At 32.4% G+C, this 126,110-nt stretch overlaps 3 protein-coding genes and 1 long non-coding RNA gene across 12 annotated transcripts; 3 read left to right on the top strand and 1 right to left on the bottom strand.

Annotated features, from left to right (window-relative positions):
* The first annotated feature begins 9,537 nt into the window (after window positions 1-9,537).
* On the top strand, window positions 9,538-21,642 carry LOC143051726 (uncharacterized). Its single transcript, XM_076224639.1, has 6 exons — window positions 9,538-10,773; window positions 11,888-12,214; window positions 13,393-13,869; window positions 15,228-15,289; window positions 17,323-17,420; window positions 19,707-21,642. The coding sequence occupies exons 1-6, from the start codon at window positions 10,167-10,169 to the stop codon at window positions 19,846-19,848; spliced, it is 1,713 nt and encodes a 570-aa protein (XP_076080754.1). The 5' UTR covers window positions 9,538-10,166; the 3' UTR covers window positions 19,849-21,642.
* Window positions 21,643-29,232: 7,590 nt separating this feature from the next.
* Window positions 29,233-85,133, top strand: LOC143051725 (coronin-2B-like). Of its 9 annotated transcripts, none has more exons than XM_076224631.1 (15): window positions 29,233-29,311; window positions 48,107-48,180; window positions 59,525-59,719; window positions 61,316-61,432; window positions 63,779-63,925; window positions 65,733-65,897; window positions 67,177-67,293; window positions 68,415-68,613; window positions 70,004-70,116; window positions 70,797-70,913; window positions 73,036-73,274; window positions 75,910-76,051; window positions 76,618-76,638; window positions 79,563-79,640; window positions 81,544-85,133. In XM_076224631.1, exons 3-15 carry the CDS (start codon window positions 59,525-59,527, stop codon window positions 81,691-81,693), a joined length of 1,800 nt encoding a protein of 599 aa, XP_076080746.1. In that variant the 5' UTR covers window positions 29,233-29,311; window positions 48,107-48,180; the 3' UTR covers window positions 81,694-85,133. The 9 variants fall into 9 exon arrangements, with proteins under 9 accessions (XP_076080746.1, XP_076080747.1, XP_076080748.1 ...); XM_076224632.1 differs by lacking the exon at window positions 29,233-29,311 and adding an exon at window positions 31,690-31,846; XM_076224633.1 differs by lacking the exon at window positions 29,233-29,311 and adding an exon at window positions 36,135-36,285.
* Window positions 29,866-30,719, bottom strand: LOC143051078 (uncharacterized). Its single transcript, XR_012970578.1, has 2 exons — window positions 30,513-30,719; window positions 29,866-30,026 (listed from the first exon to the last, which is right to left on the bottom strand). It is a non-coding gene; the product is annotated as an uncharacterized LOC143051078 (long non-coding RNA).
* Window positions 85,134-114,979: 29,846 nt separating the features above from the next.
* Window positions 114,980-118,616, top strand: LOC143051722 (uncharacterized). The gene is made up of 2 exons (XM_076224627.1): window positions 114,980-115,097; window positions 116,119-118,616. The coding sequence occupies exons 1-2, from the start codon at window positions 115,051-115,053 to the stop codon at window positions 117,803-117,805; spliced, it is 1,734 nt and encodes a 577-aa protein (XP_076080742.1). The 5' UTR covers window positions 114,980-115,050; the 3' UTR covers window positions 117,806-118,616.
* The last annotated feature ends 7,494 nt before the right edge of the window (window positions 118,617-126,110 follow it).

The following is a 126,110-nucleotide window of genomic DNA, read 5'->3' as shown; positions in this document are numbered from 1 at the left end:
TTTATTTTCTTCCATCCATTGTTTCAGTATTAAGGTTTTATCTTTACGCAATTTAACGATATGGGACTTGTTCACATGATAAATTCATAAACCTTAATAGATTTTCGTTAAAATTAGGTGGAGTCGATATTCCAAGAAAAGTAAAAATATGAAAAAAAGTAGTTTTTTTAAATCCTGTAAAAGATTTATAATTTAATGCACTCATTTTTGGCGGGGAGCAATTCCAGCCGAGAACCAGGATTCAACTGAAACCTTCCGAACATTAATTATTTCATGTTCATTAACGACAATTACCCCATGGTTCCTTTTCAACATATTTTAAAGAAACTGGTTTAGACTTTTCTCTATATCCAATGACCATTAGATTCCATATTAACACGATGAATAAACTAAACATAAAAAAAAATAAACCATTTAATTTTTTTAAGTATGTTGCTATTGATGAGAATTTCCAACAAAGGGAACGATATCTCATTCTTGATAACCTGTTAGCTTACGGGGACTTGAGCCTTCGACCCGTTAAGCCAACTACCAACAGGTGCTATGACTAAGGCCCTCAGAACCCTCGCCTAGGTTCGGGCGTACACGAAAAAATGACCTAGCTACGCCACTGATTGCTTTTTTATCCAATAGCGTTTTTTACGTTTCTTTTTTATCATTATTATTTCAACACAATAAAACATTGCTTTTTTATCTAATTGACAATAGCGTTTTTTTACGTGCATTTTTATTATTATTATTTCAAATAAAAAAGAAAATGTGATATGATTACCAATGAGACAACTCTCCACAAGAGACCAAATGACACAGAAATTAACAACTATAGGTCACCGTACCATACGGCCTTCAACAATGAGCAAAGCCATGACTGTTTCTGTAAAAAAAAGATTTGTTAAGTGTTGTTAAAGGAAGCTGAAAGATATAAGAGTGGCATTCAAACTCATCAATGGAGACAAAACCGCGTCCATTCGGCAATCCCCGGTAGAATCCGCTACTCTCCTTCTATCTTAGATGAGGGTACGGAATCGACCGAGTTGAGCCGAATGCACCGCGTCAAAAAAAAGATCAAAAAGACAAACAAAAGTAAACAAAACACAGCACAGAAGATTAAGAATGAGCAACACAAATCTCACCAAAACCCGGGGTCAATTCTAATAAGATAGAAGTTATTTCCTATTTTTTAACAGACGTTTGAATAGTTTTACACTAGTAATTTTGGGGCCCTTTATAGCTTGTTGTTTGGTGTGAGCCAAGGCTCCGTGTTGAAGGCCGTACATTGACCTATGATGGTTTACTTTTTTTTAAATTGTTATTTGGATGGAGAGTTGTCTCATTGGCACTCACACCACATCTTCCTATATCTATGTGTTCATTTGTGCTCAATAATGAGAAGATAACAATAGGAAGACTGGTATCATAGATTATAACAGAGCGTATGATAATGAATACTCAAAAACGAGAAGGTAACAAAAGGAAAACTGATTTCATAAACAATAACAGAGTGTATGATTATAAATACACAAGAATGAGAAGTAACAATAGGAAAACTTATATCATAGATTATAACAGAGCGTATGATTATAAATACTCAAGAATGAGAAGTTACAATAGGAAAACTGATATCATAGATTACAACAGAGCGTATGATTATAAATACTCAAGAATGCGAAGCTTACAATAGGAAAACTGATTTCATAGATTACAACAGAGCGTATGATAATTAATACTCAAGAATGAGAAGCTTACAGTAGGAAAACTGATATCATAGATTATAACAGAGCGTATGATAATTAATACTCAAGAATGAGAAGGTAACAATAGAAAAACTTATATCATAGATTATAACAGAGCGTATGATTATAAATACTCAAGAATGAGAAGGTAACAATAGGAAAACTTATATCATAGATTATAACAGAGCGTATGATTATAAATACTCAATAATGAGAAGGTAACAATAGGAAAACTTATATCATAGATTATAACAGAGCGTATGATTATAAATACTCAAGAATGAAAAGCTTACAATAGGAAAACTGATATCAGATTATAACAGAGCGTATGATTATAAATACTCATGAATGAGAAGCTTACAATAGGAAAACTGATATCATAGATTATAACAGAGCGTATGACTATAAATACTCAAGAATGAGAAGAAACAATAGGAAAACTGATATCATAAATTATAACAGAGCGTACGCTTAATAATACTATAGAATGAGAAATTAAGAATAGAAAAGGTGAAATCATTGGAATATTCCTTCACATTTATCAAGACTATTTATTCCTTTCTGATAACGACTTTGTTAAATCTTTAACAATTAAAATACAAACCGAATATAGTGTGTAGGACAGTTGTATGTAAGAATTAGCAGATTAAGCGTTTTCTTTCTGTAACTGCAAGCAATGTTTAATACTTTTTTTTATTAAACTGGTTTTTGCTATCAATAAAATTGAGACTGGAAACGGAGAATGTAAAGAGACAACAACCCGACCATAGAACAGACAGCAGTCGAAGGCCACCAATGGGTCTGCAATGCAGCGAGAAACTCCCGAACCCAGAGGCGTCATTCAGCTGGCCCCTAAACAAATATGTATACAAATTCAGTGATAATGCACGTCATACTAAACTCCGAATTTTGCTATCAAGTATACCAGTATTTTACATTCATGTGCTTTTTATCCACTAGATATAGGAAGATGTGGTGTGAGTGCCAATGAGACAACCCTCCATCCAAATAGTTTATTTTGTTAAATATGAGGTAACGTTGTTTTTTTCACTGTTTCAAGACTTAAAATCTGATATGTCAAACAAGCTATCCTCTTCAGGTGGCAGTCTAAATACTTATCCTTCATCCCAATCGACACTTAGCAGAAATTTTAGATTTATTGCTGAATATTTCATGCTGAATATGTTCGAAATGAGATAAGATATATGAGCTGCGTCGGATAGAAATCGACCTTATGCAAGTGAACGTGAATATGTACATGTAAAATAATCTGATTTATTTTGAGCATTCATTTACGAAATTCAATGAAATAAAAGATGAAGTTTTGTCCGTTTTGTAGCATTCGATTAACAATTCAACTTGCAAACAGTCACAGACCTTCCATTGAATTTGTTTTCAAAACCTAAATAGGTTAACAGATACATTGATGTTGATTTGCATAAGGTCGATTTCTATCCGACGCAGCTCATATATTGAAGGGCAATTGAAAAATCAAGCAATTCAAAACATTTTTCTTTTGACACAAATAATTTTGACAATCATATAAATAAAATGAATGAAGATAAAACAGGAATGTGTCCATAGTCAACTTCATCAAAAACTACCGTAAATGAAAACTTGCGAGGGACAGACAGACGGACGGACGCACGCACGCACAGACCAAAAACATAATCAATAAATCCACCGATCGAGATGAATTAAAAAGAGATGGTTAATATATAATAATAAAACTATTTTAATTCCCCTATTTATATGTATAAGCTTGTCCAAAAGTAAATCTTCGTTCACGGGTGTCTTATTACAAAATACGATTGAATATGCACAAATGGGGATAATCTAAACTATATTACAAGTAGTCGAAATTAAATAGACAAGACCATGACATGTCGATAGTCAAAATGGGGCCTACAGAACATGGTATATAAATGTACCAATACAACTGAGAAAATTGCAAAAAAAAATAAAAACAAGAATGTGTCCATAGTACACGAATGCCCCACTCGCACTATCATTTTCTATGTTCAGTGGACCGTGAAATTGGGGTCAAAACTTTAATTTGGAATTAAAATTAGAAAGATCATATCATAGGGAACATGTGTACTAAGTTTCAAGTTGATGTAACTTTAACTTCATCAAAAACAACCTTGACCAAAAACTTTAACCTGAACTTCGCACTATCATTTTCTATGTTCAGTGGACCATGAAATTGGGGTCAAAACTATAATTTGGCAATAAAATTAGAAAGATCATATCATGGGGAACAAGTGTACTAAGTTTCAAGTTGATTGGACTTCAACTTCTTCAGAAACTACCTTGACCAAAAACTTTAACCTGAAGCGGACGGACGAACGGAGGCACAGACCAGAAAACATAATGCCCCTCTACTATCGTAGGTGGGGCATAAAAAGTAGAAGAAATAATTAAGGATAGATAATAATGGAGTGCTGAAATATCAAGAATAGAGAATGACGCCAAGAGGAGATATAGAAATTGAGAAAAGACCTAATAAATGTTTATGGGTGAAGGACGTGTTTTTTTTTTTTTTTTTTTTTTTTTTTTGGGGGGGGGGGGGGGATATTTTTTGGGGGGAGGGAAGTTTCAAAGTGTTTTTTTTTTTTTCAATTAGGGTATTTTGTATATCCGAGTGTCAATTTATTTACATTTATATTGAGTAACGGTGTCAATTCATTTACAATTTATATTGAGTAACGATCGAGTATTATACACAAGGCTTTTCTAAAATGTAAAACAAATATCTATAATAAAATGAATGATTTTTAAATCCTAGATCACACTCTATTTGTAATATGAAGTTTCTGTATAATAATAATACATAAGCTTTCAACTGATATTTCTATTGATATATCACGCAGCTACATTAAGGACGCCATTTTGCAAAAAAAAATGGAAAAAGGGGGGTGAAAAGCAAATATGAGCTTTCAACTGATATTTCTATTGATATATGAACTACATATTGATGTTAAGATTAATCAGAGACAACTTCAGTGAAGTGTATTTTATTTCTTTTAATCAATGACGATCCTTTCTGTTGATGAATATCAGCGTAAACAAAAAGGAAAAGTAAAGTACGTATAGAGTTATTGAAAATAAAACAAATTGACTTTGAAGAATTCCTTTACATTAATATCAATGATATCAAGGATATCAATTACTAGAAGAAGAAGACAACAACAGAAAATTAATCTTTAGGCAGAATGTCTTGTCAACAACCATGTTATGTATAGAGTTTAAGGTGGTAGACCTTGGTTCAGGGAGATAACTCTTTAAATCAGTTATGTGTTTGTTAAAGTCAAGTTTCATCAATGTTTTTTAAGCATTTACCTGAAACAGATTGGAAATAATCTATGTAACCTAGAAGCTTAGAATATATTTATGAAAATGGTTGACACAAACGTACTGATGATTTTAAGAGTTATTTCCCTTAACCTAGGTCTACCTCCTTAAGAACAGAATGACTACACGAATTGTATGTAGTGTCTCCTTTTCTGTGCAGTGATTTCAAATGCTGTTTTCTTTTCCTTTGGTTTTTTTCTCCGTTGAAACGAATGCTCCTGGTTCGAGTATTTTGATGGGACCGTGATTTGTCTATTCATTAATCTTTCAGTATAAGTATTCTCTATTCCTCTATTTGTCCAAACTGTTCGTTATTCTTTATTCTGTCCCCATTATTCTATTTTCTTATTTCTTATATCTTCTCCTATATACTTTAATCTTCATATTTGTACCTCATTTGGTATTCTGTTAGTGTTGCCTATGTTTTTCTATTCGTTTTTTTACCATTTTCTCTGTAATTTTTTGTCGATAATTCTCTATTCCTCAAATCCCCTTTAGACCATTAGTAGCGTGTCAGTGGTCATCATTGGTGGTAACGATCAACCAAATAATGTTAGGCACCGATCATTCTTTTTTGTATATGTGTATATATGTCTCAGCTATAGGATGCACGGAAATCTGCTTGTTCTAAAGAATCCTATTTATCCTATCTATTCAGCAATATATGAATTCCAAGAAAAAAACATTTAAAAAAATTCACAAACCAAGAATGTTTTTTAGAAATATCTATATCTATATCTATATCTATATCTATATCTATATAAAGAGTATGATATATGAAGATTTAAAGTTTAATTCATTATTGTTCAGACTATCTGAATTAAATCTACATACAAATTGAATTGATCAAATAGAGTTATCTCTCTTTTAACATGTTCTTGCGTAATGTTAAAACTTTATGAACTAAATTTGCCAAATTTATACTCAAACCACGAAAATAGATCAGCACGAAATAGCCAACTTCTTTAAAAATGGCAATAAAAACTGATCAATCAATTGTTTGCTAGTTTTTCTCCATGCCTTATATTAAATCCCATTATTATGATATCTACAAAAATGTAATATTTGAATCCGATCACTGAAGTCATAGAAATTAAAAGTTGTGTTTGAAGAACACTGATGACAGCGCATGCCAGTGTATACCGAAAAGTAAATCTTGGTATTAGTTTAATAATTCATCTTCTATAGTTTTTTCGGTTACGGGTAATCTTTAGATTTTTTTTTTCAACTCATGATGATGAGTGAAACGTTTCCAAAATAATACACACGGTAGTTTTTTTTTTTTAATATTTTACGAAGTTTCATATTGATATACCGATATATACCAACTAAGATTCAATCATTAAAAAATGAAGTACAGTTTTCAGAAACAAGCCTGTTTAAAATCAAAGGTAGGTATAGAGAATTATAATATTGAATTTGACAGGGCAATTTACCTGGTCAAAAGTATACGTCATCTGCATTTATTTCTTTTATATTTCATGATCTTTCATATAAATAAACATTTTTTTATTTTTTTTTAAATATAATTAGAAGGCATTTATCATGTTTATGGCTTAATTTTTTATAAACAAGACGTTAAAAGATGTAGAATTGTCTAAATAATATGTGTTTACAGTGAAACCTGTTAAAACAGAGCCTCTTCTGGACTTAAGATTTTGTTCGGTTTTGGCCGATTTTCGGTTTAATCAGGTTCACAACGCACTTTATTTGATATGACGGTCCTTACGAACATGTTTGGTTTATACAGGTTTTCGGTTTATATACAGGATTCGGTTTAGTCAGGTTTCACTGTATTTGGTTGAAAGGTATTGCTGATTTCTTAACAGAAAATAATCTTTGTGTTTATCTTGCGAGAAAATGATCCACAACAAACATACAGCCAATTAAATAAATAAACCTGTGACAATTCTGCTTGTATTGGTACTGAGTTGCTAAAAATCCGACAAGAAATTACCCCACAATATTTTTTGGAAAATATGTAGTTTTAAATGAAATATAAAGGGGGAAAGCTTAAGTAATGAATACATTTGACCAGCCAACACCAAGGATATATTTATATATATATACGAGTCTAAACTACGTTCAAACCTATGATTGCGTTGGATAAAAACCGCAATTTTTATACGTGTACATGTAAAACAAATTTCGTTGTAGAAGGGTCTAAATACAGAACAAACGACATTTTCCAAAAGACCAAAAAAGTGAAGAAGTATATTTAAACAAAACGCATTTGACTAACAGGTCGAACAACTGATGTTCTTTAACCCTGCTGATTCTGCCATTGGCGATTGCCAAATAAAATTGATCACAAGATGTAACAAAATGGATCTTAATATAAATTTAATACTAAACAGAAAACAATTACCTTGTGGCCACGATGTTATGCCACAAACATAAGGTGTTAATATTTTTTGTACACCAGATTTAGAAAAAGTACCCTCATTTTTAGATAGACTCTTGAATTTTAAGAGTCAATGTAGGATGAACGGATCATATAAACCGGAGGGAAAATATGATACAAACCCAAACGAAAAAATATAAACGAGTCTAAATTGAAAACTACGTTCAAACTTATGACTGCGTTGGATAAAAACCGCAATTTTTATACGTGTGCATGTAAAACAAATTTCGTTGTAGAAGGGTCTAAATACAACACAAACAACATTTTCCAAAAGACCAACAATTAAAGTGAAGAAGTATATTTAAACAAAATTAAACAGAAAACAATTGACTTGTGGCCACAAACATAAGGTGTTAATATTTTTTGTACACCAGATCCGGATTTCGACAATTAATGTCTCTTCAGTGATGTTAGGGATCGAAACGGTATTTGGAAGGCCATATAAAAAGTACCATAATTTTTAGAAAAAGTGCCCTCACTTTTAGTTAGACTCTTGAATTTTAAGAGTCAACGTAGGATGAACAGATCATATAAACCGGAGGGAAAATATCGGATACAAGCCCAAACGAAAAAATATAAACGAGTCTAAATTGAAAACTACGTTCAAACCTATGATTGCGTTGGATAAAAACCGCAATTTTTATACGTGTGCATGTAAAACAAATTTCGTTGTAGAAGGGTCTAAATACAGCACAAACAACATTTTCCAAAAGACCAAAAAAGTGAAGAAGTATATTTAAACAAAACGCATTTGACTAACAGGTCGAACAAATGATGTTCTTTAACCCTGCTGACTGCCATTGGCGATTGCCAAATAAAATTGATCACAAGATGTAACAAAATGGATCTTAAATAAATTTAATACTAAACAGAAAACAATTAACTTGTGGCCACGATGTTACTGCCACAGACATAAGGTGTTAATATTTTTTGTACACCACTGTCCAGATCCGGATTTCGACAATAAATGTCTCTTCAGTGATGTTAGGGATCGAAGCGGTATTTAGAAGGCCATATAAACAGTACCCTCATTTTTAGATAGACTCTTAATATATATATCGGCGTTTTGCATTTGCGCCGATCTGCATTTCATTTGCGCCGATTTTTTCTTTCATTTGCGCCGATTTTTTTACAGGTAAATTACAGGTAAATTACAGGTAAACAGATATAAGAGGATATGGTATTAGTGCCAATGAGATAACTTTTCATCCCAGTCTTTGAAGATACAACTCCAGACTTTTCCTTTACCGTACTTGTAGATCTTCAGCATCGGTCTTTCGGTCAACTGCCACATGGTTATGTTCATTCTGTGTTTTGGTTTGACAATAGTCTCCCAATCAGAATCCGTTGTGACTCTGGCTTTACACGATTTAATGGTACATCGGTAAGATATGTTATTTTTCTGGACACTGACCCTCCGACATGTATGGCTGTCGAAGATTAAAGAATTGACTCATCGGGTCGTTACAATATGTCCATCGTGTTACAACGAATTTCCAGAACAATTAGAATCAAAATAAACTTAAAAATGGTTTACTTTCATAAATAGTCTTCCAATCAGCATGAATGGAAAATTGTCTCATTTGCATTCATACCACATATTCCTATATCTATTAAACATAAGTGAACAACGTTTATAATCAGATATACCAATAAACCTTCAAGTTATATATATATAGTACATGTAAAAGTATTAACTTATTTTTACCTGTAAATCCAATTAGGAGAAATTATAAAATCGGCGCAAATGAAAAAATGAAATCGGCGCAAATGAAAGAATGGAAATTTTCAAAATCGGCGCAAATGTCATACGCCCATATATGTCATGTGAAGGCAACAGATTTTCAATGAACGAATTTTTATTTATTGGGAGAGATGTTTTTGTAATAAAATCATTCACATATTTTCTTTATAATTATTGAATTTAGTCTATTTAAATACCACGGTAATCAAATCAAATGTGTCATATTTAAATTTTTTTAAATGAATAAGTGGGTGTGGCAAATTCTGTATCTATGAGCTCTTCTATTTAGAAGATAAAAAAGTACATTTAACATCAAATAGAGGCTCACTTCCGCCAACATTGTTTGGGCGGCCAAATCAAAATCTGAACTTATTTATGGCTGTAAATGTACAAAAAACACAATATATTATACAAAACCAACATGCTATCAAGGTCATAACCCTTCATATTCGAAAATGCAATTAAATTCCATATCGTAAATGCGATGCGATGACCAGAAATGGTGTAAAAAAGATAAACAAAAATGTGTCCGTGATGGAGCATGAAAAGGTGGGCAGGGCTAATTTACGTTACCTAGGTACTAAATACCTATTGTGTAAATAGTTGTAGGTAGATATCTTATCACGGCCATTGATTTCAACATGTTAGGACAAGTTTATAATCCTAGAATGTGTTTACATAGGTATAACTGAATACACAAAACAAGTTCCAAAGGACACATGTACACAAATGTATGGATAAAAGTGAACTTTAAGCTTTGGATGAAATTTTATCAGTTTGCATTGTTTGAATAACAATTATTCTTTGTACTTTTGACCTATTGAACTTATGAACATATCAATCTTAAACAAAGAAGCAACTTATTGTGATTGGATCTTTATTTTTATTAACTCATTGTACTTTTGCCAGTTTTGATCTAATTAATGAATTGATGAGCATATTAGACCAAAAACAAAATTATTGTGATTGGAACCTGAGTTTTAAGAAGTTGTACATATCTTTATTTATGTTTAATCCACATTGTACTCCTGTTAAATTAGACAGTAGTGGGGAATCTGACGCAAGTCAGAGCCCAGAAGAGAAATGGATAACTAGACAAAGTGTATTGAATTATTTAATGTACAAAATGGCTGATAATTCTGATGCTGATTCGGATAACTGTGAAGAAGCTCAAGATGATAGTCATTTAATTGAAAAAATAAGACAATTGGAAAAAGAAAAGGAAAAGCTTGCGAAAAAAAATGCTGAAAGATTTCGTCTTGAAAAGCAGTACAAGGAGTTAAGTAAATCTGTTAAATCATTAAAAGGATCTTCGACTACAAGTCTGAGTTCTGGATACATGTCCAGCAGTCCAAGTCCTGGATCGTTAGATAAAAATAGACTTGCAGAATCTAGTGGGTTGTCATCAATGTTGAACGAACAGAGAGAAAGATTAAAAAACTTGTCAAGTCGTCGTTCTGCGGAAACATCGTCTTCAAGAAGAGATGAAAGTGGTTGTGAAGATTCAGAATCAGATGAAGACAAAGATTCCAAAAATTGTAAGCTATGTTCAGTGGGGTACAGTATATGATTGTTCAGAAAAAAAGACAGTGGCAGATCTACATGTAGTGTAACCCCCCTTTTTTTTTTGGAGGATCAATGCATTTGAATCGGGACATATAGTTGGAACCCCCTTTTGTTCTGGATTGAGACCCCTCCCCTTTTTTTTAAATGGCTGGATCCGCTCCTTAAAGATATATATGCTATAAATACAACTACAGGTAACTTGAGATCAACTGACAAAAAATGTAAAAAATAGCAGATATATGTTTGCCAATTACTAAATTAGACAACTATCAATTAAGCGATTATAGACAACAGTTCTAGTCAACTGTATGGCCTTCAACAAGGAGAAAAACAAGCAGCACAATCAATTAAAAAAAAAGTCAAAAAATTTAAACAAGTCCAAGCCTTAGGTCGTCAATGATTGAGAATACAAAAAAGCATGTGTTTAACGATACAATCCTACAATACATTTGTACATGGTAAACGTTTGTTTCTGCAGACACAGAGCTTTAATTGACCAAAAATTTTAGTTACATGTAGATTCTATCAATTGGCCTGAAGAGGTGATATTTAAAGGCATGAAAGCAATTTAAAAACCTTGGCTTAAAAGCCTTAAATTGGACTGTGTTTAAGCATGAAGACTGCATTTATCAATCTGTCAGAATTTCTTTTAACAGAAGACAAGCATTGTATTAGATAATTAGAATATTTATGATACTATAAAGCAAAGGCTTAACACAATTTTTTTTCTTACTCTTTAGCACATTTACAATACATTTGTACATTTTGTACCAACAAAGCCAAATACAAAGATGTCAAGTGAGTGTGTTTCCAGTTTTAATACATTGTGTACCTACATTTTTTACATTTGAACCCTCCTTTTTAGGCTTAAAATAGCCTACAAGCATGACAAGTACTGTCACATATGACTGTTGAAATCAAAATGTCTCTACCATCCATATATGTCATGATTGTACACTCAATGTAACCTACGCTATATTTTTTGTCCTCATGATACCTGAACCACACATGCTACTTTATTTGGTCTAAGATTTGGAAAAAATGATAAACATTATTTTAATGTCTGATATCCTTGTGTTTTTACAGTGGACAAAGTGATGAGTAAGGAGCACAAGTCAAAATTGCAGTCAAATAGGGACACATTAGTCGAGAGCATGATTCCTGACGACATATTTAATGACCTCATCGCAAACAAAGTCTTGACCACTGCAGATGTCAGTCGTATAAAGGAGAAAAATACTAGAGAAGCTATGAATGAGGAATTATTAAACAATTTGGTCCGAAGGTCTGATCGAGCCTTCTATGAATTTGTGAGATCTTTACATAAAACTTTACAAGGTTATTTAGCTGACCTGTTGGAAGACATTCCAAAACCTCCGTCCAAAAAAAGACAAAAGCGGAAAAGAGTTCCAGGTACATTTCTAATAGTAGTAATTGTAGTTCAAATCTCGAAATAATGTTTTAAAATGTTTGAGAAGATTTCATTCATGATAATGATTTAATTAATTAAAATTGAATAATCAAAAATTACACAATTTCTTCAATGATTTAAGAGGGTTGATTTTGTATAAATTTGTACTCTATTGTACATACATGTATGATTGCTTTTTTCCTAAGCAAAATGTATCATTGGTTTTTCCCATTTTACAATTGCAAATGTACACTGAACTGTTCGAAAGTGACTACTTCATTCTCTTAAAAGCTTTATTTCCAATTCTATGGTCTGATAATGGGACAGGCAGAAAAAACAACATTTTTAGGAATGAATGGAATTATTGCAAATGTTCAGTACAAAAAAAGAATTAAATAAGGCCAAAAAAAAATATATGTCTGTTTCCTGTTTCCCGACCGACCCTGACTCAAAGCCCCCGACCCTAGATCTTTTTATTCAATTCCGGAAAAAATCGTTTCAGGTCCGGAATAATTCGTTTCCGGTTCGATCCAGATCCGTATTTTACTATACCCAAACAATCAAAATGGCTGCTCCCAGCACAAATGTGATACAATTAAGGTTTAAAAAATGTCGGCACTGGGAGGATTATTCAATTAAAGCTTCTTTAAAGAGATTAAATGATTTTAGGGTACAGGACCCTAACCAAACATGACATTTAACCATCTGCAAATCTGACAGGGAGTGCAAAAAAAATCTAAAAAAAAAAAAAAAAAAAAAAAAAAAAAAATCCCGACCTACCGACCCTGATTTTTTTGCCTTGGCAGCAGGAAACAGACATATATTTTTTTTTGGCCTAAGTCTAAGAGAATACAAATAACTAGCTACCATTGTAAATATGTACATGTATATTTTGGGCAGGCAGGAGCACTGCATTATTATATCAAATATATTATCTCAACAAGAAAACATTCACATATTTTCGAAAACTCACCACTTCTCTCTATCAGGTTCATATAGAGAAGTCATTTCTCCCTATGATTCTGTAGTTCTGTCAGCTCAGTAAAATGGGGGGGGGGGGGGGGGGGGGGGGTAGCAACAAATACCATATGATTTACTATCATGACTATAACTAAATTGGAAATGTTAGTTACATGTACCTGTTATTAATCAAATATGGATTATTTTTTTCTTTGAACAGGAGAATTAAGTATTAATGTAGATTGTGAAGACATGGGGCCACTCCCCAACAAGAAAAAACCTCTCTGCTCATGTCAGGAAGTGGAAGAGCAGATCCTCATTATGTCAAAGACAGCATACCTGGCTATCCGAAGAAGGGACACAACTCCAGCTGCTTTCGAACAATTTAAAAAAGAATTGTCACAAACTAACGAAATTTTAAGGGAATCTATGGAAGTTATGAATACTCTTAAAATGTTATGTGAACATGGCCGCTCAATGCATGATATATCAAATGGAAGTATTAGATTTTCGTTACTTTGTAATTCCGTTGATGGTGCCAAAGACTTATGGGAAAAATATTCCCACGGACATTTGTTAAATAAATTTCAGCAGGGACTTGTTACGAAAAGTTTGCTCAAATCCTGTCAAGCAAAGTGGGTAAAGTTAAAGGTCAAAATAGCTGAAGATGAATATCATCAATGTATTAGAGAATTAGGTAAGGAAAATATGATGCATAAATTTGTATCAATTTTGTTTAAGCCGATTTTCTGTGTAGCTGTACATAATAAGTTTACCCAACCAAACACATAAAACGTACTTGGTAAAAATTTGTATATGAAAAGATGCTAACAAATATTCTAGGATAATTGTTTATAAATTTAGATTAGGCCATAAAAAAGTATAGGTTTGTTTACCCAAACCCTACCTACCCAGAAAAATGCTGCCTACTCAATTCTTTTATTGTGCTGATTTGAAGAAGTTTTTTTTTAATCAGATAGGCAGGAAGAATAATAAACACCCAATACTTCATTTTCTTTTTTTGAAAAAAAAAAAGAAAACGCCTACCTACCATGCCTACCCACTGTCTCAACCTTGGGTAGGGTTTGAGCAAACCAAACTATTTTTGATTGTGGCCTTATATGCTCTGCTGCTCAATAGTTACCTTTCATGAATTTAAACAAATGATTTAACCGTGTCAGAAAATTCAGAAAATCCACAGACATTTTCAAAATCAGGAGTACAACAGTGAACAGGAACGTACATGTACATTGTAGTACTGAATTCTGAACACAGCCTGCTGAAAATTAGACAACTCTCCATCCAAATAACAATTTAAAAAAAGTAAACCATTATAGCCGAGGTCAATGTATGGCCTTCAACAAGGAGCCTTGGCTCACACCGAACAACAAGCTATAAAGGGCCCCAAAATTACTAGTGTAAAACCATTCAAATGGGAAAACCAACGGTCTAATACACAGCCTGCTGAAAATAAAAATAAAAAAAGATACTTACAAATTGGAAATTAGAATCCAACCGAATAAATTATATGTATGTACATCCAAATTTATTTTCTTGGTTATCTTCATCCAGATGCTTAACCTTATATTTGAAAAACCAGCTGTCGAGGCCAAATAAAAATATATGTGTGGTTCCAGTTACCCTACTTTTTAGTCTCTAAAAGAGCCTACCCTAAAGATTTTTTGCAATTTTTCATTAAGCACTGTTAAAGTCAGAATGTTGCTCCCATAGACTCAATGTAAAAAATAAAACATAAAATTAAAAAAAAATCCCTACCTACCTACCCTAATTTTTTTTTAAGATGTAACTGGAACCACACATACTTTTTTATTTGGCCTGAGCAGATGAATCAATTTGCTTTTGTGCATTAATGATGTGTTTTTAACTTTGACATACCTTGTAATTTGAGAGAAATGGCTTATTGATTGCTGAACGTTAATTGAATATAAGATATCAAATGAAAGCTTTTATAATTGAACATTGTTTCATCTTTTTTTTCCGTAATTAGAAACATTACTCCTACATTCATATTTTTATGTCTTTTTTTTCTTTCAGAAAATGGTAACCATGGAAACAATCAACAAAATGATAATAATTACAGAAGAACGAGACTGAGAGTAAGTTACAACTGTCAATAACATGTATTTACATTTTGTAGATATTTTGTGGTATTAATCAGTCCAGGCAATTATTGAAAACTGTAATATTCTGTAAGGGCTATTCCAGAAAAAAATGTATGGGGGGGTTGGAAGGCAGTTTTTGTCAGCACCCGCCACCCAGACAATTGTAATTGAGAATTATAGTGCATTATAGTGTGAAAAGTTGCTCTGATACCCATCACCCATGTATTATTAATATGGGGACGAAGTCCCCTATTACAGTAGAAAATTCAATAAAAAAAAAAAAAAAAAATCGGGAAAATTTCCCGAATTTTTCATTGTACTAATGAACTCAAAATCGTTCAATTTTTTTTTGTCAGGTTTTTTAATTTCCGGATCTGCGCAGAACACATAACTCTACTTCCTTCTTCTGGTCTTGTTGTCGTGAGACTTTGATTAGTCTAGTAAAATATAGGAACTCAAGGAACACAATACCAATATATTTCATTTTTAATCATTCTTTGTCTTTGGTATGAATAAATGTTACCTGATGCATGGCGTTTCTTTGTTTACATTGAACATGACGTCATAACTTAAATAACGTCACAAGTAAAATCCCTAACAACAGAACCAAAATCGGAAACGTTACGGTATTTCCGTTTCTTTTTTTAATAAATATTTAAGTTACAAAAATTAATTTAAACAAACTTCGTCCCCATTCACAGGTAATGCCTGCCTCATATTATAATGTGCCTTCCAACCCCCCCCCCCCCCCCCCCACCATACATTTTTTTTCTGGAATAGCCCTAATATTATTGTTTTCTGTAATATAACATTTGTTTTAAGGAAGTAGGTGTTATCTCCCATTAGTTGGTACAAATTAATTTTTCATTACAGAAAAACAAATTTGTTTCTAAGTTTGTTTGTTTTTGTTCCTCCATATAGTGTAGTATATATATTTTAAAGTAAAACTTTAAACAGCAACAACAAATATATCAAAGTTATTGTATGATAGCCAATGAATAATGTTGAAAATGGAACTGGGGAATGTGTCACAACTCCCTAACAAACAAACAAAAAAACTCTCATCATGTCATTTACCATTTATAATTTAAAGGTTTCAAGACTAGTTAAATTTATCATTTATTTTAATTGAATTGTCAAATCCTTGTATGAATAGCATGGACATATTCACCATTAAAAAATGATAAATCATTCTCATCTTTTAGCCTTTGAATTTTAAAGTGTGCATGGGTAGGACTAAACCAGAGGCTCAAAAGAGATGTGTTCATAACTTAATGTCAACAGAAGTTGTAAAAGAACAGTCTTCAAAATAAACTTTCAAAGTTACATGTAGTGCTGACATTTATTTTTGACATTTTTTTTATAGATTGGCATTCACATACTGTTCTTTTAGGTTTACTAGTAATTTAACAATATAAAAAAGAAGATGTGGTATGATTGCCAATGAGACAACTATCCACAAAAGGCCAAAATGACACAGACATTAACAACTATAGGTCACCGTACTGCCTTCAACAATGAGCAAAGCCCATACCGCATAGTCAGCTATAAAAGGCCCCGATAAAACAATGTAAAATAATTCAAACGAGAAAACTAACAGCCTTATTTATGTAAAAAAATGAATGAAAAACAAATATGTAACACATAAACAAACGACAACCACTGAATTACAGGCTCCTGACTTGGGACAGGTACATACATAAATAATGTGGCAGGGTTATACATGTTAGCGGGATAAATAATATGAATAAATAAGCTTCATTAAGAGTCGGCATGGTATATAAAACATAGACAAACATAGACAAACATAAGCTCTAATGAGCTTTTAACCGACATATTTGTTTCCCAAACCTGGGACAGTGGTATAACAGTACAACATAAGAACAAACTATAAAAGCCTAGACCTGTGGCAAAGTGTAAAGATTTTGAGAGAAGGATGGACAAAAAAATCTTTATTTTAATAAAATTGCAATGCATTCATATGCTCTTGAATCAGTCCTTAGTTCATTTCCTTTTTTCAATTTCAGAGCTTTTGTAGAAAGTCTTCAGAAGAGAATTGTATACCGTTTTCATCACCATATTCCTGTATACAAGAAGATGAACCTAGGCGAGCTTTCAGAGAATTGTAAGAAAACTATTATGAAAAAGAGGATATGGGTGAAATATCAATGAAAACTGCAATTTTTCATATTGCTTGATGCATAGATTTATCCTACAATACCTTAAAAGGCCTTTTTCCAAACATATTTGTGGTAGGGAACGGTATTTTTGCCATTGACTTCTGTTCAAAGTTTAACGAGTTTACTTTATGTTTAAAGCTGATGCAGTTTTTGTTTGAATTTCAATTTAAAGTATAATCTTTGGACTGGCTTGTCAAATCAAACTAAGGCCTAAAAAAAAATCTGTGTTTCCAGTAACATCATTTTGAAAAATAGGTCGGAATTCTTTTTTTTTTTTTTTTTTTTGACATTGTAAACGAAATCCAAAAAATTATCATGGTTTTCCCAAGTCCAAGTCCGTAATTAGTTTCAAATACCGGAAGTCGGGTCAGGGTCGGTTGATACCATTTTTTTTTTTTTTTGAAGATCCTATAAAAAAAAATTAGGGTCGGTCGTGTTATCGGAAACTCTGAGATTTTTTTTCTCGGCCTAACCTGGGGAACTGCATCATTAACAAATGTTATTACTTGTATTAGGATATGACTAATGATAGTAAACATCATTAAACTGAACAAAAAATAACAGCTTCATCAGTAATTGTTTCTGATTTTATGTAAAACTAGGTATAACGAGGAATAGAATCGTTACTTAAATCGACAATTAATTTTTACATCTGGTTAACCCAGATCAAATATAAACTGCATTAAACTACATCAAAGATATACTACATGCACATAAACTTTGTCTTAAAATCTAAGTTTAGATTTGCATCATTAAAAAATATGTTGTTTTCTATTTTATTTTTTTTACAATTTTTATTTTATATTTGTTTTGTATTTTGCCCATCTCTATTCATATACTGTATCTTTTTATAATCTTAAAATCCAATGTAAATATCACCATATTAAAAAAAATCTTAATTCATGTATAACACTTGATATTTTGTATTAATGTTATGTAAACCCTGCAGGGAAAGCGGTACTATTTATTCTGCCATAGGCGACAATACTAACATTTTCTAAATTTACCAGTTCTTATAATAAAAACCTGGATAAAACAGTTATGTGTGGTGTTAGTACTTTATTACTCTATTTTAAAAATTGGAGCCAAATAGTATCATGACCAATTTCCAACAGAGCTTGTTTATGTTATGCATGCCCACCGTCATTTTACACCAAATTTATGAAATTTTGGAAGCCTCTTCGAATAATTCTCTAGAAAATATTTCAATAGGTTTTAAAATTTATATTGTAAATTTACACTCTGCAGTTATTCATAGATAAATAAAAAAATATATCGTACAGTACCCTTACATCCGATCACAGCCCTCCTAAATTGACTTCCTTCACCTGTCTTGGGTACACAAAAGGTCAACCTAATGCTGGGAAAATGAAATAGTACTGTAAACCCTGCTGAAGTAAGGCATTTTTATGTAAGTGTTATTTACTGGTTTCCATGAAGAAAGGGAAGTAACTGGATTTTATAAAAGGTGATGTTCAACGGGAAGAATGTTAAATTTTTATGCCTCATTTATAATGCCCAATTTCTATGCCCCATTTATGGGCATTATGCTTTCTGGTCTCTTCATCTGTTCATTCATTCGTTTGTTTGTTCATCTGTCTGAAGTTTTTGGTCAAGGTAGTTTTTAATGAAGTTAATGTCCAATCAACTTGAAACTTAGTAAACATATTCCCTATGATATGATCTTTCTAATTTTAATGCCAAATTAGTGTTTTGACCCTAATTTCACATTCCATTAAACATAGAAAATGATAGTGCGAGTGGGGTATCCAAGTACTATGGACACATTCTTTTTCAAACAATTCTGGATGGTACATTATCCTTCCCCACCTCTTCTTATTATTTGTTTAAGGTGGTACCTAACACTACAGGGAGATAACTCTGTAAAATCAGCTAAGCGTTGTGATTACGTTGTGTTGTAAAGGGAATATTAAGCTTCTCAATGATCAAAATTGGTGGTTGTCAAACTGCTTTATAACCAGTGTAATTTTTCTGATAAAATGGTTGGTTCAAAATATTTGAAATTTTTATATTTTTGTTAAAGGGTCAAAGTAAATACTTTGTCAAAATTTTATTAAAATTAAATGAGCCAAACTTATTTCAGTGAAAGTGTTGGGTACCACCTTTAGTTTGTATTTTAGTAATAATATTTTGTATACAGTGAAGAATTCTATTTTCAGATATAAATTAAAATTTTGATCACAAGATAATGGAATTTTTATCTTTTTCAGACAAAGAAACTTATCACTAAGTGATCATGTGACACAACCAAAGAAACAAAGAATTGTAACCAATTGTGAAACAGTGACAGACTATCCTCAAAGGAACCTGCTGTATAACTTTAGATTGAGGTCAAATCAAAACCAGTTATGAACTGGGGGAATATCTTCTATTTACAACTCAGTTTTCATTGTTAAAATTGTTCAAAGTGCTTAGTTTGGTTTAAAATATTTATAAAATATAGTTTAAATGCTAATTTCAAAAATATCATGTAATGGTTGATTTTTTTAAAGTAAGTAGTGTGTATATTATTCTGGGTCACTTTGTTCACCTTTTTTTCCAGTCATTTTTTCAAACTTCATCTTATTTATCAGTATGAAATCTTGCTTTTATAGTAGATTTTTAGACAATAAATGAACAAAACTGTTTTAGTTATAGCTTCAATCTAGCATTATTTATGAATGAAAGCATTGTTTAAGTTTTTATTAATTTGATGCGGTCTGAATTTTAATATAATATATGTTATCCATATTTATTTTTAGTAATTTAGGTTTTTATTTTCTTATTATATAATTTTAGATTTGTAATTTTTAAAAAGGATCACTGATATGTTGTCAGACCAGTAATTAGGCCTAATTGGTTATTTGAAAAAAAGATTGAGAGAAGCATACCTGTGTATTTTTAGATAAATGTAAACCTGGGGTTGAAGTCATAAAACTTTGCTCAGTGCTCGGAGCACAAAAATCATGCTCGAAACATGAAATCCAGTATTTTGATTGGTTGATTCTTGAGTTTGAGTACAAAATTCGTGCTCGAAAGTTTTATGACCGCAAGGCCTTATTTCTTAGTCATGTTCTAAACTGCATATAAAAATGGTAGTTTTCTTAAGGTATTTACATTATAATTCTCAACAATTTACATGTAACAAGTAGGTGTTAAGGGCTGAATGTTTTTCATTTGTTGGAAGAAATTAGGGAATAAGTTTTGTTGATGATTCTCATTCAAAAATCTTACAATTATTCTTATTGTATTTGAGTTTCAAATGTTAAATATTCAAGACTGGAATGAAATAGTTGCAAAATATCATCAATCAAATCAATCAATCAAAATGTAATACAGTGAAACCTGACTAAACCGAACCCTTTCGGGACTTGAGATTTTGTTCGGTTTTGGCAGGTATTCGGTTTGATCAGGTTCACAATGCATAAAATGTGATATGATTGGTCTTCAGAACAAGTTTGGATTAGACAGGTTTCCGGTTTATTCAGTGTTCGGTTTTATCAGGTTTCACTGTATGTATGATGTGACCTGTCAGATAAAGGCCATTTTATGAAAGTTTGAAGCTGAGTTTGTCTAAAATGGTCAGAATAAGTCATGTTATGTTATTTTATATGTTTTCATGATTGTTTATGTATGGGTTTCATGTACTTTTCTTCTGCATTTTTTGAGAGGGAAGTAAAAAAAAATAGGAATACATTTTTTACATCAGACAAGTTTTGGCACATTCTGTAGATTCACTATTATTCATAGGAGACAGATTTTGTTTTTTATAGGAAAAGTTCCATTTCCTATAGGTTTGTTTAACCTTGCAGACTTTTGCAAAATCATGAAAATACAATTTTTTCTTAACCCACAAAATAAATGAATTAACAACCTGAATAAAAGATTTAGATGTGTAGTTTGCTTATTGTAGATGTGATCATTTCTGATTTACTAGTGTTTGTTGAATAATATTGCGTGTGAATATCATGAAAGTTCAAGATGTGTTCATTATAATGTTTTCTTTTTTCAAGTAAGGAATTAATGACTACTGATAGTGTTATTATATTTTATCATGATGAGTTGTAGATTTGATTCTAGATATTTATATTTGTTTTCAGATTTTTATTAAATTGTTGATGAATTTAATGTATTTGATGTGAAACTATAAAAATTGAAAACAGAAAATGTGTTATCATTTTTGACTAGTCTGTGACCAAAGAAGAAGAATGCCAGACAAAGTTTACACTGCCACTGCTGCAAAACTGTTATACCTTTTGAATATGCCTCTGCTGTCAGGTGTCTGTGTCATTAAGTGTTACCCTTGTTGGTACATGGCCATTCTCTAACTTGAGTCTGTCTCAACCAAATGTTTAAAACACAATGCTTATTACCACAAAACACAGATCAAGTTTGAAATTACTTTTACCGTGTTTATTACCACAAAACAAAGATTAATTAATAGAAAAATTACTAAATCTGTTGTTTCTGTTCATTAACTTTAGTTTGCCGCAACCAGATGTTATAAAACTTATACACATTGCTATTAAAAAAATCACAAATCAGTCTTAACTACCTGCATCTGTTTACGGAATTTGACCCTATTATAAGCAATAAATCTAAATGTATTCAATGTATGATTTAACAAATGTGTGGTATAGGTGTTTATTTGGATGGGTCCATATGACCTTGACCTCATTTTCATAGTTCATTGGTCAATGTTAAGTTTATGCAATACTTGAAGTATTGCAGCTCTCAGCATTTTTCATATTTTATTGTTAAGTAAAACAACAGGACGTTTCAGTGTGTGCAATTTTGTTTGTCATATGCAGTTCATTTGATAAGAAAAGTATCAAAACAGTGATAGGAGGATAAAAGAGACAGAAAAAAATCTGGTAATACTATGACTAATAAAAAGAACAAAGAAAAACACCCAACAACAGTCTACAGAAAACTAAACAAATCCAAACAAAATCTCAGATGCTCCTGAAGGATTTTAAGGTCCTTCTCCATGGTTACTAAAATATCAGGGATAGCATAATACAGGAAAAGAAGACAATGTTGCAGCTACAACAATTTAGACCCATCCATCGCCATCTTAGACACAGATATGAAGAACTTAGTCCAAAACCAGGAATACGTTAAATTTTGCATGGGTTATTATGGTACAAGATATTGGTGATCCAACAGAATAGCAGAATTAATGAACTGTAGTTCTGTGGGAAATTATCTATGGAATAAAAGATACTAGAGGTTCATACAAACTCATAGTTAGCAAAGAAACTGACAAACCATGGCTAAAAAAGAAACAGACAAATAATAGTACACACGATGCATAGAAAACTAAAGACTAAGCAACAAGAACCCCAACAAAATTCGTATTTGCTCCCCAAACTAGTTTACTAGTTTTCATAGAACAGTTAAAAAAATGCTTTATATCCTTCGTTTCCACTTGTTTTAACCCAGTTTCAACATATCCAAATTGTTTAACTAGTGTAATAGAATGCTTGAATGCTCATACATTTCAAACCATGTTGAGCAGTAAATATTTTCAGTTTGGATTTTAATATTACATCCAACCTGGGAAAACCTCAAGAAAACATAATTGCATTTCCTCTGAAACTAACACAAAAGAAGACAGAGTAATGAAATTTGAACGAATCAAATTATTCTGCTTAAACTAGAGTCGATCCAAGGCAATAACCCCACTGTGACTAAGATACTGATGAACAGCAATACAAGCTTTTCCTGTGTCTGGTTGTTGTCTTGCAAGGTCTTCATGTCGTCAGACGATTTTCACATGCCTTTGACCTCATTTCATTGATCAGTGAACAAGGTTAAGTCAATATCTCAGATACTATAAGCAAAATATCACCTATATTTTGTTTATGGAATGATTGTAAGGTGTAGATGCCCAACTTGCAGGTGTCATCTGACCTTGACCTCATTTTCATTCTTCAGTGGTTCTAGTTAAGTTTGTGTGTTTTGCTGTGTTTTTCTTATACTGTATGCAAAAGGTCTACTATATTTGTTGTATGGAATGATTGTACGGTGTACTTGTCTAGCTGGCAGGTGTCATCTAACCTTGAATCCATTTTCAAGGTTCGTTGCTCAGTGTTTTGTGTTTCGGTCTGTTTTTCTTAAACTATAAGCAATAGGTCCACTATATGTGTTGTATGGAAGAATTGTAAGCTGTACATGTCTGCCTAATATGGCCTATCTGACCTGACCTCATTTTCATGTTTCATTGGTCAATGTTTAGTTTTCTTAGTTAAGTCTATTTTTTAGACACTATACGCAATAGATCAACTATAATTAGTGTCTTGAATGATTGTAAGGGGTACATTTCTTGTTTGGTTTATATGACCTTGACCGCATTACCGTCATGTTAGGTTTATTTGATAGTTGTAATAAAGCTTTATATTTAGGACTATCAAAATTTGAAACAATAAATCAATTAATTAATAACAGACAATAACAATCAAAACCAAGGAGTAAACACAGACTCACAAAACCAAAGGACATTTACATCAACAGTTATAAATAATAATCAGATATGATTTCTGACACACTTTTGTCATAATGGCCAATCAGCTCATGATGGCGACCGTAAAATTTCTTGAGTGATGACCTTATTTTGATTGATTCATAGCCCTGTCTTAGCAACTTTTGAGAAAGCAGTATATTCCTCGTTCAACAAAATCAACATACTTTGAGCTAGCTCTATAGAGTAACGTATCAATTGAGACACATATACTCCATATGCTGGTGCCGCTGGGATGTTACTAAGGATTTTCTTATCCCAGGCATAGATAACCTTAGCCGTATTTGGCACAACTTTTTTGGACTTTTGGGTCCCCAATGCTCTTCAACTTTGTACTTGTTTGGCTTTATAAATATTTTGATATGAGCGTCACTGCTGAGTCTTATGTAGACGAAACGCGCGTCGGGTGTACTAAATTATAATCCTGGAACCTTTGATAACAATTGTCATAAATTTTGGTATTCAACCTACCATCAGTAGTCATTTCGAGAAAAAGGTATAATTATGAAGCAAATTTATCTGTGTCGGTAGTATCTTTAATTTCAAGTCCACTTGGATATATTAAATGTGACAATCATAATGATATTCCTCTCATTAGTAAAGAAGTGATAAATTTCAGCGTGTGCATACTTGTTTTCTATATGGTATGGTTAAGATGTGGTATGATTGCCAATGAGACATCTCTCAGGTAAGGACCAAATTTCACAGAAATTAATAACTATTTGCCTTCAACAATGAGCAAAACCAATACCGCGATTTGTCCGTTTTCTTTTTCTTTTGATTTATTCGTTCTCCGTCCGTGCAAGGTATTTATCGACTCTTTTAATTTTATACATCATAGATTTTTTTAACACTTTTGAAAAGGAAGAACACACAATTTTATATACATAGATATAAGAAGATGTGGATTCAATAAGACAACACTCCATCCACAAGTTGTAAAAGTTAACCATTATAGGCTAAGTAAGGTCTGCAACACGGTTCCTTCTATAAAAGGCCCCATTAATGACGAATGTAATTTTAACCGTTCAAACGGGAAAACCAACGGTCCAATGTATATAAAAAACGAGAAACGAGAAACACTTACGAACCACATCAACAAACGACAACTAATGATTCATTACTTATGACAGGTGCAAACAAATGCAGCGGGCTTAAACGTTTTAATAGGTACCTGCCTTCATCCTTACCTGTAACAATAGTGTAACATCACAACATAGAAAGACACACTAAACTATACCATGTTAATTGAAATGGATTAACTCAATCAAAATACATATTAACACAAGTGAACATACACTGATCGAATAAATTTGATCTATGATATCAATGTAAATACAAAATACAAAAAATAAGTTCTCGAAAAAAGAAGGTGTTGACTACTAAATTTAAAATCATGTTATTCAAATTTCACTCTGGACTACGAGTAAACTGACAACCACGCTTACGTTTTTTTTTTCCAGTTCCCCAAAAAATCAACCCTCGCCAAAAAAAAAAACCCCACCCTTTCAAGCTTTACCACTAGTGTTTACCACTTACACTATATACATTTCGATTCTTCAGAAATTATGATTTTCGTCATGTTCCGATTTTTGGCATTGGAATATCAATACAATTTTGCAATCGGTTTTGTTTTTTTAAATGAAGAACAATTGTGTATGAACATTGCACATTGGTCTAGTGTTTTACAAAATGAGTTGTAAAAAAACTATGTGCAGTGGTCCAAACAAAACATAATTTCGAAAGATCAATAAATCAATAAAGGTTCTAAATCAAAAGACTTAGTTTATTAATTTTACATAAGGACGATCTTATATTTTCCCAACTTTATGTGTGTGTGTACCTACTAACAATTAATATTTTAAAGCCGGTTTTAGCAACGACTTGACATATTTGTTCATTTCTGAATAAGGGAGCTACCATTTGGTTTTTAGTGGGGCGCTTGGATGAAAGTCCTAGATGTTTTTTTAGTTGTAATCTTTCCTGGCTTTTTATTTTTCACTCTATATACATAGAGATACGGTCCTGCCTTTTAGTTTTGGTAAAGTGACATATTATGCTTTTTTTTTTAACTCAAAACTCCTGTCCTACTCTTTCCCAATTTCATTCTAGACTCCCTCCAAATAAAAATCAAATGGCAGCTTCCTAAATGTGATAATTTTTCACCGATCCGTGTATTCATGTAACATTTTTGTGTGACTACTTATTCGACATTCGTGGTAAACCCTAGTGCAAGTTACTTAGTATTAAACCAATCTTTTAGAACGTTTGTTGGTTCCTTCTATGACGAAAACTACTGTTATCTGTTAGGGAGCTACCATTTGATTTTTATGGGGGGCTAGGATGATATTTGAAAAAAATAGGCAGGATAAACTAAAAAAAAAAGGCAGGACCGAACAGAGTGAAAAATAAAAAGGCAGGACAGAGATTACAGCTAAAAAAAAATGCAGGACAAAATTTTGCATCCTAGCCCCCCCATAAAAATCAAATGGTAGCTCCCTTACTGTCATGCGAAGTCAAATTTGTATTAGGTTTTCAATTTTTATGAGTCACTTACGGTTTAAAATTTTGCAAAACATTTCCTCTCCCGCATAATTGACAATGAGAAATGCACACTGATTTTTCTAGTTTGCAGGTTTTTTTCTGAAATAACATGGATTTAGTCTTCAATGTGTTTGCTAAATGTGTCGTTTATCACAGTATTGGGCATGCTAATTTATTCATACTATTTTGAAGTCCATCTTTAGTTTCTGATTGTAAAATTATGTCATCTGCAAAGAGAAGACTATCTATATCTTAATTAACTAGTTTAAGTGGTCTGCATTGTTCATCTAAAACATGACATATTTATATCATTAACTGTTCCGGTAAACAATGTAGGACTGATTGTGTCGCCGAGGCGTTTTCCTCTCTGTATTTAAAAAAATGGAGACGAGAAAATGATAAAATTTAAGTGAAGATTTTGAGCCTGAAATCTGTTTTTTAATTACTTAGTTTATATTTTTGCCAACCTCCAGTTTTTGGTGGGGTTCGTGTTGCTCAGTCTTTGGTTTTCTATGTTGTTTCTTGTGTACTATAGGTAGCACTCCACAGTTAGGTGTGTAGTTTCGCATTTTGGCCCCTGTGGATTTTTCAAATATGAGAGCTAATGTGCAATAAAATTCCTTTTTGGATAGCTGAGTATTAAAATAGTCTTTGTATTGGGTTTATATGAACATCAAGATTATGTAATGTATGTAATATAGGCTGTTTTCTGTATGACAGTCCGTATTTGCATGTCCCTACCATACAATGGTCCGGCAATTATTGTAATGTTTTTTTTCCAACTTTTAATCGCACTAGACTGGTTCGCCTGTCTAGATCAATGTGCATATTACATATTTCATATATCTATAGAACAAGGTGATTATATATAGCGGGATCCCAGTCTATTAATCGCACGAACTTTGTGATTGGATTTTACGAAAAAATGAGGCGAAAGACACCCATTTTTTATTTGATCATTAGGAAGATTTATGAAAACAGTTTCTAAAAAGGTATCAAGTAAAAGGGGATATAGTTACGATACTGTTGTCAGGTCATTAAAGATTGCATATTTTGGCTTTAACATTGATTCACTGATAGGGTCTTTGCATCGGAACTAAACACATTTACTTCTAAAAAAACAGTTGTTGGCATGACACGGGTTATGTTCTTCTCATATATTTTATGATAGTATGATACTAAACCCCTAACGGGAGGGATTGTACCTGATATTCATATGATGAAGACATAATCTTTCAATCAGTTTAATTGAGGTCTGGAGCTGGCATGTCAGTTAACTGCTAGTAGTCTGTTGTTATTTATGTATTATTGTCATTTTATTTATTTTCTTTTGTTACATCTTTTGACATAAGACTCGGACTTCTCTTGAACTGAATTTTAATGTGCGTATTGTTATTCTTTTACTTTTCTACATTGGCTAGAGGTATAGGGGGAGGGTTGAGATCTCATAAACATGTTTAACCCCGCCGCAATTTTGCGCCTGTCCCAAGTCAGGAGCCTCTGGCCTTTGTTAGTCTTGTATGATTTTAAATTTTAGTTTCTTGTGTATAATTCGGAGTTTAGTATGACGTCCATTATCACTGTACTATTATGCATATTTTAGGGGCCAGCTGAAGGACACCTACGGGTGCGGGAATTCTCGCTACATTGAAGACCCATTGGTTGCCTTCGGCTGTTGTTTGCTCTATGGTCGGGTGGTTGTCGCTTTGACATATTCACCATTTCCTTTCTCAATTTTATCACTCAAAGGCATTGAAATTCTAGTTTGATCCAAATTTTGGGGGGATATGTGACATGTCCACCCCCCTTTTTGCAATATTTTATGGTAAATAAATGCAGAATGTTGCCATGGATACACATAAAAGGAATTAATTTTCACTCTTTTAACTTTTGAAAATCAAATCTATGGAATATACTGATTACATACATATGCACATGTACAGCACAAACAGTTAGGTTAATTAATGTATTAGAAATCCAGGAACAGGAGATGATAAAACATTTTGTGGCTCAATTTTAATTTTATTTTCTAACTGTGGAGTGCTACCATATATAGTATGTCTGTTTGTCTTTTTCATTTTAAGCCGTGGCGTTGTGAGTTTATTTTCGATTTATGAGTTTGACTGGTATCCTCTGGTATCTTTCGTCCCTCTTTTAGCCAAATTCCATATTCATACCTGCCAACTGTCACTATTTTCGGGGGATTTCCCCAATAAAAGCTCCAAAATGGAAATTTTGAAAGAGCAATTTTGTCCGTGACAATTTTAAACGAAACAGTTCGTTTTATAATGGCTATTGACTTTTAAAAGAATGAAGAAGCCAAACAACAACATAAAAATACATTACAAGGCCCCCTTCATGGTTTCATAGAACTAAAAGAGCCATCTTGCACGCAAATGCATGAAAAGTTGTCAGGTATGCATATTGATCAATATAATGATGAAGGATTTGTATAGCATAGTCTTATATATAATCGTTATAACGGTGGGGTTGAATTCCCTGTCATTTATAAACCATCCATGTATAAAATTGTCTCATAAACAAAAATATCTATGCACCTAATCCTCACTTTCAGGTGACCATCCACAAGAACTTAAATTGCGGTCATCCAAAGTCAGTACTTCAGTACTTTGATTTTATAATATATTTGGCGCGTAATTATTCGGAAGTTCTCGGAAGTTTGGAATATCTCTAGACTTTTAACTTCAACCATATCGGGAATAGCACGTTCGAACTGAACATTCACCAAAAATACTACTAATATTTACGGTAAGCGAATATGTGTGTCATGTAGACCATGATTTGATGCAATATACCTATAAATTTTAATACACTCCGACCAAAATTTTGCCCAAGAATCCAGCAAATTCAAGCTGATCAGTCTCCTTACAAAATTTATCATCATCATGCATAATTTTCCACAAACAAGTCACTGTCAAGTGTCATGTACATGTATGTATGATGTACAGTAGAATATGTAACATATTCTCTGGTCTCATATTTAGACCTTTGCATTTATTTCTGAAGAACACTATATATATATTTTTTTTTATAGATCATGAGTTTGTGTAAATCTGTTATTTATTTTATTGTAAATTATTCATTATTTTGTTGCATCATGATGATGATGATGATGTGTGTGCTCTGAGACTGTCAGATTTTTGAATAACTGTGACAGCTACATATGTATATCACAGAGATTGGTGACTTGTGATATTGTGTTAAAAATTTTCGTCCCAGATTATCATTATGAGTTTTTGGAAAGATGCTGTGAGGTCGTTTCCATCTGATTTTTTTCGTAATTTGCAAGCAACTCATGAAAACGGAAGACAATTTTTGTTAAAATTTTGACATGAAGCTTGTTTTCTAATACTTTTTATCATCATAAAGATTAATAGATTTGTGTCTTGAGGATGCACAGTATCCTAATATGGTGTTCCTGAAAATCATGCACCAAGACTGCTTCAACTTGTACATGTAGGTGCTGTTAAGGGAGAACCTTGGTCTTTCATGTCCAATTTATTGAATTTTGATTTTGATTGGATAAATAAAGTTTTTGGAAAATTTTCTAAATTATTCTCTGTAAATTTCAGTGTTGTATTTTTTAGACACTGGGATAGCACTTAGATAACTTCTTAAAATTTTGAAGCATACTGCTTCCATTTGCCACGAAATATTCTTGAAACAAAGACCTATGTCTATAGGTTTAACATGTATCAAGAAATTTAAAAGAATTGATTCATTTAGTTTACAAGAAGATCTGAAGAGTTCAGCCGACTTTGGGGTATATTAGGTCCAAGGCCATCTTTAAGGTGTCATAATATGTTAATGGATCATTAGTTATCAGTTTGACCTTGATTGACCTCAGTGTTATAATACAACATCTAAAATATAAATGTCTGATAAAATGCAAGGTATTTAATTTGTATAACCTTTTGCTCAAGGTGTAAATATTTAAGGTTACACTCACCGCTTAAAGAAAATATATGTCCCCATTCAAATGCATTGATTGTTCTACCCTCCCTCTCTTCCCCTCCCAGGATCTGCCACTGTCAATGGTGACTGGAAGGAAAGGAGGGGCTTCTCTGCTTCTTCTGTTTTCTGCCCAGATTCATGACAATTTGAACATAGTTGCATTTCACCTACATTTATTAAACACCAGCTAACCAATGGGACATTATAAACTGTAAATACAAAAAACACCACTTTCTGAGATTATTTAAATATTATTTGGAATGATGAAATAAGATGTATTAAATTAAGGAAGTTTTTTTTTGTTTTATCTGATGTTTATTTATTTTGGAAGGATTTCCTCTTGACCGACAACAAGCTATATAGACCATGTAGACATGAAATATATAGTTAAAAATTAATCTTGCAACCATTGGGTATGCAAATTATTAAAGCATGGGTCATTCTTAGTTAGATATTATACAATTACTGTCTATTAATAAGGTAAGTATGTAGTTTTTCAAAAGTCAATTAAACCTCATATTTACCGAAACAAAAGACAGTAATTGTTAATTCCATATTTAAAGAGAAATGTGTGTAATAAATGGCAATTATTTACCAAAAACAATTGTACATCAAACGTTTTTTACAAAAATTATGCATGTAAAAGCAGAAGATGTTTTGAGCGCTCAATATACTTTTCCGCAGGTGAATATGCTTATTCATTCAAAATCCTATTTGTATAGAAAAAACTTTCCATAATTTTACTATATAAATTTATAATGGCCATTTTCAGTAATGCTGATATTTAGACCAAAATTAAAATACAAATGTTCATGCGTTTAAAATTCTGTGCAAAAATCATGCACAGCATTAAAAAGTTGTGAATAAATTTATATACAGAAAATATCATTAATCTGCTATCAACAGCAAATCATTGTATAGCATTTTCAAACAAAACACATGACAAGTGTTCGCCGTCCTAACTTTAAACAGGTACATGAATATTTATTGAATTTTAAACTAGCACTAAGCAGTGCATTTTTATTACCGCTCAGTATATTTAAAGCATATAAGTTTAATCTTTTAAATGATATTTGACAAATGAAGTCGGAGAGATAAACTTTGTTTATTTACCTTAAAAATACCTGTGCGGCGAAGATCTTCAAGTATCGTGAATCTTTAATAAGATCTATCTTGCCTTGTCAGTGAGAAAGGCATTTTGAAGTGTTTTGTATTTATAAATAAGAGGTTTTATTTTATGTTACAAACTTTGATGTAGGATTAAATATTCTAAACTATAAACAGGAAAATAGTTTCATAATTTATTCTTAAGGTGAAAACGAGTTGAAGGTAAGAATTTTTATAAGTAATTGAGTTGTACATGAAATTTTAGGTTAGTAGTAAATTTAGAATTTTTGCCTCCATTTTATATTGTGTTTTTTTAACAAACTGTCAACAGACACACACTCAAAAATTAAATGTTATCATTTTGATAAAATACTGCCATGACTGCAGAGAAATTATGCTATCAAAATTAAAAAGTCAGTTTTTATATTTGAAATTCCTGTCCTATTATGGATAATTTTCGGTTAAAACTTTTTGGATAAGTACAGGTAATACCAAAGTGCAAATAAAATAGATAAAGCAATTAAAGACAACAATACAGCCTTCGACAATGAGAAAAAAACCAATGTCACCTTATACTGGTAGTTGGCTTAAAAGGCCTTCTCAGGAACAATGAAAAATTTGAGATAACTAAGGGCCTAATTTATAACAAAGCAATTGACAAAAAACAGACAGCTGTTGATTTCTGTGTCATTCTGTCTCTTTTGGAGAGTTGTCTCATTGGCAATCATACCACATCTTCTTTCTTTTATGAACCTACGACTACCACTGAACTACAGGCTACAGTATGAATGACCATATTTATTCATTTGGCCTTAGTGTCAAGATTTATAACAAATTATATGATCAAGCCTTATGAGTGTCAAGATATTTTACCTTATTGTTAACTTTAAATTAAATGTTAAACTGTTACCAGTTTATAAAAAGTCCTGTAGCTCGAGGGTGAAAAGTCAGTTATAACATGTAAATAGTATTATAAACATTTTTATAACTGGGATCAAAAGATTAATCCCTATGAATAGTTAAATTTCAGTTAATAGTCTGGTCATTTAATTTGTTTGACCGGTTAATGTGTTGAAAATAAATTACTAGTCAGATACATACAAATGTACATTAATTTTCCATACATGTACCAAGTACATTCATTTTATTTTATATTATTCATTGATCCTAGAGTCTTGACACACTAATAAACAGAACCATTTATAAAAGAATTCCAATGAACTTGAAATTTTCCATGCATGTACCAGGTACATGTATTTGCTATTATTTATTGCTTCTTGAATAAATAGGACACAAGTTTGTAAAAGCTTTCCAATTAATTTAAAATAAATAATCATGAAAATACAGCAAATACATTTATTTGCTTCATATCTCGACTTACAATCAAGTTGACTTTAGAGAGTAAAAATCATTAGTAAACTAAACTTTATAACAAAAGAGAATATTTTTGCTCTCCACAAGTTGGACAAGTCCACAACCCTCCCTGCATTGAAGACCCATTGATGGCCTTCGGCTGCAAAGCAAAATTTCTGCCCCTATCGAAAATACTATCCCAAAATAGTATGTTTGAAAATAGAGTAATCTCAGACTACTTAAGTTCTAGTCAGGAATTACTTAAGAGGTCTGACACCCTGATGTGAGACTGCCCCAACAAGTCCCCACAATGGCTGTCCAAAGTGTTAGAGCAATCTTGGACTACATTAGTTGTAGTCATGAATTTCTTAAGAGGTCTGACACACTGATGTGAGACTGCCCGAACAAGTCCCCACAATGGCTGTCCAAAGTGTTAGAGCAAATCTCGGACTTCATTTGTTGCAGCCAGTAATGTTTGAGTTCATGTATCGGTGTAGGAAATGAACATCATGTAAGTGTGTATTTAATACAAAAATTAATAGCTTTCCATTTTATATCAGTTCTGTGTAAACTTTAAAGCCCTGATAACAGTATTGTATGTTTAGGAAATTAAAAGTCTTCAATTTTATTCTGTCAGGATTATAGAACAAATTTATTAGATAAAATGATTGTATACTGATCCATCGTTTACAAATCAGGGTTTACATTTTCCAGGTAAAAACAAAAATATGAATTATATAATATATGAAAATATACATACATTACCCGGTGTCAAAATATACAGGAATTAAAGTTAAAATTTTGGCATGGTACATTTTTAGCTGCCAACAGCTTGGTGGCCAATTTATATAGTGCAATATAAGAAAAGCAGAAATTTTAGTAGCCCACACCAAATTTTAGGGGATATCGGAGAGTGATCCCTTGCTAATTTCAAACCCTGATATATACCCCTCTTGGTTGGTTCCTGCCTCCCTATTTGTCTGAACTTTTCATTCCTACCCTTACACATTAAATAAACATTCTTGTCTTGATTACATATTGTTCAAGTTCAAACATTTTTCATTCAACACTTTAAAAGAACCAACTTAAATGTTTTTTTATTTTTTTTACCTACATAACCTTAGTCAATTCGTTTTTTCTGCTAGAAGGGCAGAAAACAAGTAAACATATGTTTGGCCTCAACAATAATATCAATAGAATATTAATGTACAAAGATATTATTTAACATTAAATTACTGTCACCAACAATAACAAACATTCCCTTTGAAAATCTTGCAACAATCGCTTTTAATGAATTACCATGGTTACGTAATGTTTTGCATATATCTGTGTGTAATATTACTCCATAGGCGACATACCTTGTTTATCAACGTGTTCTTGTAAATAAGCTCTTGAGATTTCTTCCATTGTGATGAAAATTTATTAAATCAAAAATGTAAACAAAAGATATAGCTGTTTGTCTGGGACATGATAATAGGACCAAATAAACACTTATTGTCCACATTTTATCTTTAAGCATTTCTTATTACATATTGTACTCCACTAAAAGATGGAGACCATCTAAATAGTATGATAAAGATTTACAATTTTTTATCAAATGAAATGAATCACAAAGACTTATATATAAGGGTTGTATAATAAAGGGGAGTAAATGTATATTTGATGAACTAGCTGTAATTAAAATAAACCAAAAAATATATAATATAGTTCAAAGGCAGATTTAAGGGTTGGCTAAGGGAAGTTGAATGCATGGTAAATATGCTAGTGTAAATATACATGTATTCTCACTGTGTTGAATTAAAACCCATAAGGGCCTTTGGCTGTTTTCTACACTTTGGTCTGGGTTGCTGTTTCTTTGACACATTCCCTGTTTCCATTCTCAATTTTTTTAACACAGAAGGTGTCAGTCTGATAAGGTATATAATATCTAATTTATACCATAGAAGATAAAGTGGAAAACTATATCTTTTGATATTTCAGGAATTTGATCTTATTTAATTTTTACATAAAGCATAATAAACGAAGGGTATTTTACACATTTAATATAACAAAATCAGGATATTTTGTTTAACACACCAGCTGCATGATGATTGATTGATTGATTGTTGGTTGCTTAACATCCAGTGGCAAATATTTCATGCATATACAGGACAAGAACAAGTTCACAATAAATACAATAGGTAGGTTGTTGTAATAGAGGCCATCTAGGATGATGGTCAGGAAAATTTGGACTGCCACTGGAAAATGAGAATATATTGGATAGGGACAGAAATTTTGCCTTGCAACAGGCCACCTACGGACCCCTCAAAGAGTTGTTGCAAGGGTTCTTAACGTGCAAAGAGCGTGGCACTCTCTTTAGACGAGGCATCAGATTTAACGACCCCCTTCTGACCGGAAGTGACTGCAAACTTGATACATCCGGCACAGCCAAACCGACGCCCCACTTCAGCAATTGTTTTACTGGCGGTCAGGAGAAGACCAAGTGACTATATTTCTATACCCCAGTCACCCTTGGGGTGGCTGCATGACGAAGAAAATTTTCTATAAAAAAACACATTCAAATTGATTAATTTTAAAAGTCTTATTTTGATTCATGGTAAATATGTTAAATATTTATTTATTTTTTAATTTTCAAAATCAAAAATCTTTTTTTTCAAAATTTGTCAGCTGTCATCACTTTCAGTGTTTAAATAATCAATTAATATTGAACATTAACCAATCACTAATCAGAAAGTACTCAGGTTGACTAGTGGGATGAATCAGCTCTGAGTCATGTTTTCAGGTGAACTTATACAACTGCATCCAATTAAAGTGTAATTAGCTGTAGCAATATTTTGACTGTCCTTAGGTAGGGTTGCAATTGTTTATTGACCTCATTACTGTTAACACCTGGATTAGATTAGCTGTAAATGCACAGTAGATTATGATGCAATCATTTAATGCACAGACTGGCTGTAGATTGTGATGCAATCGTGAGGGTTTAAGGATTATGTAACACAAACTGTGATATTGATCTAGGAAAATAAACATAACTGCTGATGATAGGTTGCAGATAGTGAATTAATGGATATTTGTAATACAAGATAACATTTGATTAATTTTTCGTATAAAATTTCGAGGAAATATAAAGCTTTTTTGTTTCAAATAGTGGCGACTTGTATTGTTAAAACGTAAAGGAGAAATTTTAATCATATTAATTCATAATTTGGATATTAGAATATATTTAATTTCTGTCTGACCAAGAAGTGGAAAATTCGTCACTGTTAAAGGGAATAAATGATGGATTAATTGTATCAATTTGGACCCAAGTGAGTAAATTATTAATACAAATTATATAATTATTTGACATTTATAAAGAGTATCAGTTATATTATTTGACATTTAATGATTGAAACATTGGAAGAGATGATCAGTTATTTGACCTCACCAATTTACATACCATTATGTAATCAGTCTTATTTTTATAGAGCAGAAAATAACATGAATGACATTCTATATGCACAGTACATGTTGTTTTGATTTGCACTGAGAATACAATAGCAAATTTGCATACAGATATATATAAGTACAACATGACGTTCTTTTAATATATGCATGCAGTATGTATGCTATTTTGATCAGCACAAGCAAATGTTATGTTTAGTGGCATATTAAGAGGGGGTTGGGGTTCTGGGGGTTGAAATCCTTCTTGTTTTCGACAATAAGTGTTGTTTTAGATTGTTGGAACCACCCTTTATCCTCACCCTTGATGTTACATACAGATACAACAGGTGCCAGCCAAAAAGGTCTGAAGGGGAGTTGGTGGCAAAAAGGCACCCATACATCCCAATTTTATGAAAGAAAACAAATATTTGTGAGGCATTATAAGGATAAATTAGTATGGCGTTCATTATCACTGGACTAGTATATATATTTGTTTAGGGGCCAGCTGAAGGACGCCTCCGGGTGCGGGAATTTCTCGCTACATTGAAGACCTGTTGGTGACCCTCTGCTGTTGTTTTTTATTTGGTCGGGTTGTTGTCTCTTTGACACATTCCCCATTTCCATTCTCAATTTTATGTTTAAATGCCTGTTTCCAATGTTTTTAGTGGACCTACTGGTTCCTTCTTTGAAAGTCCTGGAGCTGCCACTAAAAGAGTCTAATTGCAGTGACAGTCAGTAGGGAGGTTGGGAAAGTGGGTACATGTACCTTTGTATATGTGTTTTAAATTGTACAGTTTTCCAGTCAGACCCCGAAAATACACATAGAAGTTGAAGTTGTGCATCTAATATCACTTTTTTTTGGAATGTTATCTTGACCATTTTTGCAGACTTTGGAACTTAAACATTTTTCAGTAAACATATAGTAACAATTTGACCCACAAATATTGAACTTTGGCATATTTTTTGTAATTTTTGTTTAAAAAATCTGTTGCCTTTGCTATTTTTGGATATAAACTATTGTGGAGTGGAGATTTGATTGTTATAAGTTATAATTACAATTCAGATGACCAGCTGTTTCACTAATAACCCTTCTGCTGTCAGCTGTTGACCCCATATATTTCTGCAAGTTATTTTTATAGACAGATTAGTTAAATGGTAACTTTTATAACATCTGAGATAACAATGTTGCTGCTCCCAAAAAATGATATCATATTTTTTCATTTTCACATTAAAGTCATAAGAAACGAGTGACCGGTAAAAAATAATGTTCTTCCAATTCTTGAACCAACGCATACAAACATCATAAACTTAGTCTTTTGTACTCGAATTTATCATTTTTTTCGTGTAAATTTCGTATAATCGTCAATTTTTTTTTCAATCGGTCAGTGTTGTTGTGAAAATATGGCAGGTAATTAAAGTTCGTGTTTTGAAGCCGAAGTTTAACAATTGTCACCTGTTTGTCAACAATTGACGAAAAATAAACAAAAAAGCATGGAAATTGAGCACGTGTTTAACATGTAAATACAGATAATAGTTTATTTTAAGCACATCCATGCGTATTGTGGTCACCGGATTTTTACGAGATGGGTCAAACTGAGGTCACCTTGCATACGGAAAATATGTCGGGGGGAATTGCTTGCTGGAAGGAAGCAATTCAAATAAAGTAAACTTCTTCTAAATATGATTAAATTAAAGAATTTTCTTCAGAAAAAAGTATATGTACATAAGTTTTATAATGAAAACTATCCATTGAGTTATAAAAAACATATGCATTATTTTTTTTGACTTGAGGTTTCTTATGACTTTAAAAGCAATAACCTGAAAAAAAATTAAATTAGGCAGAACAATATTTTATAGATGTAACGTGTCATTTGGACTCATTCCCTCTAGTTATTAGCCTTTGAAAATGATCTCAGCACTTGGTGCTATAACGCTCAAGGTAAGATAATCAAATATAAATAACCAACCCATGGTTAAATGAGAGCAAATCTGCAACTGCCATGAGTTATTTCTGAAAATAGAGGGAAAATGATGGAAAGCGTAGAATAAAGGGCAATAATTGTAAAGAAAAGAGAAAAAAATAGGCTAAAAATAACGAAAAGGGAATCATGGATGAAAGTGTAGAATAAAGAGGTCAAAACAATATAAAGATCAGGAAAAAATAGGCAAAAAATAAAGAATAGAGAATAATGGGTGAAAAGTGAATAATAGAGGGCAAAAAATATAATAGAAAAAGAGAAAAATAGGGAAAACATATAAAACTCAGGGCAAATAAGGCTATCAAAATAAAAATGAAGGATAAGGCCAACTAAAATTAATTAGTAGATTTTCATCCAAAGTTTTGAAAAAAATGGGGTGGGTGGGAGGATTTTATTTTTTAAATTTTATTTAATATGAAACCTTCTTGTGACGTAAACTTCATATATATATGTGCAAGTGTTATAATTAGCTTATACCATGTACATGTGTAAACATGTATAAAGAATCAAATCAAATTCTTAAGTAGATATCTCTGATTGGCAACGACTGTTCTACATGCAATTATTTGCTACTTTAGAAACATATTTCCAGTAAACATTGTAAACATTAAAATCATGGAGAAATTGGACTACTTTTTAAGTGATGGTTTGTAGTCCCCATAAATTATGCAAATACAATGGTATGCAACACATACCGCGATTTGCGTTCTTGGACACAGCGTATTACTCGTAACCCGAATATTTCATGCCCTTCTGGTAATCTATCTCTATTCTCCGTAGATGATCTTGTCATCTGTGTCAAGATACAATGGTTTTAAAGTACTCGAAACAAGAAATATGAAAATCGAAATTTGAAACAGGAAGTTTGAATGAAACGAAAGTATTGACGGTTACCGGTAACAGAAATGAACAAAATCCGGAAATCGTAAATTTTTCTAAATAAAAAAAATCGGGGCGGGACGATTTCAGAGGGGCGGGCGGGGATGAAAATCTAGCAATTAATTTTAATTGGCCTAAAAGGGTGTAGAATATAAAGAATAAAGAAAACTCAGTGACCAGCTGTTTGTATCACTAATAACCTACAGTCAGCTGTTAAGTGGATGATTTCATATAATCAACGCCTGGTCCAGAGATTAACTGACAGGATAACTGTTACAACATCTGAAATAATAATATTGAAGCTCTTATTAATACAAGATCATAATTTTGTCAGTTTCATATTGATAGCTATTATAAATAAAATTTGAAATTGAGCAGAAAGATAAATGTGTGTTCAGACAGATGATTTCCTCTTGTTAGTAGCCTTAATTCGTTTCTCTAATGACATTTAAGAATGATGGGACCATAAGTGATTATCAATTTTAGGATTGTAAAATCGGTCAGTTGTAGAAAGTTTTTCCATTAATCCATTATTACTTTCATTTATTAATATTATAAATGAAAAACATTGGTCTATAAAATGTTTTTTCATGGTATGAATATAACTAAATTTTTAAAGCATTAAAACACTGATCAGTAAAATATCCATTTTGTGCATATAAACCAGTACAGTATACATGTCTATATATCTGTTCAGTGTGAGCCTAGGCTCCGTGTTGAAGACCGTACCTTGACCTATAATGGTTAACTTTTATAAATTGTTACTTGGATGGAGAGTTGTCTCATGGGCACTCCTCCTATATCTATTAAAACACTGATAGTAAATATCAATTTTGTACTAATGTTTAAAGCAGTACACAGTATACATGTATATATGGTGTGCATTGAATAAACATCTTTAAATATGTTTGAGCTAATCGTCCTAAACACTACAAATATATATGACATTCACAATTATTACAAATAGGAAAGTCTGTTACCAAATTCCTGCATTAATGCATACATTAAAAGCTGATTCGATTAGTCAACATGCTGCAGTCTGATTATTCATGTTATTCCAGTGATTATTTTGATTAATCAAATATCGATTTTTTTTCAGTCAATTCTAAACACAAAATTCATCCCTAATCTCTTAATTTTCAATATTGTTTGGTAGATCAGAGTTCTTGAAAAGTCAGGCGCGGATCCAGAGGGGGGGTTCCGGGGGGGTTGGAACCCCCCCTTTTTTTGGACGATCAATGCATTTAAATGGGGACATGTAATTGGAACCCCCCCTTTATCCTGGGTTAGGAACCCCCCCTTTTTAAAAGGGCTGGATCCGCCCCTGAAAGTGGTGGTCCAAAGGTTTTGACTACCAAAATTTCCAAAGTATGGCCGTCACCACAATTTTGGTATTTTGCAATACAAATTAAAGTGAGGACCGGCAGATTTGTTCCAAAGACCACCAAGAAAAGAAAGATTTCGAAAACTCTTGAGATATTGACTGTTTCTCTGTAAAAAAAAGAGACGAAAAAACAAATAGGAGAAATAGCTTCAAATTATGGTCTCCAAGTTCTTTTCTATTTGGTTTTCCTCATTCTTTCATTTCTTTCCACCATCTACCATCCTAAGCTTCTGATAAATTTATGCTACCCTTTTCCGCACTTCTTCCTTCAATTTTAAGATTATTCTAACTCATTCATCTTCCTCTTCCCCATTTGGTGATTATAAACACTCACCTAGTCATTTTATAAAAATGATAAAAACCAATTTAAAAATATACATGTATTACATACATGCATATATGACGTCAATTTCACTGAACTGGTACAGATATTTTGTTAAGGGGCCAGCTGTTCAAAGCCTACCTCAGGGTGTGGGGATATTTTCACTATATTGAAGCCCTATTGTTGGCCTTTGGCTGTTTTCTGCTCTTTGGTCGATTTGTTGTCCCCTAATTTCCATTCTCAATTTTATGTACAAGATAAAATATTTGCTATGAATTCTAAAGCTCCACATTTTCTATAGTTCATATGTTGAGTCATGTAATGCAGTAAGCAACAGGATTGACACATTTAAAAGATATTGATAAAACCTCAGTCAGTCAGAATCAATATCAGACTTGTTTAGTCATAACTAAGTTAGTGTAAGAATGTGCACTGATCCATGCCAATGTAAACATTCACTGACTGTTGTCAATTTCAGTGTACTTTTCCACAGCACATGTACAGGTAAGGGCTTTTGTCTTGTAAAAAATAAGAGAAAATGGAAAATTAAAATTATTTGAAAATTAATGGAAAAGCTCTAGTTGAATTCAATACATGTACCGGGGGTACTAACCCATAGGGCAAAATTAAATCTTGAACCCGAAATGTTAAGTGAAGTCAAGTGAAGGACACTTTCCATTATTCATTTGACATAAATATTTGTTCAATGTTGATATTGAATTGTTGTTCCAGCCAACTTCCTTATAAGTTTTCTTTATTTTAATGTTCCTGTCTTTAGCATTTAGTCTTTATATGAAATTGGATTTTTTTTTAGTTTTTTCTTAATTGGAATTGATGACTGCATGGATTAAAATTGATCAAATTATTGTCGCTATCGAGCTCTAAGGTTTTCTTTATTTTTGATACTGAATTCTATTTTCTTTTTATCTTTAACTAGAACTGATGACTGCAATGCATGGGTTATACGACCGCAAATTTTGAAAAAATTTTCGTCATATATTGCTATCACGTTGGCGTCGGCGGCGTCGTCGTCGTCGTCGTCGTCGTCCAGCGTCCGAATACTTTTAGTTTTCGCACTCTAACTTTAGTAAAAGTGAATGGAAATCTATGAAATTTTAACACAAGGTTTATGACCACAAAAGGAAGGTTGGTATTGATTTTGGGAGTTTTGGTCCCAACATTTTAGGAATTAGGGGCCAAAAAGGGCCCAAATAAGCATTTTCTTGGTTTTCGCACTATAACTTTAGTTTAAGTTAATAGAAATCTATGAAATTTTGACACAAGGTTTATGACCACAAAAGAATGGTTGGGATTGATTTTGGGAGTTTTGGTCTCAACAGTTTAGGAATTAGGGGCCAAAAAAGGGCCCAAATAAGCATTATTCTTGGTTTTCGCACAATAACATTAGTTTAAGTAAATAGAAATCAATGAAATTTAAACACAATGTTAATGACTACAAAAGGAAGGTTGGTATTGATTTTGGGAGTTTAGGTCCCAACAGTTTAGGAATTAGGGGCCAAAAAGGGACCCAAATAAGCATTTTTCTTGGTTTTCACACCATAACGTTAGTATAAGTAAATAGAAATCTATGAAATTTAAACACAAGGTTTATGACCATAAAAGAAAGGTTGGGTTTGATTTTGGGAGTTTTGGTCCCAACATAATAAGGGGCCCAAAGGGTCCAAAATTAAACTTTTGTTTGATTTCATCAAAATTGAATAATTGGGGTTCTTTGATATGCTGAATCTAACTGTCATGACTGTGTATGTAGATTCTTAACTTTTGGTCCCGTTTTCAAATTGGTCTACATTAAGGTCCAAAGGGTCCAAAATTAAACTTAGTTTGATTTTGACAAAAAATGAATCAGTTAGGTTCTTTGATATGCTGAATCTAAAAATGTACTTAGATTCTTGATTATTGGCCCAGTTTTCAAGTTGGTCCAAATCGGGGTCCAAAATTAAACTTTGTTTGATTTCATCAAAAATTGAATAAATGGGGTTCTTTGATATACCAAATCTAACTGTGTATGTAGATTCTTCATTTTTGGTCCTGTTTTCAAATTGGTCTACACTAAAGTCCAAAGGGTCCAAAATTAAACTTAGTCTGATTTTAACAAAAATTGAAATCTTGAAGTTCTTTGATATGCTGAATTCAAAAATGTACTTAGATTTTTTATTATGGGCCCAGTTTTCAAGTTGGTCCAAATCAGGATCTAAAATTATTATATAAAGTATTGTGCAATAGCAAGTCTTTTCAATTGCACAGTATTGCGCAATGGCAAGAAATATCTAATTGCACAATATTGTGAAATATCAAAAAAAAAATTAATTAGAGTTATCTTTCTTTGTCCAGAATAGTAAGCAAGAAATATCTAATTGCAAAATATTGTGCAATAGCAAGATTTTTTTTTAATTGGAGTTATCTTTCTTTGTCCAGAATCAACTTAAATCTTTGTTATATACAATATACAATGTATATTCACTTTTTACTACCAACTGATAAATTAAAATAATCTTTACCATTCAGTAAGCAGTTTTTTTACATCTTAATATTTTATGATGTATTTAAATGAGTAGTTATTGTTGCAAACTCCATTAGAAATTTTAATTGAGATTAGTTTTGGAATAAGGGAAAGGGGGATGTGATTAAAAAAATTGGGTTCAATTTTTCTCATTTGAAATTTCATAAATAAAAAAGAAAATTTCTTCAAACATTTTTTTGAGAGGATTAATATTCAACAGCATAGTGAATTGCTCAAAGAGAAAACAAAAATTTTAAGTTCATTAGAACACATTCATTCTGTGTCAACTATTTAATCACAATCCAAATTTAGAGCTGAATCCAGCTTGAATGTTGTGTCCATACTTGCCCTAACCGTTCAGGGTTCAACCTCTGCGGTCGTATAAAGCTACGCCCTGCGGAGCATCTGGTTCATTATCAGATTTTCTTTATGTGAATTGATGGCTACATTTTAAAAAGTTTATCAAACTATTGCTGCTATCAATTTCCTTCAATATTTCTTATTCTGTCTGTATTTTTTTATTTTTAAGAATTGATGACTGCTGCGAAACAGGGGTTCAACTTAAGTCTGGGTCCTAGATACGGGACCTGTGGTTTTATTTACAGGGGAGGCATTTTTGTTATCAAAAAGTTCAGGACCTCCCATTCTTAATGTAGATACTCCATACAAGACCAATATACTGAAGAGTGAGTGACGGTCACCCTCTCTTGAAAATTCATGTAATCCTGGCCCTTTCAATATTAAAACTTGACCTCCTGGACTAGGGACTAATACTTTTGATTATCTGCATGTATACATCTTTATAGATAAATATAATAAGGGCACACACAAGTTTTGTATTGTTTATATCACAATAAATGAATAGTTGTTTACAAATTGTTTTATTTTTTAAATCAATAAAATCATTCTGTCATCAATTTTTGAAATGTGAGACATTCAATGAATACAGATATAGATCTGCATTGTTTATAATGTTGATCTAGTTATGAATGTAAATGTAGATGACTTAAGGTGGTACCCAACACTTTTGTTAAAATTAAATTGGCTCGTTTAATTTTCATAAAATTTTGACAAAGTATTCACTTTGACCCTTTGACAAAAATATAAAAATTTCAAAAAATTTGAACCAACCAATTGATCAGAAAAATTACACTGGTTATATAGCAGTTTGACAAACACTAATTTTGATCATTGAGAAGCTTAAGATTCCCTAAAAACACAACGTAATTAAAACGTTTAGCTGATTTTACAGAGTTATCTCCCTGTAGTGTGTTAGGTACCACCTTAATTATAGGTTTAAGAAAACTTCAGGGATTCATTAGTACTGTAAGTTCGGTATTATTCACGGGATATATCCGATACCCAAAATTTTGTCATGGTTTTACCTCAAATTTCAATGTTCGGCAAAGTACAATCTTATTATAACTTATATAAGATGCAAATTCTGCTAAATGCATGAAAAAATACTATATTATTATCCTCAGTCTGTCCAAGAAAATAAAATATTGATCCACAGAAGTGAATTGCATTCAGGGGCAGATCCAACCATTCCAAAAAGGGGGGGGGGGGTCAAACTGTATGTCCCCATTCAAATGCATTGATCGGCCAAAAAAAAAAGGGGGTTCCAACCCCCCCCCCCCCCTGATCCGCCAATGGCTTTATATGTCAATCCCAGTCTGTTCATTTTGTTGTCTGTACAAAAATAAATAAAGATACTTTTCAGAAATTTTGGTCCCACATCTGACTGTCATGAGTTCTCAAATACAATGTACACTTTTAAAATATTTAGAAATGCAAATTTGTTATCAAGAATTTAAATATTTACCAGAGGCGTTTCCTAATAACTATATCAAATTTAGATAACTTTCTTCTCTTAGATATCATATATAATGGTAGCTTAAAATAATTTTGTCATGTCTTAAAGGTTATGTAAGGTGAAAAGATGATGAGTATTTAAACAATAAGTTAGATTAAGAAGAAATCTGATATGTACAGTTCATGTCTAGATGGGTGAACAGTTGAAAAAACTAGAGGGAGAAGTTTCATCATTTGATCTTTACGAAAAACTGTGTTTTCAAGGTCATAGAAAATGCCTTAGACACATGATAATTGTGTTGAAGAGTGTCACATGGGAAAAAAGTTGGATAAGGCCCATAGAAAAAACTATATGTTTTGATGAAAAAATACTTGAACTTGAAGTCAGGAACATTTAACTTGCAATTAATTTTGTGAAAAGAACCACAGGTTGCATTTGTTCATATTGGAATTTATCTTTATATTCATTTTTCCTTCAATGTCCATGTACAAATCTGGAGTCCATTTCGCAAAAAAACTTACGATTAAGAATTTTCTCATTTTGAAATGTTGGAAGACCCATTGGTGTCGTTGAGCTGTTTTCGACTCTTTGGTCAGGTTGTCTCTTTGATACATTCCTCATTCCCATTGTCAATTTTATCATTACAAAAATGTCATTTGATTCCCTTTATTTACCATTTATTGTGCAGGCAGTGCACAAATAAGATTCACTATTATCCTGACTGCAAGGTCATCAAAATAGAGGTCATTTTTTGTCATTCCAAAAAATCAACAGATTTTAAACCTGCTTTTAGATAAGATTACATTTAGATCAGTTGTTTTACACATTCTTATATTACATGGCAAATTGTAAACAAATTTTTAAAGTTGACATATATAATACAGTTTTAACTATACCTGGTACAGGTTTTTGTGCATAACAGATAAGATTGAATTTTGGCCCAAAAAAGTTCCCTTTAAAGCTTCTGTCAAGACTGGTTTAAAAAGATGACACTGTTTTATGATAACATAACTTGAAAGGCTTTGGTATTATTTTGCAAATCTAATATATTAACAGTAAAATATTTATTTTTAGCCTTTGTTAGTCTGAACTAGTAATAACGTGACATCTGTTGCTTATTGTTTTGGGTAAACTGAAGCCGTCCTACGGGTATGGGATTTTCTTGCTACCTAGAAGATAGACTCAGGTGGCCTCTGGCTAACTCCTACACATTGGCCCGGTTGGTGTCTGTTTGACACACTCCCTGTTTCTATTCTCTATTCTATTGAAGAAATATGAAATTTTTGCCCCTTTGAAATGAGCAATTTGAAAGAATCTTGGAAATAAAAATTGTGTTCTTCAACCTTGAAAATTCAAAAGAACAAAAATGTACCTAATAAATGTTTTAATTCTTATACAAACAAACTTTTCAAAGTCACCTAAGTATCTATATACCTTTAAGTGAGCGTACCAAATAAGATTAAATTTCCCAAAAAAAATATCTCTCTTTAAAGCTCCTGTCAAGGTTTAATCAAAGATGACACTGTTTTATGATGAAATAATTTTAGATGCACTGGTATATAATAGTTTGCAAGCCTATTAAAACAGAAAAACATGCATGACTTCAAATAAATTAAACGAATGCATGTCATGAATTAAATGTACATGAAAAAAGATATTGATGTTAGACGCCCATGTTATTATGAATAAAGGAGGGTGTGGGAAAAAGGTCTTTATTCTTTAATTTGTTTAGCCATTTTAATCTATTCTAAATTATACATATTTTCCATTATTCTCTTTTCTTATATTTTAGCATCCCAATATTTGCAATTCTTTAAATGTTGTACTTTTTTTTTCTGTATTTATTATTTTTTTAGTCATTTATTCTGCACATTTTGCCTATTATTCTCTTTTATTCTATAAATCCCACTCAGACCCTCATGTTATTATTAATATAGAAACACTTTTATTAAATATAATTGATTTATTTCATAAGAACCTACATGGTAAGTTTATTTTTATGATGATTAAAATAATTCACTGGTGGTTTATCTGGTTTGAATTGTTTCTTAATCCTTCAGGAATCTGATGTACAGTAGTTGTCGTTTGTTTATGTAATATATATGTGTTTCTCGTTTCTCGTTTTGTTTATATAGATTAGACCGTTGGTTTTCCCGTTTGAATGGTTTTACACCAGTAATTTTGGGGCCCTTTATAGCTTGTTGTTCGGTGTGAGCCAAGGCTCCGTGTTGAAGGCCGTACTTTAACCTATAATGGTTTACTTTTTAAATTGTTATTTGTATGGAGAGTTGTCTCATTGGCACTCACACCACATCTTCCTATATCTACTTATGTTTGGGTCCTTTTATAAATAGCTTACTAGATAATATGAGTTTTCAAATTGATATTTTTTTTTACTGTGGTACATATATTCACTTACATCCATGTCCTGTTGTCTCTTTAGAGAAAGCTATCTCATTGGCAATCATAACACATTTCCATCTATTTATTTATGTATTTTATAAACATCAATAAGTGGAGACAAAATTTTGGTGTTTCACGGTTCATTTAAAGCAGAGAGTCCTGGATATGTGTGTATTTGAAATATAGTGTATCCAAGACTCCAAATTATAAACGCAAAATGAGTTCAGAAAAATTCTATTAGACAGCAACTCATTAACATACAAAAATATCTTGAGGGTAACATTCAGTCATTATAATTTACAATAAACAGTGATATACATGTATACAATGTGACACTATAAGAACTGTAGTAGAAATAAGTTGTAGGAACATGTTTATTTATCTTTTTTTTTATTTTTTCAGAACTACTCATTATTAATTGGTGTAAAGTTATGAAGATAAAAGCAACAGATGAGAGATTAACAAACAATTAAGAGGTATGTTTAATCTTAAACCTGTAAAGAAAATATGATATTCTACATTGCTATAAGAAGATATGGTATGAGTGCCAATGAGACAACTCTCCATCCAAGTGGCAAATCACAGTGACACATTATGGGTCAAAGTACGGTCTTCAACACGGAGCTTTGACTCACACCGAACAGCAAGTTCCTCAAAAATGATGTGTAAAACCATTCAAACAGGAAAATCAACAGTATAATCTATATAAAAAAAGGAGAAACACTTATGAATTACTTCAACCAACGACAACCACTGAATATCAGGTTCCTGACTTAGTACAGGTGCAAACAAATGCAGTGGTTTAAACGTTTTTATAGGTACCAACCTTCAACCTAATACCTGAAACACTAGTGTAACATCACAATATAAAAAAGACAATGTATACATAGTTTATGTAGGCAAAACAACAGTCCTCAAAACACTGCATTGAAAACAAAAGATTGAGCAATTGTTCCTGTAACACTTGTGGCAATTTTTTGATATGCTAATGGCAAGTACTGTAAATTCAGAATTTTTGGCAATCTTGAAAATTGCATTCAGATAGTTTTCAGGTATGCATGCCAGAATATTTCAAACTAAGATTCCTTTTTCAGAATTCATATTTATCTGTTTTGATCTACTTTTTTTATAATTTTTTTGTACAGTATTTGACTTTGTGATGACATATTGATCTAAACAAGTTGGACCAAAATATAAGTTTTCAATATGGAGGTAAAAAAAGCATGGTTCCTTGTACAAGTTTTGTATTTTTGTCACCTTGTTTGAAGAGCTTCAGCATGGTGTTTTGTTCTTAGATTACTTTTAGTTTAAGCCTTCGATGTTTTAAATTTAATTTAATTCAAATTAAAAAAATGCCATGATTTTAATTTTTAGATAGTTATCAATTTTGATACCAAGTACAGATTTTTTTGCTTTGCAAGCTGAAAAGGGATACATCTCAATGACAATTGTCCGTTTCAGATTCTAATGCATTCTGGGTGATATTGTTTTCAGATTTTTTTTTAATTTAGTTTAGGCCTTTGATGTTTTGAACTAAAATGACATGATTTTTATTGGTAGTTAGTTCTTGTTCATCATGCTAGAATGAAAAATCAAGAAAAGAATATTTAGTTTTGTGCAAGCTGAAAAGGGACACAGCTCAACAATGACAAATACTTTTGGTTTACATTTGCATTAGCTTAATAAAATGAGCTGTGTATGTAACACAATCCAATTACAGAAATGCATCAACTTTTTTCCTCTTTCTTCTTTAATTCTAATTATTGTGTTTTATACGGACCTGATTTATTTATCCTTGTAACTGGGTGCTTGACTGACAATTCATTGTATATTTACCACAGTCCAATTATTAGAGATAGAGCAATCATCTCTTTAAGAGGCTACCCCCTTCCTGACAAGTTCGTAATAGTCAATCTCAGCGACATAAATTCCAATTGTTTTGTTTAATATAGATTTGCTTTATTTCTCTTTGTAACAGACTTTGGTACTAGACTGGTAATTCCTTGTATATTTATCGAAGTCCAATTACTAAAATACAATCACTTCTTTCAGAGGCCATCTCATTTCTGACAAGTTCATTGAGAAACAATCAAGTAGTAAAGCTCAGCTACATCAATTCAAATTATTTTGTTTTATATAGATTTACTTTATTTCTCCTTGTAACAGGGCACTAGACTCACTGATAATTTCTTTTTATGTTAAACAAAGGTTATAGCCCATTTACTTTATAAAGTCAAAGGCTTCCTTGTTCCTCACAAGTCTATAGATCAGGGGCGGATCCAGCCATTTTAAAAAGGGGGGGTTCCTAACACAGGACAAAGGGGGGGTTCCAACTATATGTCCCCATTCAAATGCATTGATTGTCCAAAAAAAAGGGGGGGTTCCAACCCGGAAACCCCCCCCCCCCCCCCCTCTGGATCCGCGCCTGATAGATGAAGAATATAAAAAAAAACATTTGTGCTAAATTTATATTTTGTTATTGTCTATGACTTTTATTTGTCACATGTATATTTATATACCTATATACTTATATATAAGACAACATAAAGACTAATCATAATTGTGTTATAAACAAATATTTTGTAATGGGTGCTATAGTACCGACTGTTCAAGGGCTGTATAGCCAGTCAAGGTCGTTAAAAATGTTCCATTTGTTTGGGTGCTAGACTGCTCATTACATGTATTACCTTAGTCCAATTATCAGATGCAATGACTTTCAGAAACCACCCCATCCCTAACAAGTCCACTGACAAACAATAAAATAACTATTAGTTATATATATTCTAATTATTGACAATATCGTGTTTTATATAACAGAGTGCTAGACTGGTAATATTCCTTCTACATTTAAAAAAAAACCACAATCCAATTACTTATTTGCAGGGCCACCTCCATTCCTGATAAGTCCATTGACAAACAATAAAATAAACATCTGTTATTTATGACCATATAATTATGTTTTATATAAATTTGCAATAAAGAAATTATCATCTATACTATAGGGCTCTAGACTGATAATTTCTAAAAAGTACTGTACATCCAATTACTTAAATGCCCTGACTTATTTCACAAACCACCCCCTTCCTAATAAGTCCATTGACAAACAATAAAATGTCCATCAGTTATTTATGACCATATAATTGTGTTGATGTATTGGGTTTATTGATCATGTACATTTTTACTGTTAAGAGAGGTTCTCAGATTACAACAAATGACATGATCAATGGACAGTGAATAAAAGGTAGAGTTATTTTTATCTATCACAAGTATTTATATTTTTAACATTCAGTAAGTGTTTTATGGATAGTATTTCCTTAAGAAAAGTATATTTTCTGCAAGATTATTAAAGCTTTAAATCATGGTCAATAGACAGTGGATTTATTTCTGTTTGATATTGGTCAATGGACATGTACAGTGAATAAAAGGTAGAGTTGTTTTTATCTGTTGAAAGTATTTATATTTTTAACCCTTGCAGTTGTTCTTAGAAAGTGTTTAACCATTTTAAAAGAAATGTATTTTGTCAATTTTTTGTGCACATTAATATTTTGTTGAGATCATAATCAATGGACAAGTGGATTAAAGGTAGAGTTATTTTTATCGAAAGTATTTATATTATATTTTCCATTCGGTTAGTGTTTATATTGTTTTTACTGCTAAGAGAGGTTCTCCGATTACAACAAATGACATGATCTATGGACAGTGAATAAAAGGTAGAGTTATTTTTATCTGTCGAAAGTATTTATACTATTTTCCATTCGGTTAGTGTTTGTATTGTTTTTGGATAGTATTTCCATTCAAGAATAGTATATTTTCTGCAATATAATTAAAGCATTAAATCATGACAGTGGATATATTTCTGTTAGATCATGGTCAATGGACAGTGGATAAAAGGAAGAGTTATTTTTATCTGAAGACAATTACTATATGTTTTCCCTTCAATTGTTTTTAGATAGTATTTCTGTTAAAGAATAGTATTTTTGCATTATCTGTGAAATCATGTTCAACAGACGCACAAGTCATTGGGGTGAGCCAAGGCTCTGTGTTGAAGACCTTGACCTATAATGGTTTACTTTTATAAATTGTGACTTGGATGGAGAGTTGTCTCATTGGCACTCATACCACATCTTCCTACATCTATGTAAAAGGTATCTGTTGGACAGTATTTATATTCTCTGTATTGGGTTAGAGTTTGCATTGTTTTTAGATACAAAATGTAGTAGTCTTATTAAGAATAGTACATATTTGCCTTTAATACATCTGTCAGATTATATTAAAGCATTAATCATCAAACTTACCCAAAAGGTTGAGTTATTTTTATCTGCCCACAATCATTGTATTTTTCCCATTCATTAAATGTTGACATTGTTTTTAGATAGTATTTCCATTATATTTTGCTTTCAATAATTCTTTGCAATTATAAGCTTTAAATGTACATGTTAACCATACCACAACTCTTTATTTTGGTATTGATATATTTTGTAAGTTTGTGATTTTTACAGAGGATGACCTTGAGGTCACTCCGATGTATTGTAATCGCTTGAATTTCCGTCATTCATAAATTCTAGTCAAATTAGTTTTGGGTTTTCAACACCAGTGAAAAAAGTGCATTTTCATACCTGCGATTTCTGTTCTCCGGTTGTACGATGTTTCAACAAAATATGGAATCATTTCAGTTGTTGATTTAGTGGTGAAAATTTGACTGAATTATATCTTAATTAATACGATTTTATATGTTTAATTGGTGTTTTAGAAAGAGGTCAGGTGCTCTTGTTCATTCATAAAATTATCGTTCATTCATAAATTTATCGTTCATTCATAAATTTATCGTAAAATAAAAATCACTACACAGGTTATACGTGTAGTGTAAATGACCACCTATAATCTAAAAATAGCGGTCTCACTAATAACGACAAGAAGAACTTTTAGCGACAAGAAGCGTCAAGAAGACTATTTAGCGACATGAAAACTTCTCGTACCGCATGAGGATGACACATATTAAATGAACAATTATGTGTGGGACTTAGTTTTAAGAAATGATGTCAAAGTAACACTATGAAAATATTTTTAGTAAGCTGAAATATATATTTATTTTTTACATGTTTATGTCTTGTAAGTTATTTTATTTCTGTCCCATTTTTCAACATTAGCGTCTCGAAAGGTGAAATGTTTTAACTGAATGGTTAATTTAAATTAATTATGAAAATTGTTAAAATTAAATAAATAAAAGTAATTATTGCCCAGTTACAAACACTACCAGGGGATAATCCATAATTACCCCCAACTTTAGCCTGGTAAACTTGTTGTCTCCTTGTGAAATATAAAACATATTAAAAATGATTTCCTGCTTAAGTCTTTTATTGATAGGCCAACTAAAATTAATTAGTAGATTTTCATCCAAATTTTTGAAAAAAATGGGGTGGGTGGGAGGATTTTATTTTTTAAATTTTATTTCATAAGAAACCCTCTTGTGACAAGTTTTTTTTTACCGCAGGGGTATATTAAACAAGTATAAAATAAGCTTATATCATGTATATACATGTATAAGGAATCGTTCATAATTTTTCATACTCTTAAAAAAATATCTCTGTTATACATTTAATTGCCACTTTAGAAACCTATTTATAGTAAACATCAAAAGCGTGGAGCAAATTATTGCTCTCTTCTTTTGGACTATACCTACACCAAATTTATTTTGCTTTCTAAACGATGGTTTATAGTCCCCGTAAAATTAAGCAAATTGGTACAAATGGATGCAACACAAGTATTATGAGAACAAAATTAAATGAAAACTCAAACAATGTTGAAAATAATAGGGTTGGTGATAAAGCAAGATGCAAATATTATTATGATGTAAAACATGAAATTAACCATAAAGAAGTTGTTGTTTAATGACTTTATTGAGGGTATTGGGACAGAGGGTGTTTGCTGTATGTCAACAAAAACGACAGCCATGGGTATTAAAATCTATAAAGCTATAATATTAATGTTTGTAGACCTTTTTTAGCTCAATATACGGTCATCAATCTAACAAGTTAGTGCTTGTGTCAATTTCTATAATCCAGACATGTTTTTTTGTACCAATGTGTTCCACAATTCTTGCGCTTTCGATATCATTGAATTCACAGTCCAAACCTGACACAAAGTCATTGTATAAAATAAAAAAAAAAACGGTTTTCTAAAAATTTGTGACATACCGCAATTTGCGTTCTTGAACACAGCGTTTAAAACTAGTAACCTGAATATTTCATGTCCTTCTCGTAATCGAGCTCTATTCCCGGTACATGATGTTGTCATCATAGAGCAGCAGAATATGTCGACTTAATCATTTTCGTTAGATTACTTGAAGAAATACAGGGAAAACGGTAGTATTTAATTTTCCCAGCATTAGGTTGGCCTTTTGTGTACCCAAGGCAGGTGAAGGAAGTCAAATTAGGCAGCAACCATTTGATTTTCTGGGGGGGGGGCTATGGTTTTTTTTTCTGGACAAATTTTTTTTTTCGCCTGTGGCGAAAAACAATCAATTTTTATCGTGACAAGTCGAAAACAATTTTTTTCTTTCAATTTTAGCATTACATATAGTGGCAGCTGAGGGTGAAACAAACATATTTTTTTTCTCAGAATCAAAAACAAATTATTTTTTTCTCCCAAAACTGGAAACAAACTTTTTTTTCCAAAAAAAACCATAGCCCCCCCCCAGAAAATCAAATGGTTGCTGCCTTAGGAGCGCTGTGATTGGATGTAAGGGTACAATATATTTTTTATTTATCTATGAATAACTGCAGTGTGTAGATTTACAATATAAATTTTTAAACCTATTGAAATATTTTCTAGAGAATTATTCGAAAAGACTTGCAAAATTTCATAAATTTGGTGCAAAATGACGGTGGGCATGGAGAACATAAACAAGCTCCGTTGGAAGTTGGTCATGATACTATTTGGCTTTAATTTTTAAAACAGAGTAATAAAGTACTAACACAGTATATAACTGTTTTATCCAGGTTTTTATCCTAAAAAGTGGTAAATTAAGAAAATGTTAACATTGTCGCCAATGGCAGAATAAATAGTACCGTTTTCCCTACAAAACCGAAATTTGAAACAGGAAGTGTTAAATGAAACGAAATTATCGATGTTTACCGGTAACGGACATGAACAAAATCCGGAAATCGTATTTTTTCAAAATAAAAAAAATCGGGGCGGGACGATTTCAGAGGGGCGGGCGGGGATGAAAATCTATCAATTAATTTTAATTGGCCATATAAAGTCAAAACCTTCTTGCTTTTCACTAGACAACCATGTCCTGTCAGGTTTAATTCTTATATATGTAGATGAAAAATAAAAGTGTCCCAAAACATTAACATGGCAGCAATTGCTTTTACAGCCTTTAAGGCTTTGATTTTTTTACAGAAGAGTGTCCACCATGCACTCACACTGCACTATAATAATAGTAGAATAGAATTATCAAATATACAAATAGATGAAAATGATATTTATCGGTCGTCCAACTGTCTATATCAATCTGCTCAGCTCTTAATAAAACTCCATATCACGGCTTTGTGACGTCAAATACGTTGACCTGGCCTTAATAACTTTGACCCGGACATATCAGCGACGTCATAATGTTTTAACCGACGTTGATAAGTTTGACCCAAACTTATCAAGTTAACTTCCGGTTGCTGGTGAAACTAAGACAATACTTCCAAAAGACGCAAATGCAGCCCGATAAATCGATTATCAGGTTATCGGCATATTAATATTGTAAAATATCAGCTGCTCGACATTAATATTACGATTCCATGTATGTACCGATTATCAGGTTGTCTGCATGTTGATATCGTAAAATATCAGCTGCTCGACATAATATGAAGGCTTTTTGATCTCGTTCGCTGCGCTTACTCGACAAAAAGCTTAATATTATGTCTCGCAGCTGATATTTTACGATATCAACATGCAGACAACCTGATAATCGGTACATACATGCAATCGTAATATTAATAATATATATAACAACAAACTAGTGTATTCTCTACGACTATTATTATACAAGTATAATAGTCCAAGGTATACTGATTTCTTGCACTACAATATAATAGTTATTACGGTGAGGTTGTATTTCCTGTCATTTATTCATCATCCAAGCACGAACTTGTATCAGAAAAAAATATCTCTGTAAATTAACCCAATTTAAGTTTCAGGTATAGAGATGTGATCTATTTCTGTGACATGTGCTTTTGACCATCCACAAGAACCTGCGGTCATCCGATGTTCAGTACTTCAGTACTTTGATTTGTTGTTGTTTGCAATACATGTAGCTTGTTTTTTTATCGTTTTTTTTTTATAGCAAATTTGGCTATGTAATGTATGAAAAAAAAGAAAAGTAATTGAAAAATCCAAATAGTAATAAGATTTATATTTTATAGTGTACCAATGTCGGGCAATGAAAGACTTCTTTTTGAACCCCCCTTTGCTGATGCAATTACTAGGAAGTCGCCTCATAAATTATTTGCCTGAATGAAAGATCAGTTTTATCCAAGCTATTCTTTTGCGTAGTTTTTACTGTAGGTAGTTTCCCCACAAGGTCACACCTGACTTGATTTGTTTACATACATTGTGGTTTGTTTACTTTTATGTCAAGGTCTATTTAAAGTCAATTATAACATCACCCCAAACCAGGTACTGCTATATTACATAAGCTTTTTACTTTTATTACAAGTTAGATATGGTCTTTTAAAAGTTGTTTTACATTTATATTGGGTCCTTTAAAAAAGTGTTTATTTCTAAACCTGAGGTACTGTTATATTACATAAGCTACAAACTTTAATTACAATTCAGAGATATATCTTTTAAAAGTTATTTTACATTTAAATTAGGCCCTTTAAAAAAGTGGGGTTTTTTTTGTGGTGAGAAAATGTGTATTGAAATTTATTTTTCATGAAAACATATCTACAGATCTATATTACATAAGCTATTAGCTTTTTATTACAATTTAGATATATCTTTTAAAAGTTAATTTACATTTATATTAGGTCCTTTAAAAAGTGTATTTTGTGGTGAGAAAATGCCCTGTGCATTGAAATTTATTTTTTAGTTAATGAATGCAGGTAGGGATATATTACATCAGCTATTATCTTTGATTACAAGAGCCTATAGATATCTTCTTTCAAAAATTATTTTACATTTATATTTGATGTACAGAGTTATATTTCATGGGACAAAATGTGAATTGAATTTTATTCCTAAATAAATACGTTTAAAGGTATTCATAAGATGTTTAGATGGATGTTTACAACATTGACAAAAGCCTCCTAATCTTCTGCCCAACCTATACTCCACTATGTGTAATTTGATTTGTTGACAAATTAAAATGCATATACGGTGGTACTTTTTGTGTTTCGATTGGGAGGAGCTCACAGATTTTGTTGTTTGTATTTTATATATATTGAATTATTCTTCTTATTAAAATTTGTTTAGTAAAATAGCTAAATATAAGTTAAGGTACGGTACATGTATTCTTAAGTTATACACAAGTGGTACATTACTTTTAGTTTTTTTAATTTGTATGGCATGCTTCTGATTGCAGACTAAAATTTAGTGAGTGTACAATTCTCTCCCCATTACTAACAAATTCAAGTAATCTCCTGTGGCGGATCCAGAAATTTTCATAAGTGGGGCCCACTGACTGACCTAAGAAGGAGCCCGCTCCAGTCACGAATCAGTGATTCCCTATATAAGCAACCAAATTTTTTCCAAAAAAAGGGGGGGGGCCTGGCCCTGGTCCCCCTGAATCCGCCTCTGATCTCATCCATCTATCCTTTTGTTGTTTGTTGTATTTTCGTTTCAAACTACAATAAGCATCAATCAAATGTTATGAAACTTGTACATAATGGTTATTACTGCAATACACATTTCCAATTTCAAATTTGAATGGCGTCAATTTATACCCCTTTATAACTTTATATAGAAGAGCCTGCATCATCTGTGTCCCTTTGACAATTCTCCATTCATTTCTATCTAAAGTAGGGAAAACAGATATTTTGAATGGCGTCAATTTATACCCCTTTATAACTTTATATAGAAGAGCCTGCAGCATCATCTGTGTTCCTTTGACAATTCTCCATTTATTTCTAGTTCTTGCCCATTCGTTTTTGATGCGTTTTGTTGTTTGATTTTGCCATGTGATTATGGACTTTCCGATTTGATTTTCCTCCAAGTTTAGTATTTTTGTGATTTTACTTTTTGCACAAAAATTTGCCATCTGAATTTTTTTATCCGATAAATCAATGCCAACTTACTAAATGATTGGGTGTAACCTTTACAAATTGAAACAGCTTTAACAATTTAGAATGCAGTAGTAAAACAGCACTTAAACTGAAGATTCGAGAAAGATAGCAAATAACATTGAAAGTAATATTAAATTTGATAGGTTTTGCTACATATATTAACAATGAACATTTCTGCATGTTTTTATTAAAATGCATAAAAGTAAAATTGCAGATTGAGAGAAAAGTACATTTTACAGATCATTACCAATATATATAAAATTTGAAGGAAGTTTCATATTAAAAGTAAAATTTGAATCAATACGATTTGCAATATTTTCTGCATCATAAGTTATTGTTAACATGGTTAAAATGCATTTAAATAAAGAAAATTGCAGTGTGAGAAAAGAAAACTGCATTTTACAGATCATCAAATAAAATTAAGAAGGAAGTTTTGAAAGTAAGGTTGAATTTTTTACTTTTACGAAATACATTTCTGGGTGTAACTAGAGTTGAATACATTAAAGTAAAATTGCTGTGTGAGAAAAGAAAACTGCATTTTACATCTGATCATTAAATAAGATTCAGAAGAAGGAAGTTTGTCTCATAAATCTGTTGCATGAATAATTAACTAGTTTTCAAACCCTCTGAGACCAGGATATTGATCATCAATTGATATGCAAGGTAGAAATATCTGTTGTTGCATTGTGGGTAGGTCAATAAGTAGGACATTCAACATCTGTCGTCTGCTTTGTCTGATTATTTGCTTACACACTTGTGAAGAACTTGGAGTGTCATTAGAATAATGCATGATTGTTTGTGACAGATAAATTTTATGGATTTAATTGATTGAGGTTATTTTGGAATCCTATAAATGAATTTTAACTGAGTGTTTTTGATTAAAAAAGCAGTGTTATTCTGCATGCTCAACCCTAGCGTTTAAATGACTTTTTTTCTAGGTCTGGATTTTGCAAGAAATTAATTCCTGATAGGCTCTCTTATGAAGTTCTGTTCATGAATCAACACAAATGATGTATTAACTATTGACGAAGGGGGTAAATTTGCATGATCATTTCTCATTGGTGGATCCAGGGGGGGGGGGGGGGGGTTCAGGGGGTTAGAACCCCCCGTTTTTTTGGTCGATCAATGCATTTGAATAGGACCATATAGCTGGAACCCCCCTTTTTAAAATGGCCTTGATTTTGATTTCTTAAGAGATCAAATAAATGATATGGGATATTTCATTCATTTATAGTATCGTAAAATTAGCAAAAGTTTTCCCTAAATAGTATTTGAAAATGTCAATGTTTTATAAAAAGTTTGGTCTGACAAATAATGTTTAAAAGGTGCCATAAAGTTTGACATTTTTTTTCCATCAAGGATTCTTTGATTAAACATTTGTTTGTGAAACATGCCAGGCATAATAATTAAACATTAATATATCAGTGGTCCTTGTGAACATAAATGAAATATTTGCCACTGAAAATTAAGCAAACATCAATAGTCTTTTAATGCATTTCATTTTATAAAGGTATGTTAATAAATTTTGTTTATATTTTTTCAGATGCCATTTAGAATTCGTACTTCAAAGTTCAGACACGTGTATGGAAATCCTGCCAAAAAAGAAGAATGTTACGAGAATGTTAAAATAACTAAGAGTACACATGACAGTAATTTTTGTGCCGTAAATCCTAAATTTTTGTGTGTTGTCCCTGATACAGGAGGCGGAGGATCTTTTATATGTCTTCCCCTTAAACAGGTAGGTTTATTTCTTCTTTTTGTATATCATTGGGGTGTAAATTTTGTATGAAAGAAATTAGAAAAAGAATCATTCAATACTTAAAATTACATATTTTAGCTAGGATCAAGAAAACCTGTGCACTTCATTTTGGGACCTTGTGTGATACATGTGTGATGAATGATACATTTCATTGTGTAATGAATTTTAATTTCAGAAGGACGCAAGATTGCTTTTAACCAATCAAAATAACATATCACAATGAAACATACATGCAATGTATTTGTATGATAACCAATGAGACAACTACATGTATATACCAGAGTCTAAATGACATGGATGTAAGACTCATATCTTATAGTAAGTTATAAAAGTGTTACGACATGGGCCTCGTCTTTATGCTTTAGTTTTGGGTTGTGACTAGCTCAGCAACAAAAATTTATAATTTATACGACATTTTATAAAAGAGAGAGTAAAACAAAAAGGCGTTTCCTGAACATCACTTGTACAATTCTGTATAATTAAAATATGAAACTGATTTACACATATAATACATACTAGATTAGTGCTCACTGTTACTATGAAATGCAATTATTGATTTTTCCCAACGGCAAAAGTTCACATCAGTTTTATTAAGTATTGTCAATTATAAAGTGACATTTGTATAATTTTTTTCTAAACTTAAAAACCACGAAAATTAATCCCCACGAACTTACTTTTGGATACAAAACCACGAAATTTTAACCCCACGAAAATTAATGTTTATACAGTAGTTATCTAAATATATAACAAAAGGCCTCTTCATGACAAATGATTTGTTACAAAACAAGAAATTCCATGTCAGACATCAACCAATCACAACCACTGAATTACAGGATTCTGATTTGGGACAGGCATATTAAAAATGTGATGGGGTTAAACATGTTTGACTTTTGATATTGCCCTGTGACAGATTAAGTTTTAATGTAAGAGGACTGCTAGCTCAAGCAAGAACTCAAGTTTAAAGTCAGAGGACTGATAGCTCAAGAAAACTAAAACTGTTTTTATTGTTTTATTTGTTATCAATGATACTTTTATTAAATGAAAATTAGGAGACTTGGTATGATTGCCATTGACATGATTGACAGAACTATCCACCAATGAAGACAATATATCAGCAATTATCACGATTATTGGTCAATGTATGGCCTTCAACAATGATAAAAATTACATACTAAAGAGTCAGCTTGGTCCTTACATTCATGAAGAATATGAAACAATTCAAATGAGAACATTTACAGCCTAATTTATAACTACAGTGAAACCTGATTAAACCGAACCCTGAATAAACCGGAAACCTGTCTAATCCAAACTTGTTTTGAAAACCAATCATATCACATTTATGCATTGTGAACCTGATGAAATCGAATACCTGCCAAAACCGAACAAAATCTCAAGTCCCGAAAGGGTTCGGTTTAGTCAGGTTTCACTGTATATAATTACAGAAAAGAATATAACAGACATAAACAAAGTTTTCCACTGATTTACAAGCTTCTTTTCAGACTGACAGTTATATAGTTTAAGAGTTCAATATAACTAGAGTTTTATACTTATGTCTTTTAATCTTTGTTTTTGCAGACTGGTAGAGTAGAGTTTAGTGTTCCTAGAGTGTGTGGTCATTCAGGAGCAGTCTTAGACATAAAATGGAGTCCCTTTAGTGATAATATCATAGCATCCTCATCAGAAGACAGCACGGTAAGTAAAATGGAGTCCCTTTAGTGATAATATCATAGCATCCTCATCAGAAGACAGCACGGTAAGTAAAATGGAGTCCCTTTAGTGATAATATCATAGCATCCTCATCAGAAGACAGCACGGTAAGTAAAATGGAGTCCCTTTAGTGATAATATCATAGCATCCTCATCAGAAGACAGCACGGTAAGTAAAATGGAGTCCCTTTAGTGATAATATCATAGCATCCTCATCAGAAGACAGCACGGTAAGTAAAATGGAATCCCTTTAGTGATAATATCATAGCATCATCATCAGAAGACAGCAAGGTAAGTAAAATGGAGTCCCTTTAGTGATAATATCATAGCATCCTCATCAGAAGACAACACGGTAAGTAAAATGGAGTCCCTTTAGTGATAATATCATAGCATCCTCATCAGAAGACAGCACGGTAAGTAAAATGGAGTCCCTTTAGTGATAATATCATAGCATCCTCATCAGAAGACAGCACGGTAAGTAAAATGGAGTCCCTTTAGTGATAATATCATAGCATCCTCATCAGAAGACAGCACGGTAAGTAAAATGGAGTCCCTTTAGTGATAATATCATAGCATCATCATCAGAAGACAGCACGGTAAGTAAAATGGAGTCCCTTTAGTGATAATATCATAGCATCCTCATCAGAAGACAACACGGTAAGTAAAATGGAGTCCCTTTAGTGATAATATCATAGCATCCTCATCAGAAGACAGCACGGTAAGTAAAATGGAGTCCCTTTAGTGATAATATCATAGCATCCTCATCAGAAGACAGCACGGTAAGTAAAATGGAGTCCCTTTAGTGATAATATCATAGCATCCTCATCAGAAGACAGCACGGTAAGTAAAATGGAGTCCCTTTAGTGATAATATCATAGCATCCTCATCAGAAGACAGCACGGTAAGTAAAATGGAGTCCCTTTAGTGATAATATCATAGCATCATCATCAGAAGACAGCACGGTAAGTAAAATGGAGTCCCTTTAGTGATAATATCATAGCATCCTCATCAGAAGACAGCACGGTAAGTAAAATGGAGTCCCTTTAGTGATAATATCATAGCATCCTCATCAGAAGACAGCACGGTAAGTAAAATGGAGTCCCTTTAGTGATAATATCATAGCATCCTCATCAGAAGACAGCACGGTAAGTAAAATGGAGTCCCTTTAGTGATAATATCATAGCATCCTCATCAGAAGACAACACGGTAAGTAAAATGGAGTCCCTTTAGTGATAATATCATAGCATCCTCATCAGAAGACAGCACGGTAAGTAAAATGGAGTCCCTTTAGTGATAATATCATAGCATCATCATCAGAAGACAGCACGGTAAGTAAAATGGAGTCCCTTTAGTGATAATATCATAGCATCCTCATCAGAAGACAGCACGGTAAGTAAAATGGAGTCCCTTTAGTGATAATATCATAGCATCATCATCAGAAGACAGCACGGTAAGTAAAATGGAGTCCCTTTAGTGATAATATCATAGCATCCTCATCAGAAGACAACACGGTAAGTAAAATGGAGTCCCTTTAGTGATAATATCATAGCATCCTCATCAGAAGACAGCACGGTAAGTGCAAATGAACCATCATATCCTCCTTTGTTGAATCTCAATTCGGAAAGTCAGAATATTAAAATGTTTAAATATTATCAATTGAATATGAGTTATTTCCCTTGTTGGTATGTATACTGGTTTATATACTGATCTGCTGAATTGCAGAGAACAATGTTGATAAAGTGGTGGAGGGGGCATTAAGTTTTATCCTTGTCCATCTGTACGCCTGTAGGTCCCAAAGTTGGTTTTCTTTCTATAACATTAGTTTGGCTCAACCAAATGTTATGAAACTTATACACAAGGCTTATTACCACAAAACACAGATCAAGTTTGAAATTGGGTGGTGTCACTATAACTGTTTTAGAGTTTAATGGCCCTTTATAAATGGAGCTGAATTTTTCATTCCCATTCTTTAACTTTAGTTAGTCTCAACCAAATGTTATGAAACTTATACACAATGCTTATAACTACATAATGCAAATCAAGTTTAAATTTGGGCGGCATCACTTTCACCTATCTTTAGTTGTAAAATTGAGAATGGAATTGGTGAATTTGTCAAAGAGACAATATCCGACCAAATGCTCATTATGGTGGTGTCAATTTCACCGTTCTAGAGTTATGCTTGTTTACCAATGGACAATTTTTTGGTTTCTGTTCTGTAACTGAAGTTATCCTCAACCAAATGGTATGAAACTTAAGCTTATTACTATAAATTGTTGCTAATATTTCAAACTTAGCGATTTTCAATTTTAAATAATTTGTTTTTACATTATAGGTAAAGATATGGCAAATTCCAGACAACCTTAATAAAAATTTATCAGAATGGCAGGTGGATCTCCACGGCCATCATCGGAGAGTTGGATACATAGAATGGCATCCAACAGCAGAGAATATCATACTGAGTGCTGGCTTTGATCATAAGGTAGGATATCATTACATCGGAGAGTTGGGTACATAGAATGGCATCCAACAGCAGAGAATATCATACTAAGTGCTGGCTTTGACCATAAGGTATTATATGATAATACAGTGCATTCATTTAATTTCTTGGAAACCTATTTAAGTGCACTGAGGAAGCTAGCAATTTAGTGGATATTTGATATGGGTGATTTAGCTAAATCTGTTACCATGCCCTTAAAAAACATGTTCCTTCTCAATATTTAGACTTATCTTACCTCCTATACATTTCTATGAATGTGATTGGTAAAAAGCGTCCGCTTGAAGACCGTGTATATTTGATATTAGGTTAGTAGGGAGGCAGGGCTTATATCATACACGGTTAGTAGTGGAGTTACAACCCTTTATATTCCATATTAGGGAGTAGGGAGGTGGTGCTTATTTCATACACCGTTAGTAGTGGTGTTACGTCCCTTTAGAAAACAAAACGGAACTGCATGAGAAATAATCTTAAAGGTTTCAACAGACGAAGAAATTGATGATTAAGATTGAAATAAATTCACTAAACACGTTAAGGCCTAACAATTTGTTATCGTTGGCTAATGTTCTTATAGGACCAATGAAAGTAGTTTCTTAATGCTAACAGTATTGAAGACTGGCTTGCTCATTTTGATAGTTCAAAAGTCTAAATTTTACACCTTAAGATAGTCGGTATTAAGATAAATTCGTTACATAGTGTGCTAGTGACGTAATACGGTATATATGGGGTCAGTAAATTCCATATGGGGATTCGAGCTTCGCTCTCACCCCATATATACTGTTTTAGGTCACTTGCACAATATGTTACTAATATTATACCTAGGAAATGCATGAAAATTGGTATCCATCAAATTATAATGAATCTACAGTACACTCAATGACACTATCAAAAGTAAAATAACCAAATACAGAACACCAAAGAAAACTCAAATTGGAAAGTCCCTTATCAAATGGCAAAAACAAAAGCTCAAACACATCAAACAAATGGATAAACAACTGTCATATTCCTGACTTGGCACAGGCATTTTCTTATGTAGAGAATGTAGGATTAAACCTGGTTTTATGGCTAGCTAAACCTCTCAATGGTAAGACAGTTCCACAAAATTCCATGTGTGAACAAAACCTATATATATATATGCCAGTATCTAATCTGACATATGGCGGGTTATTATAAAGTGTGCACCACATTTTTTATGTTATTTTTAATAGAAAGAAAACATATTACAGTCATTTTTTATAATTTTATTCTCAATTCCATTTGAAACCATGAAAAAACATTGATGACGTCATGGTCACATGACAGAATTATGTCTATGAGATGATAAACAAACCACTGTCAGCCAATCAGAAGACACATTACATCCAAAATTAAATTATTGTAAAAGAGGTGCAAAAGATACCAGAGGGACATTCAATCTTATAGATAAAAAATAAAAGTCATAGCTAAAAAAGATAAAGACCACAACATAGAGGCCCCTCATGGGGGGGTCCTAGTAATCACATAATCACCATTTTTTTGCCAATATAATCACATAATCATTAAATATTTGCTTATCGTTAGTAATCAAATAATCATAAACTAAAAATACAGTCCTAGGTAATCAAATAATCATGAAATATTTGGCTTAATAATCAAATAATCATGAAAAAAACGGCCAAGTAATCACATAATCAAAAACCCCATGAGGGCCCTCAACATAGACAACTAAAGACTAATCAACACAAACCCCACCAAAAAATATATATCACAATGTTTTATTTGATGTGTTAAATGTGATGGATTTTTATTTCAGTGTATATTATGGAATGTTGAACAGGCAGAACCCATCAGTGTCATCTCAGAACATCCAGACAGTATTTATTCCATATCATGGAACACGGACGGTAGCTTGTTCTGTACTACATGTAAAGATAAACAGATCAGAGTTCTGGATCCCAGAATAGGAAGTGTTGCAATGGTAAGAACTTGTAACATTTAATCAATTAAAATTTAAAAAGTTACCATTTTAGCAAGTGTTGGACATGTTGGAAGGGATAATATGCTGATTTTTTTGTTATTAAGGTGGTAGCCAACACCTTCACTAAAATTAATTTGGCTCGTTTAATTTTCATAAAATTTTGACAAAATATTAACTTGCCCTTCAAAAAATTAAAAAAAAAAAAAATTTTAACCACACTTTATTGTGAAATTTTCATTGAGCATATAGCAGTTTCACTTACACCAATTTTGAACATTTAAAAGCTTAATATTTCCTCAACAATAGAATGCCATTAGAATGTTCAGCTAATTTTTACAGATTTTTTTTTTAATTTCCCTGTAGTAATATGTACCATCTTAATATAGGATATGTGTGCGTATACAACAATGAGACAGTTACTAAAACAATATCTAGCATACAGTTTCTACAAAACACAATAGACATGTGTCTTTACAAATTATCTAGCTCTAAATCGACCCAAGTCTGTTAAACAGAAACAATAAAATATTAGCCTTTCAACAGAACTATCAAGGAGAGATCTAGTTGCAATATTTATAGATTATTGTTGGCGATCTTAACAAGATCAGTTTTCTCGCTTGAGCCGGTACGTCGTAAGTGAGAAAAGCAATCAAGTTGAAATGACTAATGATAATCTGTTTATTGCTATTTTACTTGTGACAACGTTATTTATTTCGTTGACAATGGCACGTGCTCCCTTAGTTTTGAGCGATAATTTTTCAAATCTCTCCACTGTGCTGAGAAAAAAATTATCAGTCAGTCAGATTTAATGAAAATTTTGTAAAATAGCGATAAATATTCTATGTCTTGTAAAGCAATAATACAGAAATATGCAACTAAAATTTTTGCAGGACATCTTTAGTAATGGTTGTTGTAAATATATTATTTACTTTCTTTTTTCCAACTACATAACAGAAACAGCATTATGGAAAAGGCCGAATTTTATGATTTCATATTTGATGTATACAATGTTGGACTTTTCCTGCAGATAAAGCCCTTGTTAAAGAATGAGGGCTATTCCATTAAAATGTATGTGTGTGTGTGGAAAGGGGGAGGGGGTTAGGAAGGGACTTTCAAAATATCCCTACAACCAAGAACAATTTTTAGAAAATATTGCATAATGGTTATAGACTCATACTGAAAAAAGACCTATTGCCCACATTTGATAATGAGACTTTCCTTCCTACCCTCCCACTTGCATTTTAATGGAATAGCCCTAAAATATTCTGTGTACTTGTAGGAATGTCAAGGCCATGATGGTAATCGATCGTCTAAATCAGTATTTGTAGATAATAATAGAATATTTACATGTGGTATGACAAGATCAAGTAGCAGAGAACTTGCTGTCTGGGATATTGTGAGTATATGATATTCTACTTTGGTAACAAGGTGAATAAAAGAGCCAAAAATTGTTTTCAAATTATCTCCCCTTTATTTCTGAAAATAAACAAAAACAGAAAGTTCACCATGTGAGGAAACCAATGACGAAATTAAACATAAAGGCTTCTAAATGCCAAATGGCTATAATCAACAATTGGATATAAAAAAACACAACACATGATAAATTCTTCATGGCTTTTTCCAGAATTAATTGTGTGGGGGTCAGAAGGCACTTATATTAAAATTTGATGGGTTATGGTTGTATTGCTTGAATATTTAAAGGAAATCTTTAACTAAGTAAATGTGCATGGTGGATTCAAAAGTGCATTCTAATCCCCCCAAAAAGGCCTTCAAACGGATAACAATGTTCATGGGTTTCATGGGTACAGGTGAACCACGAATTCAAATGCTCAACGAATAACGTATTTTCAATAGGCCTTGTATACAGAGATTGGCAAAACCACGAAATTCAAATATCAATGAATAAGCAGGTTTTTAGCAAGCCATGAAAAATTGATACCCACTAAAATAAATGAATCCAATTCTGCAGTAATTGGCAAACTGAGGATGCATTATTAATTAAGTTTTCTAATTTTCTTATTTACTTGGGTACAGTTTATGTTCAATTTTACATGTCCAACAATATGCAAATTTTCAGTTTGCCTGTATGTAGACTGTGGCAAAAGTAAGTAATAAAAAATCCATAAAAATTTGTCTTCAGTCGATGAAAATTGATACTAAAGGAATGCAAAGTAGCTGAATCAGAAAAGGTGTACAGTTTTACACACAAAAATTAAACTTTTGTAATTTCATTGACCTGTTAATATAAGTGTGTTTAGCAATATAATTCCAATCCTGTGAATTCAGAAATTATTGTGTGCATTTATTATTGCTATTTTGTCATTTTAGACTAAAATGCCATTTTAATTTTTGCGATATTAAAAAAATCCTGTTTAATTCTTATACAAAAAAAAATGTGAGTTTAAATTATTGCGATTATGACCCTGTCTCATTTTTCTTAATAATTAAAATATCGCATTAATTTCTGAATTTACAGTATTAAATTTCCATAAAATAATAATTTTCTGTCTTTTTCAGAGGAAGTTTAACAAGTCATTATTCAACAACACAATAGACACGTCTAACGGGATTCTGTTACCATATTATGATCGGGACAATAGAGTCATGTATTTAGCAGGCAAAGGCGATAGCAATATACGATATTATGAAATTGACGACCAATCAAATTGTTATTTCCTCAACGCCTTCATGTCTTCTTACCCACAGCGGAGTTTAGGTAAGAAATGTTGAATATACAGATAAGTAACTAAATAATATTATATTAACCTCTATTTTGGGATTATATTACAATCACCTTGTCTGTTTGTCTTTTCAACAAATATTAGCTTAACAGTTTTTCATATTTTCTCTTTTCTCATCGCTTGGCATCTGTCATCCATCGTCCGGTGTCCGTAAACTTTTACAAAAATCTTCTCCTCTAAAACTATTGAACCAAATTTAACCAAACTTGGCCACAATCATCCTTAGGGTATTTAGTTTTAAAAAATGTGTCCGGTGACCCGGCGAACCAACCAAGATGGCCGCCATGGCTAAAAATAGAACATAGGGGTAAAATGTAGATTTTGGCTTATATCTCTGAAACCAAAGCATTGAGCAAATCTGACAAGGGGTAAAATTGTTTATCAGGTCAAGATCTATCTGCCCTGAAATTTTCAGGTGAATCGGACAACCTATTGTTAGGTTTCTGCCCCTGAATTAGTAATTTTAAGGAAATTTTGCCGTATTTCAGACAATCTGGTCGAATCAGATTCATTATTATTTGTTGAATGCTAATTTTCATGGGATTAGATGGTACAGGTGAACATTCAACAAATACTAATTTTCTATACTTTATATAGGCTTTGTACACAGAAATCGGCAGAACCATGAAATCATATATCCTCAAAATGCAAGTTTTCCTAAGGGAGCTACCATTTGATTTTCAGAGGGGGGGTGGGGGGGGGGCTAGGATGAAAAATTTTGTCCTGCATTTTTTTTTTTAGTTGTAATCTCTGTCCTGCCTTTTTATTTTTCACTCTATTCGGGCCTGCCTTTTTTTTTTAGTTTATCCTGACTTTTTTTTAACCTATATTGTCATCTTGACTTTTTTTTTTTTTGCAAGTGTCTCATCCTGCCTTTTTTTTTACTCAAACTCCCCCCCCCCCCTAAAAATCAAATGGTAGCTCCCTAAATCCAAGAATATTGATGCCAACGAAAATAAATGAATCCACAGTAACACTTAAAATAGAAAGAGGGACATGTGGATTAATTATTGCCAATGTGACAGCTTTTCATCTGATGAGTCCAACCCCTCTTAAAACATTTCAGTTACAGACATGAAAGTAAATTGTCTACTTCTATTAACACACATTTAAATCTCAGTCATTGATATAATGCAACTTCTTGTATAGGTTTAATTTTTAAGTTGAAATATGAATAGCATTGTCCAACAATATGTACTATTTTGATCTGAGCGTCACTGATGAGTCTTAATACTCTTATAAATGTAGATAAAATGCACGTCTGGTGTATAAATTAATCTGAGCATCACTGATGAGTCTTGCTAATGTAACTTGCATATTAAATTATAAACATGGTACCTATGATAACTAATTATATCTTTCCAGGTGTGATGCCAAAGAGAGGCTGTGATACCAGTAGATGTGAAGTAATGCGATTTTATAAACTACACTCAGGCAAAGATGTTATAGAGCCAATATCAATGATAGTCCCAAGAAAGGTAAACTATATACTGTAGATTCATTATTATTCGTTGGATACCAATTTTCATGGATTTCGTGGGTACAGATAAACCACGAAATTCAATATTCAACGAATATGCAAGTTTTCCTTAATCCAAGAAAATTGGTACCCACGAAAATTAATGAATCCACAGTATTATAAATTCAGTATAGAGATTGGTAATGAGGATATGTTATAGAGTTAACACTTGAGTAAAGAGCATAACATAGTCCAAGGCCATCAATGGGTCTTAAGCACAGGGTTAAAAATCCCACAGCCGGAGGTGGACTTCAGCTGGCCAGTAAATGATCATATATACCTGTTCAGCAAAATCATTGCCATTCTAAACTTTCTTGCACTCATTTGTGACGAACAACTGACACAAATTTATATGACATTTATTGATGCTATTTCAGAAAATTCTGCATAAAGATAATGCTATCAAATGCAAGTTTATATATTTCCTAACCTATTCTTCTGCAATTATGGCAATTAAAAATAAATTTAATCACACTATATGGGTAAAACAGACAGATTCAAAATATCTGAAAACAAGAGTAGCAAACATCCCTAAACAATATCATGTCATTGTTATATTGCAAAAGTTGCTTTAAAAATTGCTAACAAAATTGAATAGGTTTATTGTATTCGATATGTAAAAATTATTTTCGTTTGCAGGTTTCTTCACAGTTCCACAGTGATATTTATCCAAATACATCCAGTATGTTACCTTCATTGACAGCTGATGAATGGATAGCAGGTCAAAACAGGGAACCAGTTATGGTGTCAATGATGGTGAGTTATCTCCCTTAAACCTAAACCCTCACTAACAGCTAATGTATGGATATCCGGTTAAAATAAGTGTTGGTGTCAATGCTTTAGTTAGTTTTCTCCCTTATGATAGGGCCACAATTAAAAATATTTTGGTTTGCCCAAACCCTACCCAAAGGTTGAGACAGTGGGTAGGTAGGTAGGCATTTTCTTTCTTTTTTTTCAAAAAGAGAAATTGAAGTATCAGGTGTTTATTAGTCTTCATGCCTATCTGATTAAAAAAAAAACTTCTTCAAATCAGGACAATAAAAGAATTTGAGTAGGCAGCTTTTTTCTGGGTAGGAAGCGTTTGGGCAAACAAACCTATTCTTTTTTATGGCCTAGATATATGCATATATTAAAACTTACTTAAGTTTGTTTGCTTAAAATAGTTTTGCAATCCTTGTTTTCTTGCTAAAAAAATAGTATTTACAACATAAACATTTTTGTGAAAAACAACATTTTTGTGAAAAACAACATTTTCGTGAAAAACAACATTCTTGTGAAAAACAGCATTCTTGTGAAAAACAGCATTTTTGTGAAAAACAACATTCATATTTTGGAAGAAAGACATAGATTTGTCTTGTCTTCATTTTGAACTTTTTTGACCATTTTTCTCATATTTTACTTTAGTGCTTTGCAATTAAAATTTGCAGATCGTCAGGCATTTTTAGGTAACCTTTATGGATTGTTAAAAAACTTGGACAGAAGCTAATCTTTAAAATCAAGAATTAACATCTGAAGGAACGAAATTGATTTTTAGTAACAAATTCTGTATTTTACTCTTTTTTACCGTCAACATTACACTTTTACACCGACAGCAGCATGCACATTTGAGATATTTTTTGGTTACCTTTCATGCTCATTGTATACTACAACATCATAACAATTTTGTAGCAACTCAGTACTAATGAAGATTATGTATCTCACAGTGCTGTCAGGTATAACATCAGAATATAATTTCTGGGTGATGTTTTGATTGTTCATTTTAATTAAAAAAATCAATTTATTATTGAAATTTTTTTCCAAGCAGTGGGACTTAGCAATTCTGTTCTGTTTGTTAGTTTTAATACTCATTCTTGTTAATTGGAATTTTGGGTTCTCAATGCTCTTCAACTTTGTATTTGTTTGGCTTTTTAACTATTTTGATCCGAGCGTCACTGATGAGTCTTATGTAGACGAAACGCGCGTCTGGCGTATAAAATTATAATCCTGGTACTTTTGATAACTATTGATACTCATTCTATTTTACTCCATGTTATGTATAAGTACATCACGACAATATATTTTATAGGACGGTCATGTGACCAATTGTCCCAAGACGACATCATCAACAGCCTTACAGAATCACCATAATGTAACAAGTGTAGTCTAATCAGGCCCGTAGCCAGGAATTTCCAAGGGGGGGTTCGTTGGACTCATGAACCCGACTTTATCAGTCACAATTTGAACAAAATGTTGACTTTAACAGTGCTTATTTGATTTCAAGGGGGGGGTCGTCCAAACCCCCCGAACCCCCCTGGCTACGGGTATGCTAATAGTGTATCACACTCAATGCCGTGGGAAAATCTATGTACTGTAAATTCAGAAATTATTGCGAAAAATGCTACAGGGTTATAATCGAAAAATTTAATCCCGTATTTTTGAAAAATTTTATCAGTATTAAACAGGATTGATCTCAATATCGTGAAAATTAAAATTGCATTGTGTTCCAAAATAACAAAATCGCAATAATAAATACACACAATAATTTCTGACTTTACAGTATATTCAAACTTGCTAGAGTTTTGTTGCTTGAAAGATTTTCAATCTTTTTTGGTCTCGTACATTTTCAATAAACTTCAGTGTGTGTATAGTGATAATTATCTGTTTCTTTTCTTAAAACACTACAGTGGATTCATTAACATTTGTTGGATACCAATTTTCGTGGAATTCATGGGAACTGGAGAATCATGAATTACAAATTTTCTAAAGGAATGTATGCAGACTTTTCCAAAACCATGAAAAATTAAAATATCCACAAATTTTCAAGTTTTCCTCAAACCACAAAAATTGATACACACGAAAATAAATGAATCCACAGTAAAAATTAACAATGTATTTATAGGACGGTCATGTGACTAATTGTCCCAAGACGACATCATCAACCGCAATACAGAATCAACAGAACGACATCATCCATCAGGCTCCAACCATTACAACATATAAAACTGTCAACAAGCAGGGCATGCCTCCAAGAGCCAGTACGATAGATGTACCACGGAGGACAGACAAACGACCTGCATCATTACAGAACTTAAAACGACTCAGTACTAATGAAGATTACGTATCTTATAGTGCTGTCAGGTATAACTTGAGAATTTTGTCTTTTTATGCCCCTGTCGTAGCGAGGGGTCATTAAGTTCTACCCTTGTACGTCTGTCTGGAGGTACGTCCCAAAACTGGTTTCCATTCTCTCACTTCATTGGGCCTGAAAAAAAGCTATAAAATTTATACTCCATGCTTATTACCACTAAACACAGATCAAGTTTGAATTTTGGTTTCCGTTTTCTTTATTTAGTTTGCCTCAACCAAATGTTATGAAACTTATACAAATTATTTATTACCACAAAACTTAGATCAGGCATAGGCGGATCCAGGGGGGGGGGGGGGGGGGGGGGGGGAGGGGGGGGAGGGGGGGAGGGCAGGCCCCCCATTTCATGGGAAAAATTTGGTTGATTATATAGGGAATCATTGAAGCATGACTGAGCCCCCACCCCCACCCCTCCCTTTTAGGTCAGTCAGCGGGCCCCCCCTTAGGAAAAGTTCTGGATCCGCCACTGTCAGGTTTAAATTTTTTATATGCGAGTGTTTGGATAATTGAATATAATTGAAAATTTTCAATCAATACTACAGATCCTTTCAAGGAATCAGTACAAATGAAGATTACTTATCTTACAGTGCTGTCCGGTATAACTTCAGAAATGATCTGTTGGTGAAGTTCTGATTATCAATTTGTTCCTTTCAATCTATTATGATTTTTAATTATCGAACATTTTGTTTGCATTTTTCTAGGAAACTTTAAAAAAGAGCTTCCTAAAAATTTGTTATCAGATTCTTTGCTCATCAACTCTCTGTTAACTGAATACTTTAATTTAATATTTAGAGACTTTGGCTAAACTATGAAATTAAATATCCAGGAAATCCTGGAAAATTGGTAGACAAAAAAATACAACACAGTACTGTTGGAGTTATCTTTCTTTGTCCAGAATAGTAGTTAAATCAACTTAAATCATGACTGTATGTCATTTTTAGCTCACCTGTCCCGAAGGGACAAGTGAGCTTATGCCATCACTTGGCGTCCGTCGTCGTCCGTCGTCTGTCGTCGTAAACTATTTCAAGAATCTTCTCCTCTGAAACTACTGGGCCAAATACTTTCAAACTTTAACTGAATGTTCCTTAGGGTATCTAATTTATAAATTGTATCCGAAGTTTTGATCTATCAACAAACATGGTCGCCATTGCTAAAAATAGAACATAGGGGTCAAATGCAGTTTTTGGCTTATAACTCAAAAACCAAAGCATTTAGAGCAAATCTGACATGGGGTAATATTGTTTATCAGGTCAAGATCTATCTGCCCTGAAATTTTCAGATGAATCAGACAATCCGTTGTTGGGTTGCTGCCCCTGAATTGGTAATTTTAAGGAAATTTTGCTGTTTTTGGTTATTATCTTGAATATTATTATAGATAGAGATAAACTGTAAACAGGAATAATGTTCAGCAAAGTAAGATTTACAAATAAGTCAACATGACGGAAATGGTCAGTTGACCCCTTTAGGAGTTATTGCCCTTTATAGTCAATTTTTAACCATTTTTCGTATATCTTAGTAATCTTTTACAAAAATCTTCTCCTCTGAAACTACTGGGCTAAATACTTCCAAACTTTAATTGAATGTTCCTTAGGGTATCTAGTTTGTAAATTGTATCCGAAGTTATGATCCATCAACAAACATGGTCGCCATTGCTAAAAATAGAACATAGGGGTCAAATGCAGTTTTTGGCTTATAACTCAAAAACCAAAGCATTTAGAGCAAATCTGACACGAGGTAATATTGTTTATCAGGTCAAGATCTATCTGCCCTGAAATTTTCAGATGAATCAGACAACCTGTTGTTGGGTTGCTGCCCCTGAATTGATAATTTTAAGGAAATTTTGCTGTTTTTGTTTATTATCTTGAATATAATTATAGATAGAAATAAACTGTAAACAGCAATAATGTTCAGCAAAGTAAGATCTTCAATTAAGTCAATTTGACCAAAATTGTCAATTGACCCCTTAAGGAGTTATTGCCCTTTAAAGACTTTTTTCACAATTTGTTCATCATGTTGACTTACTTTAAAAAATCTTCTCCTTTGAAACTGCTGTATCAGTTTCAGCCAAACTTATGCTAAATGAGTTTCAGAGTATCTAGTATAAATTTTATATTTTATTTCCTTGTATGTCAAGAAACATAGCTCCTATGGCTAAAATAGAACATAGGAGAAAATGATTATTTTTTTTGGCTTTTGAAGAAAATAGGACGATCCAAAAAACATTTAAATAAATTGAAAAGCCAAAATAATCATTGATGAGAGATTTAACCAAAAGAATTAAGGTGAGCGATTCAGGCTCTTGAGAGCCTCTTGTATATTTTATGATGTATTGTAAAAATGAGTAGTTATTGTTGAAAACTCCATTAGAAATTTGAATTGAGATCATTTTTAGAATAAGGAAAAGGGGGAGGGGGAAAAAAAATTGGTGGGGTTCAATTTTTCTTATTTCAGATTTCAGAAATGAAAACAATACTGTTGGATGCATATTCAACTTCCACTGATCCAGCTCTACATCCAAGTCACAATGCATAAAAAATTCAAAATTACAAAATACACAATACTTGAAAGTTGGGCTGTCATTTAAGTGAACAATAGCTCAAAGTTCAAATTGTGTTTAATATCTTTCAGTGAAGCTTCTGAGAACCACACAAATAAAAATGGTATGACTAATGGCCACAAGGAAGAAAAGAAAGTAACAAAGAGAGGCTGGTCCCCTGTTTCGCCAACAAAAGATGCAATGACTAATGGATTTACTGGTTCTGAACCTGAGGTGATTTTTTATTTAAATTTGTCCATTGAATTATTTGATAACCAAAGCACATTTATTGTTGTTATTCTGTCTACCTGTCAAAAATTTACCCACAATGCTTTGCTTTAAATGTACCTTTCACTTTCTTAAATCAAACGGACCTTTTACACATTTTTTATTCAAACAGACCTTTTTTGCATTTTAATAAAAAATTTGATGTTACATCACAGTTTGAGGTGGATTAATATTATACATTTCATAGATTTTGGTTATTTTTTTAACCCTCACTGCCTTTCTTAAGGATGATAGAACCAAATAAGAAAAAAATACTTTTTGAGATAAAAAAATAAATAGTTTGTATCCTATATTTAATCTGTATGGCCTGCAAATGATAAAAGAATCATTTGTTGGAAATATTACAATTTCTGCCAATTTTAAATCACAGAATAATGTTAAATTAGGGTAAAAATGTGTAGATAAGAAATGGGATCAACAGAGAATTACTGAGACTTGACATATCACATTCTTTCATTTTGTGATTTCATCAATTCTATAATTAGAAAACTAACATAATTTATGTTAATTAGGTGTCATGTGATCGTAGTAATGTAAGTTGCTATAGTGCTGAAGCTTATTGATTGACATAATATCTCTTCATTTATATAACCAGTAGAATCATAACAATTAAAATCCTACTAGCTTTTCTATTTATAGTTTCTACAGGAAATATGAAGATGACCTTTTACCTTTGTCAATTCATTACTTATATAATAGTTCTTGAAAAATTGGTCATTATCGTGATATATGGACTGCCCACAGGACAGTGGTATTGACTAAGATAGTGATAATGACTGAGCCAAAGGGGAGGTCATTATCGCTATCGCAGTCAATACCTCTGTCCTAGGGACAGTCCATGTATCATGATAATGACCAGTTTATCAAGAACTATTATGTTTATTTCATTGAGAAACCATGTTTTGGAAAATTCTTATAATTCAAAATGCCCAAAGCAAACTCGAGTAGTTGTACGATTTCTATGGTAAATAGTGAAGACCAGTCGTAGTAATACTGCCATTCATTTTAGTTTAACTTTCAGTATATAAATACTTATAAACAAGTTTACTATAAATTTATAATTAACGAAAACATATAGTCAATTCAACAACTTATATATAATATTGAAAACAGGAAAATGATTAAAGGGACATATCTCTAAACAGAGAAACCATGCCCCCTGGTCATTAACAGAGAAACCACGCCCCAGCGGTCATTATCAGACAGAAACCACGCCCCACCGGTCATTATCATGTAAATGTTCGTTAATAACCCGTTTTCTGGTCCGTTTTGTTCTGTTAATGACTGATTGAATTTATTACTGAAGAATAATGTATGTCATGTGGCCTCTTTTTATCCAATAAGAGAATCTTATTCTTAACAGATATGAAATAACAAATGTAATGTTTCATATTAGATGATAGCAAACAACAATTGATAAGTCAAATTTTCTATCATTTATAGTTTTGTTTTTCTAAACAGTTATATGTCTACAATTTAATCTTTAGTTAGAACCCTGGTGATTTTATTAATAAAATGAATTTCATTTCTCTTGAATTGTGCTTTTCCTGTTTAACAACATTTATGCTTTTAATTGTATATGTACTTTCAACAAATCTAAGGGGTTGTCATATCAGAACTGAACTGATACTGAAAAAATGTCTGATGGGCCCTCTTTTTGCTATAGCTCAGAATTTTGACCATACCTTTTATTGGGCTGTACATAAATTTACTGGACTATGGTCATTGCTGAAGTTGACCATTACAATTTGGGGTAATATGTGAAAAATCATCTACAGAAGAATGCATTTATATTTTGTTCTGGTATAACTTTTTTACTGAAAGTTGAAAATTAGGAGTAAGAGTTGGTTGAAAATTTGAATGATGAAATTTCATTGGCTAAAAATTTGAATGATGAAATTCCATTGGTTAAAAGAATTGAGAGCTTAAATTTCATTGGCTAATGTAATATTCATCAGACTATATTTTGACACAAAATTGACTGTGATTTAACCTTAAAATTAGGGGGAGTATGTCCCTGTCTGAAACTGTGTATCCATTTAACAAACATTTGGTTTAAATTTTGTGTTGAATATATTGGTTCTTTTTTATGTGGGTCTGAATCTCCTTCAGATATTTAATTACAGTGAAACCTGACTCAACCGAACCCTTTCGGGACTTGAGATTTTGTTCGGTTTTGGCAGGTATTCGGTTTCATCAGGTTCACAATGCATAAAATGTGATATGATTGGTCTTCAGAACAAGTTTGGATTAGACAGGTTTCTGGTTTATTCAGGGTTCGGTTTAATCAGGTTTCACTGTATAACATTATAAAGTACTATCCAACAAAGTAATACAGCAGCCCCATTTGTTTCCACAGAAGAAAAGGGAGATAACTGTACAAACAAATGTTCAGAAAAGGGAGATAACCACAAAAACTAAAACTAAGAAAAGAGAACTTGTGGTGAGACAGTTAATCCATGTTTTGTTGATTAAATTTTTAGTTGGCAATTTCCTGTTTGTTGAAGAATTTTTCATTTTCAGGTTTTACTCAGGGCTGTTCCAAAATTTAACAGGTGGAGGGGAGAGTAGGGTGTTTTTCAAATTGTTAAATATGAATGGTTGCATTTTCCTTTGAATTTTGTAAGAATTATCAATAAAATGAAAAAATTTAATGTATGGGTGGTCAGCGGCAGCAAAATATGTCTCCCATCCTCCCATGTGATAAAATTATGGAACAACCCTAACATTACAAAATTGTTTTACAAATGTTTTTTTGTCAGATCCATCTGTAACTTCAGAAATGTTTGCAATATTTTTAAATATTTTAAAAACTTAATTGAGTTTTTGAAAAATAGAGAAATTTCATTTTAGATTTTGAAATCATTATTGGTTTTTAGTATTTCCTGCAATCATTATAATAGATATTTCTATTTTTTTCTGTTCAACAATCATTAATGCATACAAAACATTTCTGAATTTGCAGTACATAAAATTGTTTTAAATTGAGATATTGCTTTATATCATCCACTGTATTTAATCCTATTATAATCCCCTTAATTTTACATATTTATATATATTTGTATATTAAACTGTAAAGTGAGTCTGATATCTATCTGTACATATTTATAATAAGATTTGTAATTTTTATAAAAATTGAAATTGTAATTGACCATTGCTAGAAAAAAAAATTGATGAAAACAAATGAGTTTTATACTGTCTAATATACTTTGGATCAAAATAGTTTATTAATCTTCTAATTCAATTAGAATTTCATGGCCAATGCAAGCTGTTGCCATATCTCGGAAGTTATAATGGCGTCGGCTTGTCTTTCAGAGAGAAAAAAAAACACAAATAATTTTTTGTACACAATTTGTAGAGAAAAATAGCTCACTTTACAGTACAGCTTCAGTGTATATCTGGTCTGCACAATATAAACAAATATATAAAGCTTTGTTCCTGTCGTCTGCTTTTGTAGAAATTTCATGTCAAGAAAGTCTGGTCAACTCCGCCTCCTTCTGCTCTTCCCTGTCAATCACCACTTAATGACGTGGAGGTGGGTATCTCTTCCACTTTTAGTTCTGTTCAAGCCGATCTGGTTGAATAACAAATCCTCTTTTCATGCTTTGCTCACAAGGATCTGACATTGTTCTTTTTGACCGTCTGCTATGAAGTACTCTTTTTAGATAATTTGGAAGCAGGAATTTCATTGGTTAAAAAGTAAAAGACTGAAATGTCATTGGTTGAAAATTTGAATGATGAAATTTCATTGGCTAAAAATTTGAATGATGAAATTTCATTGGTTAAAAGAATTGAAAGCTTAAATTTCATTGGCTAATGTAATATTCATCAGAGCAGAATATTTAGAATAGGGCATTGTTAGATCCTTGTAAGTATACCTTGGACATCAGATTTGTATTTCAACCAGATTGTGCTTCGGCCAAAATGATATGTATTTGTGGTTCTGCCAGGTTCCCTATTTTTTGGCTTCCTGTTTTCATTTTTCTTAGCTTTCAAACCTGCACAATAATCTTGCACTTTTCTTTACTTTACTTATGAAAAACTTACCCCAAATTTCTTTGATCTTGTAATTAGAACCATTAATATGTATTTTATTTTGCCATGATATTTTTATGCTATTATTTGACTTACCCTTTATGTCTTTAAAATGCAGTCCATAATTTAATTATAATATGTGTAAAATACGTATATTCTAGAAAAAAGTCCAATTTCAGATTTCTGATGTTTTTTCCAATTTGATACAAAATTAGAGCAAAAAAAGATGGAATTTTTTTTGGGCTGTTTTGCAAAGAAAAGCAGCTCTAAAAAATTAGACATTGTATTCCTCCTTATGCAAAACAAGTGGAAAAAACATGGTGTATTGTAGTACTAGAAGATCTGTCTATCGTAACACATACAAAAATCTTTTAAAAAATCAGTCTCGTTTATACTGTGTGGGTTCATTTCTATTCGTTGGATACCAAACTTGATAGATTTCACTGGTATGAAATTTTAAAATATTTGCAATTTGCGGCAAAACTTAAATACACACAAACAGGTGAGTTTTCCTTATTCCACCAAAAAATTGGTACCTTTTTTTTTGGAAGATAAATGAATCCACAGTATACTTAACTTGAATAATTCAAGCCCGTTAATGTAGCCTTCGTAGATCAGCGGAATATAACGACTGAATTATTCGGGTTACAGTATATTGATTGGTTTAGTTTGTTGTACTGTCCAAATTTTGATAATTCCTGTTTTACTTTGTATAATGTATTATGTATTTTATTCAGAACTAAAAGTTCATGTTTACATAATTTAATGTTGGATGTAACGGGTCACCTGATTGGCTGATGTTATTTTGTTATCAGCCCATAGACATAATTTAGTCATGTGACTGTGACGTCATCAACGTTTTTTCATGGTTTTCTACGGTTTAAAATAGATAAAATTATAAGAAATGACTGTAATATTTTTTCTGTCTATTCGAAATAACATAAAAAATGTGGTGCACACTGTTAAATAACTCGCTACGCGCGTTATTCAGTGTGCACCAATTTTTTTATGTTATTTCTTCATAGACAGAAAAAATATTACAGTCATTTCTTAAGGGGGTAGACCTTGGTTCAGGGAGATAACTCTTTAAATCAGTTAAGCGTTTGTAAAAGTCAAGTTTATCAATGTATTTTAAGCATTTACCTGAAACAGATTGGAAATAATCTATGTATCCTAGAAGCTTAGAACATATTTATGAAAATGGCTGACACAAACGTACTGAGGATTTTAAGAGTTATTTCCCTTAACCTAGGTCTACCTCCTTAAATAGTTAATATTTGAGCTATATATGTTGACAAGACAGCATACCACAAGTATTTGAAATATGACACAATATTACATGTACTTATTTTTTAATGATTTTAAAAAGCACTTGTTGTCATAATCATATTTTCTATTTATAGTTACAGAAAGCTTATTTCCAACAATCAGAGGAAATCAAGAGTTTAAAAGAACAAGTGAAATTAAAAGACAAAAGAATCAGACAATTAGAGGATGAATTAAAAATATTACGGACTCCTTCAGACTGTGGTCCGGGTCAGAGTGATTGCTGACCTTTGACACAAATCTGATTGTAAAGTGCAAAGGTCATGGTCAGAGTTACTGATAACCTCTGACATAATTCTTATTGTAAAGTGCAAAGGTCAGCGTGATCTTACACAATTCTGATTGTAAACTGAAGTGCAAAGGTCATTTAATCATGGGCTTACTGCAAGAATCATTTTCATCCCCTTGTATGCAGATAATTGGATGAATCAAGCACAAATGCAGGAGGGTCTTGGGATTTTTAAGCTTACTTGACCCTAGAGCCGATGTTAGACATTGTCAACGCTTAGTGTCGAAACCTGTTCTCCGGTATCATCAGATATCCATTCGATATAAACTTTTTATACCCACACTTCATAATCTTATGTGAGAGAAAAAATTGAAAAATCTTTGAACACCTGGCTTTAAGAGCTATTTCTTCAATCTGATTACCTATCCTAAATATTTTAATCTAAAGAACTGGTGATGGAGAATTGGATTTCTTTGATGGGCTTTTTAATTTATTGTTAGAACTAATAGCAAGGTCAGCAATATACAGTTGAGTCTATTGTGAAAACAGGTGGTACAAGTAAAGTCTATGTATTTGTATTTAGTTAAATTAATATACCAAATTTAACCTCAATGGTATTTATTACCCCCTAAAAAGGATACCCAAGTCCTTTTAGAAATGCTTGTAAGATTTTTTCAAGAAAATTCTTTTTTTGAAGAAGAAGAAAAAAATGTTTTGTGGTATTTTTCAGAACCTTGGTTGTAGGATTTTTCCTTTGATAAGTTCCGTGATTTTCATTCAGAATGTTTTTTATGTGGAATTACGTAATTAATTAATACAAAAGGAACAAAAGTATTTTTTGCTCTGCTTAATAAATCTGGTAAAAGAAAGATAACTCTGGTTGTGATTGAAAACTTCAAAAAATATATGAAATATTTTGTTGTTTAATATTTGTTTCTCTCAGGCTTATTATTGTTTTAAAAGTTGCTTGTTATTTTTATAATTTTCTAAATTCCCAATATTTTGTTTTAATTTATTTTTTATATAACCTTTTTTCTGTTTTATGATGTATGTTGTCTTTTAAAATGAATTTAATTTTAAATATTTTTTGTTTAAATAAAAAGAAAGCACCCAAATTTGAATTAATACTAGTCATAATATTTTTTTATTTAGTGCTTATTATTAAACTGAACTTTAGAGAAAAACTAAAGATCTGAGTTTAATTTTATTTATTTTTATGTATGAAAACGTTTTATGTTTTTTTTTTTTTTTAAAGTGCGAAGATTCTGAAATAGATCTACAAGAAATAGATTCTACATGTATACTTCAATTTACAAAATCATTTGTATGTGAAAAAAAAAATATCTTAATTAAAATTTCATTAGTAGTGCAAGGTTTAACTAATATTATGGACAAAGGAAGATAACTCTAATTTAATCCTTGCCTTAATTTGTTTTGTAAAGGAGTAGGTCCGGTAAGGGCCGATTTTGGCCCCAAATTTCAGTTTCATCTAACGAGATATTTGGGACACTTTTTAAACACTTAAGTGTCTATTTTAATTGATTCGATTAGTTTATGCTAAAGATTTTAACTGATTCAGTCATTAAAAACGCTCCAATTGAAGCTTAAATATGAAAAATCTATCAAATATTCCAAAAAACGTCACTTTTCAGATGGTTTTCGTCAAAAATGAAAGTGGCCGCATCCGTGTTCATCCTCAACCTTTATATATGTTATGTATTATCATCAAATACAACTTACATTTCAATATTATGAATGAACACGAATGCAGCCACTTTCAATTTTTACTGAACCTACTCCTTTTAATTTTAAGTCCTCACAGCAATCTTTATCCTTCAGTGATCCCTTTGTAACTGATGCAATGTGCTAATCATTGCTTTATGAATTCAGTGAATTTATCCTGGCTGTTTGACAAAAAGGTCCAGAATTTTATGGATTGAATCATTGTTCATTGTTTTTCAGAATGGTATCAGAAAATCTATGTTTCAAATCCAATTGTGACTGCATATACTATAAGTACATGTATATTTTCAAAAAATTTCGCTTAATATTTGACTATAATTCTAGTTTTGTTTGTAAAGTCTTATTTCATTGGTGGGCATTTTTTTGAACCAAAAGTGTATTCATGTGTTAACCTGCTAAATTACATCATAGAATGAATCCCAGCAGAGGAAAACTAGTTCCATGCAGGTTGGGTGTTAAAGGAAGTTTTGATCTGGAGAAAATTTTATTAAAATGTTGATTGTATAATTTCAAGTACATTTATTGAAACGATATGTTAAAAGGTTCTTTAACTATTTTTTTTTTGTCCTATGTTTAAATCTTTTAGCTCTGAATTGCAAAACTACGTATTTCAAACTACCGAAAATTTTATTATGATCAATAGTTTGAGCAAAAGGATATTTTCAAGCTACCAAAATATGTTATTGTAATCATTAAATTGAGCAAAACATGTATTCTCAATTAATGCAACTATTACACATAATCTGAACAAGTGAAAATTGTATATTATGAAATCTACCTTAAAATGTATTCCTTGTTTTAAAAATTCCAATAGGGAACATAAGTACGGTGACCTATAGTTGTTAATGTCTGTTTCAGTTTGGTCTTTTGTGGATAGTTGTCTCATTGGCAATCATACCACATCTTCTTTTTTATATTTACGTTATTGTAGTAATAAACCAATTTTTAAGACAAATTTATACTCAAATAATTCCCGTTTTTACATGTAATTCTAGATCTGGTATTTTTTTATTTTTGAGCAGAAAATGTTCATGTAGAATTATTCTTTGAAAGAATCATGTTCAGATTCATGGGACCATGGAAACCATAAAATTAAATCATTCCAAAATTGTATTAATATATGGAAGTAAACATTTTGTGAAAATTTCAGAAGTCATATTATTATACAATCGTTTCGAGAGGATTCAATCTCTAACAAAATCTGAACTATTTACATTCACGCTATTTCAATAATGGCAACATGCCTTAGAATGGCCCGCTCATGTTTCAGAGATTCCCTTAATAATCAAATTTTTCCCATAAAAGGGGGCGACACCTAAATCAGCATGGCCCAAAAACCACTTCACGGCACTTGATCTGCTTCTGAATAAATTGATTGTGAAAATTGTTTTACTCTTTTCTAATTTACTCTGTTTACACACAAAACTTTTAAAAATAATTTGTATTAATTAGCTTTAAAAGTTTATACAGTGGTACTTTCTTTAAGATTATATTTTCTTTGAATGGTGGAAAGGTCATAAGGTCGTACATATTGTGATGCCTATTATTTGCTTATGTGAATGACATTTGTGGATGTGATTATATAATTCTAATTATGCAAAATGTACTCTGCTTTGAGTAGTATTCCTTTTATATGAATATTTAAATTTTATCAAAATGTTTGTGAAAAATGTGCAAATAAATGAGGAAATTCTGCTTTTTTTGTTTTCTTAAAATATGTTTATTAGTTGTCTTATCTTAATTTTTTCCATCAGTTGTAGCGTGCTCCTCTGAAGTGCAGGAGGTTATGAGTTCCCGTGCCATCCATCCAAAGGCTTAAAAATAGACTTTTGCTACTTTTCCACCAAGCACAGGGGACTTTTTATTCAGAAACTATTGTCATTCATTTTATTCTTACAAATTTTTTTTAAATGCTGAAAAATGTGAGTTTAGTGATTCCAAAGCTAAATTCAGATACATGTAACAGATATTAAGATGAGAGTTTTTATTATTGCTATACTCAAGGAGTCTGATTAATTAAATCCTGGATTAACAGAATTTTGGAGTTAGAGCTGAGACTGAACAGCCTGGAGTCAGAATGATGTGTCTAGTTGGGTCGCCGAACAGTCTGGAGTCAGAATGATGTGTCTAGTTGGGTCGCCGAACAGCCTGGAGTCAGAATGATGTGTCTAGTTGGGTCGCCGAACAGCCTGGAGTCAGAATGATGTGTCTAGTTGGGTCGCCGAACAGTCTGGAGTCAGAATGATGTGTCTAGTTGGGTCGCCGAACAGCCTGGAGTCAGAATGATGTGTCTAGTTGGGTCGCCGAACAGCCTGGAGTCAGAATGATGTGTCTAGTTGGGTCGCCGAACAGTCTGGAGTCAGAATGATGTGTCTAGTTGGGTCGCCGAACAGCCTGGAGTCAGAATGATGTGTCTAGTTGGGTCGCCAAACAGCCTGGAGTCAGAATGATGTGTCTAGTTGGGTCGCCGAACAGCCTGGAGTCAGAATGATGTGTCTAGTTGGGTCGCCAAACAGCCTGGAGTCAGAATGATGTGTCTAGTTGGGTCGCCGAACAGCCTGGAGTCAGAATGATGTGTCTAGTTGGTTCGCCAGTCAATGACATGTTTCTGCAGACTGTTACTTTGTTAAATTGAATACAAAATCCAGCTCATAAGTCAGTCTAGTATGGTTTATTTTCGAGCCTTGGACTTGAGTCGAAAAAGCGAGACTAAGCGATCCTACATTCCGTTGTCGTCGTCCACAAATATTCACTCTGTGGTTAAAGTTTTTGAAATTTTAATAACTTTCTTAAACTATACTGAATTCCTACCAAACTTGGACAGAAGCTTGTTTATGATCATAAGAAAGTATCCAGAAGTAAATTTTGAAAAAATAAAATTCGATTTTTTCCGTATTTTACTTATAAATGGACTTAGTTTTTCTGCGAGGAAACATTACATTCACTCTGTGGTTAAAGTTTTTAAAATTTTAATAACTTTCATAAACTATCTTTGATTTGTACCAAACTTGGACAGAAGCTTGTTTATGATCATAAGATAGTATCAAGAAGAAAATTTTGTAAAAATAAATTTCCACTTTTCCGTATTTTACTTATAAATGGACTTAGTTTTCTTCCAGTTAACATTACATACAGTCTACATTTCAGTTATAATAACATTACATACAGTCTGCAGTTAAAGTTTATAAAACATTTATAAGATTCATAAACTATCCTGGATTTTTTACCAAACTTGGAAGCTTCTTTCAATCAAAAGTCAGTATCGAAAGGGAAATTTTTATTGATGTTTTTCCTCATTTTTGTTGAATCTGCGATTAACAGCAAAATGAGGCGAGACACTGAGTTCCGTGAAACCCTTACGAATTTTATTCAGATCAAACTAGCATGTACATATCCTGACTATTTTCCACTGGACATTAAAAAACAATTCATTCTTCACATTTGGTAAAAGTCTCTACAAAGCCCTTGGTCATCTTCTTCAACAAAGCTCTAGGTTATTTAGTTTAATGCAGGTCAAAATGTTTGTGAAAACTGCAAATAAATGAGGAAATTCTGCTTTGTTGTTTTCTTACAAAATCATCATAAGCTTTCTTATATTATGGTTACCACCCTCCATGTTTTTGTATAAGTGGTGTCATGGTAGCTTGCTTGCCTCCTAGGTCAGGTATAAAGCAAAGACAAAGAAATATTTGATTTGCAGAATGTAGCAAAAAGATCAAAGATTCAAGGGCGGATCCAGCCATTTTAAAAAGGGGGGGGGGGTTTTCAACCCAGAGTAAAAGGGGGGGGGGGGGGTTCAAACTATATGCTCCCATTCAAATGCATTGATCGGCCAAAAAAAAAAGGGGGGGGGGGGTTCCAACCCCCGAAACCCCCCCTGGATCCACCACTGAAGATTGGTTGGATTGGAGTTGAATAATGTGTTAGGCAAGGCTGATATGTCAAATGCTTTTTTTGACTATTACCTTCTTTACTAGAATTTAAAAAAACCCAGATTCAGTGGGTCAGTCTAGAACAAGGCAAGTTTATATTTATATCAAACTAGCATGTTCTTGTCTTTGTATATCCATTTAATTTGCCACTGGACTAAATCCTCCAATTATGTGTGAAATATTTGTTACTGGACATTAATTCCATTCATCACCATTACCATGTTACTCAACGATAAATTTCTGCATGTTTTTCAATATAGTGTGGAAAGTGTGTTACTTGCCAATCTTTTTTATACCCCTTCCAAATTTATTTCTTCATGTTTTATGCCTCAAATAGCAAGTAGGGGGATAAAATTACACTGTGAAAAAAATTGATTCATGAATTTTAAAGTAAAGTAGTGATTTGGTCCAGCTGAAAAAGGCCAAAAATAAGTATTTCGGAAGCTGTCAGAAGATTTCAAGACCCCCTGAACATAAAATTGTCCATATTTTGAGTTAGAGCCGATGAAGTTTTCTATAATTTTGATATAATTTGTCCCAAAAGTAGTACATAACACTGTAAAAATATTATTGAGAAAGCGCAGGTTTTTTTTTTTTTATATTTCCATTTATTGTCTTAAAGAAATGCACTACGAAATAACTGTGTACTCGAACCAGCAAATAACAGAATATAAAAGACATTATTATGTGGGGCACAACTAATACACAAACTCGGTGATGATTGCACTGTCAGTCAATCAGACTTAACACAATTTATCACCGCATTAATATCCACACTGATCTGTGTCCATAGATCAGTGTGTCCACATTTGTACCATTTAAAAAAATATATATGTTTGAGAAAAGGATTAGAGAATAAATGGGCTGAAATTTAGAGATTGGATGCAATTAGATTTTATAAAGAATAAATGAAGAATGTGTCTATAGGCCACAGATGCCATCGCTGTTGAATATGCATGAGTCAACTTCCACATCCAAATGCAGTATTCACGTATTTAAGACTAGTTTGGGATTTTAAGCATTGTGTATCAGTTTCATACCATTTGGTTGAGGCACACTAATGTTAGAGAATGGAAACGACAGATGTAGCAATTTTTATGCTGAACGGCTTAAGTGACGACACACAATTTCGAACTTGATCTTTCTTTTGTGGTAATCTGTATTTTGTATCAGCGCTTGTGGAGTTGGTCCCCACTAGAATCGCAAATGTCATCCAGTTCAAGGAAGGGATTAATAATACATATGTACTTATTTATTTAATTGAACAACATCTTGAAATGATATATCACAATAGAAAAAGAAATGAAATTCATCATCTATGACTACATTTTTACACAAATGAAGACTTTTTTGTATATTTTTTTTAGTTCTGAGAACAAAACCACAACCTTACCCTAACAAATCAAAATAAAAGCCCTTAGTTCAAACATTTTGAATTCGACTTGTGATCACTTGTTAATGTAGCATTTCCTCACTTTGCACTGCAATACATATTAATGAGGCTAGTAATGACCTTTATCGTCATGCGTCAAAATTGGGCACTTCCGGCTACCGTTAGCGTCAAATTGGTTAAAATTTTACCTTAACGTGATTCGTCAGAGGTATCAAATAATTATCATTACCGTTATTTTTTTGAGAAAAATTACCGTGATTCGTCAAAAACAGTTGATTTTTTTTAATCTTCTAAAAGAAAATGTATATTTTGTCCTCGTGCACAAAAAAGATACCGTTAACGTCATTTGGTAAGAATTTTTACCGTTATTCGTCCTGAAGGTGTCCCCATTACTACCCTCATTAAATTAAGCAAACGACATGCACGAAGTTTTCTCGATAACTCGTCCGATTCCGTTCCTCCGTCTTAGGAGTAACAGATTTACCCGAGGATTGCCGAGTGAAAATTCTCCATAGACAGAAAAATAGTTGGTGTCGGTCGTCTGACCACTATTACTGGAATGTTTTCTTTTATCCATTCTTCAAGTTTATATATTGGTTGAGTGAGGTCTTCATCTACTTTTCTGTACAAATATCCAAGAGAAATGTGGAATTTCAATTTTGCATCCCTATTGTAAAAGTTATCTGCACACCACGATCTAAGACTTTTTATTTTACCTATTTGTACCGAAGACGTTAATTGAACATCCATTACAATTCCTGTCGAAGTTCTTTTAATTTTTGAAATAGAAACTTGTATTTCGTTAAGATCTTTAAATTCTTCGATTTTATTTGATATCTTTAAGAGAGCAGGTTTCATTACACCATTCATTGTCTGACTCTCGGCTTTTTGGTGCTCGCCCGCTCTGATCAATCTGATATGGATATAATTTCTCTCGCTGATTCCACATATTATAGACTGTCATGTGATACGTTGTATAGTTTAGAGGTTTGTAGTACTTTGAAATAGGTGATGAATTGAATACTTTATACAATTCAATTAGTTTTGGTGTTGGGGAGCTACCATTTGATTTTTATGGGGGGGCTAGGATGAAAAATTTTGTCCTGCATATTTTTTTAGTTGTAATCTCTGTCCTGCCTTTTTATTTTTCACTCTATTCGGTCCTGCCTTTTTTTTTAATAGATTGTCCTGACTTTTTTTCATAAATTGTCATCCTGCCTTTTTTTTTTGCAAAGTGTCTCATCCTGCCTTTTTTTTTACTCAGAACTCCTGTCCTGCCTATTTTTTTCAAATTTCATCCTAGCCCCCCCCCCCCCCCCCCCCCCCCCCCCCCACATAAAAATCAAATGGTAGCTCCCTTATGTCACACATAGATATGATTGAATAAGCGAGAAACGGAATGTAATTCCCTAATTCATCTATCTTGTCTATTTTTACGATCTTGTGCCTTTTCACATCCGGGTATACGTTCACGTACATCAAATATACACAGACACAAATAAAAATCCCGAATATTATCTGACGCAATTGTTTCATTATCTCTTCACCTTTTTTCATCATGTCATAAAATAAAATATATCCAGCCTTTGTCGGTCATCCCTTGACAACAATTGCGGAAGATCCTAGTATATGAACTAGCTTACGGGACTTTTCTGTCGGTTATTCACATAAATTGACAATGGAAAAACGCAGACGACAAGTTGATTTTGAACCAGGATATAATTTACATACATTAAATGTAAAAATTAATATAGCGAGACGACATAACAAAGTTTAAGTTATATTTACCATATTTAGATATTGAGTGGGGTGATGCGGTTTTGGGATGTATAATGTCATGAGAAAAGGTGGAGGGGGATTTGAAAAAAGGGGGTGGGGGTAAAAAGTGGCGATCTTATTACTGAAAAATCAGCCTCCTGCAACAAACATTTGCTGCAAGTCTGCTGCAAACTTGCTGCAGACTTGCAGCGAACACAGAGTCCGTGTTTGCTGCAGGTCTGCTGCAAACAATTTATCATGCAAATAAGTGTTTGCGGCATCCCTGCTGCAAATGAGTGTTTGCTGCAGACTTGCTGCAAACATATTTTTGCAAATTAATCTTTCTCCTGCGTGTTTGCTGCAGACATCTGCAAACATTATTCAAAGGGTTCCTGCAACTTTTTGTTTGCAGCAGACCTGCAGCAAACATTTCAGTTCTATAAGGGATCGATGTGGGATATCAAAGTCTGGGGAAAAGAAGGATGACAAAGTTCATTAAATAAGGAAGGGGTGCCAAGATTTTGGTATGCGTGATTATGGGAAAAAGGGGGGGGGATAAAGTGGCGATGTGGGGCATAGGTGGTAAAATAAAGTCAAGTGTAGATGGAAGACTGAATGTAGTTTTTAGTACAAATTCACTTTTTAGTTATATTCATCAAATTAAGTAACATGTGTGTGATGTGGGGTGGAAAAGGAGGGGAGTGGCGATGTAGGGTATAGGTGGTAAAAAGATCTTGGGGGGGGGGGGAGAGGATGATAAAAAGTGGGAAATAACAAACAAAAATACATAAAGAGAGATTTGGGAAATGAGAACCCCAAGTCACCCCCTCTTTATCATAGGGAGACGTCTCGACAGAATGTAGTCAAGTAAGTACAAATTCATTATTTAGTTGCACTCATTAAATTGAGATTGAGAAAGGGGGTGACTCGATTTTGGTATGCGGGATATACTGAGGGGTTAAAACAATTGGCGATGTGGGGCATAGGGGGCGGGTAAATAAATCTGTAAAAAGGAGGATAAAAAGTGAGAAATAAAAAAAATAAAAAAAGAGAGATTTGAGAAATGAGCATCCCTTGTCATTCCCTGATTATTAAGCGAGCAGACGACAGAAAGTATGTCTTTCAACAGAGAGTGAGACTCACTTTTAGTTAATACTTGACCATATTGAAGAACTATTGACCATATTGAAGAACACATCCCTTGACCATATTGAAGAACACATCACCACATTTACACATTCTAATTACATGAATCAAAAGGGAGGGTCAAAATTAAATCAGAAAGGTTTGCATACAATTCTTGGGTCTATCCTAAGTAAAAATGATAATATTAGGAGTAGCCAAAGAGCTATCGGAAACAGTTGCGGATTCTGGGTGCCATTTTGAACTTTTTATAGTAGGTATGCTATGAGTGAGTCGCTGCGAGTCATTTTTATATACTTACACAAATACTTAATTGCATTTAAAAAATAAATTCTACATCTGATTGATTTTAAACACTTATGATATAACCAGCAACGTTGTCATATATTACATCTATATATATTTGCTGACCTTTTCATAAACGAGAAATCTGGAAAAAAAACAGAGGCGGATTTAGGGGGAGGGTGCCCGGCCCCTCTTTTGTTGGAAAATTTGATTGGTTATAAGGAATCATTAAAGCATGACTGGAGCGGGTCCCCTCTTAAATAGTCAGTGCCCTCCTTTTTATGACAAATTTCTGGATCCGCCACTCAAAAAGACATATTCCAACGTCAAATCCCTACCAAGCATTACAGACAGTAAGTGCCCCTCCCCCTTATTATTTTCAGATCACATATTGATTATATATGTCTTTTATTGAACTAAGGGGCCTCTGGTCTTAGTAATCTTACTACAGTATTACTAGCCCTCCCCTAAAACTACAACAATCAAATATTTTACGCAAGTATAGGACGCTCAGAGTATATACATTATGTATTAAGGAATTATGAGTGTGGAAAGAGTTTACACATTCATAAACACGGGCGGATCCAGCCATTATAAAAGAGGGTTTCCTAACCAAGGATAAAGGTGGTGGGTTTTTTTTTTGGGGGGGGGGTCAAAGTATGTATCCCAATTCAAATTCATTGATCTTCATAAAATGTGAGGGTCCCATGCAACCCCCGGATCCCTGGATTCGCAAAGACTTAAACGGGGGTCAGGATTAAAAATAATAATTTAAGGACCCCCTTACATTACCCTCATGTTCCTCACCACGGTAACATCTATCCACAGTTGACCACAAGTAATTGTCATTTATTGAATGCATGATAGATTGATGTTTGCCCAATGTCCAATGGTCAATATCTCAACATTTTCAAATTGATATCAGGTGAACAATTCCAAATCAGGTTGTAAAAATTATCTAGCGGAAGAATATGACTTAATTTAGACAGTCACAGTCAAAAGAGACCAAATGACACAGATATAAACAACTATAGGTCATCGTATGGACTTCAACAATGAGTAAAACCCATACCGCAAATCAAACAACACTTCCTGTGGTAGATTTCAAACAAAAATTGATATGTTTCAATATATATTATGATTCTGAGAAATAGAGAAAACCGCATCAGAGCTTAAAGGCTTAAAGGGGTCTTGAAATCTTTTGACAGCTTCCGAAATTCCTAATTTTAAACCTTATTCATCTGGACCAAATAACTAGTTTACTTTAAAATTCACGACCCATTTTTTTCTTTTTACATTGTAATTTCATCCCATAACTTGCTATTTAAAGCATAAAACATGAAGACATAAATTTGGAAGGGCTATTAAAACATATTGGCAAGTAACACACTGTCCACACTAGGGCCTATTATGGCAAGCCGTTCTCGTCAAAACTATGTTTAAACCATTTTTCGAAAAATTTACACACTGAGAATTACAACAGAGCACACTGAGATTTAAAAACTTCAAAACGCACACTGAGAATTGAAAATTACACACTGAGAATTGAACATTACACACTGAGAATTAAAAATTACACACTGAGATTTCATAAAGACGCACTGAGATTACAAAAATGAAAAACGCACACTGAGAATTGAAAATTACACACTGAGATTTCAAAAAGACACACTGAGAATAAATAAACTGAAAACACACACTGAGAATTTGAAATTACACACTGAGAATTTCAAATTACACACTGAGAATTTAAAATTACACACTGAGATTTGTGCGCACTTTTTATGCCCACATATCTAATTTAGCATACTTAATCTGAATCTATTACAAGCTTAATACAACAAGAGGACAGAACTCGTTAGTTCTTCGATTTGGTTCCAAATTATTAATAAAAAAAACTTAAGAAATACAAGAACAAGAAAAATACCCACTTACTCTTATTACAAAATAACAATCTGCAAAAGAATGCAGTGACATGTTTACTCAAGTGTCTATCATAGCATATAAACGTAACAAAAATATAAAAGATTAACTAGCGAAATCAGGGAAACAGTTGGAAGACTTTTGAAAAGAGACCCACGGTTTTAAGTTTAAAAAAAATCCCGATACACTGGTAGTTATGATCTGAATTATAATAGGCAACAAACTTATGAATATGAGCGATGTCACTGTGTATCATCGCCACCGGAAATTGGGTACTAACGAAGCGGAGAGAAATAGAAAAAAAAAGTAAACAAGTTAAGAATTCATTCAATTTAGAGCATTTCCACTCATTGGATGAGGGTGCCGCTTAAGAAATGATTTTCTGATATATAATTCTTTAAATTATAAGGCAGATAAGTACAAAATTAATACAAGATTGTGTGTAATACTCCAAAACTTGCCACTTAGTACCGGAAAATTTCGAGGTCGATCGACCTCTGTCGCCCCATTCTCAAGATATTGAACTGTTTTTCATTATTTTTCCAGACACGTTTTTAGATTATTATAGTGTGGCATCATATTTACTGAAATTTGTTGTCAAAAACATGTTTTTTAAAGAATATGAACAAAAACATTGTTTGTTTGTTGTACGGCGAATTGCAGAACGTTGTACGGCGAATTGCAAAATAACAACTTTTGTCTGTACGGCGTCTTGCAATATATTATAATTTTAAGAGTAAATTAATCACTGTTTAAATAATATCAAGTGACGTCATTTTGTTGATATCAAAGCTTTACAGGCTTACAAATATACAAAATGTCTTACTTATCAAATATTATTAAATATATGCCGTTAATTCAGTTCAGAAGGTCTCGTTGCGTACCGCTTTTCGATTTTGTACAAAAAGTTTTTTTTCAACCATATTATCCTAAATACATTTATATATCGTTATACTACTAACGACTGTTTTCTTATTTGTTGTTAGGTTGAATTGTATAAGTTCAATAAAATAAACCGTCCATTCCTCTTTTGTTGGTGCTAGCTTCTTTTTTTTTTTTTAGATAAAAACAGTGGAGATGAGGTATGATAGCAAATAAGATAACTATCCATCACACGCAAGTACCACAGGCACTTGTCTCAGAAAAAAATTTCCTATATTAAGGTATATAGGAAAAAAAATTTCTGAGACAAGTGCCTGTGGCAAGTACCATATTTTTTTTATTGACATATGGACAGACAATTGAACTGATGGAAAAGCAGACGGAGTGATCGACTCCAAGAAAAAGGACTATGTCATGAATAATCGAAAATGCTTCAAACAGCAAAAGGGAGGCTTCTTCTGGTTATGTATATTGTTGAGTAAATGTTTTATGTCAATCAGTCGTAGTAAACTTGGGTTATCGTCATGACGTAGGAAAGTGTAACAAACAGTTAGAATGAGTGAATACTATAGGGCGTGAACATTATTTTTTTTTATGGCGGCATACATGTCAACCTCTGACAATGGGAAATCATGTCATGACATGACATGACATGTCAAAAAGCGTGTGAAAACGCGTGACGTAGATGCGGACTTGTTAATATGAATGTGGTAATGTTCATAATTTCATACAAATTTGTGAATATAAAAAAACAATATATATTCTACTGTGAACTTTTATTGTATTAAACAGTGGTCTGTTACATGTATGTTGCTTTTAAAGCACCACCACTAGGCACATATTCAAAACAACTGCCAGTTTCAAGTTTAGTTACATTTATTTGATAACAGCACATAATACACGTAACATAGTCAAGTTCTGATCAGAATTCAGTGTCAATATCTTTATAATTGAAAAGGCTCTCCCACAGTAGGAATTGATATTTGACTGAATTAGCTTCATCAAGATTTGAAAGAATGTCATAATGATTTTTTTTTTTGGCAATGTAAAATGTCATCTGTTATCTCTGCCATTGCTCCATTGCTATTGCCTGGTTAAAACTGGGTAGTTCATTAGAAGAAAGCTGGTACTATGAGAGCTGATCCAACAGTTCTGTGATATTTTTATCCCCATGGCCTGTAGAAATCTGTTGCCATGTTGGCTAGATTTGAAACTGAAATTGAAAAAGAAAAATGTTTTATAAATTTAATTTCCATTAGATAAACATGTTAAACTGCTTATTCAAATAGCTACATTGTATTTCTCCTCTCACATGTATTGTTTTTTTTTTTTATCATTGAAACATAGAATGCACAAATTATGCGTTACTTGTCACTCGATCATTTAAACTCGAACTCCAAAATTCAGGATCCTACTTCGTCAAAATTATCTCCCCATTACGCCAGTTCATTTTCAGAATCGTAAAAATGGAAGCCATTGTAGCGATGACGCGCTACCAATTTTGCTCTTGGAAACCGATAAATTTATCCACATTGCACCAATACGATCCTTATATGTCAGTTATATTTTAAAAGACAAATGTATCAACTAGCTAATGAGCATCAGTTAATGATATTGTCTGCATTGATTCAACTTAAAACTATTGTCTGATCGGTTGTTAGGTGGAATTTTCGAAATATCATAAACATTTAAAAAAATCTAATTAAATATTTCGTGGAAGGGCAGACTAGATTTTTTTAGTGGTTGAAGACTATAAACCCTAGTTATCACACACAAAAAATTAGAATTTTTCGAAGATATGCATTTTCATCATCCAACTTGTAAGACTGTCGTCAAGTACTTTCAGTAAAAAAATAGCTATTCGAACACACCTTCCCTGTTTTTGTGACTCATTAGATAGGTATTTTACTTGACCCATATATTTCATCTTTTAGTACTGTTATTTTTTTGTGTTATAAAGTCAACCTGTAGCTTTAATATATAAAAATGATAGAATCTGAAGCGAGACGATGTATGAAATATTCTTACTTCGAACGATATCAAGACAAAATACTCAACTCAAACACGCCCTAACATAAAAAGGTGCACTCGATTTTCTCTTTTCGATACAATTGTTACCTATTTTTTGGAATTTTTTCTTCAGTCACATAATGGAAGGGCAGACACGAAAATTACTGAACTAATAGATTGATATCTTTTCCGTCCGTGGTAATTTTTTCAAAAAAATCGGAGGTTATGCATTTTTGTCATCCAACTTGAAAGATACCCATGTCGTCGACTTGATATCTAATTGTTCTGCTTAACTATGTACTAGATAAATTGAAAACTTATGCAAATGGTGTTTTTAAAATAAAACACCTCGTAAATGAGAAGAAAATTGCAGTTTTGTTTGTTTCTATTAACTTTTTAAAAATTTGTCACTATAGTAAACAATACAGTAAACATTTATCGCCTTCTCTAATAGAGAGCTTCGATTCTTTTGTTCTATTTCAACCTGGTTTCCGACTGTTAGCCAAATATAATTTATAAATCTTGAATCTTGCCGTACACATCGTTTTGGTGTCAGACCACCAATTACTCCCTCCAATTTAGAACGTATGTAAAAGTAGTCCTACTTTGACACAAAATAGTGCTTTTGATGTCATTGTTTACTTAAACTAACCAACAAATTTGCAGAAATGAAACTTTTGGTGAAAGGGAAATATATTTAGACCATTTTGAGCCAAAATTCACTTGTCTATGAGTTTGCATTAAAAATTCAGGATTAATGCGCTACATAGTACACTAATTTAAGATTTCCAGAAAACCGGGAGTTATTTTGGTAGTACCTGTCTTTTCAAAATCAGAAATTTGTTACAAGACTTTAAACATTGGTTGAAAATTGGCATGTAGGAAGGTGATACATGTACAATTCAGGATATACCTGGTTTCCTTGAAGTTAAACTTAAGGTAAAATATTTAGAAAGCTGTGAAAATTGCAAAATTTGGTTGAACAGATAGGGATTTTTAATTGGTGGTCTGACACCTTTTGACTTAACAATCGACAGACGACGGTACAGGCCCTGAAAGTGACCTCTTTCTGTGCACATTTCCCCTATAAAGTGAATTTGAAAGAAAGTCACAAAACCGTTAAAACTAATCACAAACTACTTACCTTTTACAGTTTGTCCATATAGAAAAATAAACAATACGGCAGCCAAACAATTACTTCGAATTTTTCGGTATTTATCGCAGAATAAGGAAAAAACCCGAGAATAGCGATATCACTAACGACCAAAAAATGAAAAGAACGAAAAAGCGTGTAATTGCGTGTAAAGTGGTGAAAAGCGTGTACACGCCATGTGACAAAATCCTCGCGTGTAAACCGTTGAAAAAGCGTGTATTACACGCGAATATCATGTCACTTGACATGTATGTATGGCGGTAGCTCTTTTAAATTATGGTTACATCTCAGTCAGGGTATTCATACGACTCATTGCTTACATGATTTTATTAAAAGGAATTACGAAGGTTTACTCATTTTTATTTTAAATCATCAAAACCAGTGTATAAATCAGAAAGTAACATGTAAGGTGTCAAAAGTTGAAGCGCTCTTTCATCTCCAAGTCCCAATTAAGAACTCTGAGCTGATATAAAAAAAGCCTTGGTCCATCTTTACATTTCTGAAGTCTTAGACTAGCAAATTTGACATCAATTTGAGAACCAAGTCATCATTGTTCGGCCTCTTCTACCAGGCCACACGGTTCAGTTATTTTACGAATTGCAAAATGTAAAGGTACTTTATATATTTCACGATTCCGTCCAGGTACTCAGGGTCAATATAACTTATCAAACATTCCACATACTTCTGAATTATTTTCATCATAGGACTGACCAGGGTTTCAGCTGGATAAGAAGTGGCCTTTCCTTATAACATTTTTGATATATAACAAATAGAAGGCAGATATAACTACATTGGTTAGACGTATAAAGAGGGGTACGAGATATCTCTAAACATGTTTAACACTGCCTCATTTGTTGCACCTGCATGACCCAACTTGAGTCTGTAACCTTTGCTACATTTTTATATAGTCTTGTATTTATTTCATTTTTTAAATTTTGGTTCATTTATATGTTTCAAGAAACAAACATTGAACTTCTACCCCCTTTTCAGTGGCGGACCCAGAGGAGATAGGGTTCCGGGGGTTGGAACCCCCCTTTTTTTGGCCGATCAATGCATTTGAATGGGAGCATATAGTTGGAACCCCCCCCCTTTTACTCTGGGTTGGGAACCCCCCTTTTTTTAAATGGCTGGATCCGCGCCTGCTTTTTGTAGTTAAATGATTGATCATGATCACTTAGGAGACAGCTTCGGGTATATCAATACACAGTTACAAGTTTAGTTTCGCATTATAGCCATGGTGTATTTTCTAAATATGAAAGTTTTTGTACAATTGAATTGATTTTTAGATAGTTGAATAATAATATAGCCTTCCTAGTGGGTTTATATGAACATTTAGATTGTTTTTAACATGTTTTAGAAGCCAATTTACAGTTTGAACGTCCATACGTTCCTATCCGTACCGCCATAGATTAAAAAAATTTGTATTGTTTTTCAACAAAGATTTGACGCTCGATCTTTTCAATTCAATTTTATGGAAAAAAACGCAGAAATGCATATATTTTTTTTTACCTTTTGATAGATATATGTCTATGGTTTCAGGAAAGGTTTCACTCTTATTGATTGACATTTTCCTTTGGACCAAATTTTTGAGATCTTTGTGACATGTTCAACCCTATCTTGCAATATTTGGTGTCAAATAAATGCTGATTGTTGCCATGGTTACACAAAAAAAAAATTATATTTCACAATTATTACTATTGGAAATCAAATCTATGGACGATTCTCTTTCCATAAATATACACATGCATAACTCAAATAGTAAGCCTTATTTATTAGGAAGGAAGGGAAAGAGGGTGTTTAAAAATTATGAGTGTCAATTCTAAGTTTTTTCCTATCTGTGAATTGACGCCCATCCTAGTGAATAATCTTCTCATTGCGTTGGGTAGTTTCTTCTATTTGGTCGGGCTTCTGTTTCTTCGACATTTTCCTCATTTCCATTCTCAATTTTATCAAGGATTTACCATACTCAAAGATTTTTTACTTTGCGGAAGCAACGTAAAAAAAGGAATGGACACCAAATTTGCATGTGATTCTTGTAAATTACAGTTAAGATTAGTTAACAGAGAAAATAATGTAAAAAAACAGTGAACACTTGAGTATTAAGTAACAGATAACTGGAATCTCAATTTCAAATAAACAGTTAACAACATTGCAAATTTTAACAAAACAGATTACAGACAGTGGGTCGAGCAGTTAAGGGTTTTTAAATTTATCAGTCAAATAACAGTTTTAAACAAATTAAAACCTTGAAAAAGACAAAAACAGTTTAATTTAAAAGGGAACCCCCCCCTCCCCCACCCCTTAGATATTTGAACTTTTAATACAATATTTTCTTTGAAAGGACGGTAAATAACTATTCTAAAATTAGCAAGTTGCCATACAGTTAAAAACAAGTTGCCATACAGTAAATTTGTCAACACGAGCAAGTTGCCGTACACTAGACTTTATTTTTCATGGTCTATATTCTTTAAAATACATCTTTTTGACAACAAATTTCAGTAGATATGATGCCACACTATAATAATCTAAAAACGTGTCTGGAAAAATAATGAAAAACAGTTCAATATCTTGAGAATGGGGGGATAGAGGACGATCGACCTCGAAATTTTCCGGTACTAAGTGGCAAGTTTTGGAGTATTACACAAAATCTTGTATCAATTTTGTACTTATCTGCCTAATAATTTAAAGAATTATATATCAGAAAATCATTTCTTAAGCGGCACCCTCATCAAATGAGTGGAAATGCTCTAAATTGAATGAATTCCTAACTTGTTTACTTTTTTTTCTATTTATCTCCGCTTCGTTAGTACCCAATTTCCGGTGGCGATGATACACAGTGGATGTTTAGTCTTGAAATTTATTACGAATGTTGGTTGAAGGAATCGCATTTCATTATAATAACAAGAGTTCTTGAGATCAAGATATTAATCTGTTGAATTATTCATCTCATGAATATTCATTAGTAATTTGCATATTAATCTCAGTGTGTATTTTTGAAATCTCAGTGTGTAATTAACAATTCTCAGTGTGTGTTTTTCAATTTATTTTATCTCAGTGTGTCTTTTTAAAATTTCAGTGTGTAATTTTGAATTCTCAGTGTGTGTTTTTTATTTTTTTAAATCTCAGTGTGTAATTTCGATTTCTCAGTGTGTTATTTTAGGTTTTTAAATCTCAGTGTGTATTTTTTTTTCGAAAAAAGGGTTTAAACATAGTTTTGACGAGGACGGCTTGCCATAGCCTATAATCAAAGGACGATAACATTGTACCCGGACCAATATAAAACTTGATATTTTCCATGCATGTTCTTCATCTTTTTCGTGAACTCGACTGTCAACTATAACTGTAAAATTATGGTATGAATCGGGGAAGGGTCTTCAGTTCTGTGTCCTTTCATTTTTTTTCAATTTATCTGTTCTTATAAAGGCATTAAAGTTTTATTTTTATTGAGAAAATATATGTCCAATTTTAATTTTGTTCCCACTAATTTGTCATGTAAATTATTTGATACTCTTATAAGACCTATTTTGACATACAACTCTGAGATTTGGTTTATGGATAATTTTCAGTCAGCTTTAAGGGCATCTAATAGAGCTGCAGCAAATAATACTTTTTGTGATACTCTTGCATTAGCAGAAAAACATCCCTTTGAGAAGGTTCATTCTAAATTTTGTAAAGCAGTATTAGGACTGAAAAAGACAGCCACTAACATAGGTGCTAGATCAGAATTAGGTAGATTTACTTTGGACTCCTATATAAAAACTCAAACACTCATGTATTTTTTATAGAATAAATTGTAATGATATTAATCCCCTGGTTAAAGAATCTCTACAAACAAACATAAATTTACATTCAGAAGGAATTTATTCCTGGTACTCATTTGCAGATAAATTTTTTAAAGAAATGAAAATAAACCCAGAAAATTACTCTAATAATAATGTACCTTTTAAACAATCAAAAAATATGTTAAAATGTAATATAAAAAAGTGTGTTTCAGAGGAATATGAAAAAAATACTTTAATTAAACTTTCAAAAATGGATTCCTCATCCAAACTTTGTCTTTATGGGAAATTAAAAAATAATTGTCAGTCTGAGGAATATTTAAATTGCAATAATTTTATACATAGGCAGTTACTCTCAAAATTTAGACTAAGTGATCATTCCCTAGGCATTGAATTAGGAAGGTACAGAAACATTCCAAGAGCACAAAGATTATGTAAAAAATGTGAAGTCCTAGATGATGAATATCATTTCTTTTTGTATTGTGACATTAACATATCTTTGCGTTCTAATCTTTTTGCTTATCTAAAAGACTATGTACCATTATTTCAGCATCTTGATGCATTCAATAAACTTAAACACATTCTAAACCCCATCCCTGAACTTGTTTGTCATATTGGAGTCTTCATTAAACAGTCTTTAGAACTGAGGGAGTCAGACCCGTGTCAGGCAAGGTTATGATGGTGTTTTTTACATACATTTATAATTGAACTCTAATGTTCTATTATTCCATATATTGTATTGTATTATTTTGTATTTCATTGTATTACATTGTATTTCATTGTATTACATTGTATTTCATTGTATTGCATTGTATAGTATAAAATTATTGTTTCATTGTATTGCTTGACCCTCATGGGTGTAATTTTGCAATAAAGATTTATTTATATTTAAGCACCCAATTCTTCTGCAGTCTTTTTTTTCCATTTTTATTTTTAGTCTATTGTTCTCGATTTTAACTAGTATCTATTATGTAACCAAGGTTCGGTTTTATTTATGGTATTTTGTATTTGGTTTTGATGTTATATATATATGTTATATTTGTTATTCTCGTGGGATTTTGTCTATGTGTGTTACATTTTAGTGTTATTTCGTTGTTCTCCTCTTAGACAGCAACCATTTGATTTTCTGGGGGGGGGCTATGGTTTTTTTTTGGAAAAAAAAGTTTGTTTCCAGGTTTTGGTGAAAAAAATAATTTGTTTTGGACCCTGAGTAAAAAAATTGTTTGTTTCACCCTCAGCTGCCACTATATGTAATGCTAAAATTGAAAGAAAAAAATTGTCTTCGGTTTGTCGCTAAAAAAATAGATTGTTCTTCGCCAAAGGCGAAAAAAAAAGTTTGCACAGAAAAAAAAACCATAGCCCCCCCCCCCCCAGAAAATCAAATGGTTCAGTGCTGCCTTATATTTAATGAGTTTCCCTCGGTTTTAGTTTGTTACCCCGATTTTGTTTTTTTTGTCCATGGATTTATGAGTTTTGAACAGCGGTATACTACTGTTGCCTTTATTTAGAATAATACTCAAACCCGATCGCGAGTTGGTGTTAAACTTGTCCCTCATACATTGGTTCGAACTTTGATCCGAACGTTGAAATTAAACTGTATCTCGAACATTATTTTAAACAACTAAAATAATTTAACATTTTTGAAAATTTGTATTTCTAAATTTTAAAACTATCCCATTATGAAGCATTAAAACAGAATCGCAGATCACCGCCCCTATTTTATGAAATAAGTATAACCCTTCCTAACCCATTCCCTTATCCATTAGACTGACCACTGTTCCGTGCGATAATCCTGTCAATCAAAAAGATCAAAAGCCATAAATCGTTTGATGTCTACGCAGTTGTATTATGCAAATTTTAATGAGCCTGGGAAAAAAAGCATCTCGCCGACCGGTATTGAAAAATCTTACACAGCGTCATTTGTTACAAACTTGCAGACTCGACAAGATGGATTACAGTCCTTTCAAAGATTATTTGAATTTCAGTTCCATTTTATTTAAAGAAACAGAAGAACATGTCGAGAAGACTACAGAATTGTTTTCTGAAACAGAGGTTGATTATTGGGCAAACTCGATTAGCTCAATAGAAGATATTTTATCATCGGAGCCGTATACTTCTGATTCTTTTTCGGATGAAGACCTTGAGGTATTTGAAAATATGCCAGACACAGACGACAGCACGATGGCTGTACAAATATATAACAATGATCAGAACCAGCTGTGTCGTTCAGACTCTCTTTCGTCCGGAGAGACCGCATCTTCCGGAGAAAACAGTTTTTCAGATGACGGCTATTCCAGTGACTATATTTTATCAGCTTTTCTAAGACAATTGAACGGTAGCTCTGATAATATGTTACAAGCTCCGCTACAATACCAGATAATGCCAGCTAAACCCGCTTCCGAAGAGAAATACTGCATTCTTTGTAAACGGAATGGTGAAACCAGAGAATATTACACTACACATGTGTTGAAAGACAATAGGGGAAAAGTAATATGCCCAGTACTCCGCAAGTACGTTTGCCCGAAGTGTAAAGCCACAGGGGATAACGCTCATACACTCCGCCATTGTCCGTTCTCTGATGCCCAGGGGTCGTCCACTACGGAGACCTGTTACACCCTAAGAAGTAGCTGTGGAAGACGAAGAAAGAAGATCGCCTAATTGACGAAAGAAGATCGCATAATTTGCTGAAAGAAGATCGCCTTTATATATGACGAAAAAAGATGGCCAAATTTGAATGGGAGACAATATTTTATTCAAGATGAAACGATATATTTTTTAAACTTTTTGTCAATACTTTTATTTTGTGAAATATTCTTTAAATCTTTTAAATGCGTTTTGATAACAAGAGTGCGAGCGTCTAATTCAGTTTTAAATATCGAAAACGTGTAATTACATTTTAAATTTCTCTTTTTTTTTTTTAATGTCAAACTGGCGCTTTTTAAATTCGTTTAAAATATATACTTTTAACCATCCCTGCTGAGACCAGAAGATGTGAATTGGTCCAAGCCAGGATATAACCTCCTTTGTCCAAGACACCAGTGTTAAAACTTCAATTTGATTTTTATCGATTTTGTTTGCTATTTGAGATGCCCTCGAGTTTTAAAAACAGATTTTAAAAATGTATTTTTTAAATATCCCTGCTTGGACCCCAGTAATAGTATATCTAATAAGATTTGAATTTTATTTATTTTGTTTTAGATAATCATAGAATTTTAAAACAAGTTCAAGATTATTTTTTGATGTCACAAACTTGTAAATAACATTTTAAAATTATACTTTTTTGTCGACTTTTAAAACAAGTTTTATAATGATCAAGACTCCTCAAAGCTCGTAATTTTTACACACTTTTTACACTGACAATACAGGAGTTCTTTTGGTTGCCCCTGCATTGTAATTCATGTACCTTAAATGACCCCCCATGTGTGCTTTTAAATCTTCATATGTACAACTTGTCTTTTATCACAAGTTTTACAAGTGTTCTTAAATTTACAATTTTGAAGCGAGCTGCAATTACGAATTTTAAAACTTCTGATTTAACTTCTTTATCGTAAAGTTGAATATTTTAACGACATTATATCATCTCGATGATTTTCATAGATTTTAGATATTTTTTAATCTAAAACAGTATTATTATTTTTTAATAATTTTGAAAATTTTAATTTGCACATCAATCATATATTCTTAAAGGTTTTTAAATATACAGCATGGTTCAAGCTTATGAGTTACATGCTTTTTTAGTGTATCGTTTTAAATATAGTTGTAATAGGAAAAAATATAATCATGATTTGACGATTTTCAAGCATTTTAAAAGATGGTCTGATTCAAACTTGATTACCAAATTATGTTTTATTTTTATAGTTTTAAGATATATTCTGTATTTGGTTTTAAGATATAATTCTATATCTAGTTTTAAGATTTGTATTTTAAAGTTCTGTCAGTAAAGTTGCGGACAAAATTTTAAACCCCCTTTACATTTTAAAGGAGAAAAAAAATGATGACGTTTGCATTTATTTTTTTTAGCAATTTAAAAACAGCACAATATATACCTGATTTATATTGAAAATGAGTTTTCATAGCTTTTTCAAATTTGTAGTTTTGCCTTCTTAAATGAATTGAAGTGTATGCTATACTAGTAATGCATGCAGTAATGTGAAAAGAGAGAACCTTTATATTGTATATGTTGTTTTATGTTATGCAAATAGAGAAAAAAAAGTTCAAGCCAATTGCATTTATTTTTTTATAATTTTGTTTTTAGAAAGAACAAAAAATATATTTCATGATAAACGTATATTCAAAGTCTCCCTAGTAGGATAATGCAATTATCAGAAAGAATGACAAATAGTTTCGTTATTTATTCTAGATCATTCTAACTTCAAGATACCAAAGATATCTTGTATAATCAAGTATGTATAAGATATATCGGAGACAGTAATATAGTATTATAATTACATTAGATGTATGTTTCATTATAATACGTTATTCTGATTGGCTAACTAGCAATCTCGTGATATTCCTTAATCAATTGCACTACACAATGCAACTTTTTATTCATGATGACACGAGGTCCCACAATAAAGTGCACAGGTAAATGAAATAAAAACTTGATAAAAGGCGTGTTTTCATGATCCTATAGGTAAAAGTGTAATTATAAGTATTGAATGCTTTTTTTGTAACTTTATAGGGTTGTAAAAGCGTTGACCGTGCGCACATTTTTATACAAAATGTACGTCGGTCAACGCTTTTACACCCCAATAAATTTACAAAAAAGAGCATTCAATTCTTAAATATGTCTCTTGATATATATAGCTTGTAAACTTCAGAAGACATGATGATTGTATCTGCTCTATGGTCGGTTTGTTGTCTCTTTGGCACATTCCCCATTTCCATTCTCATTTTATATATATAAGATATCTTACAAGCTATAGGAGATATCTTAACATCAAGTTTTATTAGATATCTTGAAGTTTAGAATAAATAGACAAACGGCTTGCCATAGACAACGATAGAAGTGTTTCGTAGTTTCAAATGAGGCCACAATTAAAAATATTTTGGTTTGCCCAAACCCTACCCAAGGTTAAGACAGTGGGTAGGTAAGTAGGCATTTTTTTTATATTTTTTTTTAAAGAAATTGAAGTATCGGATGTTAATTAGTCTTCATGCCTATCTGAATAAAAAAAACTTCTTCAAATCAGGACAATAAAAGAATTTGAGTAGGCAGCTTTTTTCTGGGTAGGTAGGGTTTGGGCAAACAAACCTATTCTTTTTTATGGCCTGATAAACGGGAAAAAAAGATGTCTTGAAAAAAAATTTTTTTTTACATTTTTATTTTGTTTTAAGGAGAAGTAAACATATTGGATAATACTGCTTGTGCAAATTTGTAGCTTTTCTTTCTTATAATGTATTGAAGTATGTACATGTATGCCTTGAGTATTGTGTTGGACCAAAAACACCGAAAAAAGAACCTTTATATTTTTTAATTTATTTTTTACTTTATACGAAAAGAAAACTTAGTAATGTTGTAAATAAATGACAAAGAGAAAAGATAGAAGAACGATTTTCTTTCTTTCAAAGCTTTCTCAATATATGATGTAAATAAAGAACCGTGAAAGAGAAGAAAACAACTTTACTTTCTCAAATGAATTGAATATATGCTAGTTTGGTATTGTAGTTGAAGAAAGTGGTAATCATTATAAATTTATAGAACAGTTTAGTTTATATGGAAGAGAGAAAAAAAATGATGTCGAATTGGTAGATAATGACCGAGAATAGAACGAAAAAAACTATAAATATTAACGACAAGATTGACGATAGAAACTTTTGCTATAAAAAGTATTTTAACAGCAGAAAAAGGAAGCATTAAAACAATAAATGTGTACATAATATATTTTTGTCGTCATTTGTGAAGGAATACAAAATGATGTCTGATATATGACGCTAGATTTATGCATGTAGAAATAAAAATAAATGTATAGTTGTTGTTTACGATGTATTTATAGCCTTCCTTATCACAAACCAATTACGTTTTGTCTCTTGGCTCAAAGGAGCCTGCACGACTCGGGAGTGCGTCAGGTCGTGGGTTCGACCATCCCGGTCTTATTTATTTTCAAATTGGTATTTTCAGCTTTTCCACTTTGCACGCATTCAGGGATAAGAACAAAGACTGATGGGCTCTGGAGTCGGCATATTATGTTCCGGTTGGGTGAAGTTTCTAGTGGTGACGTTTACCTTGCCAACTAGCATGTTTAAAATACGACTTGGCGTGTCTGTCTAGTACCATTGATTGATTGATTATTAGTTCTGTGTTCAGTCAGTGTCTTCTTAAGTCCAGCAAGTTGCCACTGTAGTCCAGTCAGTGGCAACTTGACTCCAGTCAGTAGCTACTTTAGTCCAGCCAGTGGCTACTTAAGTCCAGTCAGTGCATGGCCACTTAAGTCCGGTCAGTGACTACTTTAGTCCAGTCAGTGACTACTTTAGTCCAGTCAGTGACTACTTAAGTCCAGTCAGTGACTACTTTAATCCAGGCAGTGCATTTCTAAATTGGGCCAGTCAGTGGCTACTTAAGTTCGGTCAGTGACTACTTTAATTAAGGCAGTGGATTCTTAAATCGGGCCTGTCAGTGGCTACTTTTGCCCAGTCAGTGGCTACTTAAGTCCGGTCAGTGACTACTTTAATCCAGGCAGTGGATTCTTAAATCGGGCCTGTCAGTAACAGGGTTCATTTTGCACTAACCTTGTCAAATAAAAATGGTTTACAACCTATGGTCAAACATACTGAAGATCAATAGCTCTAAATACAAAAAAGAAGATGTGGTATGATTTCGAATGAGACAACTATCCACAAAAGACCAAAATGACACAGACAATAACAACTATAGGTAACCGTACGGCCTTCAACAATGAGCAAAGCTTATACCGCATATAGTCAGCTATAAAAGGCACCGATAAGACAATGTAAACAATTCAAACGAGAGAACTAACGGCCTTGTGTAAAAAAAAAATGAACGAAAAACAAGTATGTAACACATAAACGAACGACAACCACTAAATTTACAGGCTCCTCACTTGGGACAGGCACATACATAAATAATGTGGCGGGGTTAAACATGTTAGAGGGATCCCAACCCTACCCCTAACCTGGGACAGTGGTATAACAGCACAACATAAGAACGAACTTAAAAATTAGTTGAAAAAGGCTATTGTTTCAGAAAAAGGGAGAAGGTTTGGATCCATTAAAACGTTTAATCCCGCTGCAAATGTTTGCACCTGTCCTAAGTCAGGAATCTGATGTACAGTAGTTGTCGTTTTGTTTATGTAATATATACGTGTTTCTCGTTTTGTTTATATAGATTAGACCGTTGGTTTTCCCGTTTGAATGGTTTTACACTAGTAATTTTGGGGCCCTTTATAGCTTGTTGTTCGGTGTGAGCCAAGGCTCCGTGTTGAAGGCCGTACTTTAACCTATAATGGTTTAATTTTTAAATTGTTATTTGGATGGAGAGTTGTCTCATTGGCACTCACACCACATCTTCTCAGTATATCTATTTACTCATCAGATGGACAAAATTACAAGTTAACGTGGACGGGTACGTATAAAGGTCACTTCGTTTGAGGGTTAAGGCCACAGTTACTACAATAAACAAAGTAGTACAAGAAAGGAGTTTACAGATTATACCTCTAGAACCTTGTAATGGATTGGAAACAAACTTGTATATGACCACATAAAATAAATGGAAGTATAAAAAAGAAGATGTGGTATGATTGCCAATGAGACAACAATCCACAAAAGACCAAAATGACGCAGACATTAACAACAATAGGTCACTTCAACAATGAGCAAAGCCCATATACATTTCGAGATCACTATGTCCAAAGTTCACAAAGAAAAGTGGTTTCACTTTAACAACTCTTGACTGACTTAACATGGAATTGTAATAAAACCTGCATGTATATAGTAACATAATAGGAGATCCCTTTTAATTTTTATTCCCAAAGTCGTGGAAGCAGTTGTTCAAAATCGATCGAAATGAGTGGAGAAAAAAAGTATTTCATGAACACAATTGAATAGACAAATGCAACGGATTAGAAAAGACTTCATGATTCTGAGATGAATACTTGTATGTTCAACACGTTGTTACTTTCTAAAAATAAGTATTTTAGCGTATTGTGAATATAAAAAAGAAGATGTGGTATAATTGCCAATGAGACAACTGTGAACTGTCCACAAATAACCAAATGACACAGAAATGAACAACTATAGGTCACCGTACGGCCTAGACAAATTATCATTGTGAATAATCTTCAACCCTCTTCAATATTCAAAACCGTTTATAAGATGTTTGTCCCTCCTTTTTTTTTGTGTTCGGCCTAGTAATGATCTGCATAGTTGTCAGTCTCTTTATGCCCCCGTCGTAGCGTAGGGAGCATTAAGTTGTACCCTTGTCCGTCCGTACGTCCCAACTTGGTTTCCGTTCTCTAACTTTAATTATGAAACTTGTACACAATACCATAAAATACAGATCAAGTTTGAATTTTGGTGGCGTCACTTTAACCGTTCTAGAGTAATGCCCCTCTACAAATGGAAAAAAATGCTTAATTTTTGGTTTCCGTTCTCTAACTTTAGTTTGCCTCAACCAAATGATTGAAACGTATACACGATGCTGCTTATTACTACAAAATACAGATCAAGGTTTAGTTTTGGTGGCTTCACTTCAGTCGTTCTAGAGTTATGCCCCTTTACAAATGGAAAAATTGCTGAATTTTTCGTTTCCGTTCTCTAATTATTGTAAGCCTCTACAAAATATTATGAAAATTTATACACAATGCTTATTACCACAAAACACATATCAAGTTTGAGTTTTGGTGTCGTCACTTTAACTGTTTTAGAGTAAATATGCCCCTTAACAAATAAAATAAATTGCTTTGCCAAGCGCAGTTGGTACGACCGCAGAGGTCCAACCCTGAACCGTCGAGGCAAAAATGGACACAATTTTCACACTTGATACAGGTTTGAATTTGGTTTGTAATCAGATATTTGGGTTTCAGACACAGAACAGCTGTAGTCAAAGAACTTAGAATTGGTAATAATCTCAATTTTTTGCTTTTGTGTAATACACTATACTGTTGCGAATTGCCCACTCCCAAATATAAAAAAAAATTACCCTCCATTTTTTTTTATGCTGTTGCATATTTATCCTTATCCGGAAAAAAATCGTATCCTCCATCCCAAATCTGTTAATTAACCCCCTCCAATTTTTGCCCCCCCCCCCCATTCCCCCCCAAAAAAAATCTTTCCCTCAAGTTCTGGTCATAATTACACTTCAAATTTCCTTTGGAGATGCAACCATAATTTCCCATTTAAATACATCTTATAATTTAAAAGTCTTATAATAGAAAATTAGTAGTATTTTCGTAAAATAAAAATTGACTGCTAACCATCTCAAGAAAAGTGACCTGTTGTCTGCTCTATGGTCGGATTGTTGTCTTTTTGAACCATTCCCCATTTCCATTCTCAATTTTAATATTTCTTTATACTTAATTTTAAAGCAGTATAGTGGTTACAAACCTTGCGTTAAAACTTATTGGTTTCTATTGACTTATACTAAAGTTATTATCCGGAAACCATCTGTCTTCGGACGACGCTGACGCCGACGACGACGACTACGTGATACTAATATACGACCATTTTTTTTTTTAATTTTTGCGGTCGTATAAAAATTGCTGAATTTTTCTTTTTCGTTCTCTAACTTAAGTTAGCCTCAACCAAATGTTATGAAACTTGTACAAAATGCTTATTACCACAAAACACGGATAAATTTCGATGGTGTTGTTACGATAACTCTTCTAGAGTTATGCTCCTTTACAAATGAAAAAAATGCTGAATTTTTCGTTTCCATTCTTCAACTTAAGTAAGCCTCAACCAAATGTTATGAAACTTGTACAAAATGCTTATTACCACAACACACGGATCAATTTCGATTTAGTGTTGCTACGATAACTCTTCTAGAGTTATGCTCCTTTACAAATGAAAAAAATGCTGAATTTTTCGTTTCCATTCTTCAACTTAAGTAAGCCTCAACCAAATGTTATGAAACTTATACATAATGCTCAATTCCACAACATACAGATCAAGTTTGAATTTTGTAGGCGTCACTTTTACTGTTCTAGAGTTATGCCCCTTTACACATGGACAAATTCCATGTGTAAAGGGGCATAACTCTAGAACAGTAAAAGTGACGCCTACAAAATTCAAACTTGATCTGTATGTTGTGGAATTGTACGGAAGCGTATTAGCGCCACACATTTTTTTTTTTTATTTTTCTTCCTATGTTTGCGTTGTAACGCAAACCTTTGCATTATAACGCAAACATTTGCGTTATAACGCAAAGGTTTGCGATATAACGCAAACCCTTTGCGTTATAACGCAAACCTTTTGCGTTATAACGCAAACCTTTGCGATATAACGCAAACCTTTGCGTTATAACGCAAACCTTTGCGTTATAACGCAAACCTTTGCGTTATAACGCAAACCTTTGCGATAAAACGCAAACCTTTGCGATATAACGCAAACCTTTGCGTTATAACGCAAACCTTTGCGTTATAACGCAAACATCTTTATTTCAATTATTCATTAAGTTTTGTATATATGTCCGTCTGTCATTCATTTCGGATGTGATTTACTAGTAGATAAAAAAAGAAACATACATACAAGGCCAAATCATTATAATAAATATGCATAGGAATAATGGAATAATTGAAGTGTAATTATACATAAATGAAGACTGATTTGTGCATCAGAAAAGTATATAATTTAACAAGAAAATAGATATAGTATATAGTCATATTAAAATTGAAAGATCAAAAATAATGTCATACAATTGTGAAACCTCCAAGTCAAATAGACAAAATGTTTTTGCTTTAAAATGAATTATTAATAAGGAAACATTTTTTTTAAATCTCAGAATATGATCAAGATTCTTTGATAGAAAGTCATTGAATTTTCATTTCAATATAATGAAGTATTTTTAAGATGCTTGGGTAGCAATGTGAATAGAGAGAACATAATTTTATTAATGAAACATCTTCATTCTATACATTTATTGCCAAAGGGTAGCTTGTTTGAATGTAACCTACTTTACACAGTTCTCAAACGAGAGCTTACTTTGGAAGTATATTTATATTCGGTTATAGCTATATTAGCAGGGTTGATTTTTTTCTTAGGTATAACCTCAATTTACTCAATTTTCTTTGTAATATATATACTAGTAGTAACTTGGATATCGTTTTTGGGGACCTTATAGTTTGTTGTTTAGTGTGAGCCAATGCATGCTCCGTGTTGAAGACCGTAATTCGGCCTATGATGGTTTACTTTTACGAATAGTGACTTAGATGGAGAGTTTTCTTATTGGCACTCATACCACATCTTCTTATTTTATTATGCTCATTATTAGTCATTGATATGATCTAATTATTCAAGTAGTTTACTTTGCAATTACTACAAAGGTGATAAAGTTTATTATATCCAGCCTCCTCCATTAATAACTACTGTTTCCTTTGAATCTTAAATAAGAAATAAGATAAAACAAATGTTTGCGTTATATCGCAAAGGTTTGCGTTGTATCGCAAAGGTTTGCGTTATAACGCAAACATAGGAAGAAAAAAAAAATGTGTGGCGCTAATACGCTTCCGTACAAATTCCTGAATTTTTCGTTTCCGTTCTTTAACTTAAGTTTGCCTTAACCAAATGTTATGAAACTTATACACATAGCTTATTACCACAAAACTATGATGCAGTACATTTTTGAGTTCATCACCTTTACCGTTAGTTAGTTCTTTTATAACTTTAGATGATATGCAAGCGGCGCATCATCTGTGTCTCATGAACACATTCCCCATTTATTTTTATTGGAACCCCCCTTTTGTTTGAACGATCAATGTATTTGAATTGGGAAATGTAGATGGAGCCCCCCCCCCCCTTCTTTGTCCTGGGTTAGGACCCCCTTTTTAAAATGGCTGGATCCGCCCATGCGAACTTGTTCTTGTTGTCTCATAGTCTTTGATGAGTGGAGTATATTTGAAGCTTCCGGTTCCATTAGCGAGGGGATGATCACTTATTATTCTGGGTCAACATTGTAAAAGACTGGTTAAATGATTTAGGTGTTAGCCATCTTATATTTGACATCTGGTCATTAATTTAAAATGTTATATAAATACTATCCTACAAAGAATCTTTGACCAGGCTTATCAAATTATGAACTGTCCTATCCATAAATATGTAAAACGTAATTTTTTTTGTAAGACTGAAATAATTGGAAAAGGCCCCTATATTGATATATGTAAAAATAAAACTGACAGATCAGTTCTCAGTAAATTTAAACCTAATGCCCATTCCCTTGCAATTCAGAAAGGGGGCGCTATGTACCATCATTGAAAGAAATCAAGAGTGCTTATTCTGTAACAGACAAGAAATTGAGGATGAATACAATTTCTTCCCAGTCTGTTCAATCATGCTATTTAACATTGGAGGATACCTATTTACAAAATATTAATACTTATCTTAATTTCAATTCTATCAAATTGCATTCAGATATATATAACACAGAGGCATATAACCACACTTTTGAATAGCAGTTTTTTATCAAGAAAATCTGTATAATTTGTATATTTTTTTAATATGTATACAAGTGTGGACACAGATCAATGTGGATAATATGTTCGACCACACTTTTGAATGAGTAGTTTTTTTATTAAGAAATCTGTATAATTTTTTTTTTTAATATGTATACTATTTTTTTGTTTATCATTTTGTTCATGAACATTGATAGTGAGTTAACCGTATAGATACACACATGTTTTTATAGACTTTTTTTCGTGTGACTACCACTGCATGCATGTCACTCTCATTTAAATACAGTAAATTTAATAATTGCCAGTTTATTATCTCAATGGTGTATGCGTGTATGCCATAACCATTTATTGTAAATGTGTTTGTACAAATAAATATTGTCTATTGTCTATATTTTTTTTTAGATATTCCTATAACTACAGATATAATGCTTACGGGGATATAATTCAGACTATAATTATAATAATAATCAAAGATGTGATCTATTTATCTGGAATAAAAACACATATCCAATTTTTAATTCATATACAAAGGTGTGAAAAATAAGTTAAAGGGAAATGCAAGAATGAAACAATATGAGTAATACAATTGCATATTAATTAATGATGTGATTTTCAATTATGATTACGGGTTATGACATGTGTTTTAGTTAGACATGTTTGAGTATTGCTAAAAATTTGTCATGTTATTGAGTTTTGTTAGTTTTCAACATACAGTATAAATCAAGCTATGGATGTTAGTAAAAAACACATACAACAAACACATAGATACAGTTGGCAGGTAGGAGTCATAATTGTAAATTTAAAACGAATATTCCTCTAACGAAGGAGTACCTCATAATGTATTATTCTTTGCCAGCTTGGAATGGCTATCATATTAATAAAATGACATACAGACACATGGCAGGAGTCATCATTTTAATCTTCGTTTAAAGCAAGAACCAGTTCCTGTCTTTGGTGTCTTTAAGACTTAAATTGTTTTTTTTTATGATTTTAAAAATAAAACTTTAAGGACTCAATCAAGCACCAACAGCCTTCTTTGTTGCACATGACAAATATCATTCTTTATATTCAGTTCTTTTGGTTTTATTTTAGGACTTTTCTGTTTTGATGATGAAATGATATTTTGTTGTCATGTACCTCTTCATATCTTTGCGCAAGTTTATTTCTATAACATTTTTGACGACAAAGTTACAACTCAATTTTTCATTCTAAGTCCATATTTACAACACTTTTTTTGATTTTCCAGGTGGACTCTTATTTATCTATGAGTTTATTTACAAAATAATAACATCTACCGAAAGAACAAACATTTGCCTCATTGTTCGTGAGTTCAAAAAATGTAGCTTTTATAAAACCATCTCTACACAGTCGTTTTTTCAAGCGGTAGCCATTTTGTTCAAGCTATTAATGCGGGTTTGTAACCTGATATTTCAATAAGTAATTTATAATTTACCAAAACAAAAGTTAGATACACGAAACGAACATAAAGTCTAGATTCTATTTTTATTAACTGCATGTTTGGGTCTTACAGGAACAAAATACTACGAAACATTAGATAACAACTCAGCCGCATTATAGTTTAATTTGTACACATATAGTCGGTTAATAAAGAGCTCACCAGGGCTCACGTTTTCTCTGTTATCATGTATAAAAAATGAATATATATGCCGACTCTAAATAAAATTAACTTACTTACTTATTTACATTCATACAGCGTCTAGAACCTGAAGATCTCTTTATTTTTGCACCTAAACAATGTCTACAAAACATATATGCAAGTCTTCATTTTTTACTTACAGAAACACACAAGAACAAACATATTTACTAGAGGTTAACCTTATTAATAGGATGTACGAGGTAGAGGATTTAGTCACAATTAATGATACTCAACAGGGACAAATAGGAACAGAGGATTTAGTCACAATAAATGGTACTCAACAGGGACAAATACGAACAGAGGATTTAGTCACAATTAATGGTACTCAACAGGGACAAATACGAACAGAGGATTTAGTCACAATTAATGGTACTCAACAGGGACAAATAGGAATAGAGGACTTAGTCACAATTAATGGTACTCAACAGGGACAAATACGAACAGAGGATTTAGTCACAATTAATGGTACTCAACAGGGACAAATAGGAATAGAGGATTTAGTCACAATTAATGGTACTCAACAGGTACAAATAAGAACAGAGGATTTAGTCACAATTGGTGGTACTCAACAGGGACAAATAAGAACAGAGGATGGTAATAGGCTGCACAAATGTGATGTTTGTGCAAGAGAATTTAGTCACAGTAGTTACTTAAAGAGACACATGAGAACACATACTGATGGAAAACGTCACAAATGTGATTTTTGTCATAGAGAATTTTCTCGAGGTAATAACCTAAAAATACACGAGAGAACACATACTGGAGATAAACCTCATGATTGTGATGTATGTGGTAGAGGTTTCAGTCGGCTTAGAAGTTTACAGAGACACATGAGAACACACACAGGTGACAAACCTTATGACTGTGGTGTATGTGGTAAAGGATTTAGTGAGCAAGGTTATTTAAAGACTCACATGAGAATACATAAGAGTGATATACACGAGAGAGCACATACTAAAGATAAACCTCATGATTGTGATGTATGTGGTAAAGGGTTTAGCCGACTCAGTCATTTACGTAGACACATGAGAACACATACAGGCGACAAACCTCATGACTGTGATGTATGTGGTAAAGGATTTATTGAGCAAGGTAATTTAAAGACTCACATGAGAACACATAAGGGTGATAAACTCTATGACTGTGATGTATGTGGTAAAAGGTTTAGGCATGGTAATGACGTGAAGAGACACATGGCAACACACACTGGCGAAAAACGTCATAAATGTGATGTATGTGAGAAAGGGTTTAATACGTCTAGTAATTTACAGCGACACATGAGAACACATACAGGTGACAAACCTTATGACTGTGATGTATGTGGTAAAGGATTTAGTGCGCAAGATAATTTAAAGACACACATGAGAATACATAAAGGTGATAAACCTTATGACTGTGATGTATGTGGTAAAAGGTTTAGTGCGGCTGGTGACGTAAAGAGACACATGGTAACACACACTGGCGAAAAACTTCATAAATGTGATGTATGTGGTAAAGGGTTTGGTCATCATTATACTTTACTGAGACACGCCAGAACCCATTCAGGTGCTTCACTTCATTATTGTGATATATGTGGTAAAGGATTGAGAAGCCATCATAATTTACAAAGACACATGATAATACATACAGGTGATAAACCTTATGACTGTGATGTATGTGGTAAAGGATTTAGTGTGCAAGGTAATTTAAAGACTCACAAGAGAATACATACAGGTGATAATCCTTATGACTGTGATGTATGTGGTAAAGTTTTTAGTCGGCCTGACATTTTACAGGTTCACATGAGAACACATACAGTTGATGATAATACTGATAAACCACGTGACTAGGATTTATAAGGTTAACTCTACGTTATTCACAAATTCACACAAGCGATAGCCTTTCAAAAAGTGCTATATTCGACTCTTAGCTGATGAAAATGGAAAAAAAATCTAATCGCTAAAATAGAGACGACAAATCCGACACTCTACGGGATTGAAGAACATTTACTAGGTTTGGATTGTCCTAAGTTAAACCAATCAATAAATTTTGATTATGCACGTCTCGTGATATCTTCCAATCAGGTCGCAAGAAAAATTCACTTCCTAAGTGTCCATCGTTCAATTCTTAATATCGACTCCTAGGAGTCAAAAATGAGAACACATACATACGATTAAACCTCCTGACTGTGATGTATGTGGTAAAGGATTTATTGAAAGTGGTGAATCATCTTATAAAGAAACATATTAGAATAACTACTGGTGACATTCGGCTATCCTCGGTAAAATCCGCTACTCTCCGGCTTCTATCTTAGATGAGGGTACGGAATCGGCCGAGTTGAGACGAATGCTACTAGAAATAAACTACAAAAACAGGATTTTTTTCATCTGAAGACATAAGACTTTTTAATATATTCATCCATTAAAGATTGTGTTATTGTAAGAGCATAAATATATATACTGGACTTGCATTTGGTTAAGAGTCCAGTAAGAGAGTAAGAGTTGTAATTAAAATAATGTAATCTTTATTGCAAAACTACACCCATGAGGGTCAAGCAATACAATCAAACAATAATTTTATACTATACAATGCAATACAATAAAATACAATGTAATACAATGAAATACAAAATAATACAATACAATATATAGAATAATAGAACATTAGAGTTCAATTATAAATGTATGTAAAAAAAACCAGCACCATCATAACCTTGCCTGACACGGCCGTCTGACTCCCCCAGTTCTAAAGACTCGGTTTAATGAAGACTCCAATATGACAAACAAGTTCAGGGAAGGGGTTTAGAATGTGTTTAAGTTTATTGAATGCATCAAGATGTTGAAATAATGGTACATAGTCTGTTAGATAAGCAAACAGATTAGAACGCAAAGATATGTTAATGTCACAATACAAAAAGAAATGAAATTTATCATCTAGGACTTCACATTTTTTACATAATCTTTGTGCTCTTGGAATGTTTCTGTACCTTCCTTATTCAATGTCTAGGGAATGATCACTTAGTCTGAATTTAGAGAGTAACTGCCTATGTATAAAATTATTGCAATTTAAATATTCATCAGACTGACAATTATTTTTTAATTTCCCATAAAGACAAAGTTTGGATGAGGAATCCATTTTTGAAAGTTTAATTAAAGTATTTTTTCATATTCCTCTGAAACACACTGTTTTATATTACATTTTAACATGTTTTTTGATTGTTTAAAAGGTACATTATTATTAGAGTAATTTTCTGGGTTTATTTTCATTTCTTTAAATTTTTTATCTGCAAATGAGTACCAAGAATAAATTCCTTCTGAATGTAAATTTATGTTTGTTTGTAGAGATTCTTTAACCAGGGGATTTATATCATTACACTTTATTCTATAAAAATACTTGGGTGTTTGAGTTTTTATATATAGGAGTCCAAAGTAAATCTACCTAGTTCTGATCTAGCACCTATGTTAGTGGCTGTCTTTCTCAGTCCTAATACTGCTTTACAAAATTTAGAATGAACCTTTTCAAAGGGATATTTTTCTGCTAATGCAAGAGTATCACAAAATGTATTATTTACTGCATTTTGTGATACTCTTGCATTAGCAGAAAAATATCCCTTTGAAAAGGTTCATTCTAAATTTTGTAATTAAAATAGACTCACGAGAACACAGTCATACTAATTATAAATGTCATAATTTTTATATCGTGTGTTAAATATTTTTGAGGACATAGTACTGCAACTGACATCGAAAAAGACGCTTAGTTAACGAGTTTAATGGTCCGGAATAACATACGACTGCAAATTGTTTTAAATGATAGAATTATATCTATATTTTAATTTCCGTCGGGTCGTAAAAAGTTTCTATGGTCACATTTTTGTATTTTATTCCTTTAATGGGGTACCTCTCAATTTACGGTTTTGGGTAGTTACCTTAAAATCCAAACATATTTTTTTTGGTTAAATTTCCCGCTATTTTCGTAAATATTTTCTATGCACATATCATTAAGGATCATCGGAATAATGTAGACAGAAATATAATACCATATCAAAGTAAGACTTTCAAACATGAAGTTGGCTGTTTTTTTAGATAGAAATTTAACGCGTTTTTCTTTGAAAACGAGAAAACATATGAATCAAAAACTGTATTCGACATTTGAGATGACAAAACATATCATTGCGATACTGCATGCAAATTTTGTTGGGCAAATTCCAAACTATTTTGTCAAAAACTCTGAAATAAAAACATCATTTGTACCTTTTTTAATTACGGAAATTTCCTATCCGTCAATCAGCTCCACCATTTATTTTTTCCTTCACAATCAATTTGATAGTTTCGATGTGATTATGTAGATTTTGTAAGAGACATTAATTTATTTTTGAGTGATTTGAATATGTATAGTATTTCTTTCGTGTATTTTCTGTAAATAAGTTATATTTTTTGTTAATAAAATTTTGACTTTTTATAAAAGTTAACCAAATCCTTCGGATTAGAGTTTTTTCCGGATAATGACAATAGTTGATATTGTGTGAAAATAAATTGTATGTCAATTGGGTTTTATGTTCAAGATTATCTTTGAGTTGGAGGAGACACTTTTTGTACACAATATATGGATTACCAAACGATTCTGTTAAAATGAGATCCACTTCTTTGCAACAAAAATACTAAAATTTGTAGAGGAACACATAAGCTGCATTTCTAAATTATAAGTAATTTTGATATGCAAGATGGTTTATAAGAACCTGTATGTATGTTCTTCTCGTATGGTTCTAATTATGTCCATTGTGGTGCGCATTTCTTACTTGGAACACTAGTCAAGGATCATCCCAGCATTATTAGTGAAAGATTCACTATACATGTTTGACAGTGTTTCTTAAATGTCTAATAGTTAAAAGTGATGATAATACCTGGCATGCACATGGGGCTAGATGTCAGAGCAAGAAAGTACACTTCTGTTTTATCTCACATATATTTTAATTCCAATCTAATTAAAATATTGATATCTGATTACGTTATACTACATATGTAGTATAACGTAATCAGAGATCAATATTTTAATTAGATTGTTTTAATTCTTTCTTTGAAATTGTCTTTATCTTAGATTCTCCATGGCCTGATTGAAGTTATATAAATATGATAAAAGACACATTTACCAGAATGAAATAATTTTAATAACATGGTATATCAAATTTATTTGTTATGATTCTTAATTTCTCTAAATAGATTATTACAAATTGTGCAGACTATAAAAAAATTTGAAAAGGCTTTGCAGAATTATTCTTGTTTCAATGTTTTTGTTATATGGATTGAAATATAAATGAAACTTGTAGGATGCAGTTTTGTTTTGGTCATGGTATAAAAATAAACGGTTCTGTAATCCGTCAATTAACATCAACACAAATTAAAGAACCTTAGTGAGCGCGCTCACATACCCCACGCCCCCACATTGTCACTGGACAAATAAAAAAATGAATCATAATTTCCTGTCAATAAGCACATCCACATAGTATGTCCATATTATCTAAAAAGTTTCATGAAATTCTGTTGTGATGTTTCAGAGGAATTTTGATGACAAACTATTGCATTAGTATATTGAGGCAAATAAGTTCAAAGGGGAAAAACTCATAGAAAAAAAATTGGAATCATAATTCCCTGTCGATATGTTCATCTACATAGTATGTCCTTATTATCTACAAAGTTTCATGAAATTCTGTTGTGTGATTTCAGAGGAGTTGAGATGACAAACTGTTGCAGTAGTATATTGGTGCAAATAAGTTCAAAGGGGCATAACTCCTAGACAAAACATTTAATCATAATTTCCTGTCCATATGCACATCTACATAGTATGTCCTTAATATCTAAAGAGGTTTCATGAAATTCTGTTGTGTGGTTTCTGAGGAGTTGCGATGACAAACTGTTGCAATAGTATATTGGGGCAAATAAGTTCAAGGGGCGCAACTCCTAAACAAAATTGAATCATAATTTCCTGTCAATATGCACATCTACATAGAATGTCCTTATTATCTAAAAACTCCTCTGAAACCATACAAAGTCAGAAATATTTGTGATATGACGTATAAATGTAATGTTTTGTAATTCCTAAATTTGTTTTTGAAACAGTCTTTTTTCCACAGAAAATGACAATTTTTGAGAAAATATCTAAATTCGGAGACCGTTATCGATCCGTGTCTTATAGCCTTTCGCATGCTCAGTCGACGTACTGAACGAAGAATTTAACTTTATATATAAATAATATAGGACAATGGTGTAGATTAAAAATTACACCATTTCAGGCCCTTTTGTTTTCCACATAATTAACATTACCAATAATTAAAAAGTCGCGGGTCGAATCAGATACCGATTCAATAGTATATTTCACAAAATTACCTGATCCCTGTACATGATCTGTACATTCCGCCTCTGTCAGGCTCACAACCAAATTGTGTATTGAAGAATTGCTATAAACACGGGTAATAATCACACCTGAAATTCGTCATTATACAGGGAATATCTATGCATCTTATAATCAGCGTGACTTTACCAAATGACAATACGAATTCTAAAAATCCAGGCTAAAACTAAGGGGTAGGTTCTTTAATTCAGTCAAGGATCCGCGACATGTCGCGGGTATGGTCTAGTTAGCCTTATGCGTTTCGTCCATAATTTTATGTATGAATGAATAACCAGTTGTACTCGGGACTCTTCAGTAGATCATGTAGATATTGCAAATGGTTATGAAGGTGACAAAACCACCTAGCATCATATTCGAGGGGGAGGACAGGGGGTACCCTTCTCCCTTCTCCCACCCCTCTTCTCCTTTCTCCTACCCCCGTTCTCCTTTCTCCCATTAAAATGAAACATCTCCTTTTGAGATAAATTAAAAAAAAATCTCCTTTCTCCAACTTTTTCTCCTTTCTCCCAGCCTTCCTCTCCTTTCTCCTACCCCCTTTCTCCCTGTCTCCCTTACCCCTGTCATCCCCCTCATATTCCAGGTAGCAATGTTTGGTATATTTCAATGTACTTTTTTTATTTGGCTATCTAGATGCAAAGTATTTGTTTCAAATGCATCTAAAATAATTTAATTTACGTGTATCTTAAACTATTCATGCTCAGTGGATGCTGCTTCAATAATTCCTGGTGATGACAATTTCAATAATCTTACCTTAGTTGTTTATATTAAGAAGAATGCATTGGCATAACAATGAACTGAGCTTAATGCAAAGCACTTTAATAATACACTTAGACAGAGAGCTCAATCCAGTGATATACTTCTTGAACACCAAAGAAAAACATGCCTAACTGCACGGATCGGAGGTCCTGAAAATAGACATGTATGATGTAAATTAATTACATAATATGTAAATGAAATGTCTATGTACATGTATATACAACTCAAATATATACAGTTTACACGATTACACAAGGGTGGTGTGGACGAATGGACTACATCTAGACATAAGGTCTATGCAATTTTGATAAATATAAAGATAAAGGAAGATGTGGTGTGAGTGCCAATGAGACAACTCTCCATCCAAATAACAATTTAAAAAGTAAACCATTAAAGGTTAAAGTACGGCCTTCAACACGGAGCCTTGGCTCACACCGAACAACAAGCTATAAAGGGCCCCAAAAATTACTAGTGTAAAACCATTCAAACGGGGAAACCAACGGTCTAATCTATATAAACAAAACGAGAAACGAGAAACACGTATATATTACATAAACAAACGACAACTATTGTACATCAGATTCCCGACTTAGGACAGGTGCAAACATTTGCAGCGGGATTAAACGTTTTAATGGATCCAAACCTTCTCCCTTTTTCTGAAACAATAGCATAACATCACAACATAGAAAAACATACGATAAAATATCAATTGGCAGACTTAACTCAATCAAAAAACGTATGATTACACAATGAACGAATAAATTTGATCTGCGATATCTGAATACAAATGCACAGTTAATTAAATATTAGAGACAAACATTCATGACCAAAAAGCTAACAAACAAATTCAAACACAGGACAAAACTGAGAAATATTTAACCAATCAAAGTTCACTTTAGAAAAAAACCGTTTTTTTATAATCTTGAAGTTTATACGAATGTTGTAAGAATAAGTGAAAAATTGAAGATATTACAAATAATCAAAGCTGGTGTACAGACAAGATCCATATAAATAAAAAAATAACAAAAAAGCATTATAAAACAGTATCAACAGGTCGAATTAACAAGAAAATACGATTTGAGAGTACTCGCAGTTACTGACAGCTAGTTAAAAGCCAAAACCAATTAATAATAAAAAAATCATGCATCATAGACTAAAATCGACTAAAACACATCACAGGGATTTAGTATTTTAACGTCATTAATAGTCAAAGAAGACATGACTTGTGCAATGCCAAAAATAAATGTATCGAAAGGTAGTAGTATAGTGAAGAGCGACTTCTATAGAAATAAAAGTTAACGTGTCTGTGTCTCTATACATCTCGCTTCAAAAGATAATGAAATTTAGTTATGTTTTAATTTGCTAATGACAAAATCAATATTAGTGCCAATGTGAAATATATTCAGAGATCTAATTACAATATTGGTACGATAACCCTTACTTATAAGTTTGTTTAAAGGTTCGATGAGTTTACAAGGATCACATAGTGATTTCCTCGCTTTAAGTACAATATTACCATAAAATTTAGGATGTGAAATACCATTTTTTATAAGCTTTCTACAGGTATAGCCAAATTTACTAATCAAATCTTTGTATCTATGAAAGAATTTAGTAAAAGTTTTAAGTAATTTATGGTATCGAAATCCCTGACACAACAATTTACCAGTGATGCATTGATTACGTTCGTTAAAATCTATGAAATCAGAACACACACGGGCAAACCGAACGAGTTGCGATATATAAACACCGTATGATGGAACCAAAGGCACATCGCCGTCTAAAAAAGAAAAATTAACAATAGGAAATGAAAAATCGTCTCTTTTGTCGTAAATTTTAGTGTGAAGTTTCCCGTTTGAAATTGAAATGTCTAAATCTAGAAAAGGACAACTGCTGCTGTTTATGTTAGATTTAGTTAAAGTAAGTTCGTTTGGGTAAATTTCTGAAGTATATTTAGAGAACTCTGGATTATTCAACGAAAAAATATCATCCAGATAACGGTAGGTATTTTTGAATGTATCAACCAAATGTAACAATGATGGGTCTTTACTGAGTTTGGTCATAAACTGAGATTCATAGCAATATAGAAATAAATCTGCTATTAAAGGGGCACAGTTGGTGCCCATAGGAATACCTACTACCTGACGATACACTTTATCGCCGAAACGTACATAAATGTTATCAAGCAGAAAGTTTAAAGCTTCAATCATATCCTCACATTTCCAGTAAGTGTATCTAGCATACTTTCCTTTTTCGTTACAGAAAAAGGCCTTAAACGAGTTACAGCAAATAAAATTACAATGAGATTTTTCAAAAGACCATTTTATCAAATACAAAAACTTTTTCTTTATAAGATTGTGTGGAAGTGTAGTTTACAGAGTAGAAAAATCATAACTGTCAACAGAATTGTCAGGACCATTGAAAGCATGTATTTTATCTAAAACCTCTAGAGAATTTTTAACACTCCAAAAATAACTAATACCATTATTTTCATAAGCTTTATTACAAAAGTTAATAACCAGTTCTTTGATAGTAGTAAGGGAGGTGGTTAGAAGCACTGATAGATTAGTAGTAGAACACTTACTCGAAGCGGAGATGAAACGGAATTTAAATGTTTTTTTGTGTAATTTCGGTAACCAGTACATGGTAGGGACTTTTAAATGTTCGGAAGATGCTTTAAGCTGGGCAGTGGCAGTGGTATGCTTGTTAACGATTTGACTCTCTGTGGTGCATGTATATACACGAGGCTGGTGTGGACACACTTACGTGGATGCACAAAAAATCTAGATATATGAAGATAGAGAGAGAGAGGTATTGATGATTTTATACAGAGTTTTATGTATTTTACTCTCGAACAAAAGACATTCAAATGAAATGGATGTATCAGACATGTCAGATGCAGAAGCTTATCTATTTAACTCTCCCAGTTTTCTTTTATAGAGTCAAAGTCTGGTGACAGTACTCATGTACAACTAAAATTATGCCTAGTAAAATTGT

The sequence above is a fragment of the Mytilus galloprovincialis genome, chromosome 11, assembly GCF_965363235.1.
Source record: "Mytilus galloprovincialis chromosome 11, xbMytGall1.hap1.1, whole genome shotgun sequence".
Lineage (NCBI taxonomy): Eukaryota > Metazoa > Mollusca > Bivalvia > Mytilida > Mytilidae > Mytilus > Mytilus galloprovincialis.
Note: the sequence above shows the minus strand (reverse complement) of the source record. Positions and strands in the feature narration are given on the sequence as shown.

Coding starts and splice junctions, on each gene's coding strand:
- LOC143051726 (XM_076224639.1), top strand. CDS start 10,167: ATGAGCATATTAGACCAAAAACAAAATTATTGTGATTGGAACCTGAGT. Junction 15,290..17,322: donor ACAGAAGAACGAGACTGAGA/GTAAGTTACAAC, acceptor TTTCAATTTCAG/AGCTTTTGTAGAAAGTCTTC. Junction 17,421..19,706: donor AGGCGAGCTTTCAGAGAATT/GTAAGAAAACTA, acceptor TATCTTTTTCAG/ACAAAGAAACTTATCACTAA.
- LOC143051725 (XM_076224630.1), top strand. Junction 70,914..73,035: donor CAGTTATGGTGTCAATGATG/GTGAGTTATCTC, acceptor ATGTATTTATAG/GACGGTCATGTGACTAATTG. Junction 79,641..81,543: donor CACCACTTAATGACGTGGAG/GTGGGTATCTCT, acceptor TTCTATTTATAG/TTACAGAAAGCTTATTTCCA.
- LOC143051722 (XM_076224627.1), top strand. CDS start 115,051: ATGTTAGTAAAAAACACATACAACAAACACATAGATACAGTTGGCAG. Junction 115,098..116,118: donor CACATAGATACAGTTGGCAG/GTAGGAGTCATA, acceptor TTTTACTTACAG/AAACACACAAGAACAAACAT.